Genomic DNA, 144,179 nt, shown 5'->3' with positions numbered 1-144,179 from the left:
GTCTAAGGAAGTGGATAGAAGCCCCTGCTCACATTCCAGTTTAAGACTTGGACCTGGAATATGGCTATTCAACATTCAGCGCCCCAATTCTTCCCCACTCACAGGTGCTCCTGCATTGATGGTGGTCTACTGCAGCTAAGCAGCCAACAAGGGCTGCATCATTCAGAGTGCAGTAAAGAAGCCTCAAGGTTGCAAAAGTGTGCAAAATGACCTGTCAGTTGATATTGAATAAAAATGTTGAAAGTAAATAGACAGGAAGCAGCTTCATTCCAAGCTATTCCATTGCAATCATAATTGTCTATACTTGCTGGCTGAATCTTTCCAAGATTTCAGAAAAGAGGCTTCCCCAGCTCTTCCTGGTGGTGCTTGGGACTAGACCTTATCATGCAAAGCATGTGGATATAATGAAAGGCAGGTTGACTTCCAGACACAGCAATGCATCCCAGAATATTCCAAGGCTGTGGACATAAAGGGCCCAAAGAGGCCAAATGTCATTGCCTACGTTGGTGTACTCAGTGAATAAGTAACAGCAGCTGCTGACCATTATTTTACTACTGCATGAAGTCATGTTTCACTCCCCTTGCAGACGTCCAGTTCACAAAGCCTGCCCAGATACGGAAGCCTTCTATCAGGTTATGCTCGTATATTAAGGAGCCTTCAGCCAGTTAAACTTTCTCAAATCCATATGAATTGACCTTCTGTTTCGTAATCGGCGAAGGTTCCTATATTAAATACAGCTTGGATAAGATCTCACTCGATATTAAGCTCGCGCAATTGTCTCCGAAGAAAAATAAAAGCTCTCAAACAGATTTTCACTGGGAAGGAGAACCATAGCTTCAAATAAAACCGGATACACAATCAATGATAATACACATTAAATGAATAGCCGATGAATGGACCGTTTGCTTTGTAAATGGGAATCTTATTAGCTTGCATAGATTATGGTGACTGATAAGTGGAAAAAATAATTGGTTCCCTTTTTCTCTGAAGAAAACAGGCAACCTATTAGTAATAGCTAGACACAGAGATCAAAGGAATGTTGTTTTCCATGCTTGACGGCTGCTGTGAAGTTTTAACCCTTGCATTACTAACTTTGTTTTTAGCATTCTGAAAGGCTGGGGGGGGGATCTATTTAGTACAAAGAGGCCTTTGTACTAAAGCAGGAATGGGAAATTTCTGCCCTTCCAGTGGTGTTGAAATGCAACCCCATCAGCCTCAGGCAGCATGGCCAATGGTGAGGGGAGTTTATTTTATTTATTTTTTTATCACATGTGCTTCAATAGTGAGAGATCTAAAGTTTTAGCTCAGCCATGAAGTTAATGATTTTGGCTGGGCCAATCATAATATTTCAGTATTCTCTCAGTAAAGTGTGAATATTGGTTGCTACCTCAGAGGATGGTTGGGAAGGTGAACAAAGTATGTGGTATATGTAGCACTTTATGAGCTTGGGAAATGTTGAACTATAGAAATGGGTGAGGTTTACTTGAAGTTGCAGGTTACCACTGTTTTATTTTTCTTAACAAGAAAATGGCACCGAGGCAGAAATGCTTCGCTTGCCAATGCAGCTTCTGCAGCGATGGCAAAGGCACAATGTATCAGTCTATTTACTGTTGCCACTATATACGGAGCAGTCATCCAATTCTCATGTTAATCAAACGCTAGAAAGACTAACACAGTATTATATGTTAATGTCATAACCAATAAGTCAGTCATTCAGTGGAATCTTTGTGGAGGGATTAGACTGACATTGCAGCTTTGCAGGTGTTCTTCAGCAGAACAAATACTCTAATACAGAGCCACAGCCATGAATATATCCAGGGAATTTTGCAATGTGTGTTTTATTCAGAAAGCAGGGGAGTGAGCTGCACATAACAAGGGATTCAAATCCTACCACTTCATCTGTAACATTCAGAGGCAGAACCGAAGAGAAAGAAGCAACAGAGAACTGAGGGGGAATAGTCTTCTGAAATTCTCCAAACATACCATAAAGGGGTCCTTATTCATGGGGGGGTGTGCTCATTTTGAGGGGAAGTAATTTGCCAGATACTCTCAGGGCAGTGCTGCTGCTGCTGCTGCTGGATTTCTCCAACTATTTCAGGGTTCAGGGCTCACCATTAGCATTTTCTTTTCTTTTTCTTTTTTTGCTATTTACACCACCAGCAGCAATAGAAAAAAGCCATTGCACAGCTCCTGTAATGGCAGTCCAGCCAACATTCTCTATCTACCATGTTGCCCTGGATGTATTTTCATTCCAAGTCATTGAGAGGAAAATGGCCTCTGCCCCCCTCCCACCCACACCCAAAATGGCAAAAGATATTCAGCCAAATGGTCCTCTTTTTCAAGAAAGAACATTATATGACAATCTCTGAAGAAATTGTCACAATTTTGTTGGCAGTATATGTTAAATACAGCATGGCATCCAACACCACAAGAGATTTCATATGGCAGAAAGCAGGCAAGAATCTTACTCAACACTTTATATTGGAAGAACATTGGCTATGTTTTTTAAAAAGGTAAAGGACCGCTGGACGGTTAAGTCCAGTCAAAGGCGACTATGGGGTTGCGGAGCTCATCTTGCTTTCAGGCTGAGTGAGCTGGCGTTTGCCCACAGACAGGTTTCTGGGTCATGTGGCCAGCATGACTAAACCACTTCTGGCACAACGGGACACTGTGATGGAAGCCAGAGCGCATGGAAACGCCGTTTACCTTCCCGCTGCAGCAGTATCTGTTTATCTACTTGCACTGGTGTGCTTTCAAACTGCCAGGTTGACAGGAGTTGGGACAGAGCAACAGAGGTTCACCCCATCGTGGGGATTTGAACCGCTGACATTCTGATCAGCAAGCCCAAGAGGCTCAGTGGTTTTGACCACAGCACCACCCGCGTCCCGGCTATATTTTACCTCCACAGTCAGAAGCAATATGCCTCTGAACACCAGCTGCTTGGAATTGCAGGTGAGTAGAGGGCTATTATGCTCAGGTTCTGCTTGTGGGCTTCCCATGGGCATCTTGTTGGTCCCTGTGAAACCAGGATGCTGAGGTACATTGGCATTTGACCTCATCCAGCAGGATTCTTCTTAGGTTCTTAAGCAACCCATTTAAACAGGCACAGTGTGAAAAGCCACCCCCACCCCCGACACCTAGATGCAATATTCTGCTTTCCACTTATGAAAAACAACAGCAATCCTCTTGTTGGCATAAAATAATCTGAAGAATTTTACTGTTTAACTGGACAAGCTTTATGACATACAAACACCTCAGGTAGCATAAATACTAAGTGAGTGTAATAAAACTGGCCGGCAGCCAGGAAAGATAGCCGGATGGTGCTGAAGATATGAGATGCTGTTTAGTGAGGCAGAAGACGAAACCTTTAGCGGCATAAATATTTAAATGGCATAACGGGGTATAATGGCTTTTTACGTAAATTAGTTTTACTACTTAAATCTACACCTTGTAAAATTACAACCAAGCAGCCCAGTTGTAGCTTTGTATTTGAAGGGGGAAAAGGAAACAGCAGAAAACCAAACAAAGCACAGTTTTATTTAAACATCTTCACATGTCTGGTGGATATGACTGCTACTTTCTCTTGCTACGTGTGGGCCAAAATCCCGCGCAGAACTTCAGGAGGGCATGGGACTTCATTCAAGCACATTGAGGAATAAGGGTCTGTGTGTCAGTATCCCACCCCACAATGTTGGGTAAGCAGGAGCTCAAAAAGATGGCACAATCTTGAATGTGAGGAGTCCAGGTTTATACCATTCTTAACCTGGGCTCCAACATTAGTTAGTTGATCAAGGCCATATAGAAGAACAAGTCTTGCTAAAGGATAATCAGCATGGCTTTTGCAAGCGTAGGTCCTGTCTCACTAAACTTTTCAAGTTCTTTGAGTGTTCCAAAAAGCGGAAGATAGAGGTGATTGATTCGACATTATGTTTTGATAAAGTGCTTCACTGAAAACTCCTAAGCTTTGTAGTCATGGGATAGGAGGAGAGGCTTTTTATGGGTCAGTAATTGGTTAAGGAACAGGAAGCAGAGAGAATTGGAATAAATGGGCAGTTCTTTCAATGGAGGGATGTAGAAAGTGGAAACCCCCAAGGATTGGTATTAGGAACTGTGCTTTTTTAACTAATTTATAAATTATCTAGGGTTAGGGGTGATCCCTAAACTAGGCAAGTTTGTGATGATGCCAAATTGCCCAAGGTTGTTTTTGAAAAAAGATTAAGAAGAACTCCATAAGTATCTATCCAACCCGGGTGAATAAGCAGTAGAATAGCATGTGCAATTCAACTTGTGCAAAGTGATTCACACCAAGGCAAATAATAATAATAATTTCACATATACACTATTACAGTGTCATTCTAGGAAATCGTGAAGGAAATGGCATCTGGCATGTTAGGGCATGAGGCTATCCAATGAAGCTAAATGTTGGGAAATTCAGGAAAGACAAGTGCAAGTACTTCAGGCTATAAGAGCACAAGTAAAATGGAAACATTCTTTTCCCCTCCCTCCCCACCCCCTGCTGCCCCCCCCAAATGAAAACTTTGCCATATCCATGCTTATTTTATAAAGTCAGAGTTTACAAATAATTCAAAGTCTTGTTATTCACAGCAGGATCTATTTTTTCAGAATACCTCAGCTCCAATTAATTCATCAAAACAAGTAGATGCCTCTTCAAAGTAGGGCAAGCACACCCAACAGAGGCCAAACTCTTTGAAAACCTGATCATAAGTGTCACAATAGGACACCATTGGGTGATGCACACATTGCAAAAAGCCTGCTCTGGTAGGGAACCTAATCATTAGCTGATGCTGGAAAAGAAGTCTTTTATTTACTACTTCCAATCAGATTCTTCTTCATGCTGAAGAGTATACAAAACAAAAGCTGTGGCTTCCCAGCGTGCATCTGATTACCAAATAGGTACAAACTGGCTTCCTCAAAACTTTCCCATTTCTAGAGTTTTCAGTCTTTATCAGGAGACCTTAGCTATCCTGTTCTGTTCCTGACCTCACATGACTTTACAACAGACCCGCTTGCAAGTTTGCTGTGCTGTGTACCTCATTGAAAAGCGTGGCTTCCTCCCTTGTGCTAAATTAAAGGGATGTTTGGATGTTCATTCCACTGGAAGGAATGGGTATGGGGACAGGGAGACAGCATCCAGGCACCAGGCTCTGCCCACAACCTGTGCACATAATAATTATGTGTGCAGCGTGCTCCACTCAGACACCTCTACCTATGCCCAGATGTCTCCACACCCATCACACACAGAAGGCAGTGGTGGATTATGTTGCCACAACGTCAATTCCACTTTAGGAAAGCTCCTTCTATGCACAGAATATAAATCCACATGCAGGAGCCTGTGGAGCAAACTCCAACTTCTTCAGTAACACTGGGCCCTCTGGGCACACTCCCTGTAGCTGCCTTATTCATGCATAGAATTTGCAACGGAGTGGGGTGGAGGGGATGGGAAATCTTGGGCAACGTGCCCTACACATGCAGTGTGAAGGTGACTGTGTGAAGATGTTGGCTATTTGCAGTTTAGTAGCGCTGCAGAGAGCTTGCTGGGGAGACCATGCAAAACAAGGAACTTAAAAATAACTTTAACAAGGTTTTAATATCAAAAACAAGAACTCCTTTTACACTAAAGATAACAACAAACCAGACCCAACCACCAACCCATCCCCCAGGGTAATGAGAGAGCTAGGTGCTGCTCTTTATATACAATATCCAATTGCTGACACAGCTTGATTAACACAACTCAGCACAGCTGTAAGACTGGGTCTCAGTGGCGTAGCGTGGGGGGTGCAGGGGGCCCCGGCCGCACCGGGCGCAACATCTGGGGGGGCGCGCTCGCACTGGCAGCTCTCTGCCCCTACTAAAATCCACGGGTTAGGGGGCGCAAATTACTTGCCTTGCCCCGGGTGCTGACAACCCACGCTACGCCACTGCTGGGTCTCGTTATTTGCCCTGGCCCTGGCCCTGGCCCTTAAAGACATACACAACTTGTGAAACAATAATGAACCTTCACATTTTAAAGTGACCATTCAACAGAATAGGGCTCCTGTAGTGTCAGTTATCCATTCTCCTTGACGGTGTGGATTGGCTCACTTGCTTGAATGCTGTTTGTGCTACAGATGCTCTGTGCACCTTCATTCTGCTCTGTGTCGTAAGTGAGGGGTTTCGTATAATACGAGGGCATGAATAATGTGAGAGCGACAAGTCCCGACTCCTCAGGCACATGCCCCAGCCAATGTGTGATCATTGTTGGCCTGAAAGGGCAAGTGCCTGAACAGTGCTGAGGATTTCCAACACAAGTACATCAATATTTGAGAGAACACCTTTTCTGGAATTACCATTCTGGAGTTGACATCATCAAATGTTCAGACCCTCATTTTTTCTTTGTCATTACCTACATCCGCTGTTTTTTTGGTGACAATATTCACCGGTATGGAGTATCATCACTACTTTTTATGCTTCCTGTGGCAGCCATTTTGTGCTCACAGGACTGTTATTATTTTTACCAAAAAAGAGAGCTTTCCTAACCTGTATTACCTACACACTGTAAAAACTTGGCAAGAGCTTGCATTTAGCCCCTTTTAATACCAGGCCTCTCTAGCTTCCCAGCATGCCTTTGGGCCACACGGTTTGTCACAGAAGCAAATTGGGGAAAAGGTTAGAATTAGCAGATTAGTTCGGGACAAGAACATCTCGATTAAGGATGGATGAGCTCCTTTTCTTTAACAAAAAATGAGCTGCAAATAAGCCACATCCAGATGCTATTTTTGTCTGAGCACCTTCATCTGCTATTGTCCTCGTCTCTTCACAGCCATAGCCAGAGGGAAATCTCACAGATGTTTCCTAATCAGGTCATCCAGCACACTCCATTTATCCCCAAAAGAAAATTCCTCATTCCCCATTAAATGCCGCTCTCTATTCCCTTTGTGAACATAGCATTCCTGGCTTGAATGAAGCTACTACAGGCATTAAAATATAGATGTAGATACTCTATATTAGCACAACTGTTTCACAGCCTAGGTAGAATAACAAGTTTGTGATACATTTCAGGTGCTTATATTTATTTATTAGTTTGTTTAATTAATTAATTGTAAAGTACCTAAAATCTACCAGGAACCTTACCCAATCTGCTTACTCCTGAAGAGAGCAAGCTATTTCAAATCACATGAGGTGGCTTGATTTTGAAAGCTTCCCAGCTTTCTTCCCTGATGACAGGGCTGCCCTTCCTTGAGGGAAGAGTGCAGCTCATGCCTTGGGCACCAGATACTGGGGGGTGGTTATAAGCTGTTGAGGTTCACAGCTGCATACTCCCTGTGACCTGCTCTTTTCCCCTCAGGCTAGTCTGCTGCTGCCCTCCAGGGTGATGAAAGACCTCCTCCCGTGTTTAGTGCTGTGATGGGAAGGCTCAGACCTGGGGGTGGAAAGCAGCTCACCAGCCTTCCTTATCTGGCCCTTGCAGACCCTCCCCAGACCATGGCCCTCCCCAGGCCCTGCTTGCTTCCCAGGTCTCCTACCTCACTGCATGCTTTTTGAGTGCTTTCACCTGATCATTGATCATACCCTTTGCTTGCCAGGATACAGAGAGGGTTGGGTTGCGTGTGTCAAAACGGTTGACTTTCATAGGTGTGGCATGTAACTGATTGTACAATAATGGCAGCTTTTTCTGTGACTCCATCCACTTTTACTTCTAGCACCTGGCCCTTGAAAGGTTGTCCATGTGGCCCTAGGGCTAAAAATGTGCCACGCCCCAGACTTATGCCACAAAGGATCATGGTGTTGTGTAATACCAACTATGAAAATGCAGCAAGCTTAGTGGAATAAACGCTGTTTTTGAAACTCTGCTTCTTCTGCAAATAAATTCATTACCAAACCTCTTTGTCCACGAGACAGGCAGGCAGCAAAGAGACAGGCAGGGCATTACAGGTCACAAGGACTTAGATTTGTGAAAGAGGAGACGGTTGAAAAGGTGAGAAAAAAAGGGAGCTGGAGCTTTTAATACCTTCTTGAAAAGTTAATCAATTGATTTATGACAGCCAAGTGTTAGCGTAATCTTCGCAGCGACTGGGTAGGCAAAAGTGGACATCACGTTGTCACGTTTTTCAGAGATAAATTCACACCGATTTGCAGGGTAACCTGTTTGGATTGAGATCACAGAGTAATTCATGGACATAAGACAATGAGGTTTTGCACATTTATTGGGGTTCTGTCCTCTTGCTATGTGTGGAAATAACACCAGTGCCATCCCTGAGATGTGTTTTTTCTAGGACCTACCTTGTACCTGTGACTGTGATATATTTGAATTGTTTTTAATACTGGATTTTAAATTGTTGCAAGCCACCCTAGGACCTGCTGGTAAAAGGCCAGGTAATACATTTAATTATCACCTTTTTCATAGTAGGCTGCTAATGACTTTAGGAATGCTCAATAGGCTAGTGGGTCAAGCTACCATTCCTCAAATTGTTAACTAATAAAGTTGTGATCTTTTTTCCTTAAATTTTGTCTCTCAAATCTTTTGTTGGTGTGGGCAGCCAATTGTTTTGCCCTTTCCATCACTATATTAATTGGTTATTCGGTGGCTGGTCCTGATTAGGCCTCACTACACCAGTGGCTTCTGCCTTCCAAGTATCACGTGTGCGTTATTGACCTTATGTAAACAAAAATCTTCCGTTGACACTTGCAGGCTCCAATTTCCTCTATTTCCTTACAAATGGTGGAAAACATGCTTATCGCTTATAAAATATGAAATGCGTTATATCTTATTCATGAATCCTGATAGTTGCTCCGCAGCAGCCTTCAAATGTACCTTCTGCAAATATCCAGATGAACAATTTATGTGACAAGTAATGACACGCTAACATCTTTGAAAGTTAAGTATTTGTGTTAATGTTTTAACAGAGACACTTTTAGTGACAGATTCAGTGGATATTCTTTCTCTCCCCCCAACACAAAATGCCATCTATCTTCTGTGTGCAGAAATTGTAGACACAAGGGAGCATTCAGCGGTATACCTTTGGAGTGTTTGATAATCATAAAAAGGTAAAGGGACCCCTGACCAATAGGTCCAGTCACGGATGACTCTGGGGTTGCGGCGCTCATCTCGCTTTATTGGCCGAGGGAGCCAGCGTACAGCTTCCGGGTCATGTGGCCAGCATGACTAAGCCGCTTTTGGCGAACCAGAGCAGCGCATGGAAACACTGTTTACCTTCCCGCCGGAGCGGTACCTATTTATCTACTTGCACTTTGACGTGCTTTCGAACTGCTAGGTTGGCAACTGATCATAGTGATGCATTATTTGACCATTTGTACCCACCCACCCCATACCTATACAGCAATGTGGAAGCCACTTCTCTGTGGTATAATCCCATACCAAGTGTAGGGTGGTCCATTAGGGCAAATGGGGCACTGCCCCACATCCTCAGACTGCCCTTGTTTCCTTGTCTGTCTTCTCACTTACAACCAGTTCTGGGAGTGACTCTGCCTGCCAGTGGCTCTGGCTCCATATACTGTTTGTCTCCCTGCCTTCCACCCTGCCAGTCCCATTCATCACCAGCCAGCATTCCACATGCAGAAGTCTTTACCAACCTGGTACCATCCAGATGTTCTGGACTATGACACCCATTAGCCCCAGTGAGCATGCATGTTTACAGCATAGTGTATCTGTGTGTGGATGAGTATTGAAATCACCTGGGCAGGCCCATTCATATAAGCCTAGTAGACCGCATATGGCCTGAGGAAATGGCAGTGGGCCAAAATGGCGGCCCCAGTTTGCCACTCCACTTGTCAAATGCCCTCTAACCTGCTTTCCCACAACAGGTAGAGGCTGCTGCTCTTGCTCCTGCATGCAACCACCCCTGCTGAACTTCTATGCCTTTGCTCTTCCTTTCCTATATGATAAGTGGGAAGTCCCCCACACTTCAGGGTAAGGAAGGAGAAAGGTGGAGATCTACTCCAGCATAATCTTAAGCGACAGAAGCAGAAAACAGTAAGAGGAGAGAAAACAAAGGAACAAAAACAGTCACACCCAGCATCCCTCTGGGATTTTAGGAAACATATTTAGAACCCAGAATCTTAAAATATGGAAGTACACAAGGCAAAAGAAAACTCCTGAGTACCTTTGGCTGCACCTAAGAGCACTTCCAAGCTGTGAACCTGATCTTTAGAGAGGAACACATCACTGTCTAGATCCACTGTCTGGAGTGGATCATGCACATAATATTGGGTCATCCTTCCAAAAGCATTTCTGTTTTGCCTGGATTATGCTTCAGATTATTCACCCACCTCTTCTCCATGGCTGCCTTCTAACACATGTTCAGGACCTTCACTGCCTCTCTGCAATCTGATGTGTGTGTGTGAGTGAGAGAGAAAGAAGGAAAGAGAGAGAGGTGGGTCTCACCAGCATACCATATTCCAAATCTCCAAACTGCCTTTCCCAGAAGTTTCATGTAGATCTTAGACTTCATGGGAACAAAATGAAATCCTGCAGCACCCCCATGCTGTTTGACACAACTGAACCACCTTGAAACTTACATTTTTGATCCTCAGTATTTTTATTCTGCTGTTTTATTCATTTCCCTAGCAAACCAATTTCTCTCTTTGTTGGGCCTTTGCATTCAGCAACATGTTTGGGACCTGAGGATGAATTTTTACTCAGTGACCCATTTACTTCTCTACACTGAGCCGTGCATAGCAGCACAGTTTAAACCCATGCCAGTTGTGCTCTTGGTTTCCAGCTTTCAGGCACTTGGCCACTAGGAGCTGCCTGGGATGACCAATTATTTTGCACATAAGCTGCTTAACTGCCATCAATAAGTCGTTGCTTATTACAGCCACAATGAACAGAGCTTGGATTTGAACCAGCCACCAAGCAGTGTCTCCATATGCCACCATCTAATCCCAAGCATCATCCACTGCCCTGTGAGATATAAATGTTAATTCTATCTTAGGAAAGCCATCATTTCAGCTACTTGACTTTTAATCCCTTGATCCAATGAATTGATGGGATAGTCTTGGTTAGCATCTTGTGCTAGGGAATTGTTATACCAAGCCTTGAATAATTCCACCTGGTAATGTCTCACCTCAAGCACTATGCTTCTCCTGAAGTCCTCAGAGACTGCTGATTTTCAGACTGAACTTGGCAAGGAGAAGTGAATCTTAGTGTAACCCCTATCTAGGTCTGAGTAGCTATGGGTTCCATGGTGTGTGAGCAGCTGCTGCAGTGCGGGTCTAAAAATATAGCTCCAGTGTAAAGTTGTTTAAGGGATCAATGTTCTCCCTCTTGCCCTAAGCAAGCCGAAGTAGTTTAAATAAAATCTTGAATGGCCAACTGTTCTGTCACAGACTCCCTGCTTTAAACTTCACACTGCCAAGGAAAGCGAAAGATGAAGAAAATGTCTCTTGTTAGTGCACTAGTGCTAATTTTATCCATATCTGAACCACTTTGGAAGAATGAAACGCACCACTATGGATCAATTTAGTGGAGTGATGATTTAAGTCTTGCTTGTCTACCACCAGGGCCAGCTCGCCCATGAGGCGGGGTGAAGCAGCCACCTCAGGTGGCAGAAATGCAAGCGACGGGGGCTCCATGGCCTCCTGCTGCTTCTACTGGGGAAGTGGTGCCAGCAGTAATCTCACCAGAAACCAGTGCTGTTGGCGGCGCTGCTTCTCCTTCAGCAGCAGAGGTGGTGGGGCTCGTACTTTAACTATTGTTTTGTTTATTCATATTTAGTCAATTTGTTGATGCAGAAATAAGCCCCACTGTGTTCAGTGGAGTTAGGTAAAGGTAAACGGACACCTGACCATTAGGTCCAGTCACAAATGACTCTGGGGTTGCGGTGCTCATCTCGCTTTATTGACTGAGGGAGCCGGCATACAGCTTCTGGGTCATGTGGCCAGCATGACTAAGCTGCTTCTGGCGAACCAGAGCAGTGCACGGAAATGCCGTTTACCTTCCCACCGGAGCGGTACCTCTTTATCTACTTGTACCTTGACATGCTTTCAAACTGCTAGGTTGGCAGGAGCAGGGACCGGGCAACGGGAGCTCACCCCGTTGTGGGGATTCGAACCGCTGACCTTCTGATCGGCAAGTCCTAGGCTCTGTGGTTTAACCCACAGCGCCATCCACGTCCCACCAATGGAGTTACTCCTAGGCAATTATGCACAGGATATCTACCCTCTTCCACTTAATGCACATGCAAAAGGCCCAGTCTTGGAATAGCACGCATACAGAGCCAGTGCCTTTTTGTTAATTGATATTTATTGCCAGCTCCTATCATAGGAGCCAACCCCTAGGGGCTGTGGGGGCTTCAGCCCCTACAGTAAAATATTTGAGGGGGCTGGGCTCCCACAAAGTTGATGGGCATTTCCATTCAAATGGTGTGTCTGTGCACTGCAGCTTACCTGGGCCCAATATTTTATTCAAGTTGCCACCCCGGCTCCTATTACTTTACCTCAAGGAACATGTTGATATTTAACATCTGTACCATAGAACTATACTCCTACCATTCCTGCCCTGATCTTTCCATATGACCCAGAACAATTCTGATAAAACCGCCCACCTGCTAAGTCTTCATGGAAAGGGACAGAAAGATTGTGAAGCACTGTAGGAGGCTGGAGCTTCACGATCAAAATTCATGATAAAAAATATTAACTGGGTCAAAACAGGTGGACTCAGTGGTAATAGAAAACAGACCAGTGATGAGTCAGAGAGGAAGCTGATCCATTTAAAGAGCAGCACTGAAGGGCAGGCATCTCAATGTCAGAGCAACATTAGAAAAACTATCAGAGAAAAATTGTGATGGAGAAAGAGTTAGTACTGAGAATCTATATACAGTATATATGAAATACGTTGTCATAATTATTATTGTCATCGTCATTATTTGTTTAAGGTGCAGCATTTTAACAACACTGGGAGGGGGTGGAAAGGGAATGTGTTCAGAGAAGGAACGAGTAAATCTGTCAATTTTGGATGCTCTCAGTTTCTCATTTGTTCTGCACCTAAGTTCATTTCTCCATCACGAAGTCGTCTCTAAAAGATGAGATCATGGTACCATCCCAGATTCTAAGGCTCTAGAATGCCATTCCAGACAAAGGGAGGTCAGCAAAAAGAGGTATTTGGACTTCCCAATACCTATACTGGTTGGTAATTGACAGAGTCAGCCCACACATGAGGCAGGGTAAACCACCTGCCTCAGACAGCGGAAGTAACAAAAGGAGATGGCGCTCCTCCTGCCACTTCTGTCACTGCTGGAATGTCCTCCTCTCACTTAGTTTTTGTGAGAGTGGGGTGTTCTGGTGGCGGTGAATTGGGGGGCAGGTGGTGGTGGGAGGGGCACATTCTCATTTCTCCTCAGCAGGTAATATGGTGCAGGCTGCACCTGATAATTGAACACTGGCAGGGATATATCTATCCTTATAGAAAAGTAGAAATGCAGTGGTGTGAGGCTATGGAAACCTCCTTGGAGAAGGACAAAGAGTATCAGCTGTATGATGAACAGGTTGAGGAGCCATTATAGGGAAGCAGAAAAGATTTTATGGGGGAGCTACAAATGGCATTGTAGCCCTGACCATTGACCATGCTGACTCTGGCTGGTGGGACCTGGAGTCCTACAATGCTTGAAGGGCTACAGTTATGTGATCCTTGCTCGAAGAAAGTTCTTTCCACATGGTGTTTGGATCAGGCTTTTAATGTGGTTTTGGTGTTGTGGATAGGATCAGTGGCGTAGCGTGGGGGGTGCAGGGGGGGCCGGCCGCACCGGGCGCAACATCTGTGGTTAGGGCAAATCCATGGGTTAGGGGGCGCAAATCCACGGGTTAGGGGGCGCAAATTACTTGCCTTGCCCCGGGTGCTGACAACCCACGCTACGCCACTGGATAGGATGAATGAATCTGACATTTTGGGTCCCTCTCAGTTTCTCATTTTCCCATTTTCCCATTTGTTCAATGTTTGCATCAGTTTGTGAATTTTCTTTGGAGGAAGGTGGAACAGAGATATTTATATGAAAATTTGTATGCATTTTTCTGGGCATTTGTCCTAAAATGCACATAATTTTGAATTGATTTCCCCTGATATAATGCATTTTTATTTTATTTTTACTATATTTTCGCTATGGCTTTTTTTGAACACACTTTCCCTAATGTAGTGATGTTTTTGTACACCTTGGGTGAAATAATGCAAATTTCACAGTAGGGGGCTGCATTGTGGTTCAAGTATTGGCTCGGGAAATGCAAAATTAGGTAAGGTAAAGGGACCCCTGACATTAGGTCCAGTTGTGGCTGACTCTGGGGTTGTGGCGCTTATCTTGCTTTATTGACCAAGGGAGCCGGCATACAGCTTCCGGGTCATGTGGCCAGCATGACTAAGCTGCTTCTGGCGAACCAGAGCGGCGCACGGAAACACGATTTACCTTCCCGCCGGAGCAGTACCTATTTATCTACTTGCACTTTAACGTGCTTTCGAACTGCTAGGTTGGCAGGAGCAGGGACCGAGCAACGGGAGCTCACCCTGTCGCAGGGATTCGAACCACTGACCTTCTGATCGTCAAGTCCTAGGCTCTGTGGCTTAACTCACAGCGCCACCCACTGTACATGCATGTTAAAATGTGAGCTGAATTAATTTCTCCCCACCTGTATTTGTGACATCATTCCTCTCTCTTGTTCTTTTCTCCTTTCTCTCAAGTGGGCTACAAAATAGAGATGATGACAGAAGATCAATGTACTCAGCAGCTGTCATCCTTGCAGGTGTGCCAAGTTGCTTTCTCTATTGCTGCTAAACCTCTGGAGCAGTTTACCAGCCCAGTGGTAGGGAACATGATACCCTCGGAGGTCCTGTCAGTCACATGAGACATTTAGTGCAAGGGCCTGGCTCCTGGCATTATGCTGAACTCAACACCAAAATGACATCCCACCTCTATGTCTTGCCTTTCAAATCTTTTATTTGCAAATTGTGAGACAGGCAGTGAACTGGTGGCACATAATTAGCTGTGGCGTGGCATGCCAATCTGGTCATGAAATCACTGTTAAAATGCTGCCAAAAAACTATTTAATAACAACTCTGGTATATTGGGAAGAAGCTGCAGCTGAGTGGCAGGGCACATACTTTGCATGTAGACAGTTCCAGGTAGAGCTATGCCCTGGATTTGGCCAAGTCGTGAGCCAAATGGGTCCTATTTGGAGGGATTCAGGCATCGCTTGAGTTAGGGTAAGACTGTCACAGATGACTTTGGGTTAGGGTAGATGACCCAGAGCAAACCAGGGCTGTAATGGGAAGCATGAAGGGGAGGGGCAGCAATGCAAAGACCAAGACTTCACTACCATCTACATCTTCTCGGCAAAAGGTACAAGGCCAAAGCTGCTAGACTCTCCTTCCTGCTCACTACACCACAGAGGGTCTGCTATGTTCCCTGCATGAAAGCAGCTTATGACTCATCACTGCACAGAAACACTCTTTCCATTCAACAGCTATTGAATGGAGGAAGCAATCTTCCAGGGTTTAGGTGCCCACTCATAGGCAGCTTCCCCACAGAGAAGCTGCTTGTGATGGAGCACACTGCAGAATTGAACCCTCTGTAATCAGTAGGGGGAGATGCAATGTCTCTTTCCCCAGCCCCCTCCCAGCTGTATGTTTAATTAGGGTTTTCTACTCTAGCCCTATGCCCTGAAATAATTCAGAACTTGCTTTGAAGAGGGATGAGGGGTGCCTGGATTGGCCCACGGCAGACTTGATTGGGAGAACTGGACTCGGTGCAGCCCTCATTCCAGGCTCAGCCCTTCACATCTCCATGTAGGTCTGGAAGGTTCCTATGTTCCTATGCAGATTTCATATGCACATAAGCACTTGCAAAGGAACAAGACTGTCCAACGTGGAACACAAGGAAGGGGCACAGCTCCATAACTCTGGCACTGAAGAGTAGAGATGGTGATTGAAGAAATGAGGGTCAACGTTCAGATTTGGGATACTAATGGAATACCACTTGCTGAGAATCACAAGTGAGTAGAATACTATTGTGCTTGCATACAAACATACGCATCACCTTCTCTTCACGTTCATGATCTCTCTCCCTGTCTCTTCCAACTCTATGACTTTCTGAGCAAACAAACAAGCTAAGGCTTCCCTCCCAGCCTTTTTCAAAACAAGGAATTTCTGTACTCCTGTAGACATTAGGAAGGTGTCTTTTTTTTCTTAATCTACCCTGAACACAGGTGACCAAAACTATAAACTGTATTCAGAAACCAAGTCTAAATGCTCTGTGCTGAGTGTTTTATTTCCCTTATTCCTATTAGAAATTCCTATTGCACCCTAAACTGCCTTTCCCCCCCCTGCCTTCTTTGTATCTGCATCACACACTGATGACTCAGAATCGTCTTGCAATCGACCGAGGCTCCTGGGTCTCTTTTCTCCTCTCTCAGTAAATGCCCATTGTACTCATATAATTGCCTTTGAAATTATTATGAGACCCCCAAACAACTTCCCTTCTCTACAGCAATAATAACTATAAGCTATTTTTGCACACATGGGTATGAGAAAATATTGTTGAATGTTTTCTTTTTGGGTCTGTGTTGTAAAATTTGACCTTTCGGCAACTTAGTTATTCTATTTCTCTCTCCCGCCCCTTCTCCCTGAGATCTTCCTTATAGTCATATTTATCTTTCTCCCAAATTCCCCCCTATGGCCTACTAGAAAGGCCAAGCAGTGTTGTCCTTAATCACATTTTTATTCTTCTCGAGTGCCCTGGTGACGACTTGTTCTTATCCATGCGATTACCACAAAGCCACATGCACTCTTATTTCCAATCATTCTCTCTTTAGCTCCTGTTTGCCCAAGCACTAATGAGTTTGTATTTGCATAAACGGGAAGCTCAAAACTCTCCTGAAACAATAGCCTAATAAAGTTATGGGGTACGAAATGGAGCTTAGGGTGCAGGCGGGCACTGTGGCAATTCTACTCACTTGGTCACAATTGTAACTGGCTGGAACGCAAGCAACTTCTCACCACTTCACTGCAAACGAGTACTAAATTTCTTGAAAGTTTTCTTCTCTCATCTCTTTCTCAGGGCACCTTAGAAATTCTTAGAATTTGGGTGGGTGGATAGCTTCAGCTTACATTACAGAATGGAGGAAAGACAGATTTGTCCATTCCAGCAATCTCCGTTTCTGATTTTCTCCTGTTCAGTTCTCCAGATTTCCACATCAGCTTGCAATTCATTTATTTGCTTCATGGAAATTCCTCAGCATCTTACTGTAAATTTATTCTAATATACGTATGTTTGTGTGCAATTTTGCCAAATAAACACTGGACCAATGCAGCCAAAAGCTAGTGAGGCTTCATGATTGAGCTTACTCAGCAGCAGTGAAGACAGTGTAGAAGAATACTTTGCGTCTTCATTGCATTCCCATTGTACCACCCCGTAGAGCTTTCCTGAGTGATGTGGCCTTTCACACTGTAGCACAAAGGAGGTGGTGGCACCAATGGTGGCCTACAGCCACTTGTTTGCAAAGCATGTCGAAGATAAAATTGCTTGCATCAGCTGGTACCTTGACTCTGCTATTATAGCAGATGAACCTCAAGAGATACCCTGAGCACTGCCTAGCCCAGCTTTGTTGAATGAGCTTAAACTGAGGATGTGGACAATGCTTGGGTCTGTGTAGGTGCCCACATGTGCTCTTGACCCTTGCTCTTCATGGATGATAAATGCTAATAAAGGGGGGGGCAGGATGGACCAGGGTCCCTACCTGCTTAAAGGAGGCCACTCCTTAAGAAGCCTTCTATGCATCCAGAAAATGTAAACTGATGACCAATTACTCATATTCCCTTTTGGGGGCAAGGCTCTTGAGCAGGTAGTTACTGATCAGATCCAAGTTCTCTTGGATGTGACCAGTTTTCTAGATCCATTTCAATCTCAGTTTAGATCTGGTTTTGGCACGGGAACTGCAGAACTTGAGCTGGGAGTTCAAGTTATTCGTCCAGCAATGAAGGCCAGGATAGACTGAGTATATATAATGACAGAGCCCCAGAATACATTTGGGATGCAACATTTTTTAAAAAGAAGATTTTCCCCCCCTTAAAGCCGTAGGCTAGCTAGCAGAACTAAGCTGGATTGATTAATCACAACACCTATTGTTTGGAGCGTGCCATGCAGAGATTTGTGTTTATACTCCCTTGATATGCTGAGTTCATTTCACATCAAATTATTCTGCAGAGATAGTGTCCAATTCAAAAAACAGCTTGAATGTCATTTAAATGTGCTTGATGCACCTTTTTACATGATAAACACATTGCTTGATCTATTGCTTGTGAATAGGACAGTTAATGCTTGATCTAATGTCAACATTTAAAAAGATGAAACTTTTATGTCTTGCTGGATTTGCATTCAAGCTACCAATGCCGAACCTCAGTGTTTAATAGGAGTTATTTATTTCCATAGCAATTCAGTTTATGAGGAGAAAAGAAAACATGTTTGAAATATGAATTCTTGCCTCAAGGATACTCGTTATGTACCTACTTTTGTCAAATCACTGTGACTATTTAGCATGTAATCCAGTATTGTGCTGTATGGGAGTTAGAACTGACAGGTGCATTCTCTTGTGCATAAATCGAATTAGAAGTTTGATATTGAATGCTACAGGTTGTATGCTCACACAGCAGGATTTCTCCCTTTCTCTTTCCTCTGCAGTCCCCCCTGCACTCTCAAATTCTGCTCCAAAGGGATGGGGGGTCCTTCCAGGGCAGATTTTGGGGACAAATTGGGAGGTTTTTTTGGGGGGGTTATGAGAGGAAGACTTGTTGCCTGAGTGGAAGCTCACTTACACTGTGCTGAATACAACCCAGTATATAAAGCAATTTCTCTAAGACAGATCTGCACAGCTTGTTGTCTATAAACCTGAACACAGCTCAGAAAGGTACACTTCCAATCAACTGCTTGATTTTCCCTTCCATTTTTACTGGCCCTGGCAGGAAGAAAGAACAAGGGATGCCATTGTATCCTTCATTGTGTGACTTGCGCTGGCCTTGCTCAGGTTGGGAACAGGAGTCACAAATTGTGCAGGAATAGAGATGTATGTTAGTCACCATATGTTGTCAGACTCCAGCTCCCAGCCTGCATGGTCGATGGTTAGGAATGATGAGAGCTGAAATCCAGCAACATGTGGAGGTCTCCCAGGTCCCCATCCCTCCCCTAAAAAAGGTAAAGGTAAAGGACCCCTGACAGTTAAGTCCAGTCGCAAACGACTCTGGCGTTGGGACGCTCATCTCGCTTTACTGGCCGAAGGAGTCAACGTTTGTCCGCAGACAGTTTTTCTGGGTCATGTGGCCAGCACGACTAAGCCACTTCTGGCAAAACCAGAGCAGTGCACGGAAATGCTGTTTACCTTCCCGCCGGAGTGGTACCTATTTATCTACTTGCACTTTGACGTGCTTTCAAACTGCTAGGTTGGCAGGAGCTGGGACTGAGCAATGGGCGCTCACCCCATCGCGGGGATTCGAACCGCCGACCTTCTGATCAGCAAGCCCTAGTCTCATTGGTTTAGACCACAGCGCCATCCGCATCCCCATCCCTCCCCTAAGAGTATGCAATTCAGTTCTGCAGTTTATAAACTGATTTAAGTAGGTGATTTGGGTGGAAAACCAAACTGTGGTTTGTCACAAGGCCAAGCAAAGCAGGATCACAAACCATTGTTTGAAACTGCTTGTAGGCTGCTGCTTGGGATAGAATTGTCTCTCTTACAGGGAGGGGGGTTGCCCTCATCCCTTCTTCTTAATGAAAGATGACTTTGGGAATTTGCTTCCAGAGAGAGGGGGTTAGGAGGGGTAATTACGTGCTGGCCTTTGACCAATGGGGAGTGGGGTTCAGTCTGTCCCTTCCCCAACTCTTGCTCCTTGTGTTTCTTCTGTGCCTTCCCACTCTCCCTATATGAAGTCTGCGCTTCTGCTAGTTGTCAGTAGGACGGGTTTTTGGAAGGGGGATTCCTTGATTGGCCTCATGGTCCCTCCCTTTTGATCTACTCTACACTGCTGGAATGAATTAGATTGGCATCTAAGAGTGTTGTGGTTTGGTTGACCATTGAGGCATGGAATCCAGGCAGGTGAGGAAGTGGGAGATAAAAGCCAGTATAACTGCATTACGAGCATATTTTAGGGATTTGCTAGTAGAACTGGCACATTCCACTGGACAGTGGGGCTTTGGTATGTATGTTGGGTTCATACCCAAGACTCACCTAGTAAAGAGGCAATAATTCCCTACTCATCATTATCTCAAAACCGACAGCTTGTGGCTGCATAACATGTCCTGGGGGTCTGGAGGGCTGCTTCCATACCAGAATTAGTAGACATCCTCACCTGCTGGTGCTATATTAATTCAGTTTATTTGGTGAAATTGGTTTTCAGTTCTTCCCAACTTTTTTTTAAAAGAATAATAAATACATCCTTTCCCCCAAATACCTGCTCAGTCTTCTTTGCTGGGTGTCTGGGGCAAATTGCATTTTTCTGTACATCTGCAACAACCATCAATGGTTTACAGTCTAAAGTAGTTAATTTTGCGAAGTTATGTTTCCCTATTTTGTATGATTGATTACAACGTTCTGATCTTTATTCCGGCTCTCTAGTGGAGACAGAACCTGCTTTCCAACTACGAAGGTTATAGCTTTAATCAATTTGTAATGGAAATGTAAAGCCTTCGTTGGCCAGAAATTCTCATTTGCATTACTAATGCCTCATCTCTTCTGTATTACCAATGAACACATGTTCACATAAAATAGGAGAAGAGGTGCTAAAAGGCAATCTGGGATGCCTCGTGTATGAAAAAAATCATTTTGCATATTTACTGTATCTTGTAGTCAGGATAGAGAACGCTTTGGTAATTTCTTTCTTTCTTTCTTTCTTTCTTTCTTTCTTTCTTTCTTTCTTTCTTTCTTTCTTTCTTTCTTTTCCCCACAGTCATTCACTAATCACTTCATCATTGTTGTGACATGGCATCCTTCCCTTGTTCAAGGGGCAATGCCATGCCTTCTCAGCTGGAGCCCTGAAGGAAGCCTCCAGGCATGAGGACATGGACACTTCGCTTGGAGTGTCTGTTGGCTCAATTTTAAATAGTTCTGCCACAGAGCCAGTCTTCAGACTCATATTTCTTTCCATCTGGATGTTCCTTTGGCTCCATAGCTGCGCACATCTCTAGTGCCATGGAAGCAGCAGCAAATGAAAATGTCACTGTCAGAATACAACCTGAAAAGGAGTCTATGTTACTCGCTGCGTGTGCAGATATTGCACAGATGATACCATAAAACACAATGTGGAAAACCTAGACCCTGGGCAGGGTAATCAAATAAATGCACAAGTAATTCTATTTACACAAATATTTCTATTTAGATTGAAGAAATGTATCATTGAAAAGGGATCGGATCCACTAAATCTGTTGGGTTCTGAATAAGGATGGGGAGAGAAATTCAATTCAGTTCATATTTAGAGCTGAAACTAGCCGATTCCATACTTTCCCAAACAATACACAAATCTAAACACAGACATGCTTTGAAACCCACACGTCTCTGAATTTTGCAATGCAGTTCTCAGGCCAAGTAATTTATACGAAAGTGTGTGCACTAGGGCAATGTGTGCATAAAGATGCATTACATACATACAAAAATGGATTAAATTGCTTTGCAAAAATGTGTATATTTAGTGAAATTGCATACATAAAAGTGTATAGTTAGAGAGGGGGAATGTACTTAAACCCTGATGAGTTTTCAAGAACCCAAAATGAGAGCAACCAAAATTGACAGATTCACCCATCACTAGTTCCTGTAGGTCTTTTCTTTTTCTAGACATTCCCAAATTAGTTTCAAGGTCCAGTGAAAGTGCAAGCAGGGAGAACCATGATTAAAGTAGAACTGTTCTGTTTCTTTGCCAGCTGCAGAGTCAAGCTGCCTTTTTTTTAAAGCCAGGGCTGGCATTGAGTCTAAGAGAAAATCCTCACATGATTGAAGTCAATGACAAAAACTCCTTTTGAAGAGCACCCCCCCCAACTCCTTTCCTCTTCCTTCTTCTTCTTCAGAGAAAACTGACTAAGCAAGGGGAAGGAGAGATTGGCTGCAGTTTTATGGAAAGCTTTGTTGGAAATGCTCTAGGGCCTTGTGATATTGATGGCAACTCAAATGGAGTTTGCAGTGGTTATATGAAAAGTTTGCTTTAACTGCAAATGCTCTGAAAACCTGGGGTATTGATTGCTGCATGATTGGTTTGTTGCTGCAGTTTAAGAGAGTGGTTACCGCCAACGTTTCAGGACCCTCTGGTATTCAGCTGCCACTCAAGTGGAATTTGTTGCTAGAACTTTATGAAGTTCTTTATAGCACACACTCCCTTAAATGATATTGCACCCCTCCATTAAGCTCTCTCTCCTACCGCGGGAGCCTGAACGGCAAAGACGGCCATTGAAAGCATCAAATAGCCGACACGCCTTCTGTTGTTAACTGGCAACCCTTTTATTTTATTTGCTTGCTTTCAGACTCGCTGTCTGATGTGGTTGCTGCTTTGTCTTCGACAGAGGCCATGTTTTTCACAATTCAGGGACACATATTCTTAATCTCACACCTTCATTCTCACATACACACAACATATACACATTTGATATTTCTTGTATACTCATTTTCTCTTACATAGAGATGCACACATTCCCTCTCTCTCTCTCTCTCTCTCTCTCTCTCTCTCTGTCTCTCTCTCTCTCACACACACACACACACACACACATTATCCTGGATTTTCAAGGGTGCTTTGGCTCCTTGTAAAGCCATTTTGTAGCCTCATGTATATGTTACAGAAATAGATTTAATTAAACTGAGTAACTTTACTCCATTTTTGCAAGCTTCACATAGGAACACAGGGAACTGGCTTTTAAGAAGTCAGACCATTTTCCCATCTGGCTCTGTATTGTCTACAGAGAATGGCAGCCACTCTCCAGGACTTCAGTGGAGATGCTGGTGCTTGAACTGGGGCCTTCTGCATGTTCTCCTCCTAGATATGAATTCTACACATGACTTGCTGCAAGACCCATCTTAAAAAGCAGAGACATCACCTTGCCGACAAAGGTCCGTATAGCTAAAGCTATGGTTTTCCCAGCAGTGATGTATGGAAGTGAGAGCTGGACCATAAAGAAGGCTGATCGCCGAAGAATGGATGCTTTTGAATTATGGTGCTGGAGGAGACTCTTGAGAGTCCCATGGACTGCAAGAAGATCAAACCTATCCATTCTTAGGGAAACCAGCCCTGAGTGCTCACTGGAAGGACAGATTGTGAAGCTGAGGCTCCAGTACTTTGGCCACCTCATGAGAAGAGAAGACTCCCTGGAAAAGACCCTGATGTTGGGAAAGATGGAGGGCACAAGGAGAAGGGGACGACAGAGGATGAGATGGTTGGATAGTGTTCTTGAAGCTACCAGCATGAGTTTGACCAAACTGCGGGAGGCAGTGAAAGACAGGAGTGCCTGGCATGCTCTGGTCCATGGGGTCACGAAGAGTCGGACATGACTAAACAACTAAACAACAATCTCCAGATAGTAAGGGACTGTTCATTCTTGTGGATTTTGCCAAGGTATGCCCCCCCCCCACGATATCTTTCAAAATAGCAGAATTGCCTTCCTTACACTCAGGAGGGGAAGGACAAATGCCGTGGTTTTTGATGTCAGACTCTTGGGTGCCAAAGATGCATTTTGTGCCAGGATGAGAATGAGAAAGCCTCTGCAACTCTCCTGCTTTGTGCTTTCACAAAGATTGTTCATTGTTCATTTTGCTCATTTCTTTTCTTTGATTAGATTTCTTACCTACCCCTTAGCACGTGGCGGCGGGGGTTTACTTAAAACACAATAAACAATGATAAAACCAGCAAAACTGTTGCAGCTATAAAACAAAGAAAGTGTAAAAATAATAAAAAAATCTAGCCTTTTCTATAAAGGGATTCCATGTATATATGAAATTTAAACATTTAATAACAATTCCGTGTGTGTGTGATTTTTTTTAAAAAAACAGTTCCAATATAGATGCACACTGGCAGAAAATTTGCGCAAAAGCATTACATCATAAATAAACTGTGTAGAAAAACAGCATGTGGACACAAGGTGTTATATGCCAGCCACCTACCTTTTCCTCTTAAAAATGGATATGTTCCTGATGAACCTTGGCTAGAAACAGTGGCCTTGTTCGAATCAATTGGGCAATAAAACTCCAGTCCAATTGTGGGCATCCACAAACAGCAGCATATGCTGCTCTCGAGTTCGTTGCATGTTATTGGCCAAGAGGAGGTCCCCCTTTGTGAAATATTGTCAGCATATCCCGTCTGGTTCTGCTTGAGATTGTAATCTGCGCTTTGCAAAATTTGCCCTTATGCTTCTCATGTGTATCGTATTGCTCAGGAAAAAACACACACATCACAGCTCAAGGATCGTTTGGGCCTTGGCTCTATTTTTTATTTATATTCCTCTTCAGGGCACTGTTCTTCATGCTTGTAGGCTTTAGTGTTATATTTATGCTGACAGCTCCCATCTCCATTTTTTCTCCTGCACCTACTGACCCAGCCCTAACTCTCCCTTTGCTGCGGGACTGTCTTCATGACATCTTGCTTTGGAATCGATGCCTTTGTGCTCTTGCTAGTCAAAATTCAGATGGAAATGCATTGTGGCCCATGGGACTATCTCAACAGTGCCCACAATTGCCTTCATTTGTCTGCAGCTTCTGTGAATACATTAGAACACACCATTTCGTCTCTTTCAAATCACAAGGATTTAGAGCAGGGGTTGGTAAACTTTTTCAGCAGGGGGCCAGTCCACTGTCCCTCAGACCTTGTGGGGGATTGGACTATATTTTGGAAATAAATGCCCCACAAATAACCCAGAGATGCATTTTAAATAAAAGGACACATTCTACTCATGTAAAAACACACTAATTCCCAAATCGTCTGCAGGCTGGATTTAGAAGACAATTGGGCCGGATCTGGCGTCTGGGCATAAGTTTGCCTCCCCATGATTTAGAGGAACGTCCAGCCCAGTTTTGTGTGCCGATCTCTTGCCACCAGTTGAGTAGCACCTGCCTAGTGGTCTAGAATCTGCAGTAAATAAATACCATCTGCAGTAAATCTGAAAAGCAGTCACCTTTTGAAATTTGCATTTCTCTGAATTCTGCAATGCAGCTTTCTAGCCATTTCTGTGAACATGTGAAGTGTGCATATAAATGCATCTATTAGTAAAAATAGCAAAAAGAAAAAGGGCATTGTATAAGAGGGAATTGCTATGCAAAAATGTGTACATTAGGGGGAAAATAGCACTAAAATGCTGTTGAATTTTCAAAAGGATTTCTTTTAAAGGCAGCATGGAGTTTTAACAGAGGAGGGATCACACCCATTCATATCAGCATTCAGAAGACCTCTGAAAATGTACACTGTGCCAGTGGCTATATTTACATGCCACTTATTCCATTTTGACATTATATTCGAGATTTCACATGACGTAAAAACCAGTTCTTGGAATATAGCATAATGGTGTTCATTTCTGTTTTATCTGCTTCCAGGGGAGAAAAAAAATATATATACAAATAACACTGAAATGAGCACCCAACTTGGGCTGTGTTCCACTATATTTACAGAAGTGACGTTTACGTCATACAAAAGTGCAGCTATAATGTGGAAATTAACAGTTAGGGAAACATCAAGGAACTAGAATAAAATGTGGATGCAGCCTGTGTGTGGGCATGCAGAGTCAGTGCATGGATAAAACTGGGTTTGTGCTTTGATCTGCAATACAGCCAAAACAAGACCATACTGATTTCAATGGGAAAGTGAGGCACTTTTAAATCTATCCCATTAACATAGACTTCTGAGCACTGCGTTCTATTCGTATGGTGTTTTACTGCATGGAGCAGCTGAATGCAGGCTTAAAGCAGTATAAAATGAAATACTACATTTAAGGCCCAGACATTCCGATCTGCTTTTAATTGCGTAATAAGCTGGTCTATATTTTGCAAGCTGTAGTTTTAACTGCCATTGCTATTTCTCATTTAAGCCAGTTGCAATGAAATGTTTCTATGCTGTTGCTTTAGTTAGTTGCATTTTATGTGCTACTGATTTGGTGATCTGCCTTCGGGGCACTTTTTACCCTGAAATACTGCAAAAAATAATAATAATGGGGAAATGGCAAAAATGGCAAAATAAAATGGTCAGTGTTAATAACTGAAAGATTTTTGGAAGATGAATGATAAGATTATTATATGAGTTGCTCTATGAATTTTTATCGCTACAGATGAAACTGTCCTCTCCTATTGGAAAACTGAGTTCCTTTTCAGGACAATTGATTCTTGTCTTTTTGTCGGGGCAGGGAATATATTTACAAAAAAAAATCAAAAAAAATCAGTGGTCATCTATCTATCTATCATCTATCATCTATTTATCATCCTCCTCCTCCACCACCACCAAGTAAAAACAGGAACACCTCTAAGAAACTCTCATGGGCACCACAAAATACCCATTTCACAGAGGACACCCCCGTGCACAAAACCATTCCCCAAAGAGGCAAAACACTCCAAAATAAACAGAACAAAGGCAAAAGATCAGGCATCTCCCCCACAAGCAAACACACACACACAACTATTGCAAGGCCAGGCATCAAAGAGAGCGTCATGCCCACAGGCACAACATTGGGTCCTACTCAGGTCTTAAGAAGAAAAATAAAGGACCCATCTGTACATTTATTTATTTATTTATTGAATTTATATATACCTGGGGTTCTCAGGGCAGTTCACAGAATAAAATCAAGATATACAACCATAAAATACATAATAAAAATAAAAACAACCCAATAGCCCCCCCCCCAAAAAAAACACATTTCAAAGGGGCATAGGATGTAAATCAGACCAACCAAAGGCCTGGTTAAAAAGGAATGGTGCAAGACGAGCTTCCCTGGGGAGAGCATTCCACAGATGGGGAGCCACTGCAGAGAAGGCCTGTTCTCATGTTGCCACCCTCCAGACCACACAAAGGAGGGCCTTGGAAGATGATCTCAGGGTCTGGGTAGGTTCATGTGGAAAGAGGCGGTCCTTGAGGTATTGCGGTCCTGAGCCGTTTATACATTTAAACCAGTGTCACACCACTTTAGACAATCATGGATTCTCCATCCTGAGGACTGTAGTTTGTTAGGGGTGCTCCAAGTAGTTAGGCAACCCCTTAATCCTCTTAGAGGGCTACAATTCCTGGAGTCCCCTGAGAGGAGGGATTGGTTGTTAAACCACTCTGGGAATCATAACTCTGTGAGGGGAATAGGAGTCACTCCCAGCACCTTTAAAAAGCCACAGTTTCCAGCACTGAAGCCAGCTTCTGGGGCCATGGGGGCTTTGCCCCCCCAATAAAATACATGAGGGGACCGGGGCTCCCCAGAGTTGATGGGCATTGTCATTCAAATGGTGTGTGTTCACCATGCCATGATCTCAATTATGCAGGGCAGGACTTACCTGCTCCCCAATATTTTATTGAAATTGGCACCCCTACTTTCCAGGCTTCTTTGGGGGGAATCCATGACTGTTTAAAGCAGTATGATGCTGATCTAAATGCATAGTGCAGATGAGGGCAAGGTGGGCTGTGGCAGCATTCACTGCGGTTAGCATGTAAAACGCAAATCAAAACAAAGCACACACACATTGCAATAAGGAAAATAAAAAGAAAGGATTATTTATTAGACGTAGCTTGGTCTGCACACTGTTGGGCAAAGAGCTATACATTACTTTGATTTAGTCCCCCTGGCTTCCAGAAAAGCTCTTTGGCTTAACGGGCTTTGTTAAATCAAGCAGGGTGAGTTATGACTTGTCCTCTTCAAAAAGCACCATGTCTGAACACATCAGCTCCCACCCCCCAACACTGGTAACGCTTTCGTGAGTGGCAAGCACACTAAATCACCACACCAGTTTTTGCAACCCTACAAGGGCTGGGAAGGTGCTGTTTGCCATGCTGATCATGCCTAATCTACCTAGCAGGATTCAGCATGGGTAACACAACAGCTATGCTGTAAAACGGAGCTTCTCTTAAACCCACCATGATAAAAGGAACAATTGCCTTAAGGACTTAACTGCTTCACTTCCTGGTTGGTGTGTTAGTGTTTCTGGGATAGCTGATGCCTGGAAACATCTTTTGTCTTCCTGGGACCTCTGTGGATAGCAGTGTCAGCACCTTTATTTTTAACCCAGCATCAAATTCCTACCTTGACTTTCAGTATTTTTTCCCCTGATCTCTGTTCCCTCTCTTTCAGTGCCTTATTGTTCATGAGATATACAGTTCCTGATCTAACTACTCTTCTATAGAGAGATTCCTCTCGACTGGCTTCCCGCAAAGAAAAAGATTTTTTTCATTGTTGTTAAAAGAAAAATATGCTACTCCCCCCTTTTTTTACTTGCATGTTCTCTATATCTGTGAGATCTTCTCAGCTGTTGAGACCTGGCTATCTTATCTCAAACCCAATTGAAATAGAACTGTCACTCCTTCAGTCTTTATTTATCTTCCCCCTCATCCTTTTCAGATTTTTTCATGATGCCTTCCCTCAAGCAAAGAAGAAGAAAAGTTTTGGAAAGATGCAAAGACACATCACAGGCGTCTCAGAAAGCGTTCGACCAGAGGCCAAGAATTTGTTTGTTTGGGGGGGGGAGCTGTAAGGGATTTGTTTGTTGGGGGGGGAGTTGTAAGGGACAAACTAGAAGAGACGATTGAGGCACATGATCAACTCTCCTATCACTATTTGAAAAAAAAATGAAGATAGAAAGAGAGAAAGAGAGAAAGAATGCAGTGGGGGCCCATGACATTTTGCTGCCTCTGATGAAGGTAAGAATATCAGAGGATTCCAACATTTGCTTTTTTGTCCAAAATCCTGAAAGGAAACCAGTCCAGCGAATTCGTTGAATCAATATTCACTGCTGCTGTTGATTTCAGTCTGCACACACATGCACAGTTTTCACCGTGCTTCCTTTGCACTGAAATGACTGGGGTGAAATAGTATAATGACAGTGCAATTTATGCAATTGTGTCAATAACACAAGTGAAGGAATTTCACTGCACTGGACAGTAAAAGGAATATATATATATATATATATATATATATATATATATATATATATACATACATACATATATTAGCGGAAGATGAGGTGCGGTGGCATGGAAACATTTCCACATGTGACGAATGCAGGGCACAACATCCCTTGACGAAGGATAAGATGGTCTCTCCCATTTCCCAAACAGAACATGATTAGGATAGCCATTGAATCTGATCTTGACACTGGTGATGGGACAGTGTCTTCCAGGGGCAGTGTTCCCTCTTTAAAGGCTGTTTTTCAACATCTTTCCAGCACCCCCTACCTCATAGTGCTTGCTGAAAGACACAAATACCTCGCTCTGCCCCTAACAGCAGGGCTTTTTGTCATCCAGAGCTCATCAGAGCTCAGTTACGGCACCTCTCAGGGTGCCATTATCATTCTAAGAGAGCAAGGAAGAATTCTGTGGTGAGCTCTGGCACCTCTTTTTCTAGAAAAATAGCACTGCCTAACAGTAAGGCCAGACCTGTGTCTGTGGATGTGTGTGTGTGCATGCGAGAGAGAAGAGATTGTTCTTTCTCACCATGCTAGGTTCCCAATTAAAAACAGCTTCAAAGTTAACTGTTACTACTACATCTTTTCTATTGTTGTTATCATTTTATTTATGAATCATTTCCTATGAAGCATCTCAAAGCAGTTTCACAACACAGTAAAAACCATATCTCTAGCCCAATGGTTGACATTAATTTGATTTCGAATTGATCTTAGAATGAATTGATTTTAGAATGCATTTCAATCAATTGATTGTGATTTTATGTAAACTGTGTTACTTTTATTGTTGTTAGCTGCTCTGAGCCCGGCTTCGGCTGGGGAGGGCGGGATATAAATAAAATTATATTATTATTATTATTATTAATTATTATTATTATTGTCTATCTGTCTATCTGTCTGTCTATCTATCATCTATCTATCTGTCTATCATCTATCCATCTAATTAACTAACAATTGCATATATAAAAACAGTTGAAACAACTGTGTATATAAAGCATTTAAACCATTATAAATAATTTTTAAAGAAAAACAGAACAATGGCATATAGAAAAGCAATTGCATATACATACCAGAATAATTTCAAATAATTGAACTCAAAATTTTTCCCTAAAGGGGCAACTAGGAAACATTTGCTAGCCACCTTGGACATAAATGTTTGTGGACAAAATGGACCACAAACTGAATAAATCATAATTATAAACAGAATGTTCACAGGGAAACCAGTTTGAAATATGAGTCCCACCAGACTCAAAGTCTGCATTCCCAGGCCAAATTGTGGGGGGCCCCACCCTCAGTTTTTTAAAATACAAATATTTAAAGAGAAAGGAAACCTTACGTCAAGGCTGGTACAAGCTGGAGCCGGAGAACCTCTGGAAAGCATAGCATTGGCTGATATTAATAGTCTCTCAGCATTCCTTCCAAAGTACAGTTCCCAGGATTCTTTGCGAGAAGCCATGCCAGTTGTACTGGTGCAAACTAGTATTGTAGATATGCTTTGTTTGATATGCTTTGTTTTGCAATGATTTTTATAAAATGTTGATATCATAAACCCTAAGGCAACAGCAGGTTTGCCGTACGTCAGGAAAATTCCTGACATGTCCTGGTTTTCTGGTGTAAAAATGGCATTGGGGGAACTTTTGCGTGCAAAAATGTCAAGGAAAAGATGGATTTATGGCAGAGCGATGGAAAAAGCAGAAGAAACAGCTCCAACAGCTCAACAACTTTGCGGGTGTCAGGAATATTACTTTTTGAAATATGGCAACCCTATAAGAGCTCTCCCTCTTTTGTTTCTTTTTTAAGACATGCATTGTCCTTACACAGCACTAGAATATGGATTTGCAACATTTAAAAAAGATACCATTTTCATTCAGCCATGTTTGCATACTATGCACTCTATTTAGCTTTGTTAATGCCTTGCAGCCATCTTTGGCTTAGATGACCTTCACTCCAGTCTGAGCTAATTTGTACATTATTAAACACTTTCTCTGAGACAAGCCGTAACCTTTGTACCTTTACTCCCCATTATTCTGCACTTACTTATAATTACCTTAATTGTAACAACATCACTCCAAATACCTCACTACTGGGAGGGGGGGTAATATTATGAAGAGGGTGCAAGGTAATTGTTTCTAAGTCTACGGATTTTAATTAACTACATTTTAGAAGTCTCAGAAGCGGAGTCTAAAGACTTGGAAAATCAATTAAATAAAATGTTTACAGATGGGCACATAACTATGCACACACAGCTTGGAAACAAGCTATTTACAATGCCGGGCTCGTATATTTGCAAAGACAACATACACTACAGTATGTTTCTGATAATTAAATTTTGGCTTGGTAAACAGAAATAGCAGGCATGTTTATAACCATTTTAATTATGTTAACTTTCCTTTTTTGTTCATTCAGCATAGCACATGCTTGGAATGTCAAACAGATTTTTCCCTGTCCTTAAAAAAACGAAACTAATGCAATTTTCGAGACTCTTGGGGAACGAAAAATGATCAAATGTTTCACAACAGCCTTCAGAATGTTGCATTATCTTTATTCATTCAAACTTTTAAGCCAAGCTGAGACTGTTGACCAAGGTCCCACGCACAATACCCAATCAGGGATATGTATTCTCATATCTCTTCATCATCATCAGTGATAAATGTCACAAGACTAAGGTTCCATATCTGCAAACTCTGACTCTTAAGTCTAAGTGGACAGCCTTTGTGCAAAATTGGGTCAGGCTGAATGTGAGTGAATTCGTCCAGATATTGGTTGCAAAACTGATCATGCTGAGAATGCGGACTCACACTTTACACTCTGGGGGCCCTTTGCGGGATTGCGTACAGTGCTTTGGAACCCAGGGGTCTTAACAGTTTGTATGAGCTGGCCTGCCTCTCAGTGTTATTCTTTGGAGGCTCACGCCCAGCCTCAGTTAGTCAATTTACACTGCTGGGAGGTGGGTCCTGTCGCATAAATAGGGGGAGGAGCCGGCAGTAGCCAGGCAGTCGACTCAGGAGCTTCACCCACGCACCCAACCCTCCCTTTGTTTAATGTTTCTAGTTTGCAGGTTAACCTTTTTCTTCCTGTTTAGCGGGCGCTGCTACGGTCTTTTGACCGGTTGCTGTTGAAGAGCCGGGAAGAAATTTTCCTGCATTGGCAGGTTTGGTCTTCCCCGTAGCAATTTGTCACAACTTTGGCGGTTTTAGGCCTTGGGTGAATCCTTTAGTCTTTTCTTCCCTACGGGGTGGGGGGCATGAAGTGGTGACCCCCCCCACAGCGGCGATTCCAGGGTCCCCTCTTAAAGGACCATCCACTGAAAGGTTGTCAGTGAACTACCCCACGTGTGAGGATATGGCATAGCTGTCAACTTTCAGATTTGAAAATAAGGGATCAGCAGCCTCACCTGTCCCGGGGACAGTCTAAGAGATATCTAACAATCCGGGATAGCAGCGGGAAGCAGCGGGAAATGGCGCTGGAATAAGGGAATTTCCCGCAAAAAAAAGGGAAGGTTGACAGCTATGGGATATGGGGTGGGCTGCCTGCTTACACATATGTCTTGCAGAGCACCCCCATATCCCATTTACCCTGAGGAGGAGCCCCAGTTCGCCGGCTGGGGGGCTGGGAGGGATACATGTCCAATGCCTAAACCAAGGTCTTCCTACATTTGAAAGTTTAATAAAGTTGTGGCCAAATTTTAATTCCGTAGCACGTTGTCATGAGTCATTATTCCTTTCTGGTGGTCCCTGGGGGCTGGGGTGGTCGCTGCCTGGTCACGCAAAAGGATGCCTCATTTATGGAGAGGAGAATGTCCATCTGTATCAAGCCATTGTTAAGTACAGTAATTTAATTCACTGAAATTGGAAATTCTTGTATGCATTACTATGTGCTTAAATTTGATTGGCTGGTAGCTGAATTCTAGAGAGTTCTCTAGTAGTTCTCATGTTGGCTAATGTTGGCCACATGGGAGGTATCTGATAAAGGAGAGACTCCGTTTTATGTGAAGCAAGATGGCTGTTTTGGAATCCACTGTGAACACTGCTAAGTAGACTAGAGTGTTGGAGTGCTTCTTCTCTGCCTGAAAGAAAGAGAGCAAAGCTGCAGGAGAAAGTAAAAGTGGAAATCTCTCCTAGGAGCTGCAAGGCATAGCCTGAGATACAGAAGGCTGAAGGCTGAGTTCTGGAAAGAGAGGAAAATACAGTTGTTTGGAAGTTAGAAGCGACTGCAAGCCCTTGTTTAAATAAGCATGTGACGGTAAATATTATGTTTTGATTCATCTATAAGTTTCTGCAAGTAAAGTTTTTGAATGTTAAAGTGTGGACTTTGGTTTAATTTCCAAAGAAGGGTGTCAGTCATATATATGATTTGAGCTTCTTAGCTGTGTTTTTGCTACCCTTATATTCAACAGATGGCTGAATATATACCATGGAAGATCACTTCTGTTTTCAAAACAAAAAAATTTTTTTCCTTCCAGTAGCACCTTAAAGACCAACTAAGTTAGTTCTTGGTATGAACTTTCGTGTGCATGCACACTTCTTCAGAACACACTTCTGTTTTGTTTAGGTATACATTGGGGTGCCACATAAGAACATAAGAAGAGGTATGCTGGATCAGGTCAAAGGCACATCTAGTCCAGCATCCCGTTTTCACAGTGGCCAATCAGATGCCTCTGGGAAGCCAACAAACAGGATCTGAGCACAGTAAGGCAAAGGTAAAGGGACCCCTGACCATTAGGTCCAGTCGTGACCGACTCTGGGGTTGCAGCGCTCATCTCACTTTATTGGCCGAGGAAACAGCTTCCGGGTCATGTAGCCAACATAACTAAGCTGCTTCCAAGCAATGCACGGAAACGCCGTTTACCTTCCTGCCAGAGCAGTACCGAGCAGGAACCGAGCAACGATCGGAAGGTTGGCGGTTTGAATCCCCGTGACGGGGTGAGCTCCCGTTGCTCGGTCCCTGCTCCTGCCAACCCAGCAGTTCGAAAGCACATCAAAGTGCAAGTTGATAAATAGGTACCACTCCAGCAGGAAGGTAAACGGCAATTGCTCTGGTTCGCCAGAAGCGGCTTAGTCATGCTGGCCACATGACCCGGAAGCTCCCTTGGCCAATAAAGCGAGATGAGCGCTGCAACCCAAGAGTCGGTCACGACTGGACCTAATGGTCAGGGGTCCCTTTACCTTTACCTTTAGGGCAAAACTGCTTAGACACGTACCTAGAAAGTGTGGAACAAGCAGAAATCCACTTGGACTCATGTTTTCTAGGCATGAGACAAGCACAAGTCCGGATGAACCTTAACTTGAGAACAAGCTCCATTGAAGAAAGCAGAACTTCTTTTCAAGCAATTATGCCTAGTGTCAGCTATAAAAAAAATAGCAGTTTGTCAATTACTTGGTTTATTGTTATATTATTACCACCATGGATTTTCTTCCTTTGCACACTAAACTGTTTTGAGCCATTAGTTTTTTTGTCTCTGCCCTTATCAAAATCGTTATAAACAAAACACAACTCTTGGTTGGTTTTTATTTGCCAGTTACTGCCTGCAAGATGCACAATACGTGTTCAAATCTTCATTTTGCTAACTTGTTTGGAATACTGTTAACATTTGGATATTTCATCATATATCATTATATATTAGAAGCAGATGTTTATATATGGTAGACTGAGCATTGGAGCAGAATATAACACACACACACGCAAACACACACACACAAAATAAAATATTGGGGCCTCAAATTGATCCTGCTCCATTTTGAAGTCAGAAAATGATCTGATGTGCTTTGTGAAGCTTCCATTGCCAGGAGTGAATCACTACTGCCTATTTAGGCAGTATGCAAATTGTAGTTCAGCTTCATGCCAATTTAACAGGGTAATTATGTGCTGCTTGTTTGCAACTCTTAACAAGTGCCATCAGCAACATACCTGTCTTTCAAGTTCCAAGTCAGTTTAATTGCTTATTTTAGACAATTCTGCTTGCGTTTCATAGCGCACAAATCTATCGACACCTGACCAAATGTGAGAAGTCGATGAAAGGTGCATCACTGCTCTCTCTCATTTCTCAGGGGGTAGAGGGAATCTAACTTCAAATACACACACACACACACACAGAGAGAGAGAGAGAGAGAGAGAGAGAGAGAGAGAGAGAGACTCCTTACAGGTTCATTCCTGAATCGTGCTGTGCAGAAGCAGATCATGGAGCTGAAGACTTCCAGCAATTATGACACTAAGGATTTTGGTCAGCCATGCTTCACAGCACCCTACAGATTTTAGCCCTTTTACTCATTTTCTGTCCGTAGGGGGAAATGCCACTTGCTGACAACACTTGCCACTCAGCTGGTCGCTTCTTATCTGCTTCTAATATTGCCAATAAATTCTCTGACAAAAATAGCTCAGCTGTGGTTTGTATAATGTAGCTATTATAGAAGTACTTCCCTTTTCTGAACTTTGTGTGAATAATGTTGACAATGACACAAAAATACCTTATCCAAGGAAGGAAATGTAAGGCAGGTTCTCTTGCCAATGTTGAAATATTAACTCTTTTTAAAACGATGATGATGATGATTTGTTGAAATAAACATTATGGTCACGATCCATAACAAGCTGACACTTTTGTAGGTATGGACAAATGTATTTGCTTTGAGTTTGCTTTGAGTTTTTTCATATTCCAACTCTTAATTTCAATTATCTAATTTCCACCACAGTTTGCATTTAAAAAGAAGTCTGCATTAAAATTTCTATGAGCTTTCACCTACATTACATTTCACCCCTTCTATGCACATTTGATGTGTCGTTTTACCTGATATAATGTACTTTTGAACATTATTTTCAATAATAGAAGCATTTCTTTGTGCATATTTTAACAGCGTGCTCCATTTTGTATGCAGATTTTGCTTGGAGAACTTCACTGCCGAAATGGGAAAAGGGGGAATATCAAAGAACACCTGTGTTTTGTTTCATATATTGTTCTGAGGGGTGCAGATTATGTGCAGGAGCACATAAAAATATGAACTGAATTAATTTCTCTCCCATCCCTCTGTTGATTTCAGTGGGAGAGATTTAGGAGGGTGCGGTGGAGCAAAGGTTTACAGTGCACACCTTCTCCGAAGTTTGTTCCATTGAGTTCAAAGAGACTTACTCGCATGCAAGTATGTTCAGAATTGCACTTGAAATGACATTCCATGTATGAATCATGTATGTTACTTACTGTACTTTTCCATGTATGATGAGGCTTTTTAAATTTTAAATTAATGTTTAAAATCAGGGGCCGTCTTATACACAGATAGTGCAGATGGGGGATTGGTTGCAGCCATCAGAGGTGATTGTGTGTGTGATTGGTGGCCACGGCAAGGGCTGGTTTGGATTGGCTGCCGCTGCGGCAATTGGGCGTACAGTTGCTGGCTGCTGGTGGCAAGTGGGCAGATGCTTTTTGGCTTTGCCGACGCATGCGTTTTGCAGCGTTTGTCAGTCCGGTGAGTGATTGCATTCTCCCAAAAAGAAGCTGAAGCACTTTGGGCAATCCCCCCCAAAAGCTGAAAAACTGTTGCCACTGCCCCCCCAAAAAAGCTCAACAAATCTGGGCAATCCTCCCCAAAAAAGCTCAGCCACTTGGGTCAATCCTCCCCAAGAAAAAGTCAACAGCTCTGGGCCATCTCCCCCCCTCCCATTTTCTTCAATTGGAATCCCCCAAAATAGGAGGCATCTTATACACGGGGGTGTGTTATACATGGAAAAATACGGTACATAGCAGGAGAGGGGAATAAGCAAGTTGGTGGGGAAGGCAGCATGGTGCAAACACACAAGCAGGATCACTGGATTGGCTTAGCTGGTGCATTTGCACTGTGCTGACTTCCCTGCTGCCTCAGCCCTCCAACTTTCCCTCTTGGGAAGCAGCAGCAACTGAATTGTTGGGAGTTCAGGTGCATGCTGCACACTACCCCACTGTTCTCTACTACAGCTGGGGAAGGAAAGCCAGCAGTGAGGTTTCTCAGCAGGAGTGCCTTCAGGTCTTTTGAATGCACATCAAGCACTTACAAAAGGCTCAAGATTTCTCCCTTACTCATTTTAAGAGCCTACACAAGCTCTTTCCACTTGGAATGAAACTGCGGGATGTGCTTACACTTTTAGCTGCAATGTGGGTGTGAAAAGTTCTCCATTTCCTCATACCTGACGACTGGTTCCTGAACATCTGGAAAAGCTACCTTCATAAACAGAGGCAAAGCCTTAGAAATGTTTCCCAGAAAAGAAGATGCAGATTCCGGAAGAACCAGCTGAACACACCATGTTACACCACAACATAAGGTAAGAAATATTGAAGAGAATTGGAAGAAGTTATACATATAAATGTACCAAACCAGTTGAATGAAAGACAACCCATGCTGAGAATATCCTTGCAATGTGAAGCTTAGTGGTAGGTTCTTAAAGGACCCCTGTTGATATCTAATTACAGGAAGACCACAACCGATAATGAAAATCTAATGAATTGCCAACACTTTATTATCTATTAAAACACCTTTTTTCTGACAGCAATCAAGATATGGAGGTAAAATGTCAGGGTGTCTTTGAGTGACATTTGCTAATATCATCAAGGCAGCATCTTCTGAAGAAGAATTGTATAATTGCATACTATGAGTTTAATGGAAATGATTTAGACCTGTGCTATTACTTCCCTTATTTAAATGTTGGATCTAAGAATATGTTGTTTGGGTGGCATTCCATTTGCAGTATCAACGCGCCTTCTGGAAATTGTGTCTCCATGTTGTGAGCCAATCATGTTGGGTGGGGGCACAGTGTCTATTTCGCATGCCTTCCTTTCAATGACCTTTTCAGTATTCTCTCATTTAATTGGCTGGAGTTGCCTTCACATGTGCCATTTTAATAAGGCTATTCTAATCAGAGAAATTGAGAGGGCAGCTCTCAGTCAAGTAATGAATACTGAAAAGGTCAAAGTTGTGACGGATCTTAAAGGTGGGTAGAAACCTCCCTCCAGCTTGACTCAGAATAGGTGTGGTTTTTCTGAGCTTTCTCTTTTCTTAAAAAAGAAATGGAAGGAAAGTCCCAGTCTGGGGGTAAGGGGTGGGGAGACCAGTTCAAGGTAGGAATGAGAGAGGATTCAGTTTGTTGAGGGTCTTTTTTTAATGTCCACATGAAAATCCATCACCATTTTGTGTCCTGTTCTTCTACTATATACATTTCTGCAGGCAATTTTGCTCAATATACAAAAAAATTGCAATGCAATTTCCCTTAATATAGAACACCTTTGCAAGTTATTTTCATGAAAATAGTGTTTTTCTGCACACTTTCCCTCAGTATATGCATTGTGCACATTACGTGGCTGCAGCAGACCCTTGCAAAATTCAGACATGTGCAGATTTTGAAGAATAGCTATGTTTTAGTTCCCATTTTGTTTTTGAAAGTGTGAATTAGGTTGGTTCACCTTTAAATGCAAACTGAACAAAATTTATTCTTCATGCCTACTCAGGATAGGGCGAGCATGCTCAGAATTATTACTTCCTTAATTAGTTATAGAAGGTTTTTTTGGGGGGGAGGTTCTATTGAAAGAATATGCTCTGAACATGAAATTAAGGTTTGGGGGACACTAAGGCAGGTAGCCTGTATCTCTAGGATCTGGTGTTCCTTCAGATGCTGGCTACCTCCACCCCCAACACATGCTACACAAAGGTAAGGGGGGAAGGCTATTTACAAAGGGAAGGGAGTCCCATCTGGGACTTACCATTGTTCCTTTGAAGTATTCTGCAAAACCCAGATGATTTACTGAGCTTTATGCAAATGTGTTCACCCATATTTGAAAAAGAAAAATACCAGCTAAAGAATCTGTCCTTGAAACAATGTGTTTATAAATCAGCTTTCCTCAACCTAATAACATCTAGATGTTTTAGACTACAGCTCTCATAATTACTGACTATTAGGCTGTTGGAAGTTGTAGTCCTAAAGGCTGTGGAGTGCACCAGTTAGGGGAAGGCTGGTATAAATCCTTCCTCTCTGATGAATCTCTGAAATGGGGAAATGCTGCATAGAAATGAAACACACAAGTACTTATCATGACACATTTTAACTATCATATACACCAGAACTTTTATATGCCTGTTGTCTTTGTCCATGGAGTTTTCTTGGCAGGGATACTGGAGTGGCTTGCCAGTTCCTCCTCCAGGTAGATCACGTTTGGTCAAAACTCTCCACTATGACCTGTCCATCTTGGGTGCCCTGCTCGGCATAGTTCATAGCTTCTCTGAGTTATTCAAGCCCCCCTGGAAATGACCCTGATGTTGGGAAAGATGGAGGGCACAAGGAGAAGGGGACGACAGAGGATGAGATGGTTGGACAGTGTTCTCGAAGCTACTAACATGAGTTTGACCAAACTGTGGGAGGCAGTGAAAGACAGGAGTGCCTGGCGTGCTCTGGTCCATAGAGTCGGACACGACTAAATGACTAAACAACACCACCACCAGAACTGAAAGTAGCATAAGAGAACTAACTGCTCTCTCTCCTGCAGGAGGTTGGTGGTATCTATATGTCCCTTTCTAAAGACTGGGGTGTGTACTTCCTATAAACATTCAATCTTGTTGAAAATGTGTTCAGGTTAGGGCGACCATATGTAGAGCACCGCGATGGGGTGAGCTCCCGTTGCTCTGTCCCAGCTCCTGCCAACCTAGCAGTTCAAAAGCATGCCAGTACAAGAATTTAAATGAGTACCACTGCGATGGGAAGGTAAACGGCATTTCTGTGCACTCTGATTTCCGTCACAGTGTTCTGTTGCGCCAGAAGCAATTTAGTCCTGCTGGCCACATGACCCGGAAAGCTGCCTGTGGACAAACGCTGGCTCCCTTAGCCTGAAAGTGAATGAGCACCGCAACCCCATAGTCTCCTTTGACTGGACTTAACCATCCAGGGGTCCTCAACCTTTTATCTTACTTATGCAGAGGAGCAAAGGGCTCCTGTATATTTATCATTAGAGTAAACGCTAGAATTTCCAGGTTTCTATATCAATGAGTGACATTTCTTCAAAGCGAACATAGGAAACGGTGGTTTTACTGAATCAGACTATTCATCTACCTATCAGTTAGTATTGGCTGCACCAGAGACAGGGTACCTGTGGTCCTCCAGAAGTTGTTAAACTCTAGCACCCATCATCCCTAGCCAGCATGGCCAATTGTCAGGGGTGATAGCTCTTGCAGCATCTGGATTTCAGACAGGGGTCTTCCCCAGCCCTCTTGGAGATGCTGGGAATAGATCCCAAGACTTTCTGCATATAAAGTCTGTGGTGTACCAATGATCCACGGCCATCCCCCAAGGCACTCTGTCTTTCCTTAATATCGGACACATTATGAAATGTTTGATTCCTGCACGGGCTTCAGTTGCAAATACCCCATACCTAACAAGAGCATATGCCACTATTTCATTTGCTGTGGTTAATTTCTAACCAGTGCACATCAATATAAAGTAGAATAAAAGACCTATGAAATAAATTCGGAACCATGTGTTGTGGTTTTATTCCACAGGCTTTTAATTTAATTTAATTTTGCTTTATTTTATTTTACTTCACCTTATTTTATTTTTCCTGTGTCCGAGTTAGCAATTAACCACAGCAAATGAAATCTTTTCCTCCACCTCTCTTAAAACCTGCTCTGTTTTATGCTTAAAGATAAAATTAACACCACTTCTGCTGTTAATCAGGACTGGAGATGCCAATTCGGGCTATAAACAATATTTCCTTTTAACAACTAAATACTTCCCCGAGTTCACACATAATAAACACAAGTCAAACTATCCCCTGAAGGGAGCACATTTGTCCAACAGAGGAGAAAGAAGTGAAATGATTCTCTTTTCAGTGACCTAGCGTGTTGCTAATCTCAGCTCCTCCAATTTACATCACAGTGTGCCACAGCCATTGTAATTAAGCTTCCCGACATTATATGACTGCTTCTTGTCAGCGAGTGCAAAACTGCCTCCTCCAGAAAGCAAATCATTAAAACAAAACACAGTTTCAGTTTTTGTAAGCAAGGAGGTTTCTGGTCAACAGTCAGCCTTGGTTTCAAATGACCAGTGACAACAGGAAGCTTCTGAGCTGTTTGCATCTGTCAAAGGAAGGCTGATGGAGAAAACAGCGGCTGCTTTTCATTAAGAGAAAGTAAAAGGGCATGAAGAACTAACAGCAGGGATTCCAGCAGCAGCAGAATCTTAAAAAGACTGGTAGTTTTTTCGTTATGTTTTTTTTAAAAAAGGATATTATTTTAAGGTGGCTTAAGAAGACAGTCTCCTCTCGCCCTGTTATTGCTAGAGAGCTCTCTAGCAAGAGCTTCCTGGTTTTCTGTGGTCATTAAGAAGACAGTTCTAAATGAGTGCCCTGAACACTTTCTCTCCGATTTTGAGCTGGAAAATTGAACCAGCGTGTGCTCGCAGGTAGACAACAGCTTTATGGCAACGGCAAATAGTTGCATGATTACTGAAGTAGAGCTGACGATGGAAAATGAAAGCAGCAAGGAGCCTGTTGTACGCTTGCAAGTGCGGAACTAATAAATGTTTCAAATGAGAAGTCTCTGATTTATTACAGATAGTCTATCTGTTCTGCTGTGATCAAATCTCTTTATGCTTAATCTTTTCAATTCCGAGATGCATCTTGTAAATGAATGCCTCCACAAATTATGTTGGCCTTCATAAAATTGTACGTGATTGAACGTAGATAATGCAAGAAGCATCACTGGAAGCCACCACACCAGTGACCCTCTGCCATGTGATAGTTTGACTTATTTAACCCTGTCTTCTTTATATAACCACATACATCCAGCGGCGTAGCGTGGGTTGTCAGCACCCGGGGCAAGGCAAGTAATTTGCGCCCCCTAACCCAGGGCAAGGCAAGTAATTTGCGCCCCCTAACCCCTAACCTGCCGCCGCTGCCAGCTTCTTCTTGCTGCTGCCTGGGCTGGGGTATTTACGGTAAGGTAGCCATGGCGGCGGCGGCGGCGGGTCCGTGTCAGGTGATCTGAGGCGAGTTGCCGCTGGCGCTGCCGCCCAAAGGACGCCGCTTGCCCGGAGGAGGAGGAGGGCAGAGAGGCAAGGAAAATGCAACATGGCCCAGCAGCAGCAGCTGCAGCAGCGGCAGTGGCGGCGGGGCTGTGAGGAGGGGCTGCCTGGCGCGCCCTCCGCGGCCCTGACGCGCAGGGACCGCGGCGAGCGCTGAGAGCCGCTGCCTGCCAGACGCCTTCAGCCCGGACACGCGCACAGCTCGTCGGTTCCGCGAGACATGGAGCTCTGCTACAGCCTGCGCCCGAGGCTCTTTGGCGACTCCGGAGGTGGCAAGCGCTCCCCCCAGATGTTGTGCCCGGTGCGGCCGGCCCCCCTGCACCCCCCACGCTACGCCACTGTATACATCCCCTTAACCCGAGACTGAACCATTCAGTCACTCTTCACAAACTGAAAGCAATGTATGCTGCTCTTCAATTTCAACTGGGCACATGTTTCCTGTGTTTCCCAACTCTCCTCTGCCAAAACCAAAGGAAGATGTTTTCTTCATAGTCTCATTAGGACAGATGTTGGGTTCTTAAATTATGCTAGCATCCCAGTGGGAGCCAAATGATAACTTTTGTAGAATCCCTAGGCCCCACAGGAACCCCAGCTTTCAACATCCTTGTGGCAGTGTAAACCTGATTATCATGAAGTGGGTTTTGTGTCAGGAGTAACATCTAAGAACCTGGATCTGCATTGAAATTGTATGCATCATTTATTTTTATCCACTATTGTCAGGGAACTGTCATCTGAGACGAAGGAGGTGAAAGGGCTCATGGAGGGTGAGAGAGACCACTCAGCGGAGGAGGGGACCAGCAGGGGGAGAAGTGGAGTTCCAAGGGAAAGTGAGTCGGAGGGAGGGCTCAAAGACACTTCAAGCGAGAACAGTGGGGAGGTTTCAGGACCTCCCGTAGGGACACCCACTCCTCGGCGGAAACTGTCACGCCGAGAGTCCAGAAGACGCGTTTCCGTTAAGGAGCTTTTATGCTGGAAGAAGTTCCGTAAACGCCCACTGTCCGATTCTACGAGCGATTGATGGAGCCATGCTTAAGGAGCTCCATCACAGACAGAGGTTTGGGAACTTAGCCAAACTCTGAGGGATCAGGATTTTACGCACAAGCAGCTCACCATCCCATCACAGCAATCGGACAGTCCCTGAAAGCAGCTTGTGCAGAGAGGCATCATGAGCAACCCAGCCGGAGCCGGAGGAGCAGCAGGAGCTGGAGAAAGTCCAAGTCTGGAAGAAAGGTACAGAGTGTTGGAACTCCAGCTAGCAATGCAAACGGCGAGGCTAGAAGAAAGGAGGGCGCAGGATGCAGAAAAGGCAAAGGGCGCTACACTAGCAAGAAAGATGCCAGGAATGGTGCAGAAGTTTGGGGGGGACCCCAGGAACTACCAAGCCTTTAGGACAGAGATGCAGTATGCTCTCGAACTGCAGTTTAACGACTTTCCCGATGAGGCATCGCGAGTGGCGTTTGTGATTGGCCATCTCGAAGGAGGGGCGAGAGACTGGGTCAGGCCCCTGATGGCAGGGAATAGTGACATGCTGAAGGACGCGAGGAAGTTTTTTCGCGCCATGGATTTGATGTTTTCCAGCGAGATTGAACAGGGACTGGTGCGCAGACAATTGATGGCTTGCAAACAGGGGAGCCGATCGGTTCGTGAGTACTGGACTGAGTTTACAATGTTGATACATAAATTGGGGTGGGACCTATCGGCGGAACCCATTCAAATGCTCTTTGAAGAGGGGCTTTCTTCGGCGGTGAAAGACGAACTTTCCCGGGCGCCCAGGGCGGAGTCTATGGACCAGCTGACCAAATCAGCGCTGACCATTGGAGCGCGCCAGGAGGCAAGAGCCTTGGAGAAGCGGGAGGGGAAAGGAGAGCGTTGGAGGGATTTCCGCATTCCAGAGATTCCAGAACCAAGTTTCCCGCCCGGAGAGCCGATGGAGGTTGGAACAGCGCGCGCGCCCGCAGTTTCAAATCCCAGTGAAGGGAGGAAGAAGGAGGGAAAGAGCGCCAAGAAATGTTATCTCTGCCAGCAGCCAGGTCACTTTGCCAGAGTCTGCCCGCAAAGAAAGGAATGGCAAGGGATGGCAGGAGCTGTTGGGGGGAAGGAGGAGGAAGTCCAGGAGCCAGTAAAAGCCAACGCCTGTCTGCCACTGTCAGGGCACTGCAGACAGGCCAAGGAGCAGTAAAAGTGCCCACTCCGGAACCTCCAAGACCAGCCCTAGTAATAGAGGTGTGGCTAGAGCTGGCAAACGGATACCCACTGAAGACCAAGGCGCTGTTGGACTCAGGCAGCTCCTGTAATTTTATGAGCAAGGAGTTTGCAGCTGAACACCAGATACAGACACTCCCTTTAAGCAACCCCCTGCAGGTCACCACGATCGATGGGAGGGAGCTGTTGGGGGGAGAAGTTAGCCTACAGACCGTCCCAATGGTTATGAGGGTGGCAAGGCACACCGAAAGGATAGCGTTCAATGTAGCCACCCTGGGAGGGGCGCCAGTCATTTTGGGAATGAGCTGGCTAGCGTTGCATGACCCGCTAGTGGGCTGGCATCAGAGAGTGGTCTCCTTTGGGTCAGCACATTGCCTGGAACACTGCAAAGAGGGGAAGGTGCCAGAAGGGGCAAAAGCCTCCCTAGCAGGGACGGAAGTGGCGGACAAAGGGAGGGTGCCCAAACAATACGCTGACCTGAGCAAGGTCTTCAGCGAAAGGGAAGCAGATAAACTACCACCGCATAGAGACTTTGACTGCCAAATTAACCTGGTCCCTGGGGCCCAGCTCCCCGTGGGCAAGCTGTACGCCATGTCAGACAGGGAAATGCAGGAGTTGAGGGAGTTTATTGACAAAAACCTGAAGAGAGGTTTCATCAGAGAGTCCAGAGCGGTGGGGGGCAGCCCAGTGTTTTTTGTGGACAAAAAAAACACGGATAAACCGAGATTGGTTGTGGACTACCGGCGGTTGAATGCCGTGTCAGAACCAGTGACTTTCCCCATGCCCAGGATTGATGACATTTTGACCAGGGTGAGGAAGGGAAAGATATTCACAAAACTGGACCTGAGAGGAGCTTACAACCTGATACGAATAAAGAAGGGGGACGAATGGAAGACAACGATGTTCACCCCCCTAGGGGCTTTCGAATATCTCGTTATGCCCTTTGGATTACAAGCAGGCTCCGCCTGTTTTCAATCGCTCATGAACCATGTACTGGGACGTTTGCTCTACAAGAATTGTGTGGCCTTCCTCGATGACGTGCTGATATATTCAGAGAATGAGGAGCAGCATGTAAAGGATGTCAGGAAAGTGCTGAGCCAGCTGCAAGCAAACCAGCTGTGGGTGAAATTGGAGAAGTGTCAGTTCCACACCAAGGAGGTGGAATTCCTGGGGTACCGCTTATCAGACAAGGGATTAGCCATGGATCCAGGCAAGGTCCAGGCGGTGCTGGAATGGAAGACACCGAAAACGAAAAAAGATGTGCAAAGGTTCTTAGGGTTTGGGAACTTTTACCGTAAATTCATCAAGAACTTTGCCCACTTAACGGCTCCCATCACGGACTGTCTAAGCAGCAAGAAGAAATTCGTTTGGACGGCGGAGGCGGAGCACGCTTTTGAGGAATTGAAAAAGGCATTCGCTTCGGAAGAACAGCTCCTGCATGTGGATTTACAAAAACCCATGAGAGTGGAAACTGATGCCTCAGACCGGGCGGTGGGGGCGGTGCTGCTTCAGCCAGGGAGCAATAAGTCGGAATGGAGACCATGTGCCTTCTTTTCGCGTAAGCTGAACAAATCCGAGAGGAACTACACGGTATATGACCGAGAACTACTCGCCATTCACGAAGCGTTCCGGAGATGGAGACACTTACTAATTGGTGCACAGCATAAGGTGCAAGTGTGTACGGACCACAAGAATTTGGAGTATTGGAGAACGGCACAAGTGCTCAACCAACGACAAGTGAGATGGGCCCAGGAGTTTTCCAAATTCCATTTTGAAATCTGCTATGTGCCAGGTCCAGAAAACATCAGAGCGGACGCTCTCTCTCGCAAACCTGAATATTTGGAGGGGGAGGGAGTGCCAGAAGAGAGACATATTATCCCAGAGGACCACTGGGTGTGTGGTGCGGCCTGGGTGGGGCAAAGAGAACTGGTAGAGGGAACGGTAAATGATGAGTACGCCCAGGATAAGCTCAGAGGTTTAAGGAGAGAGGGAGAAGACCCCGGAGGTTTTGAAGAAAGAAACGGGGCATTGTATTACAAAGGGGCGCTATATATACCCGAAGGGGAATTGAGGGGGAGAGTACTCAAACAGCTGCACGACAATCCCACAGTGGGGCATTTTGGGCAACACAAGACCATGTGGTGGTGACCAGGGAGTTTTGGTGGCCCAAGGTGAGGGAGGATGTACGGGAGTATGTGAGAAGGTGTGACCAATGCCAGAGAGCCAAAGGAGAAAGGCGGGCACCAGCGGGGTTATTAGAACCGTTACCCACACCAGAACGACCGTGGGAGGCGGTGTCGATAGATTTTATGACTGATCTGCCCAAATCCCAGGGGAAAACCGCCATACTAGTCGTAGTAGACCTGTTAACTAAGATGGGTCACTTTGTAGCTTGCTCACATGCAGTCACGGCGGAAGAGACAGCGAAATTGTTTGTAGAACATATTTTTAGGCTGCATGGCGCCCCCTTGAGGGTGGTTTCCGACAGAGGCAAACAGTTCACGTCCAGATTCTGGAGGAAGCTTATGAGCTTGTTGCACGTAGAGGTCAACTTTTCGACTGCCAGGCACCCTGAGACCAATGGGCAGGCGGAGAGGGCAAACGGTATCCTTCAACAATACCTGAGGTGTTATGTCAATGACAGAGAAAACGATTGGGTTGAAAAGTTGGCACTAGCGGAATTTGCTTACAATAATGCAGAGAATGTGTCCACCGGGATGAGCCCCTTTTTGGCTAATTATGGGTGCCACCCCAGGGCGTTTCCAGGGGAAGGAGGAGAGAGATGGAGTGTTCCGGCCGCGGAACTTTTTGTAGAAGAAATGGAAGCGATCCATCGTCAACTCCAACACAACTTAGAAAGGGCCAAAGAAGAATATAAGAGGCAGGCAGACAAGAGCAGAAGGGAAGGCGAAACAATTAGGGTGGGGAGTCGGGTCTGGCTATCAACCCAAGGATTGCCGTTCAAGGGGGGTTGCAAGAAATTAAGACCCAAAAGATTGGGACCATTTGAGGTCATCCAACAGGTCAACCCAGTGGCTTTCAGACTCCGGTTACCGAACCACATGAAACTGCACCCGGTATTCCACAGGTCATTACTGTCACCATACAGGGGGGAAGGTGAAGGGGTATCCACACGGGGGCCAGCCATAGAAGAAAGGGAAAGCCGCAACTATGTGGCGGAAATCATCGACTCCAGGTGGAAGGGTAATCAGGTGGAGTATTTGGTCGCGTGGGAAGGGGAACCGGAGTCGGAAAACACCTGGGTGAAGGCAGAGGAGGTCCATGACGAGATCTTGATCGAAACGTTCCACCAAAGGTTCCCCAGGAAACCTCAGCCAGTAGCGAGGTTCCGGAGGGAGTACTTTGGCACCACCGACGATGAGGAGGAACTGGAGGGATTCAGGGAATCGGAGTTGGAAGGAGGTACAGACTCCGAGGAGGAGGAGTACTTGGAAACCGGAAACAGCAAAAGGTGGAGGGAAGTGTTCGAAACTTCGGAAGATGAGGGAGGTTCCTTCAGGGGTTTTGCTCCCTCGCCTCCCGCAGAGGAGGGGAGGGAAGGGGGTGAAGGGGGCCCTGGAGGGGAGGTGGATGTCAGGGAACTGTCATCTGAGACGAAGGAGGTGAAAGGGCTCATGGAGGGTGAGAGAGACCACTCAGCGGAGGAGGGGACCAGCAGGGGGAGAAGTGGAGTTCCAAGGGAAAGTGAGTCGGAGGGAGGGCTCAAAGACACTTCAAGCGAGAACAGTGGGGAGGTTTCAGGACCTCCCGTAGGGACACCCACTCCTCGGCGGAAACTGTCACGCCGAGAGTCCAGAAGACGCGTTTCCGTTAAGGAGCTTTTATGCTGGAAGAAGTTCCGTAAACGCCCACTGTCCGATTCTACGAGCGATTGATGGAGCCATGCTTAAGGAGCTCCATCACAGACAGAGGTTTGGGAACTTAGCCAAACTCTGAGGGATCAGGATTTTACGCACAAGCAGCTCACCATCCCATCACAACTATGGTAGCCTTACACCACCTGGTGCTCTCCATACACATTGGACTACAACACCCATCAGCTGCAACTAGCATGGTTAATTTTGGGGATTTTAACAGAGTTGCAGTCCAAAATCGCTGGGAAGCACCGGGTTGGTGACTGCTGCATTCTTCAAATAACTATCAAAATTGTTTTATCAGCATGATTATATTAGGAGACTCAATTGGTTCTTCCCAATCAAGGGAAGTATGGGTACCACTCTATTCTGCCTTGGACAGACCACACCTGGAGTACTGTGTCCAGTTCTGGGCATCACAATCTAAGAAGGGTAATGACAAGCTTGACCGTGTGCTGAGGAGGGCAACCAAGATGATTAAGGGTCTGTAAACCAAGTTGTATGAGGAACGGTTGAAGTTGGGTGTGTTTAGCCTGGAAAAGAGGAGATTGAGAGGATATCTTCAGAGGGGTGTCACATGGAGGATGGAGCAAGATTGTTTTCTCCTGGTCTGGAGGGTAGGACCCCAACCAATAGATTCAAGTTGCAAGAAAGGAGATTCCAACTCAACATCAGGAAGAACTTTCTGATGGTAAGAGCTGTTTGAATGGAGACACTCAGGAGGTTGTGGAATCTTCTTCATTTGGGATTTTTAAGCAGAGGTTGGATGGTCATCTGTCATAGATACTTTAGTTGAGATTCCTGCACTGCAGAGGATTGGACTAGGTGACCCCTGAGGTCCCTTCCAACTCTACCAACATATGATTCTATGGTTCCTCTATGTTAGTTAATGCTAGGAGGTTTCTTAAATTATAATTAAAAAAGGAAACCATAAGAAAGGTGATAATTTTGACTGAATCTGCATGCACACAATACTTTTATAGCACATTTGAAGCACATTCTTGCCCTCAAAGAATTATGGGCACTATAATTTACCCCTCACAGGACTGGAATTCCCAGCAACCCTTAACAAACTAAGGTGCCCAGAATTCTCTGAGGGGGGAAATGTGCTTTGAATGTGCTTTACAGATATTGTATATACGCAGCCATAATCCAGACAGATTATTATTTATGAGCATTTCTTTTCCTCTCATTGTTTTTCGGCTGACGATGTCTGTGTTCTATCTAAAATTAAATTGTCTGTAGAACTAGGACTTATGTCCTTTTCTCTTTGTATAGCTATGTCCGTCCTTACTGCTATTTTTGTCTTTGGACTTTTCGGCCTCCTTCTTGTAAGCAATAGTGTTTACCTGCATACTTCATACATCTTTGCTTTTGTTTATCAGGAAAATGGCTTGTATATATTTGGTTCCTTTCTGGTGGGTTATGCAATGAGCATGTAAGAGACCAGGACAGATAAAGTCTGATATCTGCAGCTGGGAGAACAACTGACTTAAATGGTTTATTATCATTAACCATCAAAAATAGAGATTCCAACGCTTTTCTGAGCAATTCATTATAATGCCCAAACCCTATAGCCTTTAGGAACTTTTCATTGGAATCACAGAATCTTAGAGTTGGAAGGTACCCAAGGGTCATCTAGTCCACCCCCTGCAGCAGCAATAATAATAATAATAATAATAATAATAATAATAATAATAATTTATTTATATCCCACCCTCCCCAGCCAAAGCTCCCTCAGAGCAGCTAACAACAGTAAAAATAGCACAATTTACATAAAATCACAATCAATTAATTAGAATACATTCTAAAATCAATTCAGAATCAAATTAATGCCAACCATTGGGCTAGCGCTCTATGAGTATTACAGAAGGAAAGAGGGGGTCAGACTGTTCCTTAGCCAAAGGCCTGATGGAACAGCTCTGTCTTGCAGGCCCTGTGGAAAGATGTCAAGTCCCGCAGGGCCCTAGTCTCTTGTGACAGAGCGTTCCACCAGATCGGGGCCACGGCTGAAAAAGCCCTGACTCTGGTTGAGGCCAGCCTAACCTGCCTGTGGCCTGGGATCTCCAAGATGTCTTTATTTGAAGACCGTAAGGTCCTCCATGGGACATACCAGGAGAGGCGGTCCCGTAGGTATGAGGGTCCTAGGCCGTATAGGGCTTTAAAGGTTAAAACCAGCACCTTAAACCTGATCCTGTACTCCACCGGGAGCCAGTGCAGCTAGTACAGCACCGGGTGAATGTGATCCCATGGCAAGGACCCCGTAAGGAGTCTCGCCACGGCATTCTGCACCTGCTGGAATTTCTGGGTCAGACTCAAGGGCAGTCCCACTTAGAGTGAGTTACAATAATCAAGCCTGGAGGTGAACGACATGTGGATCACAGTGGCTAGGTCAGGGTGATCTCAGCTAAAGCATCCATTACAGATGACCATCCAACCTCTACTTTAAAACTTCCAGGAGAGTTCACTACCTCTTGTGGGAGTCTGTTACACTGCCGAACAGCTCTTACTGTCAAAAATCACAGCATCATATAATTTACTTATTTATCCTCTTTATTCTCTGAAACATGTAAGTACCTCATTTGAGTACCCCATCTTATAGGTTACCAATTGCAGGCATAGATGACTTCACTAACACCAACAGCCCCCTCCCTTTTAAACCATTATCCAGTGTGGAAGTAGGAATCTTACTAATGGTTTGGGGGATATTTTATCCACCCACATGAGATTTCCATTGTGTGGTAGGTTATTTTCAGCCATAATCAACAGAACTTTCTGAAGTCAAGGGTTAGGGTTTTAAAGTACTTTTAGCGTAAAAATGATTTGAAAAGTATTGTATCTTTTTCTTTTTTAAAAAAAGCACCTTTCTATCAACTAAGATTAACAGTTTTGTGGAGGTGTTTTATTTTTATTATTTTTTTACTGTATTAAGAAAATGGTCCTTGGTTAAAGAAATATGGTTTTTGACAAACACTTGGTATCCCACACACTTCTTGACCTTTCTCGGACCATTTGTCTATGAACAAACAATGGGGTGTTTACCATCTCTGCCATTATTAAAGGTAGTAAAACACACCTCAATGGCAAAATGCATTCTGGGATCACTTTATGCCTCAGATAGTTTGATGCTTCTAGAAGGCAAATAATAAGTTGTAACTGGATGAAATTTGGGGACATTGTACAGATGATGATTTGGGACAATGTCCTGGAAGGACTACCCTGTAGTTTTACTTTTGCATGAACTGCACAAGGAATAGTATGCCAGGGAGGGCTTGGCCCACCACAAATGGGATAGAGGTAAAGCAGCTAGCCTTCCATTTCAGGGAATTCTCTCAGAAAGCTCCAAACTGGACTCAGCAAAAACTCTGGTGCTGACGTATCCTGAGAGTGACCACATGGTCTATGTCACTTTGTGGTTGGAGTTGCATCTGAGGGGAATGTTGGCCTACAACATCCTCTTTAAAAAACAAAACCCAGACTATTTGTCTACTGCTATATAACCCCCCCTGTAATATTTCTGCTGTCTCCCACAGTTTTGAAAATATTGACATTTTTTGTTATACACACTAAAAATAAAAGCAAAAGAACAGAAAAAAGTAACCAGTGAGTTGGGGATGGATTTTGCAGTGGCAGAATCCATTGGTAAATTTTCCTGCATGAGGATTATTGAAACAAATGAGAGCTGGAGGAGAATGCAGTTGCACACCTCTCATTAACTCCAAAGAAACTTGCACAGGAAAACTTGCCAGTGGGTCCCTATCCAGGTGATTTGGCACCCAGAGCCTCATTTTCTGCCTATAGTTCTGCTTCATATTTTCGTTGGTTTTGGCAAGCTGAGTATCTCACAGTGCCATTCACCTGACTATGGGAGCTCCTGCCAGGAGGACAATGAAGATGGGAAGGACCATGTTTAAGTGGTAGATCATCTGTTTTGCACATAGAATGTCACAGGTCTAATCCCCAGCATCTCTGGGTACGTCCTTTGCCTGAAACCATGGAGAACCACTTTCACTCTGGGCTCATCCACACCTCTGCTGCTTCCCCACTAGGAAAACCCATGGTTTAGTGTGGAATTGTGAGGTTGGATCCAATAAACCAGCTTGTGAAGGTGACCGGGAGGGAGAGGGGCAGGCAACGTCCTGCATGTGAAGTTGGGAGAAGCCAGGGACAAATCTGAATGTGGTGGACACGTGGCTCAATGGTCAGTGGCTGATCCTCCGCCATTGTCTTGGTGCCACCACTAAAGAGGTTGGTTTGACACGCCTTCCTCTCCGTGGCAGCAGGAGGAGAAGGAGCCCAACAATGGAGGTACACTGTACTGTGCTCTGCTCTTCAGCTCTGTGCTTTTGGGGCATGGGGTCCCTGGACCCTACCCCCCCAAAAAGGGGGGGAAAGAGCTCGGCTCTTCAGAGGTTGAAGGCTAGCAGAGTGAGTTAGGAAGAAATAATGGGGGCACATTTGGGATCTAGTCTCCACTGCAACTTTGAACTACCACCTGCATGAAGCTATCTAACCCCTTGGATGGCTTTAAAAGAGGATTGGTTAAATTCATGGGGGATAAAGCTCTCAGTGGGTACTAGCCATGAAGACTATGCTCTGCCTCCATGGCTGGAGGCAGTAATGCTTCTGAAGACCAGTTGCTGGAAATCACAGGAAGCGAGTGTGCTCAGCGCCCGCTTGCAGGTTCCCCACAGGCCACTTGCTGACCCTCTGTGAGAACAGGGAGCTGGACTAGATAGACCGTGGGCCTGTTGAAGCAGGTGCTTCTCATGTCATTTTTAAAAGAGGGATATTATTACTTAGAGGCAGAATAAAGTGTATGTGCACCACATATGGCCAGACCTCTTGTAGTAAAGGGGGGAGGTTTTTTTTAAAAATAAATAAATAAATAAATCATGCAGAAAATCCCCAGCGGAACAACAGAAGTGCCTTCAGTGCAAAGCCTGTTACAAATAAATAAATGTGAAATCAAAAAGCAATAAGACCTAACAAGAAGCATTTTATAAACCCGTAAAACATCCCTTGTGCAGTTAACCTCATAACACACTCGAAGCATGAATAAATGATCCCATAAAGTAAGACTTGCTTGGCTTATTTGTGTAATTAATTAATAAAACATTTTTTTTTTAAAGGGGGATTTTAATGGGTGTGGTGCTATGTGGTTTTCCCTATGGTTAAAAAAAAAACGTTGCATAAATTCTTAGCGGTCGACAGCAGGTTTCACTTAGCTGTTCCTTTCCATTTGTCATAGGTTGCCAGTCATCTGGGAAAGTTGCCTGAGGGAAAAGCCATAACTCAGTAATAAGAGTGCTGACACTGTGTACAGATAATTCCAGATTCCATCTTTGACACCTGTTAAAAGAATGTTAGGTATCAAGCTTTAGTACAGGAATAACCAATATTTTTACTGAACTACAATTCCCACCACCACCAGCCAGCATAGCCAAGGGTCAAGGGTTATGGGGGTTGTAGTTCATCAACATCTGGAGAGCCCCACATTGGCTATCCTGCCTTAGACTGCAGGCCCCAAAGAGCCACCAGGAACTAGAGGTGAGAGGACTGGACTTGATGGATCAATGGTATATCTCAGTACAAGGCAACATAATATAGTGGTACCTCGATGCTGAAATGACTTTCCCCTTGAGGTATGCCTGGCACCAACATGTAATAATAAATTAGAAATGCACCAAAGTGGCAAATAGGAATTAATGTTGGGATCTGTTGGGGGTGATGTGTCTCTTAATAGCATTATAGGAATTAAACAACTGAAGAGCTAAACAAACAAACAAAATGCCAGCCCAGTGATTTGAGGGTGCATGCATAAGAGTTGCCCTGAGTCGTGTTTTCTGGGAGAGCGATCCCACAGCAAGATCCTCCAAGATGGGTTGGGATCTCCAGCTCATCTGAAAGGTTCCTGCTACTCCAGTGTAACTTGCTGTTCATGGCCGTGCTGGAGATATGCTGGAACATTTCGCCTGTCCTGGCTCAGCTGGGAAACAGTCTTCTAAGCTGAGTCTGAGATGTGTCAAGCCCTGAAAAGGGGTTTTTCTGTTGGTGTGGCAGTGGAGGCCAGAAAAGGGGGACTTAGGCTGGATCCTAAGCCCATTCAGCTCAGCCACATGACCCGGCAACCTGGCATAAGTGTTGGGTTGAAATAAACGACAGACGAGTAGCAAGTGTCATATGGGAGGCATCTCCCGAGCATGTCTCGGGGAGTCCCTTTTATTGAATATTACAGCATTGCCACATATGTGCTTATTGCTGATTGGTTAACACAAGTACAAAGCAAAGGTTGCATATAGGCATCAATCATCAATAGATTAAAGGGTGGGAAAGGGAACACAGAACTAGACAGACATGAAAACCTCCTTATTAAACTATAACTAGTGATTGATATAGCAAGACTTAAACAATTACTAGTGATTGATATAGTGAGACTTAAAAGAACATAACAATCACGTTCCGTAGATGTGGTCAACTATGCATTAAGAACAGGTCAGGGTACAATGTTGTCATGAACTCAATGTGAACTGAACATTCTAGGAATGTTTTAGCTTAGAACGGTTTGTGCAGAATCATGTGCAGAAGCAAAATTTCCCATCATGCCAGAGTCTTGTATAGAAGCAAAACTTCCCATCATACCAGAGTCTTGTGTAGAAGCAAAGCTTCCCTTCACATAAGCAGTAAGGTAAAGGAAAAGGGACCCCTGACCATTATGTTCAGTCATGGCCGACTCTGGGGTTGCGGCGCTCATCTCGCTTTATTGGCCGAGGGAGCTGGCGTACAGCTTCCGGGTCATGTGGCCAGCATGACTTCTGGAGAACCAGAGCAGCACACAGAAATGCCGTTTACCTTCCCGCTGGAGCGGTACCTATTTATCTACTTGCACTTTGACGTGCTTTCGAACTGCTAGGTTGGCAGGAGCAGGGACCGAGCAATGGGAGCTCACCCCGTTGCGGGGATTCGAACCGCCGACCTTCTGATCGGCAAGTCCTAGGCTCTGTGGTTTAACCCACAGCGCCGCCCGCGTCCCCGGCATAAGCAGTAGTCCTGCTCTAAAACAGAGACAGTCTGATGTACTTTGCCCCAACTTAACTTCAGCTTCTTACATTGCATCTGTATCTGAGTTCAAGCAAAGTTTTTGGTTCATAAGAAAGAGCAAAACTCCAGCATCCACAGCTGGGCAATGTCTTTATTAAAAGCCAAGCCAAATCGTCACAAAATGGGGGAAAGTGTCATAGGACAAATGGAAACGAAAAGAACTTCTGCAACTAAGCTGCTAGACTCATGCCTCCTGGAAATTCATCTCAAGCGTGTTTCCTCGCTTGTTACCTCAGTTTACCTGAAATCACAGTGTTTTGCTTTTGCTCATCTAACAACTCCCTGTGCTTTGGTTAAGTGATTTCAATAGTGCTGAGGTTACTCGCAGATGCCTCGAAGGAAACTGCAAAATATGCTGACTTGGTAGAATCCAGAGAACAAAATGAATGTCAGCTCCTCCAGGTCAAAGTAATATGTGAAGCTCAGACACCTTTAAAAGTTCTTGATATTTAAGTACACTCTTGAATGAGTCTTTCTTTCAAGGATGCTTTGTACTTGGTGGGTCTGTAGAAAGTAGATGTGCCGTTGCTATGGAATCCCATAATTCAGGAGGCTTTTCTAATGCACAAATAGTTGAGTGGCTTTATGGGATGTCAGTGATTGGTGAATTGGCTAATTTTAGTTTCTTGTTATTTTTAATCTTCAGTTCATCAGTGCATGATAAAAGCACACACCCCGGAAAACAAAATTAATACACATTTTGTGCACATTTCTCTGAAACTGTGATTTTTGAATACATATTTTTGCAAGCTACATTCAATAATGTAATGACTTTTTGTACACTGTTTTCGTGTTGAAAGCTCAGATATAATTTGGAAACGAACAGTTAGGGAAATGTCATGAAAATGGAATAATTTGCCATGTGAATGCAACCCAAGTGGAGTCAAAACCCAATACAATTTAAAGTTAAAAATGCCAACCTGGCTGCCCAAGTGTAGAATCATAGAATTGTAGAATTGGGATGAACCCCAAGGACCATCTAGTCCAACCTTCTGCAATGCAATAATCTCAACTAAAGCATCCATGACAGATGGCCATCCAACCTCTGCTTAAAAACCTCCAAGGAAGGAGAGTCCACAATCTCCTGAGGGAGTCTTTTCCACTGTCGAACAGCTCCTACTGTCAGAAAGTTCTTCCTGGTGTTTAGTAAGAATCTCATTTCTTGTAACTTTAAGTCACTGGTTTGGGTTCTAACTTCAAGAGCAGGAGAAAACAAGCTTGCTCCATCTTCCCTGTGGCCGCATTTTACATATTTGAAGGTGGCTATCTTATAGTCTCCTCTTAGTCTCCTCTTAGTCTCCTTAGTAACCTCTTTTCCAGGCTAAACATGCCCAGCTCCTTCAACCGCTCCTCATAAGTCTTGATTTCCAGACCTTTTGATCATCTTGGTTGGCCTTCTTTGCACACATTCCAGTTTGTCAATACCCTTCTAAAATTGTGGTTCGCAGAACGGGACACAGTATTCCAGGTCTGGCCAAGGCAGGTAATCAGGTTGACTCCTGAATGTCTCATGTAATGTTTAAATTCATTACTGAAGGCAAGCTCTACCATTTTTCACAGGCTCTGATCCACCTGATGTCACAAGTCATGTGGTGATGGACAGAGGGTCAGGGTCACCCACCCTTTAAATGTGGCCCATGGAGCAGGTAGCCAGTTTTTGATTTGGCCCATCCCTGACCTAACTAAGCAGTGCAGTAAAAGATCTAAGTGAATGCAATCTGTACTTCAGCCTAGCATAAAACACAAAATGCTTAAGCCAAACACTGACAGCTCCATGAAACATGTCTAGTATACTAATTTTTGCAAATGCAACTGGACCGTGTACACCCAATGTCATCCAGAACGCAACATGGAACACATACTTTCAGAATAGGCTTGGGGACTTTAAATGGCCCCCCCCAATAGACAAATAAAATAAAGAAGTTATATTTTTGTATGCAGAAGGGGTGCAGACTCCATCTCTTATTTTAAATTCTCTTCTCCACAGGAGTTTCAGGGAATCATGAAGCATTAAGATGAAAGGATTTGCAAACAGAAAGATCATCTGTTATTTAAAATGAGCCCATTTTACAATGTTCCCATTCACCAGATATCGTTTCCTGTTGACAACTAATCACATACATCATTTTCATTAATTTATACAGCAGATTAGTTATAATCTATAGATTTGCAGGGAAGCACATTTATGGAGCCTGACTCTGATTGAACATTCCTTTGATTGATGATTTAATACCACTTTCCCTTCAGAAATTAAGCAAATAAATTGGCTATAAATTTTATATGAAAGTGAAATGAAGCTGTAATGGAAGCGATAATGCACAAACATACGTGTCAGATCCTAGTTGTTTCGCATAACATTCAGCCCTGAGGAAGAGTTCAGGAGAACTTGAAATCTTTGCACACTACACACTATTTTAGGTGAGCTTCATGAGGCTTTTGGAGTATCAGGTGGCTCGATAGCTGGTCAGCAGACCCACACATATGCCTTATGTGATGTTAGATGTGAAGAAGGATTGATTGTTAAACCACTCTGAAAATTGCAGGTGTGGGAAAAGAATAAAGTAAAGGACCCCTGACCATTAGGTCCAGTCGTGACCGACTTTGGGGTTGCCGCGCTCATCTCACTTTATTGGCTGAGGGAGCCGGCATACAGCTTCCGGGTCATGTTGCCAGCATGTCTAAGCTGCTTCTGGCGAACCAGAGCAGTGCACAGAAACGACGTTTACCTTTCGGCTGGAGTAGTACCTATTTATCTACTTGCACTTTGATGTGCTTTCGAATTGCTAGGTTGGCAGGAACAGGGACCGAGCTCACCCTGTTGTGGGGATTTGAACTGCCGACTTTCTGATCGGCAAGTCCTGGGCTCTGTGGTTTAACCCACAGCGCCACTCACGTCCCTACGGGAAAAGAATAGGGGTCTCCTAATAGCTCTCAGCTCCCTTAACAAACTACACCTCCTGGAATTCTTGGAGGGATGTTTAACATGGTATCAGAGGACTTTAAATGTATAGTGTGGATGTGGCCCAGGGGTGGAGCACACATACTCACAACCCACAGGCCAGGGGTCAACCTTGAAAGGCTATTTGATGCACTATAGCCCAATGAGGTAGTGTACCTTTGGGGGAACAACAATCTCCTGGGAAACCATCATTGAGGGTGAAAAAGCTGAGAAAAGAATTTGGTTTTGGGAACCATCTGCCAGCTCCTGTGAGTGGGATTTAGAAAAAAAGCGCTGCTGGTATAATTGCACTGCAAACCTTTAGCAGGGATTGACAACCTGCTGCTGTCAGTAATAGGAGTTGCTGTCCTTAGTATGAAAAGTTGCCACTGTCGGGCACTGAGTATATTCAGTGTTGCTAAGAGAAGCAAAGTTCTGGCTTCTAGAGGCTAAAAACGGCTGTTTGGAGAAGCAGCAAAGCATGGATGTTCCAACTTCCTCAGTTATTAGAGAATATGTGGCATTGCATTCTAGATTAAGGATGCTTTCACATAAAAAAGTGCATTTTGGGATATTGTGAATTTGTGCCGCAACCATTTTTAAATAATCAAATGGATAGTTTAGTCAATTGATCTTTTGCATTCAAACACAGATCGGATCTCACGGACTGGCGTGGTGCAGAGGAATGATGTGAGGAACCAGCTGGGAAACCCACAAAGGAAGAAGGCTCAGAGTCAGGGGATTGTTGGTGGGACAATGATGAGTGATCAGAGGGAGAAGACTGGGAGGAAGAGGTGGTGGAAGCTGAAAAGGCAGAGATGAGTGTGGCTGGTGAAAAGGTACGGGTTGTCATGAAGTAGTGATCCAGTGAGCAAGTATCGCTTGGTGGGGACCCTCAGGCAGGTTGTCACAATTAGTCCCCGAAGTGGGAGCATGTGATGGGGCTGGCTGGTTGCCAGCATTCCCCAGACCTTATAAATCTTTGAGTTAACCTGCCTGGGGAGGGAGAGAACATGCCATGTTTAGACTTGATGTTTGATGTTCTGTAGCTGGTGCCAGAGAAGAAGTCTAGTAACCCATCTGGCGCCTGCATGTGATTGATCAGTAGCTATGATGGAGGACTCGGGAAAGTGACCCCCTCCTTACACGGGTGTCTCTCCTTCGTGCTGTGACAAGCTTTCCTCCCCCTTAGTCTCCTAGAACCAGGAGAGGCATGAGGAAGTTAGCTTCACACAGGCACAGTCTCAGATTGCTTGGGGGAAACCCTGGAAGGGACTTAGGGAGCTGTGGGAAGGTGGGAACCTTCAGCCTCAGCAACTGCTTCATGGGGGCAAGACCTGCCAGAGATGAGTTGCTGTGCTAATAAAGAGTTAACTTGTGCAGTGTGATTTACTGCTGGCTTGCTTCTTTCATAGGAACATAGTAAACAAATTTATATGAAGTTAGACCACTGGCCCTCCATGTCTTGTTGGAGGCCAAAGAATGGGAAGGGCCATAACTCAATGGTAGAGCATCTCCTTTACGTGCAGAAGGTCCCAGGTTCAATAACTGGTGTCTACAGGTAGAGCTGGGAGGCTATTTGAAACACTGGAGAGCTGTTGCCAGTCAGTGTAGATGATACTGAGGAAAATGGACCTGGTCTGGCTTGGTGCAAATCATCTTCCTGTGATCATTTTTTAAGTAAATGACAGATGCCAAAAAGAGTTGTAGTTTATGTGTGTGTTTTCTCCCCTACCAGTAAATATAATTTCCCCTTGCAGTTTAACAAACAACTTTCTCCATACTGCTCTCAACACATCCACACAGGAAGTGTTTGCATGGGCAATTGTACAAAATAATTATTTGCGCTCTCTCGCTCTCTCTCTCTCTCTCTCTCTCTCTCTCTCTCTCTCAGAAAAAAACCCGGCCTCTGCAATGTAAGCAAATAGAAATAGCAATCCTAAAACAGCAAATATTGTTTCTTTTCTCTCTTTTTTTTTGCATTGCCTCATCAGCTTAAGCATTTTATGAGACTCTTCCTTTTATCAAAGACACATTTAAATCAAGGAAATGATTTTTTAATACTAGGGCAGAAATTAATTTCATGCTTCCCCTAGCAAATGCCTACTATCAAGAACTGAGTAAACAAACATTTGCACATCTGCTACTGTTAAATGAAAGCAGAATAAAATAAATTGTAATGGGAGCTTGATCTTAATTTCTGTACTGCTATTCTAATGTGCGACTGCGTATGCCTTGCCCAGAGTTTGTGGAAACTATAATGAAACTTTGGCGACCTTTTGGCAGTGGAATCACATTCAGTGTGACTCTGACCTTTCAGGAGTTGGTTAGTTCTTGGTTCAGGAAGAGAGCTGCACATCTTCCAGAGGCAATCCTCCTTGCTGCATCAAGAACCGCATGCAAAATGAGCTACTGCATATACAAAGTCGCAATTAGCTCACAGCAAAGCTGTCTGTGCCAATCATCAGTAGTGCTGGCTATTTGTAGGAACAAATAGCCAGCCCACTGCAGCAGACCCACCAGGGGCCATCTTATTTATTGTTTATTTCTTATTTAAATTCATGAACCTCAGGCGCTTGGAATGGCTGAAAGCAATATACAATGAAATGCATGGGGCAAATTTGAGATCTGCACCCATTCATTTGCACAACTGCATAGAATTAGAGAACCATGAAGTTGGAGGGTATTTTGTAGGGCAGATAAAAGAAAGTGTTTATTCACACAGTGCATTGTTTAACTATGGAACTCACTCCCACAGGAGGCAGGGATGGCCACTGTGGCGTTTGCCCATTCTTTTGAAAATGTCTGTACAGGGGGAGAGAAAGAGTTAATAGGCAGACCAATAGAAAAGCCAGAGGCGGAGCCTACCTGTCTATAAAAGGGCTTAGCCCGAGGTTTAGTTAGTTTGTTGGTTGGTTGGCAAGAGGCAGCAGTGGCGTAGCGTGGGTTGTCAGCACCCGGGGCAAGGCAAGGATTTTGCGCCCCCTAACCCGTGGATTTGCGCCCCCTAACCCGTGGATTTGCCCTAACCCCAGATGTTGCGCCTGGTGCGGCCGGCCCCCCCTGCACCCCCCACGCTATGCCACTGAGAGGCAGTTGGGAAAGCAGTTGGCAGACAGATGGAAATAGAGAGACAGTTAGTGCAGTTGGTTCTTGTGTGAGGGGAGGTAGACAGAATAAAATAAGACTAAGAGGGTAAAGGGTAATAGTGTTTTGAATGTATTTAATGTTTATTTGTGCTAGCAAGAAACTACAATCTTCATTGTTAACTTATGAACCTGACTGAGACTAAGTGATTTACTGGGGAGGACCTGGTTGGTGGCAGTGGATTAGTGGTGTACGGGTCAATAGTCCACAAGACGACCGGGGGCTGTCCAACTTGAATGGCTTTAAAAGAGGATTGGATAAATTCATGGAATGGTTCCTAGCCCAGATGGCTATGCTCTGTCAGCACCATTAGAAGCAGCAATACTTCTGAATAACTCTTGCTGGAAACCACAGGAGGGGAGAAGGCTCTTGTGTTTGGGTTCTGCCGGATGATTTACCACAAGCATCTGGTTGGCGACTGTGAGAACAGGATGCATGTCTCTTCTTGTGCTTTATGTTCTTATGTCATCCTCTCCAACTCTCCTCAATCCAGGAATTTAATCCAGGGGTGAATGCCATAGTTTAACTAGGTGCTATATCAAGAAATACTTTCTTTTGTATGCCCTGAATCTCCCAGCATCTGGCTTCATTGAGTTCCCTGGGTTCTAGTGTCATGAGACTGGAGAGCAGAGGCAGAAGCTCTATTTCAGGTTTCTTCAACCTCGGCCCTCCAGATGTTTTGAGACTACAGTTCCCATCATCCCTGACCAGTGGTCCTGCTAGCTAGGGATCATAGGAGTTGTAGGCCAAAAACATCTGGAGGGCCGAGGTTGAGGAAGCCTGCTCTATTTTCTAATGTGATGGGCCTGAGTAGGTAGTGCTAATGTACTAACATTTTATTGTTTCCTTAGTCCATGTCAAGAAGGCCATCTCAAGAAGATTCACTTCAGGCAATACCATGAGGGGAAATAGATGAAGGCAGAAACTAAGGTCGGAATGCTGTAGCAAGCTTTTTTGTGGTTTTTTAAAGTGTTGTTTTTCTTTGTTCCCAGAACTGTACATCCAAAGCAGAACAATTTGCAAAATATTGCACATTTACTACTTTTTACCTCTGTCATTTTAGTGTCCCATATTATATGGGACACTAAAATGACAAACGTAAAAAGTAGTAAATGTGGAATATTTTGTGGGGAAACCTCATTTTTATTTTGCAGCTAAAATTAATTCAGCAAAAAAACCCTTTTTTTTAATCCAATGTAATTAGATCAGTGCTGATTTTTAAAAACTCCTTGCAATAGCAATTAATTTGTCAGTATTAAGATGCCTTTCAAATTTCTGGTTGCTTCAGTTTCAGTCACTATTGCAGTTAAACTGCTCCGCTGTTCTGAAATTAGAACCATTTAAATGATAAAGTTTTATAAGGACAACATCTTCATTTGTCATTTTTTATTGTCTCTAAATAGTGATCTGGTCCCGTCATTTTATGCTATAGGCAGGTGGCCGCATATACAATACAATCCAATAAAATATTTTAATGCTGTTTAGTTATTTAATTAAGGATAATTTCCATTGTGTTTATTTATACCAAAGCTATTAATATGAATTCTTAATTGCATGTATCTGTGTGTGGTAGTTTCTCCAGTATCTGCATTTTTAGGCACACTATACCTGAATATGTTCATTTTTGCACACATTACGTGCCTGAAAAACGGTACTGCAAAATTCAGAGAACTGTGAATTTTGAAAAAATGGCTGTGTTGTTGTTTGCATAGTGTTTCAGAAAGTACAAATTAGGTTTATTTGCCTTTCAGTGTGAACTGAATCAAATATATTCCCCATCCTTACCAAAGCTGGCATTTAACCTGGTGTATGGAACTTTAAAGAGAATCAGCAAAAGGAAGGAACATGGGCTGCACAAATATTTCAAATTAAACAAGTTTTAAATGTAATAGGGGGGAAAGTGTTGGACACAAATCTCCTGAATTGAAATGACTAACTTCCTGGATGGGTGAAACAGAGCATGGCATAAATCTTAAATAAAATATGAAGACTCAAGAGGAATTTGTCTCTAGAGGATTAGTTGCATGCTCTATTTCCTCTCAATAAACATGCTTCAGGGTGATGGGCAATCACCTTTTTTTGAGTCAGTGAAGGTGTGCTATCTCTGTGATGCAGATATAGTCAATCATCATAAACCTGTTGAACTAGGTACTTCAAATGTAGTGTCTATTGTTTTGCAGGTAATTCAATCAGGATGTTGAAAGAGTGATTTCCATTCATTGCACCAACGGTCTGAAAGACGGATGGTTTAATTAATCCAACTACATTCCTATAAATAAACAATGCAGGGCAGTTAACAGGCTACTTTGCTCATAGTATTATAGATTTTTTTGTTAGTATTCTTGAAGAGTACCATTTCGTACTAGATCAATTCAACCAAAGGCTGACAATATATGATTCCACCATGCCACTTTCAAGAAATGACAAGAACAACCATTACAACAAGAAAAGAAAAACATGCAAATGTACATACTATCTACTGTTTCCTACCTAATTTTAAATTAAACATTCAACTTCTTTTTCCCCCACAATGACCATTGGTGATATGAGTTTTCCTTCTTCTTGGAGTTTTTTACTAGTTGAGAAAAACTCTATGCCCTGGGGGTAGCCTATCATGTTTCGCTGCCTGAAGCAAAATGGGGAGATGTTGCCCCCCACTTCCCTGTTGAAGCCTTGCTGATTGCCATTTGGTACAATAGTGGCAAATGGGAAGATGTTCTGAGGCAGATTCCATGGGGACAAAATAGTGGTATAATTGCCCACCCTGTGCAGGAGTCACGTGTAATTCCCCAAGCACTGCAAGATGAATATGGCATAGGAACAGACCTCAAATTTAACTGAATGCACTTCTCCGTTCCTTTGCAATTCCTCAGAGCAGTAAATTGTGTACTGAAGCTTGTTGTTTGGATCCACTCTATGAACATGGTTCCAAAAAGCAGCTGCTAAGGTTTAGTTGCCTTCTGCACCAATGGTTTTGTCATTTGAGGATTGAAATGGGTTCTCCCCCCCCCTTTTCTTGGCATTCAAATCTACAGCGCTCCATGCTTAACTCAAGGCCTTTGAGCATATATAGCAAAACGAGCAGAACTGAATCCAGAATTAAAGCAGGGCAAAACAAAATCAATATTGATTTTTGTTTAAACGAAACAAAACTTTAATTTTCTAAGAAACGTTCACCCGGAGCGTTGCCAGAGCCCGAGTGAGTTAATCCATATTTCCAGATTGCAAAGGATGACATAGCAGACATCTCTGCCTGCCCACCCCCTTTCCAAAGAGTAATTACTTTTGCAATCACCAGGTGGGTGATGGGAACCAAACAGACATGTTGGAAAGGCCCCGTGTGCTATCGATTTTAGGGCCATTGTAGTACTGTTGAAGTGCATTGATGATCAGTTATCAGAAGATCATCTACTGAGGTTCTCTTCTATAACAGGAATGAAAGAGAGAGAGAGAGAGAGAGCCTTCTCCATAGCCAACTGGACTGGTGAGGCAGAAGTCAGGGAGACCAACAGTAGGTAGAGGCAGATACCCCTCCTGATTGATTGTAAGGAAGAACTTGCAATGTAGAGTATTCCTGTTCAGGAGACTCCATACTATTCCCCTTCGATGGCCACTGAGCATGTTCAGTCCTCATTGGAATGATTTGGAAATCCCCCTCTTAGGGTATTTTATAAAGGTCTGGGTTTTTTGTACTTAGAAGACTTGGTTCCCTCAAGCCTTTTATTACCTCTCTCTTGTGTATGTGGGTGGTATGTATATTATATATGCATACTGACAGGCAGAGAACTGGGATCATTCTTTCTATATGCTACTGATGTCATCAACAGCTGTGAAATATATTTGTATAGTAATATTGTCCCTGAAATGATTATTTAGAAAGCTAACGGATGTATAAGTTTCTGCAAATGAAGTAAATCAGAACCATTTACATACTCAAAGCCATTTAGGCTGCAATCTTGTGCACTTTTATTGAATCTAGTGGGCCTTCCTTCTGAGCAAACATGCTTAGGATACCACTGCACATCTCAAAACCTGTTCAAGGATCTAAGCACCCACCCCACTGTTCTCTCCTGCCCCTTAAAAAAAGTTCTCCTCTCATCAACCTGGTTAATAAGGCTGTCCCAGCATGCAGCAGTCTTTAAGATGTTTTGCTTGCGCTGTAACAATATGATCAAGGGAACAGAAGGCAAGCCAAGCTGCATTAATCACTAGGTTAATAGAAGCAATCCCCTGGAGAGACATGAAAGGTAGGCTATAGATGAGAAGAGGTGAGGCCATATCTGAAACCATTATCAGTTGAGGCAGCTTGATTAGAAATCTCCCTTTGATTAGACTGAAATAAGCCTTAAATTAAGATAATGATGTGATCTCATAATTGATTATATGAAATCCCTCTTTTCTCATCAAACCTAGCTTCAGCCAACACCGTTGGTGGTGACAAGGCAAAAATACCTATAATTGAGAATAGCAACAAAATCCTCTAATTCAGGGATGGGGAACCTATGGCCTTCCATATGTTGCTGGGCTCTTCATCCTATCAGACAGAGCCAGCATGGTGAATGATCAGGATGGTGGGAGTTGGACTCCAGTAACATCCGGAGTACTGCCAGTTCCCAATCCCTGCTTTAGTTACTCAGATCATGGAGCAAGATTAGCTTGGAAGCTTTCATAGGGGTCCCAATCTAGACAGTTTAAAAGGGGAATAAGACAAATTCACGAAGGACTGAGCTATCAATGGCTACTAGTCATGCTATCAATTGACTGCCACCAGGATAAGAGGAATCATTCCTTTGAATACCAGTTGCTGGAGGACAACAGTTGAAGAGGGCTATTGCCCTCATGACCTTCTTGTGAGTGCCATGATCATGCTTAACACAAACCATGGGACACCTCCTCTCAGGAAAAGGTATGAGACCCCTGGAGAACCCCATAGGTCCTGGGGGATCGTGCAATAGTCCCAAGACAGCTCGTCTTTTTACCTGGGTCCTCTGATCCCGCCTGAAATTGTCTTATTATGAACTATTTGTTAGAAGACCTTGCAAACTGGGTGAATTAAATTGAAACTTACAGTTTCTGGAGTTCAGAGGCTTTATTCATGCAGAAACTATTTAAAGGATGAGAAAATAGCTTTTATGAGAGAAATATCAGACATGTCTGGAGAGAAAGCAAACAACATAGCTTACAAACAACTGCAGGCTAGATTGCTAGACAAACAGTGCTTTCGTGTTGTTTAAATGAACACATACATTAACTCGGGAGAAAGAGTATTTGCTTTTCTCCAGCACTATTTTAATTTAGGAGTATCATATTGTAACCAATAGGTGGTGAAAATAAGACCTCTCCTTAGTGTCAACTCCCTTACTCAGCAATAAATGTTGCTGCTCCAGATCAGCTGTGACTCCAACTTCCACAGTAGCTTCAAGTCATGGACATTGTGCTTTCCACAGACATGTGTTTGGCCACTCTGAGAAACAGTATGCTGCACTAGGTAGGGCCTTTACGTGATTTAGCAGGGCTCTTATGCTCCTTAGAGACAGGTAGAACTATATGATATTCTCTGTCCTGCTGCTGAGACTTCCATTCTTTCTGGTCTGCCTGACTTCCCGAAATGACCTCATACACTCTCAGTTCATTTTATATATATATGATGCTTTAAGAGTTATTTTCTCTGTTTTGCAATCTGTTGCTGTCCCCCCCCCACACACACACTTACATTGATACTTTATGTGCAGTTTGCTGGCACAAGTTACACCAATACTAATGTGGGTGGGTGGAACAAAGTAAGAGAGTTCAGAAAGCAGGAAGAAAGAAGAACCCTGTGACTCCAGGAAAGACTGAAAGCAATCGAACAATACCCCAAAGGGACTTAACTCAAGTAAAGAAGACAAAGAACAGGAGGAATAAGAAGCAGAAAAGATGAGTGAAAATGAATTTAAAAGGGGGTCTTTTCTGTTAGCCTTTGAGTGACTTTTGATGGTTGGCAAACACTTGAAATAGATAGGGAGCTTTGATAGCATTTTAATAATAAAGCAAACTTAACATTTAGATGGGTCTTTGGACTGTTCAAATACTTTCCCGTTCATTATCTAGTCCTAATTCTTTCCATATGCTTCTGTAGGCCAAAGCCTACTCTTCAGTCTCAGGAACCATCACACCAAACTGAGCGGCTGTATCTCCAGAGGTGTCTGAATCAGGGCAGCTTGGAACATTTCAATCATATTTATTCAAAAATGGCATCTGGCATCCAAACATAGACAAAACACAACTTCCTCCACCTTGAAACCCTCATGTGAAGTTGACTAGCAGTCTCTCAAGAGGTATCCTAACCCACAGAAGACAGACAGACAAACCACTTTACAAAATATGTAATAGATGTCTAGTGTGATAAAAAACCTGTTTCCTTTCAGTTTCAGGAAATGCTATACTCATCAGAAGGATAGAAGTTCTCCGTGTCAACCTACATAATTCCTTCTGCTGCATAGAAAGTGTCTTTACCTATTACTTCAGAACATTTACATGCATGTTCTTAACCAAATAATTTATTATTGATAGCACTGCTTACTCAACTACAGTGGTACCCCAGATTACAGACGCTTTAAGGTTACAGACTCCACTAACCCAGAAATAGCACCTCGGGTTAAGAACTTTGCTGCAGGATGAGAACAGAAATCATGCTCCAGTGGTGCAGAGGCAGCAGGAGGCCCCTTTAGCTAAAGTGGTAAGGTTAAGAACAGTTTCAGGTTAAGAACGGACCTCCAGAATGAATTAAGTTCTTAACCCGAGGTACCACTGTATGTAGTTTGTCCCCTACCAAAACATTTTGGCTTTTGATATAATGCTAGGCAATCAGTTGGAAAGGTCTATTAAATACACCATGGAGTTCATTTTCATCTGGCAATAGTTCAGGAGGCACATTTAAATCTGGCTGTGCTGGAGGAAGAAGCTAAATGATACCTTATTGCAAGTCAAAGAATCTCAAAAGGAGGCATGTGGCCAGATTTCATGCTCTTGTAGAAATGGGCAAAATTCTCGTTCACGATTTGAGCCAGAATGAAGAAACATTTTGTTTGTGAAAAAAATATGTGCTCATGAGAACATAATTAACTTTTGGATCACTCTCAAGGTACATCTACACCAATATTCTGTTTCCAGTTTAACATGGACCAGCCAAATGCTTCTTGAAAATTGCAAGCTGAATATGAACACTGTGGTTCACCCCTGTTTCTTGTCACCACTTTCAGATATTTACAGGTATGCTCTCCCTGTACATAGATGTTCCATTTCTCTGTTATAGACTGAACATCATTGACAGGCTTATCTTTCAAATGTCAGTCAAATCCAGGGATGGCGAGCGTATGACCTTTCAGGTGTTGCTGGGCTATAGTTCCTTGTGCTGTTCTGGCTAGGGCTGGAGCCGCACAGGTTGCCTACCCCGGTCTAATCATTTCTTTAAAGCCATTCCATGGCTTTGATCCTAAGCTAAGGTAAGGAAGCTTAAAAGAAGGAAAACTTTTCATTCTCCTCTATAGTGACCTGCAAGCCCCACCACACAGACTCCACAGAGAGTCTGTGACAGGACTCAAGAGGAAGTCCTGTTGCTGGAGGAAGGAGGGGATGAGAAAACTTCTATCTGTGTACTTCCTTTGCTTAGGATCCACACCTGAATTGCACAGCTCCACAGCAGCACCCATGGCACTTTAAAAGCCTACACAAGCTCTTTCCACTGGGATGAAACTGTGGGACATGCTTACACTTTTAGCTGCAATGTGGGTGTGAAAAGTTCTCCGTTTCCTCATACTTGATGGCTGGTTCCTGAACAACTGGAAAAGCTACTGTCCCAGCTCCTGCCAACTTAGCAGTTCAAAAGCATACCAGTGCAAGTAGATAAATACTGCTGCGGCGGGAAGGTAAACAGCATTTCCATGTGTTCTGGCTTCCTTCATGGTGTTCTGTTGAGCCAGAAGCAGTTTAATGCTGGCCACATGATCCGGAAAGTTGTCTGTGGACAAACATCAGCTCCCTCGGCCTGAAGCAAGATGAGCGCTGCACCCCATAGTCGCCTTTGACTGGACTTAACCATCCAGGGGTTCCTTGACGTTTACCTTTACCTACATGGTCACTCGCAAACTGCTGATGCTGTCAAATTGGCCTCTGATCAAGAAAGCTAAAGAGACTCAAAACATGCTTTAAAGTCCATCTATTTTCCAGACCTCACTGCCTAGGGAAGCCCTTGATGCTGATGTACTGCTCTGGTCTTGCTCCTTGATTCCCCTGTTTCACTTGGATGTGTGCAAGAGGCCTCTACACCATGGATTGGCAAACTAAGGCCCATGGGCCGGATCCAGCCCAATTGCCTTTTGGATCTGGCCCATGGACGGTCCTGGATCAGTGTGGAGATTCTGATCGGTCAGGCTGCACCATCCCCTCCCCACACCACAGCAGCGCCTCCTCCCTCCCTCCTCCTGGCTTCTCCCAGCCCTGCCTAGAGGAGGAAGGGGGTTGGGCTTTGTTGAGCAGTGGTTGGCTGAGTGCCGTTTTAAGCAGCTCCTCTCCTGAGGCAGCCCTTTTGCGCCATTCATCGTCCCTCCGCCGCCAGCCCCTGCCACTCGCAAAGCACAGGTAAGCAGCCACCAGGGTTCATCTGGTGCTGTGGAGAAGGGAGGGGAGAGTCGTGGGGGGGGATTCCCCCCCCCAAAAAAATATAGTCCAGCCCCCCACAAGGTCTGAGGGACAGTGGACCGGCCCCTGCAGAAAAAGTCTGCTGACCCCTGCTCTACACCATTTATACAGTTGCATGTGTGTATGGCCTTTTCTGTGACAGGAATCTGTGCAATAGGAATGGAAACTTTACCTTTCATTTAACAGAACATGTTCCTGTGCCACCGAGTTAGGACTTAAGATGCATCCATCTACTTATTGGAGAGATTTATCCCAAACTTTCATATGCAGATGTTCCCTGAGGCAAGATTCCCAGCCAAGCTCACCACTGCTCCACTGTGTCCTTATTGTCTTTTCCAGCAGCAATGATTTACAGCAGATGAATGTCTTATTCCAGCATTGCAGAGTTCTACAGGGCCATTTTCCTAGAGGTAAACAGTGCTTGGATTTTGTTTGTGCACTTCTGTATCGTGCAGATATGTATACATTATTTACTGGGACATACATAGGTTCTGTGTGGGAGGCTAAGTAATGAAACAAATCAGGGTGATTTTGAGGATCTTCCCCCATCTCCTTAGTTGAAGCGCAATATCAGTAAACTCCCCTGAGTCAAATCAGTGCCTTCCAAATGGCTTGTGTTATTTCTGTATTTTTCTGTGCATATAAATACATATTTTCTTTTGGCTTCAAGTTTCTTTAGGTGTATGGTTTGTCTGAAAAGTTGCTGAAGAACTATGTATTTTGTTGTTGTTGTTGCTAAAGCACTGAAGCATGATCTTAAGAAAGGAGAAGCTAAATGCTTCATTTAAATTTCTTTAAAATCCTACATTGCTGTGCTTTAACAAAACACAAACGAACTCAGAACTCTCCAGAACTCTATAGACCTAATTGGAGACAGCTTTACATTACAAGACCTATTGGAGGACACAGGCAATGAAAAGGTATGCATGGTATAAAGCTGGAAGTTGGTTTTTTTATTAAAAAAAATACTTAAGAAAAAATACCCATCAATCACCCACTTCTTAATTAAATTAAATTAAGATAAGGAAGAGCAAGAGACAAGTGACTGCCCACCCCATAAGTCATTATAGAGGAAAATGATTCCCTTTTGTTTATCCCATAAAAAGACTCTGGACCAATTTGTCTGCAGACTTCATCCACATTGGAAGTGCTCCTGTGCCTGTAAATTTTATCTGCTTTGGCCAACACAGTTGCTTTTAGATTCCCCATTATAGTGAATGAGGAAATGGAGAATATCATTTTTTTCCAGAGCAACCCAGAACCCAGCATACAAACTGAAGTGAAGAGAGGGCGCACAGCAACTCAGAAACAGATGTGGATTTTCATTTTGTGAAAATAAAATCTGACCCAGGATTATGGACTTACTGATATAGCCAGTGAGAGATGGATGATTGCTATTTGATAATGCAACTATTTTCCCCTGGATCCTTCCAGAATGTTGCCGTTTTTGTATTTAAGTGCATTGTTCCTTGTGCATCACAGGGATATCCCACTGTGTTCTGTTTTTTGTTAGACCACAATATATTATATTTGACCCTGTAGGGATTGAAATCAGAAATCCTTGTTTTAATAAGCTTTCCTGGATGTGCCCCAATTTACTCTGTGGAAATCTATTAACTGGCCAATTACCATTTTATTATTGTGGAATTATGGTGTGTTGAACTGATTGTACTACGTGAATTGTTTTGTATGCCACTTTGAACATTTGGGAAGGTGGAACAGAACCTTATTTTTAAACAAAACAAAACAAAACAAAATCTCCCTGAAGATACTGTATATAACATCCAAACTGCATCAACAGATTTTGTAAATAAGTAAGTGTTGCTCTAACGGCAAAACAAAGGGAGGCTAAGTCAGAATGCCAGCAAACTGGTTCCCCTGCCCATCCGACCGTGATAATGGACGGAGTGCTGTTAATTGTTTTTCCACTTAAAACGCTGTCAGTGGTATTTAAAAATTAGTTTTAGTGTTTAATTCCCCCAACCCCCATGTTGGCTGTTTGGCAATCTTTTGTTTGCTGGCAATCGCAAACTCCATTTGCCCATCTGTTGGCAGTGACATCACTAATTATGATTTCCATTATTTAGAAAGTCAGCGCTGAATTGTGGCTTTTAGCATAATGCACGCCAAGCCAGTTTCTGCTTGGCATTTCCCTGCGGAGAAGAACACCGCAAAGAGATTCCGTTAGGCTACATTCAGGCTGCCACTTACTCTGCATTTCATTATTTATCAAAATAATGGACTGGGCCTTAGTTCTTTTCCTCTGGGAAGCAACATTTCTGAGTGCTCCACACGTGGTCCCTGGAATGGGGCTACCATTGCCATTGCTGCTGCCATGTGCACTCCGTTTTTAGGGATGTTGACACGATGCAAGTGCTCAGATATTTCCCATTGAATTCAGATGTAATCTAAATGCAGATTTGAAGTTCTCTTTATGGCTGAATTGGGAATGGAATAGCATATTACAGAAGACTTAAAGGTAAAGGGAAAGGACCCCTGACAGTTAAGTGCGAACGACTGTGGGGTTGCGACGCTCATCTCACTTTACTGGCCGAGGGAGCCGACATTTGTCCGCAGACAGTTTTTCTGGGTCATGTGGCCAGCAGGACTAAGCCGCTTCTGGCGTAACCAGAGCAGCACATGGAAATGCCATCTACCTTCCCGCTGGAGCGGTACCTATTTATCTACTTGCACTTTGATGTGCTTTTGAACTGCTAGGTTGGCAGGAGCAGGGACCGAACTGTTGGGAAATTCAAGCCCTTCTCATGAGAAGCTGGCAGCAGTCGCAGGCACCTGGCTTGAATCCCGGTTGACCTCCCTGGCTGCATTCCCCAGCGAGCGCAGGCAAGGTCTCTATCGGCGGTTCTTCTCAAACGTGAGAAGAACACACCCCTCTTTCCTGCCCCCCCCAGGCAGGGGAAAGAGATAGACAGAAACGTATTTACATGCTTTTATTTCTGTCTCTGCAGCGTTTCAAAAAAAAAACATGACTGCTCTCTTCAAACTCCAGCAGTGTTGTGACAAACACTTCCTGTACTTCCTGTACAGCTCATATTACACTCTGAGGTAATTCTGGTGCTTCGCACTGTGAAAAGACTGCCCCTTCGTTCCCACGAACAGTCCCAACATTCCCATCATGTTTACATTCCAAGCTAGGACTTTGCAGCAGCATTGCTTCATTATCATAACACGAACAACGGGAGCTCACCACGTTGTGGGGATTCGAACCGCCGACCTTCTGATCGGCAAGCCCTAGGCTCAGTGGTTTAGACCACAGCGCCACCCGCGTCCCTTACAGAAGACTTAGGTTGGCCATAAAAAAGGGAAGCCATTTCCAGCCTCTTTCTTATCTTGAGATAGTTATCCTTCCCTAGAAAGTACGTAACTCCCTATTTCTCGTTCTTCTGGTTGTGTGCTTATGGAGTGTTTTAACAATGTCTACAGTCACGAATTAACCAATGAAAGAACTTAACATCCACCAAAGAAGAAAGGCGATTCATTAACAAATGCCATAGTACTAATTTCTGCAGGCAGTTTCCTCAGATTTACAATCTGTTCTGCAAAGTTTCAAGACAAAAGATAACAGATGACTGAGGTTTGAATCAAATTCATTCAGCACCTAGCCAAACACACTCCATAACCAATTGCACTAGGAAGCTATGGCACCAGCACCCTACCGAGAATATATTTGCAATCCAGAGCACACTCTGGTTTCTCTTCAGATCATATAAGTAATTGCAATCCAGAGCTATTTGGTCAAGCGGGGGTTGCATATCAAGTTAGGTACAATGTCAGTAGGATCAAATTGATTCATCTGGCCCATACTGAGTTAAGAGAGGGAGAACCTGGCTCATTGAGACATGCAGAGAGAACATCTTAAAAATACTAGTTCTTTCTTTCTTTCTTTCCTTTTTTGAGCTGTCTGATCCTATGCATGTGATTTGCTGTTATGAACCACTTAGCTGGGAATCACAAATTGTGTTCAGGTCCTACTTTGGGTGCTTATCATGGGTCTCTGGTTGGCCACTATGAGAACAAGATGGCAAATTAGGTGGGCCTTTGGTCTGCTGCAGCATAATTTTTTTAATGTTAAACAGCGAGTTGCCCTCTGTGGTCCAGAAGGCCTCTCCAGCTCCATAGTACTATGGAGAATTCATGAGACTTCTGGATCCATGCCCTTGGGGTTAAACATTTTATATGTATATAAAGGCTCACTAGCAACACATTGATGAAGCTTTTATTTCAACTTGAAGCATCAGTGCTTTTAATTTTATCAAGAAATACATAAAAAGCAAGTCACGCGGGGGGGGGGACCACATCAAATTCCAATAAATCATTTAAAACAAATTAGAGTGATGACTGTGCTGACAGATACAGTTTTCCATTAAAAAAGAAAAGAAAAGATTTTCATCACAAAGCAGGCATTACTGAAAGATTTAAATCCTAGGGCACAATTTCACTTGTTTGCTCACACTTGAGTGCCCTAAATCAACTCTGGACCCAGTCCCATAAGCAAAATGCTAACAACGTTACACCGTAGAAGAGTATTATCTTGGGTGTATGTGTGTGTTGGAATATGGGTTTATTACATTATTCAAATCTACTCTTGTATCTCAGAAACATAGTTTTTTGTGTTGAGTACTAGAGCATATATATGTATAAACAAACAAAGTCATCTGTAAAATCTAAGGCATCTTTCAAGTTCATTTAATGAGATACTGAATTTGCCTGGTCGAGACAAGAACATTGGCAGAAATAGGTGCCATGCTTTCCCCACTGTTTATATCACACTGTTTATTAAAAGATGCCAAATGAAATAGGAAAGGACCTTATCAGTTGGAAGCACTGTGTTATTATTCAGTGGAAGAAGGGGAGGACAAAACAGACCACAAATTCCATATCGAAACATCTCTGCTGGCTAAAGATGATGTCCATTTCCTGTGAGATGCAAGACAGACACATCATCTTTTTTATCACCGCTTATGTTATTTATAAACACTTAAGGCTGCAATCAGGGCTGGTCCAAGACAATTTTGCTGCCTGAGGCAATGGATAAGATGAACTCGCCTCTCCTTGCGTAGAAGCTGACTGGACTGGCTGCGGAAACTTAGTTCAGGACTGGAAACTAAATAGTGCCTACTGGGTAGGGCAGGACCTGGGTAGTGGATTGGTTGCCTGCTCAGAGTTCACATGCTGATGGTCCAGTGCTCATGCTCTTGTATTCTTTGAGTCTCTCATCAAACTTTTAACTTGCTCAAAATAAGAATTTATTATCGTTTCCAACCAAATTTCACCATGAACCATTCTTCAATGAACTTTTCTTAAACTGCCAAATTTCAAGTCACTGGTTTCTAACTATAAGACCACACTCCGTTTCTCAACATAATGGTGGGATGTGATTCAGCCAACTCACTCTCAACTCACGGTCATAACTATGCCCCTGTAATTTTCTGTGGATTGACATAGTTCATTTTTTGTTTTTTGTTTTTTTTGCTTCAGATTTAGCTTTAATATTTCATATGTGTGTTCTGTACTTTAAAACTGCTTTAATATTCATTTTGTGAGCTTTCCCGAGAAGGCTTTTCTTGCCATTTTTCTATTCTAAATAAATACTTGGTGGTCTCTTTACTGTGGTTGTCGACAGAATAATCATTAATGTAAACAGTATGATTCAAAATGAAGGAGGGAAGCAGCCAGACAAACAGAAGAATGAATACAGGAAGAGAGGAAAGAAGCCCAAGCCGTGAGGATCATCGACAAGAAATAGAAACTGAAAGGATGAGAGATGGTAAGAAACAACCATTATTTTTTAAAAAAGAAAAAGAAATGCCACCCCGCTAAAAAAAGAAATGTTAAAAAGACAAGAATAAAATAAGCGAAATCCTCGTCTTAGATGAAGAACAAAGAATAAGAGAATGGATAAACACATCAAATGTTGCAGAAAGACCAAGAATAGAAATCTCTGGAACTTAGCCACCAGTACATTATTAAGTATTTTAGCAAGAACAGATGCAGTGGAATTAATGCTTCAACCAAAACCTAACTGAAGGGCATCCAGAAAGAATTGAAAGAAAGAAATTCAAGACAAACTGGGGGGGGGGGGAGCTGTGCCCCAAAACTTTTAAACAGTCAAAAAATAAAAGGCAAAAGATGCTCACACTGGCCAGGAGGAGAATGCTGGGAGCAGACAGATTGCTCTGCCAGCCACTGCATCCCATGCTATTTGGAGAACAGCAGTGAATATGGCTTGCCAGCTCATCCTGGCCCCCTTCTTCTTCCCCTTCTTCTACACTCCATTTCAGGGTATCCTGTCTCCGGTGCTCCTTCCCGCTTGAACATTTGGCAGGAGGAAGGGGGCAATGCTGTACCACCAGAGTGATATTTGTGTTACTCCATCAGTGGCAGGCAGCGGGAGGCCAACTTACTCGGGAGACAGCGGGAGAGCCCTGCTATATCCAAGCTCCCTGTTTTGGTGTGAGAGGGTTTCGATGCTCTGCCTGAGAGCTGGGGGTGGGGGCAAAAGTGGCAGCATTAATCTATGCCCCCTCTATTTTTTTTCAGGGTAAGCAGAAGAGTATAGACAAGTCTTGTTATAAACACTCTGTCGTCACTAATGAAAATGAATGAATGAACTACCCTTTAAAAAAAAAGATGGTTGTAACAGTAGTTTCTGTTTTGGTTGTCCGTCCTCATCGTGTTCCTCCCCCCCCCCCACCTTAAAATGGTTTTATTTCTAATAGAATAAGCAAGAGGGTGAATCGAGGAATTCCCGTGGCATATCAAACAGATGCCTCAGCACTTGTGAGTGATACGATGTCGATTCTCTAACAACAATGACAATTACTCTTTTTGACTTTGCCATGGCTCTCAGTGTGATGTCTTTCTGATTAATTAGGCAGCGTTTTTCAATCAAGAAGTAATTTAAAATACTCTTTAAAGTTCTAAGAAGTAACGTACAGTAGGTGCCACTTTAATTACAGTTCATCTTGTTCGTGTTTGGGATGATCTGTCAATTCCCATCTCCTCTGCACAGCATCCAGGCCTCCTTGCCAGCAGAGCGCCTGCTGGTATTAGTACACTGGAGCAATTAATAAGGGTACCATATAAACTCATTGTCTTACTTCTGACAAGGTGGGGTGAGAGTTGCATGTGTAATCCACAAGGGAAAAGAAGAAGGGATGGATTGTATATCCAGTACTCTTAGCAAGAACAAACTAGCCAGTCAGCTAAACCTATGGGATGCCTCCAACAGTGGTGGAGCTTCATGCTCCGGCACCGGGGGTGGAGAACAGGTGGGGGCATGGTGCATGTCCCAGGGGCGTGGCGTGCCACCTGCAGGGGTGTGGTGCATGTCCTGGCGGCGTGGTGCATGTCCTGGCGGCGTGGTGTGACACCTGTGGGGGCATGACGCCCACAGTGGGGGGGGCATCTGTGATGGCACCCCACCAGAATCGTGGTGCCGGGGCGGTGAGCTCCCCCTGCCCCCCTCTTTCTCCGCCAATGGCGCCTAATACTGAATGGATTGAGTTATGCTCATGCAATGCAGCTTACCGCTCTCCTCTCCCCATGTCTCCCCCAAATCTGCTCTGTGTGGGTCCCCCAGATTTTGAAGGGGCATGGAGGCCTGCTGAGGAGAGGATTGTTACACAAGCAAAAGTCTGCTGTGTGAGCAGAGCAGCAGCATTGGATACAACCCTGTGACTTTCTTTTCTTTCAGGATGGTCAAGAGAATAGTGAAAGTGTGTTGGGTTGATTATTCACATGTTGAGCTACTGTAGGAAATCAAAGGCCTTCTCAAACCCAAGTAACATCCCCAACTCTTTGCCTTCATCCCACTCTTCCCCATCATGACCACATCAATATAAATTTATCTTTCCACTTAACAGGTTTGGGCTGTGCAATGTAGCCCCAATTACAAAGAGCTCCTGATTAACAAGGGGCTCTTTTCTTCTATCAACATTTGGTCCTTTCATGATTCCACTCCCTCCCCTCTTTCAATAAAGTGAGCAACACTGATGGAAAAATAAATTAAGGAAGACACCCTTGGACTTGTCAAAAACCAATGTTCCTTGCACATTCAAAGTTGTGGAGTTTCCAGTATGTTTTATTATGTCTCCGCTTACAATCAGGTGAAATAAGGGGAAGTAGTATAGGTATTATATGGATGTATGGAAAGATGGGGAGCTGGATCATTCATGCTTGGTCTCAAATATATTCATTATAAAGTCTGGTATTGCCCTGGCAAATGTTGTGCATTCTTCTTCAAGGCTCTTAATCACATGGAAATCAAACATTTGGAAACACAGGGTCTCTGTCGTAACAATCTTTAAGTAACATCCCTCAAAAGGCTTCTTTAATGTCATTCATCAAGAGATGCAAAATTCTGTTTCTTTAATATGTACATAGTTTTTATGTATTCTCTTGCTGCAATCTGGCTTTTTATGGACAAAAAGTGTTGGGAAATTCTTGTATACAGAACATAAATCTTTATTGGAGATAGTGTATCTGAAAAATGTGCCATAAAATGACTGTTAAGCATTTCTAGTAATTGGCGACACATTCCAAAGGTCAGCCATTAGCTGTCTAGGAGGTTGAGAAGCACACTGTATAGCCGCCAATTTATTCTGGGTTTTCTGCCTGAATGCAAATGGCTATCAAGCATGACAGTTTAGCAGCTCTTTACCAGGAGTTAATGTTCTGGAATTTGTAAAGACATTATGACTATCCTGACCTCATCTTTAATGCAGTCACACAGTTTCATTTTCTAAATTCAAAAGAGTGATGTGTTAAACAGATGGATCATTTCTAATGTTTCATATTAATGATTCTGTTAATGCCCTCTTCTCATTCTGTTGTTATTGATGCATCCTGATCCCATTCCCATTAACCAGCAAGTCTTGCAATTGAGCTGGCAGTCTGGAGCCTATTGTATCAGAAATTTCTCCACCAATTGCTGCTGAATTGTGGATTCTGCTTTGCTTTAACATAATCATTGTGCACAAGGTATCAGAGGTAAGAAAAACCACTCTGTTTGGAAACTGCTATGGCTATTTTTGAGAAGAATGTTTGAATGTTGTTTACTGTGTGTTAGGAAGGAAACAAATTGGGAAAGGGTTTTGAGGGGCTCCCATTCAATGCAACATGACATATTACTATGCAAAGTGAGACTGAAACTCCAGTCGGTATTGTCTTTAGAGGGGTTGAGTATTCTAATGGAGAATTCAAAAGCTCACTGAGCATGCCTAAACCATTTCCATGCTTCAGACGTATGGAATATTTGAGCCTCCATATCTTACTGAACTATATATCCCATCAACCCAGCAAACATGGTGAATGGCTGATGATGGATGATGGGAGCTGAAGTTCAGCAACATTTGGAGGGCCAAAAGTTCCCCATCCCTACCATACTTGAAGTAGCTCCTGTCAGTTCAGCCTACACTTGAGTAGGACCCTGGCAGAGACACATGCCCAACTGGCATGTTCCCTCTCTCCTGGTCAATCGTTCGGAAACTTCATAATCTTTCTTCTGCCCGAACATCACAGTGACCAATGCCTACCGACACCGGCACACTTAGGGATCCACAGAGTTTGTGCATCATGCGCATGACAGACCTCAGCAACTCAGCATTTTGGTTAATCTACTTTATTTGCATATAAACACACACAGAGCACTGCAACATGGCTCCCTCTCTCTCTAGCATCAGACAGCAAAGAGAAAAAGGACAAAGGACAATAGTCCCACTTCACGGAACACAGTAACACAAACATCTTGTCTCTGTCACATCCCACTCTGTGGAGTCAAAACATACACCGTCATGTGATAGACAAAAATCCCATGACTGCAATCACGGAGCAGGAATTCTAACAGCTCCTTGGGGGCTGACCATTATTTTTAAATTCAATATACTGTATGGTAAATATAACTTGATATGTGGTGTATCTTGGACTTGCATGGGAATGTTACATATCTGCCTTCCTGCAGAGGCAGAGAAGCACCTCTACCCCATCATAACTCCAGCCATCTGGATTACACTGTAAGATTGCAATAATGGATTAAAAAATTGAAGTTTGAATACGGTAATTAGCTCAGTCCACCTGAACTGAAACTTTCTGCTCACAAAGTTTGAAGTATTTTTATGGTGAACAATCATGACGCTTTTTCTTTTTCTTTTTTTGCTTTTTTTGGCCAGTGTTTAATTAATGAAGCACACACGGCTCCATTACTCCAATTTATCACTCTCTCATTTGTAAGTAGCATTGATTATAAATTAATGGTTTATTACTCATTGTTTAAAAAAGTATTTTAATCATATTAAAAAAATAAAACTTTTCAAAGCGGGATCAAAGACAAAAACTGGAAATTAAAAAAAATGAATTTTGCAGCATACAAAGAATAAACACTTACCACACTACACAGTGGTGCTTTTGTTTAAATTAGTGGAAAACTTCAAAGCAGTTTTAGCACCATTTAAATAAGGTACAAAATAAAGCAACATGCATGACAAGTGAAAGAACATTTGAGAAAGAGCCTTAATTAATAATAACTGGTAGATAAAAGGGGCTATAATGAGATTCTGTATAATAGAACAGTAAATACCAGCAGTCTTAATTTATTATTTAAGAAAGTTGCAAAGGTGGGGAAATCCTGTCGGCTCTCTGGGGAATCAGGACCCCTTTTCACACACAGGCACCTTGTTGTAGGTGTCTGCGCTCAACTCACTGTTGTGTCATGGGGACATGGCACTGGGAACAGTGCCAGGATCTGTTGTGTTAATCCAGAAAACAGGAAATGACTTTTGTCTTCCAGAAATATTTGCAAACACACAGAATTAGCTCTTTGGGTGGGGCAAAGTTACTATGCCAACTTCCTGGCAGGTGGGTCATGGTTGCTCACACAGAGGGAGAAGGTAAGGCAAGAAATTCAGTGGGGAATTTTGTGCTGGGCTTTGCTTCAAGAGTGGCATTGCTTCAAAGTGCCTCCAAGGTCCAGCACAAAACCAGGAATTAACTTCTTCTCTACTCACATGTTCAAAGCTCAGAAGACATGCAGGAGCCCAGGCTTCCAGTTCCACTGTATCTTTGATATATTCAGAAGCAAAACTTCTTACTGCTTCTGAGTGTTATCAAAGTCCATAGATGAGTTCCCAGCTCTTTGTGCAAGAACAGGTATCCACCATATTTTAAAAAAATGTGGTTGCTAGTCGTGCCTTGGCAAGCACATTTGTGGGCTTCTGGTCATAATAATAATATAATAATAATTTATTATTTGTACCCCGCCCATCTGGCTGGGCCTCCCCAGCCACTCTGGGCGGCCTCCACAGAAAACCAAAAATACACTAAAATATCACAGATTAAAAACTTCCCTGAACAGGGCTGCCTTAAGATGTCTTCTGAATGTCAGGTAGTTATTTATCGCTTTGACATCCGATGGGAGGGCGTTCCACAGGGCAGGCGCCACTACCGAGAAGGCCCTCTGCCTGGTTCCCTGTAGCTTTGCTTCTCGCAATGAGGAAACCGCCAGAAGGCCCTCGGCGCTGGACCTCAGCATCCGGGCAGAACGATGGGGGTGGAGACGCTCCTTCAGGTATACTGGGCCGAGGCCGTTTAGGGCTTTAAAGGTCAACACCAGCACTTTGAATTGTGCTCGGAAACGTACTGGGAGCCAATGTAGGTCTTTCAAGACCGGTGTTATATGGTCTCGGCGGCCACTCCCAGTCACCAGTCTAGCTGCCGCATTCTGGATTAGTTGTAGTTTCCGAGTCACCTTCAAAGGTAGCCCCACGTAGAGCGCATTGCAGTAGTCCAAGCGGGAGATAACCAGAGCATGCACCACTCTGGCGAGACAGTCCGCGGGCAGGTAGGGTCTCAGCCTGCGTACCAGGTGGAGTTGGTAGACAGCTGCCCTGGACGCAGAATTGACCTGCGCCTCCATGGACAGCTGTGAGTCCAAAATGACTCCCAGGCTGCGCACCTGGTCCTTCAGGGGCACAGTTACCCTATTCAGGACCAGGGAGTCCTCCACACCAGCCCGCCCCCTGTCCCCCAAAAACAGTACTTCTGTCTTGTCAGGATTCAACCTCAATCCATTAGCCGCCATCCATCCTCCAACTGCCTCCAGGCACTCACACAGGACTTTCACCGCCTTCACTGGTTCAGATTTGAAAGAGAGGTAGAGCTGGGTATCATCTGCATATTGATGGACACCGAGTCCAAACCCCCTGATGATCTCTCCCAGTGGCTTCATATAGATGTTAAAAAGCATGGGGGAGAGGACGGAACCCTGAGGCACCCCACAAGTGAGGGCCCAGGGGTCTGAGCACTCATCCCCCACCACCACTTTCTGAACACGGCCCAGGAGGAAGGAGCGAAACCACTGCATAACAGTGCCCCCAGCTCCCAGCCCCTCTAGACGGTCCAGAAGGATGTTATGATGAAATGTGCTCTTTCAACCTCTTGCCAAGGTTTAGTAGCTACCTCTTGTCAAATTTCTTCTTAAATCTCCTTATTTTAATTGAATCTCATTCATTCTCTTAGTGGATGAGAAAATAATATTTGGGTCTACTCCAGGCAGACATTTCTAATTCCTGGCCCTTCTATTGGCACCAGGTTTGGAGCAGAAATGATTTGGAGAGCAGCAGGCATATCAGGTTATTTGATTAACCGTGATTATTTTTCTTGTACATGCGGTTAGAGGGCTCAGGTGCAACAGACATTCTGCTGATGACTCCTTTCGACAGCTCAGATGTTACAAATTCAGGCAAGTGTGTGTACAATAGAACATGACAATATTACTTATTCATTTGCTATTCCATTAAGGACTTGGATTCAAATATGCTGGAGCCTATTCATTCTGCTTGTTTTTAATAACACTGACATACCTTATAACATTTTTCCAGTGAAAATAGGGATGTCCTCTTCAGTAATAATAATAATAATAATAATAATAATAATAATAACCCACATATCTGACTGGGTTGCCCCAGCCACATTGGGTGGCTTCCAACATATATAAAAACATAATAAAACATTAAATATTTTTTTTTTAAAAAAACTTCCCTATACAGGGCTGCCTTCAGATGTCTTCTAAAGGTTGTATAGTTACTTATCTCCTTGGCTCGGTGGTTGCATAACTCCATACCCTCCAACATTTCTCCAATGAAAATACAGACATCCTAAGGAAAAGCAGGACATCCTGGGATGAAATCAGAAACTGAGATGGTTTCTGTAAATCCAGGACTGTCCCTGGAAAATAGGTACACTTGGAGGGTCTTCACTGAGGGCCAACTATAAGTAATGATGATCATGAGGTTTGTCTTTGGGTACATGATTTTCCTTTCTGAAATAGTCAGGGCCTGGGGAGTGAGACCATAGCATTGGGGTAGATTTAGCTTTTGCCCGCCATTGCGGTCTTAAATCCAGAGCATTCACCCCATGCCAGCAATTAGCATGGGGATGGGGAATCAAATATTCATTTCAATGGGAATTATTATTGAATGGAAAATATAACTATAGGACTTTCACTCAGGATTGGGACTTCCCTGGGGAAGGGAGGGAATGCTAAAGCTTAGAACTACTTTGAGGCTGATTTTGTGCATTTTTATTTTATTGGAAGCAAGTGCCAGTGAGGACAATGATGTTTAAAGTATGCACAGGATCTTAGTCTTAATGTGGTATAGTGGTTAGAGTGTTGGACTAAGACCTGGAAAACTGTGGCCTAAATCTCTACTCAGCCATGAAGCTCACTACATAAGGGTGATCCAATCACATTCCCTCAGTCTGACATATTTCTCAGGGTTGATGTGACGATAAAATTGAGAGTGGCAGAGTCATGTATGCCACTTTGAGCTTCTTGGGGGAAAGATGGATATACTACTACTATTACTAATACTACTACTAATAATAATTGCACATTTGCTTGATCATTGATTAATGTTTACTCTCTGTAGCTATGACAGCTGTGCTAGCCTTCTTGCAATTTGGATGTGGTCAGTTACCTAGAATGGATTCAGACAACCTGGTGTTGCAGGTATGCTGTGAATTTGGCACTCTGCCAGCTTCTTCCATGAGATTCTCACTCCCTGAAACTCCTCCCTCCAAGCTCCACTAACTCCCATCTGTCTTGCAGCCCTGTGTTTTATCTTATAAACTTGAGTCTGTTTTTCTCCCCAGCTGGCAACACGGAGGCAGCTGGAGAAGGGCAGCAAAATACATTTCTCCACTCTATGGGTAGATGCATTCACCTGTGCCAGGTTCTCCTTTTCCCCATCTTAAATTCAGTTTGTCACCACTCTGCATCAAGTTTTCATCACTCGTCACCAAAACATTGTCACAGTTTTAGTGCAAATTCTGCTCTTTGCTATTTTGCCTGATAGAGACAACTTGTAAGCAGTTTTCTCTGAACAGAATGCCTTTTTTGTATGATATTTTTATTCATTTATGCATTTACACGTTCCCCCACATATTTGTAGACACTTTTCGGGGGTGGAGAACTGCATCAGAAGATTCAGAAAACTGCAAATTTCAAAGGGCAGCTGAGTTTTAGTTGGAACATTGTTTAGGGAAGTATGAATTAAGTAGGTTGCCATTAAAATGTGAATTGAATGCAATGTCTCTGCTGTTCATAATCTGCTCCTTCTTAGCTGCATCCCAAGGGCGATTTGCAACAGAGCCAGGGTTGATGGACTACCAATCCATTTGGCTGCAGCAGCAGTACAGATAGCTGTTCCCTCAGTTAACTGGTCAATGCAAGGACAAAAATGATCCCAGAAAATAGGCCTTGAGTCATGACCACTGACAAATCATCCTTTTGGCTTTTCTCATGTATCTGAAGAGACCTATGGTAAATCAACTCTTAATCAATAGTTCATCATAAAGCTTCTTCCAGAGTGAACTCAATTTGAAACTTAAGACAAATGGAAATAACATAAAAGCTAATTCTTTCCATTATAGATAGGAAGGATCATCCATAGCACGAACGAAATATATTGTTCTTTATCGTAAAATCCAAAGGTCTGCCCAATGAGAAATTAAAACGGACATTTTTGCCTGTCAATACAACAGCATACCTCAGGTTGAAGTAGCTTCAAGATGAATATTTTCAGGTTGTGCTCCGTGGTGACCCAGAAGTAACAGAGCACATTACTTCCGGGTTTTGCTGCTCACGCATGCGCAGACACTCAAAATGACATCATGCGCATGCGCGGAAGCGGCGAAACGCGACCCGCGCACATACAGATGCACAGTCACGTGTCACGTTCACTTCAGGATGCGAACGGGGCTCCAGAACGGATCCCGTTCGCATCCAGAGGTACCGCTGTACACACAAATATATCACCATTCATGCCAGCTGAAGTGTTTGACAAAATGTGACCCCTTCCTCAAATGAAAATTGTTAAAAACTTCCTCTCGTGCTTAGAATTTCAACACACACATTTTTGAAGGGAACAGAGAGAAACTGGTCATTGGACCAAACTTCACATAATGTTGTTCATGCCTTAACACACACACACATACACACACCTTGTTTAAGCTGGCCACTTTCAGTTGGAAGAATGTGCGCCCAGTCCCAAGCCAGCTTTCAGCAAATACTCTCTTATCCTGGTTGCCACTAAAGGTGCTCTTAATTTCAGATAACATCTTGAAGGAGTAGGGAAGAATATGTGCGAGTGTGATTTTTGGTGATCATTCTCTCAAGTCACTGCCTGATGCCACAAGTGTGAGTAGTGAATATATACTGTATATGTAAAATGTGATGGCCACTTACACATCACAACAAGAGAGGAAATGCACTGCCAAAGGAGCAAATAAAAGAGGACACTGTGAGATGATCCAGCAGGCTTTTTGTACGTTCTTATGTTAAATAATGACTATAATTTTAAAAGAATTCTAATTTAAATAGAAATATAATGCATCTTGTGTTAGTGGGGAAGACTCTGACCAAGTGACCTGTGTCACTAGAGAGGGTCAACTCTGATTGCTCTTCATATTTAATTTAATTCTTATTTAATTTTAAGGCAGTCTTGGACTGGGCATCCCTGTACATAGAGGACTCCTGCATAGGAACATAGGAACTGTCAGGTCATTGGTCTATCTAGCTAATTTTTATCTACATTAATTGGCACTTGCCTTTCCAGAGGTTTAAGCAGGAGGATCTCACAGCCCAACTGGAGATACCGGGGATTGAACCTAGAACCTTCTGTATGGAAAATAGATGCTTTACCACTGAACCACATCCCCTTTGGAACAACCTTCAAATTGAGGACTGCCTTCTGATGTTCCATGGCCACCCTAGTGTAAAGCAGTGCACAGGCAGGTTGAAGATTTGCAATGCGTGCTAAACAAAGGTACTAAGTTGAACAGAAAAGGAAGTTGTAGTTTCAAGTCCAAAAGTTATGTGTTCTTTTATTACTGGCTCACTTGCTATATTTATGCAGAGAATGTATTGCACACAATCCATTTCAAATTTCTTCTGCTCTGTTTCTCCTAAATAAACTCTTTCAGGAGAACCTTTAATCAGCCTCATGTAATATGTCTTAAGCTGTTCAATCTCCTTTTATTCAAGATAATTATAACTCAGTCTCTAATTGTGTAAAATGCACAAAGCAAAAGGAACTTGGAGCATTCCTTCAAAGACATTATCTGGTTTGGGTTGTAAGCCAAAAGAATGCAAATGACTTCTGTTTTGCGATATTAGAATAGATACCATTCTATTGTATCTAAGAGTCCTGCTTACTAGGGAAGGAAGGAAGTGAGAAGGCACCAGGAGTGGAAATGGGGTGAGAAGGGGGACGTTAAAGTCTGGCTGTGTTTCGTTTATCTGTGGGATCCTTAGATTGCAGGAAGGCAACCCTATTAATGGAGGCAAACTTGTTGATTAGGAAGATAGACTGCTATCAGGCCACTGGTCCATCATGCATTGTCTACATTGATTGGCAGCAGTTCTCCAGAATTTCAGACGAAGTTCTTCCCCTAATTATTCCTTCTACAAGGCACATAGACGGCACAGTTAATCAAATTTATCTTGATCAGATTAATTACATTCGTTATGTAAATGAGGTCCCTCTACTTTAGACAAGAGGAGGGGAAATGAAAAATTTCCTGCTAAACATCGAAAGACAAACTTCTCTTTCTAAGTTGTTTTCTACCAAGGGGCTCAAAATGCAGGTTAAAACCAAATAAACTATTTCTGGGCATGGGCAACATATTATTTCTCATTTGAAGTGATGTAAATGGGGGATAAGCTACCTTCCTCAAAGGCTGTTTCTGCTTCCAGCTGAAAGATGCTTGAAACAAAAAACACGTCTGATGACACTAATCCTTCAGAAACAGCACAATATATTAAATAACAATAGATGCAACAAACAAAGGCCTGCCATTTATTTTAATCCTGCAGAGATATATTGTGGGGGGCATAGTTAAGACACAAATCTCATTTGATACATTTCACAGATTCTTTAGAAAGTAATGGGGAGAAGGGTCATTCTTCCTCCAGTAAATTTTCCTGTTGACTCGTCTGACATCATTTTCACTGAAGTAGATAAAACTGACTGAGGAATTCTGGGGCTTTTCACAGGATTACAGATGGAGATTTAGCTGTTTTGTTCACAGCCCATCTTTCCCCCAAAGAACTCAAGGTGGAGCACATGGTTTCCCCCCTTCCAATCTTCTCCTCACATCAACTCTGTGAGGTAAGTTTGGCTAAGAGACGATGAGTTACCCAAGGTCATCCAGAGAGTGTTTCATGACTGAGTGAGGATTTGAACTGTGGTCTCTGAAAGTCTAGTACAACACTCTAACCACTACACCATGCTGTGTCAGGGATACTATTTAGGTTTGTAGAGTATGTACTCTCCTTTCAGTCCTAAATATGAATATTCTTGATTAGCATCTGTGTCTCTAGCCAGCTCATTCTTTCTAGGTGACCTAATCCACTACAGAACACTACCTAAAGGACATTTTTCACTTTTGAAAAGTTAATATATATACATTTTGTACTGCCATGCCTGGCTATAAATACAAATCAGGCAAGCCAAAAATGTAAGGTGCGTAAAGAAAGGAAAATAAAAGAGGCGAAGCAGCACCAATCTTCCAGTTAAAATAAACGAGATCATTTGTTTTGTTTTATGGATTGGATCCATTCATGTGGCATGTCAGTAAGAAGCTTGTCTGTAAGTCCGTAAGGACTCTCCTCCCTATGGCAGCCTCCTGAAAATGCTCCACTGAGAAACCAACACCACTTCACTGAGCAAGGTACCTGATCCTCAATCTTCAGCAGAGCTCTTTTAAGGGCTAGAGGGCTGCCAAAGGCCGGAAGGAGAAGGAAAGACAGCTACCACCAACCCTACTAACCATACTTAACTCTGGATCCAGCACCTTGGATTTATTTATGCATAAACTACACAGTTGCATCTGGTACCCACTAGACCTAAAAGGAGGGGGGGAGGTAATGGACCCCTAGACAGTTAAGTCCAGTCAAAGGCTACTATGGGGTTGCGGCGCTCATCTCACTTTCAGGCTGAGGGAGCCAGTGTTTGTCCACAGACAGCTTTCCGGGTCATGTGGCCAGCATGACTAAACCATTTCTGGTGCAACAGAACACCATGATGAGTGCCAGAGCGCACAGAAACAATGTTTACCTTCCCACCACAGCGGTACCTGTTTATCTACTTGCATTGGCATGCTTTCAAACTGCTAGGTTTCAAACTGAGAGCCAGTGTGGTGTAGTGGTTAAGAGTGGTAGTCTCGTAATCCAGGGAACCGGGTTCGCGTCTCCGCTCCTCCACATGCAGCTGCTTGGGCCAGTCACACTTCTTTGAAGTCTCTCAGCCCCACTCACCTTACAGAGTGTTTGTTGTGAGGGAGGAAGGGAAAGGAGAATGTTAGCCACTTTGAGACTCCTGAAGGGGAGTGAAAGGCGGGATATCAAATCCAAACTCCTCCTCTTCTTCTTCTTCTTCTTCTTCTTCTTCTTCTTCTTCTTCTTCTTCTTCTTCGTTGGCAGGAGCTGGGACAGAGCAACGGCAGCTCAATCTATTGCGGGGATTTGAACTGCCAACCTTCTGATAGGCAAACCCAAGAGGCTCAGTGGTTTAGACCACAGTGCCACCCGCGTCCCCCCACTAGACCTATGGGGCTGCTAAGAAGTCATGGAGCCATGTCCAGTGACAGGCAATGGGGTGTGTGACCTCATTTTGGTTTTGCTTGCCATCTTCCACACTTGCAAAGAGTCTGCCGACACTTAAGCATTGCTATTTTACAAATAGTTAACACCTCACTAAACTGAAGAAAATATCTTACTTTGGTTCTGGGGGGGGGGTCCCTGCTGTGACAGTTGCTTCTCTGCAGGGAGAAAGCTTGTGTTCTTCCCCAGCTGTTCTGGATCTCTGCCAACCTTCCCCATTGCAAAGAAACAGTGGACACTTAAACTTTTCAGGTTTATTAGCACCTAAGTGTCTGTCTTGGTTCAGAAGGGCTCACTGGCTGTCACAATTTCTTGTGTGGATTCATGCCCCAATAACTGTACACTAAAGGTAAAGGGTAAAAGGACCACTGACCATTAGGTCCAGTCATGGCCGACTCTGGGGTTGCGGCGCTCATCTTGCTTTATTGGCCGAGGGAGCCGGCGTACAGCTTCCAGGTCATGTGGCCAGCATGACTAAGCCACTTCTGGCGAACCAGAGCAACGCATGGAAACGCCGTTTACCTTACCGCCGGAGCGGTACCTATTTATCTACTTGCACCTTGACGTGCTTTCAAACTGCTAGGTTGGCAGGAGCAGGGACCGAGCAACGGGAGCTCACCCCATTGCGGGGATTCAAACTGCCAACCTTCTGATTGGCAAGTCCTAGGCTCTGTGGTTTAGCCCACAGCGCCACCCGCGTCCCTTTGTACACTACTCAGAGTCAAATCTGTTTTCGGTTTCCCCCCAACTTTGTCGAATGTATTTGGGGAGGGTTTTCACAGGGATAGCAAGAGAAGGGCAGAGAGTCCCACTGTCAAAGCAGAAATCCTTGCACTGACAGAACATGGGAATTGGCTACTGCCCCCAGCCAACAACCCCCCCTACACCTGTGTAGGTAGGCCACAGACTCCTATTTCCCAAGCTATTGTCACTGCCACTTGTATTACATGTTCTGGTATTCCTACACCATTCTTTCTGACTCTAGCAAGCCAATGCATCCAAGAGGCGCTTCATTCCCTTTTGCTTAGTTTAGTGAGCTTAGAACCCAGATTTGTAATTCATTTCTTGTACAGTGCACTCTAAATCCATAATTAATGGCTTTATTCCCATCCTTCTTATTCTGCTGGGCTTTCATTTTTCACCGCAGTATAAACTTCTCGCATTAAATTTTGAAATTACCTCAATCAGTACCATAGGCAAGTTCAACAAGAGGCAGTCTGAGTGTAAATAATTCAGTACTGCGGCTCCCAAATATGTAAATAAACTGGCAATTAAAGTGTCCTGTGAGCATTAGGTAATAAGGAAAGCATTTGGTTATGTTTCACTAATTTGATAATTGTGGTAATTAAATAACCCAATTTGATTAGAACACATCAAATGTAAAAGATGAGGGTGTTTGTTTGTTTTTTTAAAAAGGGAAGGATCCTACCTATATCTGTATTTCAATATATTGTTCACACCAGTTAAAATCAAGAGTTTAACTGTGGACAACAGTTTTTACAAAATTGATCTGAAATGATTCATAATCCAATATGTTGATATTTACATTGTGTCCACCATGCAATGAAGCAGGACTAGTTAAAAGAAAAGAAATCTGAACCTGTAATTCAGTCGCAAAAATCATCCTCTCCCTCGGATGGCTCCACTGTCCGAGATCAGACTACTTGCAAAGACAGAGGTGCGTGGAGAGGAGGTTCTTGTGTACTGCCCTGTTTTAGAATCCCCCCCCCCATCCCACAAGATGAGCTTGCAGTTTGAAGAAGTACACTGCGATTTGGTTAACTTGCAAGACAGAGAGGTGCGTGGACGGGAGTTTTCTCATGTACTGCCCTGTTTTCAGATCTCACCCCCCCAGATGAGCTTGCAATTTGAAGAAGTACACTGCAATTTGGTTACTCTGTCACCTCATCTGATGTTTGTATACACCAGACCTCAGATAGGACATGCATCCATTGTCATCTGCTTCACTCAGATATTCCTTCCTTCATCTCCATGGGAAATGTACAATCACTAGTGCATATTATTGCTGTGGCGAACCCCAATTTGCTGATTCCCATCTCCATTGCGTTCTATCTTGCAGAAAGGAAAGCGCAGCCCATTAAACACTTTCATGCTGCTTCTATCTTTAGCCCTATCACCATGGCAATGGTCTCATGACAAAGGGAATCTGCAAATGCAGCACAAAGCTTGCATCCAGAGCCTCCAAAGTTATCAGTGGACTAGCAAGTATCTGGCAAACATGTCCAGAGGCAAATGACCCAAGAAAGTTCATTAGTCCTATTCAGTGCACCAAATTGGAGGGGAGAGGGGAGAGGGGGGAGGGGGAGGGGAGAGGGGAGAGGGGGGAGGGGGAGGGGAGAGAGGGGAGAGGAAATGGAATGGTTTTGCATTGATTCGGGCAAACAAAACATTAATGGGGTTTGCCTTGTTGAAGAAAAAGTGGGTTGGTTTATGTCTATCTGAAAGGAAGTGAGATGGCATCCCACCCAATTCTGCCCCACTTTGATCACTGATATTATTAGAACTTTAAAAAGAGAGAGAAATGTTCATTTGTTTCCCTAAACAAGGAGCATCAAAGTCACCTTGAATTTTCACTTACAGTGCAACCCTATCAATGTCTATTCATAAGCATTCCATCGAGTCCAATGGGACTTACTCCAATGTAGCAGGTATAAGAATGCAGCCTCGGGCAAAAATATAAATAAATTAATTGCAAGCAACAATAAATTATTAGTGATGCATGCCCTTCCAGCTTGCCCCAGAAACTAAAGGAGCCTTTCTATGCTGTGCATACCACTTGGCACTGGAATAATTTTTCTTTATGAAAGTGAACTGTTTTCCTCTTTGCACTCCAATTCCCAGCAGGCCCAGCCACCCTGACTGATAGTCAGGGATGGCAGGAGCTGTAGCCCAAAGACATCTGGATGGTCACATGCATATTGCCCGTACAATGGGCACAATCTACATAACTGCTATGCTTCATAACTTAACTATGTACAAAAAGTTTCTGACTTCCCTTTGTAGTTTATCCCTAGGGAAGTGTTCAAACTAGGGAAAATTTATTGCTAGGGGAATAGTCAAATCTCCTGTTGATGTGGCAAATGTGCACACAGATTTCTGAGGTCTTCACACGAACAAGCACAAACTGAGACTTACATACATTCACCAGCAAAATATCGGTAATATCCCACGTAATATAAAGATCACAATTTAAAGAGATGACTTAGATAAGCCCAGAGGCTTGTGCAAACCTAACAGGCTTGTGTACTTTAAAAAAACAAAAACGACTCCAGTACTACATTCCTAATTTCTTTGGAAGCTCTCCCTCCATTTCAAGTGTGGATTGATGTGCAAGAGGGAAGCTGTAAGTCTCAGGCCATGTTTGGTTCATATAGCTAGTGGCACATTTCTCGAGATAGTGCCTAATATCTCCTCTCTTTAATGATAGTTATGACATTTTGGGTGGCAGAAACCACACTGCAATTATATTCCAATCCAATTACTTCTTTTCATATTAGCTTTCCCTGCCATAAATTCTTGTTTAAAAATAATGAAATACAAAAGCAATATCGGAATGACACTACAGAGAGTAAAACTGCATTATATAAAAAAACAATAAATATACATTAAAATTCCACAGAACCTTCATTTTTGTTGACAGCTAATGTTAGCTAAATTAGCATATGTAGCAACTGATCCAATAATCTTAGGTGACTTACAGGCTAGCAGAAAGGTCAGCTTTGCTGCTCTGGATAATTGGTAAACGGAAGCATTTTTTTTAAAAAAAGGAAAAGGGTTTTATTTCACCCTCCCTGCAATGTAAAATGAGACACAGATAAATAATGAGAGAAATCTCATTTTGGAGGCACAGAGGGAAACACCCTCCAAAGACACAATATTAGATCCAGCCCAGAATATAATATAATATTTTTTTCTGCTCTATATTGAAGATGAGGGGAAGGAAGAAGACTACTTAGTAATGCCTTTAAGTTTACAATGTTGCCCATTGCAGCAGATCGAGAGCATGTGGAATGCAGTCTTACTGTCTAGTTGCTAAAAAATGGTTGCAGCAAAGATTAGTATTTAGAAGTACGGTAGTACCTTGGTTCTCGAACGGCTTAGTTGTCGAACAAACCGGCTCCTGAACGCCGCAAACCCGGAAGTAGGTGTTCTTGTCTGCGAACGTTTTTTGGAAGTCGGACGTCAAATGTGGCTTCCTCTTGAGTACAGGAAGCTCCTGCAGCCAATCAGAAGCTGCACCTTGGCTTTCGAACAGTTTCGGGAGACGGAACGGATTAAGTTCGAAAACCAAGGTACCACTGTATGGGAAACAAGTGCTCCCAATAAGCAGTGGCGTACCGTGGGTTGTCAGCACCCGGGGCAAGGCAAGTAATTTGCACCCCCTAACCCATGGATTTGCGCCCCCTAACCCATGGATTTGCACCCCCTAACCCTAACCCCCAGATGTTGCGCCTGGTGCGGCTGGCCCCCCTGCACCCCCCACGCTACGCCACTGCCAATAAGCCTTTTAAGCACAGATCTTTCTCAGTCTGCATCTTCGTTGGATTCATTTTTAAGATGTTTTAAATATGTAAAAGAGTGTTCCACATTGCGTTGCCAGGTCACATGACTAACTTGGCTAAATCTCCCTTGACAGAGTTGTTCAGTGGATTCCCTGATCTGGATCTTGTGTAGAAATGTATTCTCTCCATCACAAGGACGAGTTTTCAATGCTTTACAGCAAATCATTCTGAAATACCAGTTGAAATAAGATAAACATCACAAAGCAACACACTGCAAACAAGCAATGTGGTTCAGTACTTTATGCAGTTCAGTAAACCTTCCTCTCTCTGGTCCCAGGAAGATCCTAAGTTTGTTGATCATTGCAGAGCTTCTCTGAAACAGCAGCTGATACCAGCCATCTTCAACAAGTACACACTGGATTCTCAAGTTTCAGCTTCCTGCTATGAGAGCTCTACAGTTCCTGTTTCCAGTGATGAGTCATCAATTATTTTAGCTCACTGAAATGGAAAAACACCAGCCTTCTCTGACACTTTTGCCAGAGTGAAACTTCTTGCCTAAGGTAAACTTCCATTTACAGCATTTTAAATACAATGCATTCAAATACAGAATGGTATCTACATTAAACTTACACCATTCATGCCCCTCTGGTCCTATCCCCACCAAACCCCTGGAACACTTATATTTGGTATGTTCAATTGCTTCACTTCAGCCAGCTGAGTACCAGTTCAGGATGGACGAGCAAATTATGCTAGCATATCTTTGTCTGAGCCAGAGATTTAATGCTAGCTGAGCTGGAGTTCCACTGTGCCCTAAGCTGCTCATCCTTATGGATTTTGCTCCATAGGATTGACCACATAATGTTTTTTAACTGAAATGATAAATATTTAACTGTAACTGTTTTTAGACAGCTTAACTGTTTCAGAAAAAAAAGTAGATGTATTTGCAGCCCTGGGCTCCTTCAGGGGAAAGGACAGGACATAAATTCAATGTATTCTATAGATAGATAAATAGTTAGAATATTGATTTCAATTGTCTTATGCAATATAGTGCAAGCATTTTTTGTGGTGTGTGGCAAAGATGAACAATTTACAAATCAGGGTAAAGGCATTGAATTTCATAAGTGGAGGGAACTGTATAGATTCTTCCCTGGTTGAAAAAGTAAAGATTGCATAACTTGTGTCTGGAAAATGAGATTTTTTTTGGTTCTGCAGAGCCCTGGATATGTCTTGTTTCCCCCGATGGATTTCCCACTAAGTTTCCACTATTTTTATGACTACGAATCATACATGGACATCACTGGTGCCTCAAGAATCACTGTTGTTATTCCCATCTCCCTGTGGGAAACAAATGCAAGGTAAGAATCGTAAGGCTTCAAAAATCTGTTGGTGGGTCAGAGCTTCAAGAAAAGGGAAAAGAAGACCTGGTGGCACTCAAAAATGTTTTGAGCATTTCTTGTTTCCTTTCTTATAAATTACAGTGGTACCTCGGGTTAAGTACTTAATTCGTTCCAGAGGTCCGTTCTTAACCTGAAACTGTTCTTAACCTGAAGCACCACTTTAGCTAATGGGGCCTCCTGCTGCTGCCGCACCACCAGAGCATGATTTCTGTTCTCATCCTGAAGCAAAGTTCTTAACCTGAGGTAATATTTCTGGGTTAGCAGAGTCTGTAACCTGAAGCGTATGTAACCTGAAGCATATGTAACCTGAAGCGTATGTAACCCGAGATACCACTGTATATAGATTAGATTTGTAGTATACACCAGGTGGCAACCAGGCCTTAAGAAAATACTTTGATTATAGTTTGCTGCATTTTGTGGCATTCTTCTGAATTTCATATTATGTGTGGATTTGCAGGATGCTTCTTCATAACCAGACATTTAAATTTTATCAGAAACTGAACCATGAAAATACTGCAACCTACAATTCCCTTGGGGCCTGTCACTACCTCCTCTTCCCCACTGGAAGCACAATGGGGCCTGAATATTCTGCAAATGATTTTTCCACTTTTAGAAGGAAACAACTTTCTTGGTGCACTGCATTCAGATAAACCATTTTGTTATTGTATTTTGTTGTGAGCTGCTCTGAGCACTGTGGAGAGATTGTCGCGAATTCTCCGTGGCGCTTTAGCAGAAATGCTCAGAGTTCCAGGTTCTTCAGTGCAGTGCAGTATATTTATTGTGAGCTATATATATATATATATATATATATATGTATATATATATATATATATATATATATATATATATATACACACAAATTATATATATCTACAGGCTATAATACACGAGCAGTTCATACAGTCAAACAGAGTACCTGGCTGCACCTTAAGGCAAATAGGAAGACCTTTCTATCTCTCTCTCTCTGACCACACTCTTCTACACCACCCACTTACTCCTGGACAGGTTTCCCTTTTAAACTGGTGACAGCCAATCAACTGACAGCACATTACTGCTGAGTCTTTCTGACCCAGTGCTTCCATAGAAAGTATTGCAGGCTGATTGCATCAGCTAGCAAACTCAAGCCTGCAGACTTACTATCTCACACAGCATTCTGTGAATCCCGACAGAGATAAGCATAAAATGTTTTAAAATGGGTTGGAGAACCTCAGACATGGGGGCAAATGTTGTCCCCCAGACCTCTCTGTTTGGCCTTCAGCACTCTGCAGGCCACATCCCCTCTTTGAGTGCTTCTGTCCGACTAGAATTTGTCCTGGAACTCTTCTTTGCCTGGAAGAATAATAGAGAAATGTGTATGGGGGTGCATGCGTGGAAAGCTTCAGCTTTTGCTGTGCTGCATTGTAACTTACTGTAGAAAGGTAATGATGACATCCATTGTTCTGCCCAATTTTGCACCCAGCCTTGCCCATCACTGGTATATGCAGGACTGGCCTGCCTATGAGGTGGACTGAAACAGCTGCCTCAGGTGGTGGAATCCCACAGGGCAGTGCCCCCCGTGGCCATCCCACTCACCCCTTCCACCACTGGGGTCATGTGGTAGGTGCCTTACAGTGAGATCTTGTGAGAGTTCCATGAGATCTCACCAGACATTACCGCTGCATGACTCCAGTAAGTGAGACTGTGGTGGGGTGGTGGCAGGGGCAGGGCTGTCATTCCCCCCTTTTTGCCTCAGGCGGCAAAACTAGATGGGCCACCCCTGGGTATAAGGCCCACAGAAAGTTGTTACATGTGCCCAGAAGCAAAAGGAGACAGCTTCCCCCTACCTTTAACAACAACAACAACAACAACAACAACAACACACACACACACACACACACACACACACACACACACAAACTTGAAGCATGAAAAAAAAAAGGAATTAAAATATTTTCAATCACTTGTAAATTCTCTCTGTGTGTTTTTCTCCTCCAAAGCAAGCACATTAGCTTATCTACCTTGTTGCCAAGAGCTTTTTGGTGTTAAGTATTTAACAGCACCAGTAACAGCTTGTTCTTTTAAAACAAACATTTCAGAGCTACATACATATAACAGCAGTGAAAGCAACCTTAAGTACCAACATTTGGATTTATAGCAACTGCAGCATCCTTTGCAGCTTTTCTTATGCTGCTAATTTTGGGTCTGTAGCAATTTGCTTAACCAAGCAGGAAGTCTTAAAATCAATACGACTTGGAGATCTGATAACAGGCTGAGTGGATGGTGTGAAACATCCTAGGGTTAGACGGAGAAAGGTGTTTCTATTTCCAAAGCTATCGTTATATTTGGGAACAAAAAGAGGTGTATTTATTCAGGTCACATAGCATAGGTGACAGTTTTGTAAACAATTATGTGCAAGATATGATCAAGGTGGACACACATTCATAGTCAATAGGGGCAAGAGGTGGGATGTCACTCAGAGTAGAAAGTTCAGAGCCTACAATGCAGTGATCCAAATGAGTGACATTGACAAGTCCTGCTCTCGCACCCTGTCAGAGCCCTCCTGCTTCTGTCCCAAAGCCACGCAGAGCCACTGGGCTCTGAGAAGGAGGCAGAATGTTGGACGGTATGCTGTTTCCACTATTCAGGAAGGCTGGACATTGAAGCCCCTCAGGCCACATCCACACCATATATTTAAAGCACTATGGTGCCACTTTAAACTGTCATGGCTTCCTCCCCTAACAATTCTGTGAGCTGTAATTTGTATAGACTGCTGGGACTTGTTAAGAGACCCCTCTTTGTTGGGGTGTGAATTGATGCCAGGAGAGGATATGTTTATTATATATTTTCCTCAGTGCTGGATTTACGTATAAGCTAAACAAGCTATAGCTTAGGGCCCCACTCTCTTGCCCCCCCCCAAAAAAAATTAAAGGGAAAAAAATGGATGTACATTTCCAAAATATAAGATAAGTTCAACAATTACTTTGATAAATTACATATTTTGTTATGTGCAAATGGCTTTAGATACCCATTAGGTCCACAAATTACCATATAGCAAATATTCAAAAAAAACAACAACCCAAAAACAACAACCAGTGACAATTTGTTGTTGACAAAGGACAGCTGGACATATAAAGGGCCCCATTACCTTCAGTAGCTTAGGGCCTCATCAAACCTAAATCCGGCTCTGATATCCTTTATTATACATTATACTTCCTCACATTTGTGACTTCAGCAGAGTGCCATCCCTTTGTGGCTTAAAAAGGAAGCTTAGATAGGCTAGTTTTAACCTTTTAGTTTAAGTAATCCAGGATGCTTTAAGGCAGACTAGAGTTTCCTGGTATTTCTCCCTTTTCTCCCTCTTAAAACAATAACAAAAAAACACACAAACAAAAACCAATCTTAAAAGTAACATTTACTCACTCAGAATACTTTTTGAACAGATACAGCAGCTTTGCTCAGGCAGACAAAGACACGTTCTCACAACTTCTGTGATGGAGATGAGGAAGAGATGAAAAAGAGGATGTGCCCAGGAAGGTAATATATATGGCTATGCCCTCCCCCTGTTTGGGCACAGTGGGAGTGTCTCTCACATAGTTCTCTCTAGCAAACTTGCAGGAAAACTCTGTGAGCTTCAGCTCCTATCCTGTGCCTATCTAGCAAAATGTAAATTGTTGGTTTGACTGCATTTTAAATGTCCCACACTCTTCCCCTCCCAGAGCTATGTTTTCCAGAGTGCTTTCATAATCACTCTTCCCAGGAAGCTCTAATCAATCTGCCTCAACTGATAGGGTTTCAGACATGGCCTCACATCTTCTTATCATTGCCCCCATTGGTGTCCAGCAACATCTGGAGGCCTGGAAGTTCTCCTTCCCTGACTTGAATAGTTCCATGAGAACAAGGGAGCTTTACTCATAAGAGGTTTTAAAAGAAATCTGTGATATGGCAGAGTGTGAAAGTCAACAATCCTGGTGATCTTCCACCCATGAGCCTAACCAGTATTCTGGTCACAAGTCAAAGTATCAGAACAGAAATGCAATAATTTGCAATATTTCACTTGAGAACATGGGCCAAATACATATCTGTCTACAATTGAGGATAAGCATATGAAGGCAGAAGGAGCTTAGAATGATGCTGTTATAGAACAGAGCAAGTTTTGTATTAGAAATTACACAAGGTAACTAATGTTTCAGTGGAATAATCTAAATTCCAGTCTATTGCATTGGCCCTGAAAAGATAGCTATATTTATTTTTGTGTATCATTTCGTCCCAAAAATAATAATCATATTGCACCAATGAAATAAGAATCTTTCTTCCAAGGGAAATTGCTGGCGCCTCTCTCTCTCTCTGTCTGTCTCCCTCTTTCTACATAATGATATTTCTGTAGCAAGCATTAGAAATTAAAGTTCACTTAGCAGTTGCTCTTCCTCGCCAGTAACATGTTTCGATATTGCAAAGTGACATCTCACTTTTCAAGCTCGATTATTAACAATAAACTTGTTAACATTACAGGAAAGCATTATCCCTTGCAGCTGTTAATAAAGGAAGCTGTAAATGGCACATTTTAATGAACTGCATCGAATGCCATCGTATGCAGACAATCCCACTGCGAGATCCACCGGAATGAGCAGAGCAGTGCAGGATACAGAGGAGCTCTGGCTCGGCTGGGCTTAGTGATAAGTCCCCAATCCTAGCTCAGCTTAAGGTTGTGCTGGCATGACTTCTTCATCCTGGCTTCAGCTGGCTCAGCCAAACCAATGTAAGCCTCCTTCCCCAAAAAGGGGTATAGTAGGGGCAAGACCAGAAAAAGGAGGTGCTGTGGTTATTGTTTATGACTACTTTTGTTATGTTATACAGTTTTTATATGCTGCAAAACACCTAGAGCATGGTTTCAACTTTGGAAAGGCAGCCTACAAATAAATTGATTGCTTGACTTTGGCTAGATCCTTAACCTGATCAGCTCAGTCACATGACCAGCAATGTGGCATTGAACACTATTTTAAAGGCTTGTTTTCCCTCTGCCAGACTTGCTGCCAAACAGGGTTAGGAGATGCTGTAACTTCACACCAGCTAAAGTTATACCAGCCTCTTTTTCATAGGATTTCTCTCTAACAGTGGTGCTTTAGGCAAAGGAAGATGGTGTAAGACAGAATCAGTGTCATACAGCAGGGCTTCCGGATGTTGACCTATAACTTCCATCATCCCTGACTGTTTGCCATGCTGATTGAGGCTGATGGGGGTTGCAGTCAAACATCTAGAGCACTCCATGCTGGAACTCTCTATTTATGGTTATGCCAACTAGGCCTGTTCATTAAATCCCATAGAGGAGGGAAATAGACATGACAAATCAATTGCAGGAAATGGTTTTAAGAAATTTAGAAAGAGTGGTACCTCGAGTTACTAACGCCTCAGGTTACAAACGCCTCAGGTTACAAAGTCTGCTAACCTGGAAGAGTTACCTCGAGTTAAAAACTTTGCCCCAGGATGAGAATGGAAATCATGTGCCTGCAGCACAGCAGCAGCAAGAGGCCCCATTAGCGAAAGCACACCTCTAGTTAAGAACAGTTTCAGGATAAGAATGGACTTCCTGAACGAATTAAGTTCGTAACTAGAGGTACCACTGTACCGCTGTAACCCTGAAGCGTCGGGCTACAGATGCTTCAGGTTACAGATGCTTCAGGTTACAGACTCCACTAACCCAGAAATAATACCTCGGGTTAAGAATTTTGCTTCAGGATGAGAACAGAAATCGCGTGGTGCAGCAGCAGCAGGAAGCCCCAGTAGCTAAAGTGGTGTCTCAGGTTAAGAACAGTTTCAGGTTAAGAACGGACCTCCAGAACGAATTAAGTTCTTAACCTGAGGTACCACTGTAATTTTGAAGAGATGAAACTGCAGAACCGTTGGTAATTTGAGATACAGGGGAGGAGAGAGAGAAAATGAAGGAGATGGATTTGAATAGGAACCGAAGATTAAAAGTAAGAACTCTTCTTGAGGCATATTGCTGGGGGTGAATTTTTGTCTGTTGTGTCCTTAAAATAAGGGAACAGTTGGACGTATATATTCAATGTATGTAAAGACAGTAATAGAAGACCCCTTGGCTACTGAAGCCTCAAAGTGCTTTCCTGAACAAGGGCATTTGAGAGCACTTGTATCTCAGGTTTTGTATTATGACTTTGGTTTGGGAATCTTTTTTAACATCTGAAGGACTATATTTCTCAAGTTAAGAGAGTAGTCACCACAGGTGCTTGCCTGTGTGCCCTCAGCTTTCAGATTTGGCAAATGAAGGACATCAGTGGATAGACAGAAGGATGAACCTAAACCTAAGTATTATTAGTGCCTGCATCAACATCATCTTCTCACAGGGACCAAACAGAAGCCCATGAGAAGCCCACAATAGGCAGGGCATGAGAACAACAACACTTTCCCCTCCTGCTGTTTCCAGCAACCTCTATTCAGAGGCACCTGCCATTTGCTCTTGGTGATTTCTATACTAAATTATTGGATCTGAATTTTTTGCATTAATGTGCTGAATGGAACTTGGCCATCCATCAGAACTGTCACAGGGGGAGTGATGAGGCAACAGTGAGGTCAGCACAGTGCAAACACACTGGCAGGAGTGCCAACTGGCTCCGTGGATCTGTTTTCACTGCACCAGCATCACCACTACCACATCCATCGTGGTCCTTTCCAACTCTATGATTCTATGCTTCTCTCTACCCTGAGCAGCAACTCAGCCAAAGGGAGGCCGGGTGATCAGCAGAACCCAATCATGCCGTCCACTGCTGGCTTGTCAGCAGCACTGCCAGTGGGGAAATCTTGGCATGTATTCTGGAGGCTGGGCCGGGCCCCAAAAGGAGGAAAACAAGTGCTTTCTCCAACTTCCAGGAGATTTTAACAGGTTCTACCATTGTAGGATTCAGGTGGGCAAACACCCTTATATGTTGTCCCATGACATACCGGTATATCTAATATCTCTGATCATAACAAAGCAATCATAGAATCTTCCTTGCAGCAGGACAGTGGCAGGGAAACTTTTATTAGTGCAAGATCCACATACGCTTCTGGGAAACTTTCTGGGGGCAAAACTGACCAAAGGAACTATACCTCTTTTAAAGGTAAAGGTACCCCTGCCCATACGGGCCAGTCGTGACCGACTCTAGGGTTGTGCGCTCATCTCACTCAAGAGGCTGGGAGCCGGAGCCGTCTGAAGACACTTCCGGGTCACGTGGCTAGCGTGACGAAGCTGCACTGGTGAGCCAGCACCAGTGCCACACACAGAAACGCCGTTTACCTTCCCGCTATAAAGCGGTACCTATTTATCTAATTGCACTTAGGGGTGCTTTCGTTTTACCTTTGTACAATAAGCTAGCTCTACATGCACACACCCTCTGTCCTCCTCGGACAAGTAAAAGATGAGGGCACATTGAAGCTAAGGAAAAACACCCAAGGAAGTGCAAAGCAGGGCTTATAAGGGAGAAGAAGGGTGGCTGGGGAGGAGGCATGGCCTGCATAGTGTCTCAAGGGCGGGCACCCCCAAACTCAGCCCTCCAGATGTTTTGGGACTACAGTTCCCATCATCCCTGACCACTGGTCCTGTTAGCTAGGGATGATGGGAGTTGTAGTCCCAAAACATCTGGAGGGCCGAGTTTGGGGATGCCTGCTGAAGGGCAATATAGAAAAACCCTGTGCCTGTTTAGTATAGGAAAGTGCCTGTTAAAGCATTTAGTCAGTCAGTCCTCAACCTGCAGGTCTGGAACAGTTCATGCCGGTAAAAGAAAAGTTATAGACTGCCAGTTGCATGTTTTATCTCTAGGTCTTGCTTCCAGTCACCAAAACCGGCTCTGGATTTTGCTCCTTATGGCTGTCAACCTGCTTTGTGTACAAACATGCTCACAGGTGTGATGCAATCCTCAAGGTGGCAGCAGCACACAGCTGCAGAAATCTTCAGAAATCTTTCCGGAGAAGGGGGTGCATGCCCTGGTATCCAGGTTGGATTGTTTCAAAGTGCTGGATGTGTGGCTGCCTCACAAAAGTGTGTGGAAGATACAATCCTAGTTTCCAGGTTTCTCTGGCAGCGAAAGACAATCTGAGAAAGTGCCCTAGAGATGTGCCTCTGCTATTGATACAAGCCAGCAGATCTTCCTCATCCCAGCCTCCCTTCACAAGTTATGTTTTGAAGACGTGGGGAGATGGACTGGGAGACTTGGCAGTGGAGCTCATTACCCCAAACAACCAACCCTGCAAATTCTTGAAAACTCTCACAGAGAAAGAACAAAAAAACCCAAAAAACCCTGTCCTGAAAATCCTTGCAGTATGTTGAGGAGGGACGACGACTACTACTTATGGTATGAGCTGTGATGAGCAGCCTCAGTCCAAGACATTTTGTTGCCTGAGGCAAAGGATGATATAGTGCACACATACCCCTTCCATATGCAGAGGCTGACTGAACTAGAGTTGAATCTCGCTTCAGCACTGGCAATGGGACAGGTTCCTCCGTTGCCTGTCAGGTTAGCAAGTTAATTTTTTGGTGGCAGGTAATGTGGCACACACAATTCTGATCTCCAACAGAGGGGAATGACTGAAGAGCTCAAAAAGAATAGTGGGTGGTGGAGCTTCCGCCTTTTCTTTCAGAATACAGTGGTACCTCAGGTTAAGTACTTAATTCGTTCCGGAGCTTCGTTCTTAACCTGAAACTGTTCTTAACCTGAAGCACTACTTTAGCTAATGGGGCCTCCTGTTGCCGCCATGCTGCCAGAGCACGATTTCTGCTCTCATCCTGAAGCAAAGTTCTTAACCTGAAGCACTATTTCTGGGTCTGTAACCTGAAGTGTATGTAACCTGAAGCGTATGTAATCCGAGGTACCACTGTACAAAGCCTGAAGTTAATGCTTCACTGCGCCCAATGGCAGGGCCGGATCAGGCATTGTGGCGGCCTGGAAAACTTTTCCATCTTTGGTAGGCCCTGGCAGTGTCTGGTGGGTCATGGCTGACCTTCTCCTTTAATAAGAAGAAGAGAGTCCTGGATTTTCTGACACCTGTCCTTGCTATCTGACCGAACACGGTGCGTATAATAGTAGAGGGGGAGAAAGAAGTTTTTTCTCCTTCAGTTCAGAACAGATAAGATACTTCTTCACACATCACAAACTGAAAATTTGTGGTATTCACTGCCACGAATGTGATGCTTGAGCACCTTAGACAGCTTTAAAAGGGGATTAGGCAGATTCATGGAGGACAGTTGTCTAATAGCTATTTAGTAACAGAGGGAGGATGCATCTGAATATAAGTTGCTGGGAACACAAGTAGGGAGAGTTAATTTCTTTTATGTTCCACAAGCATTGGGGGAACAAATGCTAGCCTAGAAGGGTCTTTGGTATGCAGCAGGCTCTTGCGTTCTTATTTACTGGCCAGAGTAGTAAAATACCGTCTGACTGGCAACCCAGCTTATGGGTTGGGAAGGGGATATTTGTTGAGAGCAGGTATTTGTTATTTGTATTTGTCCTTGAGATTCCAGACAGTAAAGTACCTAAGCAAGATGAAGGGAGATTGAACTATCAGCTCTTGACCCTCCCAGCCATACCGACTTGGCTCCTGTCAAATGGGAAATGTTAAGCAATCTTACCTGCAGAGGTTATTGCCATTTCTCCCCCAGTACTAATGAACCATTTCTGGAAAGTGTCTGGCATTCGCAAGTCCCTTAACAGAGGCAGCCCCATGTGTAGAAAAGCGATGGAAATGAGACATTAATGTGTAATTTCATTGATAAAAGGGGAAAATGAACAGTTATTCATTTGAATTGTGAAACGTACATCATGTTCCACAGATGATTAAAAATACATAATGAATACTTACCTGGAGGGGCTTCTAGCTGAGGTCTGAGCAGGAACACATCAAGAGCCTTTATACTGAATGACTTTATAATGGCTACGAGAGAAATTATTGATTAGCTCATCAAATATAATGATGGCATTCATTAAAACCATTATTATGACACATAATTACTACCTCCAACAATGCTGCAGTGAAGCATGACTTCGGAGCTACCAAAATAAAATATTCAAGTAAATGTTTTTTCTTTCCCCCACAAAGAGGCTCAGAAGAAATGGATACTTGCTTTAAAGGAATATTAGGGCTAAAGCACAATGTCTCAGAAAATAATTTTTTGAAGAAAAAAAATCTCATCAGAATTTCTTTTTTGGCAGTCCTTTCTAAACTGCTGCAGAATCCAAGCCCCCCCCCCCAAAAAAACCACTGTTCAGCAGGAAGACCTGCCCAACTTCTCCACCAATGTATTATAAACCCTTATATAGTATTTATGGGAATATTTTGTGATTGGAAGCAAGACCTCACTATTTCAAGGCATCTTTTGGGATCTGCTGGAATCCACAATCAGACATCCAATTAGTCTTTGTCGCCTTCTTCTTCTTCTTCTTCTTCTTCTTCTTCTTCTTCTTCTTCTTCTTCTCCTTCTTCTTCTCCTCCTCCTCCTCCTCCTCCTCCTCCTCCTCCTCCTCCTCCTCCTCCTCCTCCCCCTCCTCCTTCTTCTTCCTTCACTACAATTTATTATTGAAACCATATTGGCAATTGTACACAAATTGAAAGACAGAGGTATACCCACAAGCTTATAGACAATGCTCAAAAGTTCAGGAATGTTTAGAGACAGTATCAAATCCTGAGAAGGCATCTGGCTAGTCACTGTTCAAAATAGGGTACAGGACTTGAGAGACCTTTGCACTAATTCTGCAGGGTGCATCTTATTTTCTTAGGGAGCCAGTCTAGCTTGGTGACTGACAAGATCGAGGCCACATTGCCTAACCATTCTCTACAGTGGGGACAGTGAACCTTTGGTCCACCAGATGTTCCCATCATCCCTAGCCATTGGTCATGCTTGCTGAGGCTGTTGGGTTTTGTGGTTTTTTAAATTAGTTTTTCAAATATATAAGAATGTATACACAGACAAAAATGAACAACATTCTCTCTCTCTCTCTCTCTCTCTCTCTCTCTCTCTCTCTTTCACACACACACACCTCAATATCTTCCTCACACAGGATGGGTATAAGGTTGTGGTGAAATCACAATATAGACACTTTGGGGGAAAGAAGAAAAGCAAAGTAAAAAGGACAAAGTCCATTTATGACAGAGGAGCGATAACTTTATGTGATCCAAACCCTGTTGTCCATGACTGAGATGTATTTCTGCATATTTGATGTATTGACATATGAAATAAAGTTCCATAATATGGAACTGAATGTGATTTTTCTTTCCCTTGTGATAGCTGTATATTATGGGTAATTTTATCCAGTATTTCAATAGTCCATATATTGCTATTCCCAGCTTTTAGAGACAAATGGTCCAGGTGTTTTCACTGTTCAACTATTATTTGATGGGAGACCTCCAACATCGGGGAGGGGGCGAGGCAAAGGCTCCCCACATGTGCTCTTTAGTAGAAAGAGAAAGAATCGATTAGAGGATAATGGTGATGATTTCTTAACCCTTTTTAAAAACAAGGCACCGTACAATAAATAAAACAGGATAAGATGCAACAGAGACCTTCCGGCAGGATTAAAATCTAAATAGATACACCAAAACTTCAGCAGGCTTACCATCTAAATAGATGCTCCAAAAGCCTATTTTGTTTAATTTCTTTAAACAGTTATCTTCTGTAACAGTTTGTTACATGTTACCCCTGGTGCTAGGAATATGTTATCTTGTAGCTCGGCATGCAAGGTCATAAATTATTTGCATTTATAAGATCATTTGCAACATATTAGAAAGAATGGTTTAATAGTAGGTGGAAGTTACAACGAATCATTCTGCAAGTGCAATAGCTGCATTAGCTAGGAAAAGGCAGCTCCTTGCTTTGTGAGGGTCAGGCAATGTTCATATGGCAATTGGTGGCAATGGTGAAGTAGTTGGTTAGTAAGAACCTCTTGGCTATCTCTTTCAAGTGATCATGGGAGAAGGGAAAGGAATTCCTGTCTTTACCAGTAGCAGTTAGTGGGGGCAGAGGCAAAGTGCTGTGACTGAGTGGGGATCCACCACTGGTGAGGTGCAGGCTGCTGACATTAGTAGATTGATAAGCTAGTGTCCATTTCTATATCATCTATCATCTATCTATCATCTATATCTATCTATCTATCTATCTATCTATCTATCATCTATCTATCTATCATCTATCTATCTATCTTTCTATCTATCTATCTATCATCTATCTATCTATCTATCTATCTATCTATCTATCTATCTATCTATCATCTATCTATCTATCATCTATCTATCTATCATCTATCTATCTATCTATCTATCTATCTATCTATCTATCTATATCTATCTATCATCATCTATCTATTTATCACTTGATTGCATGAGAGCCCCAGCCCCCAGGGATCATAAGAAAGGAATAAGGACTCTGACAAAGTTATGGATTTAAAATCAGGCCACAACCTTATTAAACTTCCGAACCTTGGCTTAGGCCTTGGGTGTGTATGCCTCCCAGCACATCACTGGGGCACATGAGGGTAAATGGGATATGGGGGTGCTCGGCTAGACGTAAGTGTAGGCAGGCAGCCAAGCCCATATCACCACACGCAGCGTAGTTCACTGACAACCTATCGGTGTATAGCCATATATATAACACCCCTTTAAGAGGAGCACCCTGGAATCACCGCAGCAGGGGGGTGAATCACCACTTCACACAGACACACACACACACACAATTATAGGGAAGAGAAGACTAAAGGATTCCATCCAAGGCCATAACCACCAAAGTTGTGATGGATTGCTACAGGGAAGACAAAACCTGCCAATGCAAGAAAATTTCTTCCCGGTTCTTCAACAAAGATCAGTCAAAGACCACAGCGGCGCCTGCTAAGCAGGAAGAAAAAGTTAACCTGCAATCAAGAAAACATTAAACAGAGGGAGGGTAGGGAGGGTGAATCTCCAGAGTCGACTGCCTGGCTGTTGTCGACTCCACCCCTATTTATAAATGGGGCTGGCCCCACCTCCCAGCAAGAAACTTGATTACTGGGCATGAACCCCTACTTTTACTACTAAGTTCCCTGAGAACTGGAGTCCCATGCCCGATCCCGCAAAAGGCACCCACATTATGAAGTGTGAGTGCTCATTGTCAAACAAATCTGGAAGCAGGTTACAAAAATGTAAGATAGAACACTAAAATCATGGATAAGAAACATTTAGAACTCGTATTTAGAAATGTTCAGAAGATGGTTTAAACAAACTATCACCCCAAAGAAATAACACACGTAATATATTTCCAGTATGGCAAATAGGTAACATATTTTCCATATTTCAAAAAGTGAAAATCCAGACACAAAAGCTGCCAACTTTTTTGGTGAAATTGTTGTTGTTGTTTAGTTTTTCCCAAAATTGTTTGTGCAAAAAAAAAAAAATGAAGTTTTGGAGCTATTTTTAAGGAAATTCGCCAAAATTTACACTTCCCACATGGGTTGGCATATGTCTGGATTTCCCCGGACATCACAGTGATTCCCATCCAGACACTGTTTCCAACGACCGAATCCTGGCTATGTCTGGGAATTTCTGGATGTATGACAACCCTACGTAACATAGCCATGTCAGGATAAGCTTGTCTAAACAGGTATGTTTTACTCAGGCACCGGAAAGACTACAGCAGAGGCACTTACTGGATGTCAATAGGCAGAGAGTTCCAAAGTGTAGTAGATTCTGCCACATACTTTCATGTTTTCGTTCCAGCTAATCACTGTTTGCATGGTTTCCTCTTGCAAATGAGAAGGATGAAACTGGTGGAGGTGGGGGGTGGGTCAGGTTCCAGGAATTGCTTCTTGTACATTTTGTTTATATAATTATACCTGAAAAATGATAAGCACATTGCTATCAAAAGAAAGCAGTTCTGAGGAAATTGTACAGTCCCTTGAGAACGATTGAGGAGGGAAAAGGTGTCAGTCTCTTTCACAGAAGAAGAGAAGTTTGATAAACTGGAGATGTCAGCGCGTCACTAGTTGTGTGCACCTGTAGAGTGAATTTTGCATCATCTGTAAAACTGGAATAATAGCTACATTTTTAGAGGCCTGATGAAGAAATAGCAAGATAAAGATTTGCCTATTTACAAAAGAGTTGGAGGGGAAGGTTATACATGAGTTTAATAATAAAGTCACTTGAGAAAATGCAAGCCATTATGAGTATGTAAGTCCTAGCTAATGAGCTCTTGTACGAAAACATTTTGAACTCATTTCAAAGAAAATCTCAGAATGGCTTACATAGCTCTCATGTAAATTGGACTTAATACTAGTCAATTTAAGTTTAGGAAGATGATGATGCAAATTAAAACTGAAGGATGACCTATATCACATGGTTGCAGACTGCAGTGTGAAAATTTGTTATTAGTGTGCAGTCCTGTTTGTAACATTCTTGCTGTGAATATTAATATATCTGCCCAAGGCTATGTGTCCAGCATTGTAACTTAGTCATTTGCATTAATGTTCTACGGTCTGCAATATTACATTAACCCAGGTTTCAAATTACTCCAAAACTGAGTGTGGAATTGTCTTTTGCTCAATAGCTAAGGACAAAGTTATCTACTCAGCGTCTTTCTCCGTACTTTGCTGTTCTGTAACGCTTATCCAAATAGTCACAGCAAAGGGCAAATTGAGTGAAGGGGACTTTTGGGGAAGGCCTGCAGCTCTATGGTAGAAAATCTCCTTTGTCTGCAAAAGGCTCCACCCCCAGCATCTCCAGAGAGGGCTGAAGAGTGGCTGCCAGTCAGTGCAGACTGTACTGAGGGAGATGGATCAGTAGTCTGACTACGTACAAAGCAGCTTCCTATGTTCTTGTGAGTGATGTGCCTAGTCTAGGACTGAGCCAGGTAGGAGGACTGCCCCTAGATTCATACGTTCCTCACGCAACGGGTGGTTTGTAACCAAAACTAAGGAACAATTCATATGGCAAGCATTCTGTATAGTCTTTAGTTACTTATAGGAAAAAATTCAGAACTGCTGAATCAAAACATTCTTCAGCGGTGTATATCCACAGCGTACATCCACAGCGGTGTACATCCACAGCGGTGTAATGCCCTTGGGCATCACAGGAGTTTGTACTGGATCAGGCATGGCCAAACTCGGCCCACCAGGTGTTTTGGGACTACAATTCCCATCATCCCTGATCATTGGTCCTGTTAGCTAAGGATGATGGGAGTTGTAGTCACAGAAACATCTGGAGGGCCAAGTTTGGCCGTGCCTGTACTAGATGATGCTTGTGGTCTTGACCAGCGCTATAATTCTATGATTCTATGATCAATTATATGCAGACTCAAGGGCTTTTATGCTATTGACACATACACAGATGTTGTTGTTTAGTCGTTTAGTCATGTCCGACTCTTCATGATCCCATAGACCAGAGCATTCCAGGCACTCCTGTCTTCCACTGCCTCCCGCAGTTTGGTCAAACTCATGCTGGTAGCTTCGAGAACACTGTCCAACCATCTCATCCTCTGTCATCCCCTTCTCCTTGTGCCCTCAATCTTTCCCAACATTAGGGTCTTTTCCAGGGAGTCTTCTCTTCTCATGCGGTGGCCAAAGTATTGGAGTCTCAGCTTCAGGATATGTCCTTCCAGTGAGCACTCAGGGCTGATTTCCTTCAGAATGGATAGGTTTGATCTTCTTGCAGTCCATGGGACTCTCAAGAGTCTCCTCCAGCACCATAATTCAAAAGCATCAATTCTTCGGCGATCAGCCTTCTTTATGGTCCAGCTCTCACTTCTATACATCACTACTGGGAAAACCATAGCTTTAACTATACAGGCCTCTGTTGGCAAGGTGATGTCTCTGCTTTTTAAGATGCTGTCTAGCAAAATTTGAAGATCAGTATACAGTGTGTGATACAATGGTATCAATGGTAAATGGCTCAGGAAGGCAATACCTCAAGGATCGCCTCTTTCCATATGAACCTACTAGGACCTTGGGATCATCTTCTGAAGCCTTCCTCACATGCCAACTCCATGAAAGGTCCAGAGGGTGGCAACAGGCGAACGTGTTTTTTCTGCAGCGGTTCCCCATTTGTAGACCTCAGGGAGTTTTGTCTGGCGCCTTCATTATACACCTTTAAGGCACCAGTCAAAAACATTCATCCTTAGCCAAGCCTTTGGCTGATTCACATCCAATACCCTTTTAAAATGTGTTAGGAACGGTGCTGCTATTGGGTTGTTTTTGTTTTTATTATGTATTTTGTGTTTTTATATTGTGATTTTATGTTGTAGCTGTCCTGAGACATGTGGGTGTAGGGTAGTATACTAACAACAACAACAACAACAACAACAACAACAACAACAACAACAACAACAACAGGTAAAGGTAAAGGTAAGTCCAGTCAAAGGCGACTATGGGGTTGCAGTGCTCATCTCATTTTTCAGGCCGAGGGAGCCAGCATTTCCACAGGCAGCTTTCTGGGTCATGTGGCCAGCATGACTAAACTGCTTCTGGTGCAACAGAACACTGTGATGAAAGCCACAGCACACGGAAATGCTGTTTACCTTCCTGTCGCAACAATGCCTATTTATCTACTTGCACTGGTGTGTTTTTGAACTGCTAGGTTGGCAGGAGCTGGGACACAGCAACGGGAGCTCACTCCATTGTGGGGATTCGAGCTGCCAACCTTCTGATTGGCAAGCCCAAAGGGCTCAGTGGTTTAGACCACAGCGCCACTAATAATAATAATAATAAATTCCTTCTTCCATTTATTTTCAGCATGCCTTTGGCAATAACCCTGGATGAAACAGAAGAATCATTAGAGTGGGATACACCTGGAAACAGTATATAGACAATATTGGATGTTCACTGGAAGCTTTTAAGCAGAGGTTGGATGGTCATCAGTTATGGATGCTTTAGCCAAGATTCCTGCATTGCAAGGGGTTGGACTTGATGACCCTTAGGGTTCTATTATTCTAAAGTTGTTTGTTGTTGTTTAGTCGTTTAGTCGTGTCCGACTCTTCGTGACCCCATGGACCAGAGCACGCCAGGCACTTCTGTCTTTCACTGCCTCCCGCAGTTTGGTCAGACTCATGTTTGTGGCTTCGAGAACACTGTCCAACCATCTCGTCCTCTGTCGTCCCCTTCTCCTTGTGCCTTCAATCTTTCCCAACATCAGGGTCTTTTCCAGGGAGTCTTCTCTTCTCATGAGGTGGCCAAAGTACTGGAGCCTCAGCTTCACGATCTGTCCTTCCAGTGAGCACTCAGGGCTAATTTCCTTAAGAATGGATGCGTTTGATCTACTTGCAGTCCATGGGGCTCTCAAGAGTCTCCTCCAGCACCATAATTCAAAAGCATCAATTCTTCGACGATCAGCCGAAGTTGTTTAGATCATGTTTAGATCTAAAAGTTGTTTAGATCATGTTTGTTTCTCCCCTTTTTGGAATATTGCTGTACTAGTTCAACTCAAATTTTGTTTATGCTATTTTAAACAACAACAACAATCCTGCCATGCTCTGCACTATTATTTGGAAGCAAATACCACTGGAATTAGTCTTAAGGCAAGGATCAGGCTGTAAAATTGTTCCATTCCTTACAGAAGGTAGTTTTTGCCTCCTTCATGGAATCTGCAATGGCTCTGCATAATTCAGGAAGGAGAGCCTTTAGAATCGCTTTTGCCTCATTCATTTCACTTACCTACTACAAGAATTCAACGTCTGCTGCCTGATAATGAAAGGCTTTTCATGATTTAGGAACCACAAAATGAACTAGGCAGAGCCATTGCAGATTTCATTAATACAGCAATATCTTGCTTATTCATTGAATGTTTGAAATCTCACAATTTATTTTTTAAAATGTGAAGCCAACCGTAAGGAGCAAGAAATCATCCTTCAAAAAGAATTTGTGTTGTTGCACTCTAAGTCTTTAAAAAACGAAACTATATCCACCACCTTTTTATTAGCAACCGAGATTAGCCACCAAACGGCCCTTTTTATCTTTGACAGTCTCTGCACATACACCCTCTCAAAGTCACGCTGGCATCACGGACAGTGGAAGGTCCATTTCAGAGAAGATGATTGGATAAAAGCTCTTAAAGAATTGACAACTATTTTCATTAAAATTTTATATACTTAAGTCTCTGCATTTGAGGGGGGTGGGAAGTGACTTTGGCATCCTAATTCTCAAAATTATCATTGCCATAAGACAGATATTTCTAAAAATAAAACCCTCAGCATTACAGAGCCAGGAAGACTTTCTTAATCAGAGCCGAAACTGTTTGGGGACATTGCAAAGGCATTTTGGACTGCTAGCTTTTACCACTTAATTTTTTTCCACATTCCTGTGCCTTGGGATATCTTCATTTTTTGTTGATTGGACGTAGGTGGGGGAGAAAACCATTCCCTGTCATCTTTCAATTAGTTTGGATGTTTATTGTAGTGCACACTAAATGGGGAGAGAAGACAATGGGATGCCCTTCAGATGTTGTTGAGAAGCAATTCTTGTTGGGTCCAGCCATCATGGTCTAGACATTATTACCAGTTAGTGCAAATAATAGTTTGTATGAGGGTTGCAATATTGTGGAATGTGAGTGGTTTATGTACTAGTGGTTGATAGAGGCAATGTTTTAGGTAATCAATGACTGTAGTGCTTGTGTGAAATGGAAGATCAGTGAGATTGGGTGAGTGATTGCATGTATGTATGTTGGTTGAAATCTTATATTATACTATCTTGTAGTGCTTTCTTATTTATGTTTGTCATTATATAAATGCATATTCCTCATGTATTTTGTTATGTGAATCATTTGACATGGTTTTATTGTACATATTGTGTACACACACACACACACACACACATCTATGTTTATCTGTTGTAATCTTTGAGGTTTTTTCAGGCAGTAATCAGTCTACAAATAATAAATAAATAAATATAAATAAATATACTTTTATTTATTTTATTTAGACTTTTTCTTTCCAACTTATTATATAAAAGATTGCTAAGATGTGTACAGCAGATTTAAAAAAGCAAATATTATGAAAAATATGCAATACATCATTAATACAAATACAAACTTGGACAGTACCAATGAATACATATTGATTTCAGCACCGTAACTGAGTACAGATGTTAACCTGTTCTCCTAACTCATCTCCCTACTCAGTACCTCTCAGTGAGATCAGCCCAAAATCTCTCACAACATTGAAGGTCCCTTGAGCATGCTGTCTTCTTCTTCTTCTTAGTCTCTCACTCTAGGGCAATGGTAGCTGACATGGTGCTCTCCAGATGTTGCTGAACTGCAACATCCATCAGTCCCAGCCAACATAGTCAATGGTCAGGGATGATGGGCCCTGTAGTCCAGCAATGTCTGAAGGTGTCCAGTTGGCTATCCATAGGGTTTGTGGGTTGGCAACAAGGTCTGATGGAGTTGCCTCAGGCTGCCCACAGCTGTGTCCCATTCAGAAATCAATCAGCTGTGCTCCACACACCCAGTGCTAGGCTACAATGGGCTTAGTGAGTTTCCTAGGGTCACCAAATGGGGCTCCCCGCACTCAGAATACTTTCTCTGACCTCTGTGTGCCTCTTCTTTTCCAGCTGAATACAGGAAGTGCAAGAGAGTTCACCGTTCTTCTTCAATAGTTAAAATTGCTCAGAAACTCACAGTCTAATGAGGCCCCTCAGAGATTTGATTTATGTTATGTTTATGCCTATGATTTTTGAAATGTCCTCCATATAAATATAAAATGCGACTGTATCAAAGAAATGTTTGGAAAGGCATGTATCGCATATGCATGCCCGTCAGATAACTCTGATTGCCTGTGATTCCCTTTTGAATGTAAATGCAGTGCAGACCCTAGGCTTGTTGCTGTACAATGTGTGAGAAAGCCTAAAGAGTGACTTGAAAATGAAATGCATGTTGGAAAAAAGCTCAAATCATTATTCATTATTTTCATGACAGTATAAGGCTGCTGTTTGAAAACCGCAACACACACACACACACACACACACACACACACACTGTGGGTGTACACCGATCACAGCAAAATGACTTGTATAAGAACATAAAACAAAACAAACCTGGTGGACCAGACCAATTGTCTATCTAGTTCATTTTTTAAAATAATGGTTTTTTTTTTAAAAAATTCTTTTGCAACAATACATACAAATAAACAAAACCCAAAATAAGAACATATCAACTCCCTGCCCCGCCCTTCAATTTTATCTCTACTTCTGCATACCCACAGAATTCCTTAATTATTTATGTTCTCCAAAATTTCCTTAAATATTCTTTAATGCTTATTTTAAGTTAACCCTGCTAATGTTTTAAGTTGTTTACAATAAATGCTTCCCAATCTTTATTCTTTGTTTTTTTATCTTCCTGATTTCTTATTCTTTCTGTAAGCTTGGCCATGTCTGCACAGTCCATCAATTTTTATCTGCCGGTCCTCCTTTCTTGGATCTGTTCCTTCTTTCCATTTCTGTGCATATATCATCCTGGCAGCCATCGTTGCATACATAAATAGTCTTTTTCTGATCTTTTGGTTCCTCTTGACCTATAATCCCTAGAAGAAAAGCTTCTGGTCTCTTTATAAAAAATATCATCAGCATGTATTTTTTTCACTTAATGGTCTATCTAGTTCAGCGTCCTGTTCTCACAGCGGCCACAACATACCTGTAGGAAGCCTGAAAAGACATGAACACAACAGCATCTTCCCACCTGTGACCCTCTAGCAACTGGAACACAAACCGCAAGGCCTCCAACAGTGGAGGCAGAACACATCCATCATGGCCAGCAGATGTCAGTAGCCTCGTGAATCCATCCAATCCCAGCTATGCAAGCTGATAGCAACTCCTGCTTCCTGTGTGAGTGAGTTCCATAGCTCATCAATAGGCTGTTTGACTAAGTACATTCATCCATCCTGAATCTTCCAGCATTCTGCTTCATCAGATGTCCATTAGTTATGAGAGAAGGGGGAAGATGACTTTACTCACTTTCTCCATGCCATGCCTAATTTTATAAACGTCTATCATGGCACCTCTTACTCGTCTACTAGTCAAAGGGAAAGAATGCCAGTCTGGTCTCAACGTAATGTAAAAGCTGAGAAAGGAACGAAAGAGGAATGGCAGACAAAATTAATGGACTATGCAGAATTGGACAAAATGACAGGAAGGATTCGAAACCTGCTGGACCAGAGATTCACAGAAGATTGGAAGAAGTACATGAACTATTTGAAGAGCAATTGTAATCAACAAATTACGCTAGTAGGACTAATAGAAGTTTTGTAAGGAGAAATATATGAAACGTTACAAAGTAGAAAAAGAATAGAGATATTAGTTATGAATTTAAATGTAATAGGGAAAGTAAGAAATGTATACTAAGAAATTAAATTGGAAATTTTTCAGATGAGTTTGATGGAAGTCAAAAAAAATTGTATAATACATAAAATGATTACTGTTGAAAATGATATGTTAAAAAAACTAATAACAATTATATAAAAAAGAGAAAGGAAGGAGAAAGGTGAACATACAATGAGAGACATGTGGGGCTGGGATGTGGGTGTGTGTGTAAAAAACCTAAAAGATAAAACCTTATCCACGTAGAGACCCTTGATAAGCAAATTCTGTCTGAAAGGGGGAGGCTAAGTCATAATACCTCTGGAACACCTGTGTGTGCTTAGCTGGAGGAAAACTGAGCTCTGGAACTCCTAGCTAAAAGGAAAAAGCTATGGCAAAGAATTTGGCAATTTTCAAAGATGGATTAGGTATCAGTAGAAAATGATGCTAGTAGTTGCCAGATAAATTGTGCCAAATACTCTATCTGCTGCTGCAGCATATTTTGTGATTGCGGAGTGATGTTCTTCTTTCTCAGCGTTCTACCCCTGGGGGTAGAAAGTTTGAGAAGACCTGGTTTAGCACAAGTCCCCAGCACCGTCTTTTGAGACTGGAAGAACCGCACAATACCCATTTTCCCCTTCCTTTTCTCATAGGAGCTCAAACCTCCACCCTCCTCTGAACCCTTTCCATTTGCCTACATCATTCTTAGAGTGCAACACCCAGAACTGACTATAGTATTCCAGAGGAGGCCTGACAACTCTAGAATAAAATGAAGTCATTATTCATTTGCCTTGTAAACTATGGTGGTTTACATCTTATGAGCTTTTTCTAGCCAGTCAGTCATGCCACACTGCTGACTCATTGTTAGCCTGTGTTCAGCTACAGCTCTGAGGACCATTTCTGCATGTCTTGCTGCCAAGCCAGGTATTCCCCAGCCTATACCTGTGCAGATGATGAGGATTCTTAAATAAACGGCTGAAATTCATTCTGCTAGTTTCAGCCAAGTATTCCATTCTGTCAAGGCAGTTGATAGTTCACTTTTGCTCTAGTTATATCAATCAAAGTATTATATCCTTCTTAAATAGGACTTTTCCCCATCAATTTACCTAGGACTGAGGTTAGGCTGACAGGTTTTAATTACCTGGATACTCTCTACATCCCACTCTCTTAAAAGAAGTTACATCATCTATCTTCCAAATCCTCCAGTTCTTTACTACATGATCACAGCAATGCAGAATCTTCCAAATCCCTTGAAGTGTGGATTAAGCATTAAGGAAGTTCAAATTCTAAAAATAGCTGCAAGCTTCCTATTTAGGACATTATCCCCATATACATCCCCAGTCTTTATAATTAATTTATGATGAGTATACTATAATTACTTTAATAGCATATTTTTAAATTTTTATTTGGGTTTTTCTTTGAGCATTGAAATGAACACCCCACCCCGCTGCAATTTCTCTGATTTGCTGTTGATTTCACACCTGGCCTTCTGTTTGCTGGAACCAAACTGTTTTGTCCAGTTGGCAAAAACTTTGCTCAGGCAGAAGCCCAGCTACAGTCACAATCCCCAAAGAAAAGGACTCACTCCTTCTCAATAAATCGCTGGTGCACACAGACTAGCAGTATGCAAAGCTGGGAGTATCCAGGTGATGGGTAATAGTGAGTCCCTGACTTGTTTTTCTCTTTGACACCATTGTCGTTATTTCTAGACTCCATGATTTCCCCAATGTCTATATTGCAAAGCTGGTGAGAAAAAGAGCACTTAACAACTGTAATACATATGCTGTGTGTGTGGACCTTTGGCAATAATGAGAAAGCCTGCTATAAATATCAATGTATTTTACCATGCAATATTTTTACTCAGAAGCAAGTGCCATTCAGTTCAATGGGACTTATTCTAAGGTAAATGTCTATAGGATTGCAGTTTTGCAATGATTAAGTAGCCTATCAAATACTGTATGCTTTATAATCTAATTTTAATTTATGACATCACTGAATGACCTTTATTTAGAAACTCCTGTCGGAGCCTAACTCTGTTCAGTAAAGACACATGACCTGGTACCCTGGATTAATTAAAGCTGGTAAAATGAGTGGAGCAAGTCAAACACTATTGTAAAGTTTTTTTCCCCCTCTGTCTGGCTTAGGCCAACTCAATCAGCAGTAGCCCTGCTCCTGAATGGAGTTTGGATCTGACATACTTAACTTTAGCCAGCATAATTTACACTGGCTTCCCACACTGAGGATTGCTCCCTAACTTAGTCTGGATGCAATCAATTTTGCTCTACTGCTTTATGGCTATGGGTATTGTTTATATTCCCAATGATGGGATTGGCTGGCTTCAGACATCTGGCCTGTTTGTAGACCAACTCTGTGTTACAAAGATGTCTGCAGATGTGATCAGGGCTGGCAACATTGTGTTGTGGAATTTCCCACAAGAATATTCCCACCACACATTTGGTAAATTGAAGGGGGAGGTTGGTGCCAACGGAAGGCCAGCTTCTCCAGGAGAGCTGGGGGCAGAAATCACTGCACTTAATCCGTCCTCTACTACCACCTGGTGTAAGGAGTGGTTAGGTTGTTCTGTAAAATATCAGTTAATAGTCACATTCATTTCACTCCAGAAAGGGAATAGGAAACTCCCTTATTCCAATTCAAACAGCCCTATACAGTGGTACCTCGGGTTACAGACACTTCAGGTTACAGACTCCACTAACCCAGAAATAGTACCTCGGGTTAAGAACTTTGCTTCAGGATGAGAACAGAAATCGTGCGGTGGTGGCACGGCGGCAGCGAGAGGCCCCATTAGCTAAAGTGGTACCTCAGGTTAAGAACAGTTTTAGGTTAAGAACGGAGCTCCGGAACGAATTAAGTTCCTAACCAGAGGCACCACTGTATAGAGGTGACAAGAACTGAACATGAAACTTTCTGTATGCACAAAATGTGCCCTGTCAATGAGCTACTGTCTACAATGATACAAAGATCAATAAGGAAATAAAGGAAATATCATCATGTGAGGTGTGCAGTGGTGAAGATCATGTTTGCGGCATCAAACACCCTTCTGCCACCAAGATTCAAAAGTGAGGCACAATATTTAGATAGAGGTCAAGCCATCTCCCAAAGCTCCTTTTATTCCAGTATAATTTTTTTTGATTAGACGGTAGAAAATGTGTAACGCCTGGTTTTGTATATGAAGTATAGGAAATCATTATTTAGAGAATGGCAATTGCATCACTGTTTATCGTTAAAATTTTGTATGGGCAGAATGTGCAATTGAATTGCAAAGGAGTTGGCAGCACAAAGAGAAGGTATTCCTTCAGTGGCTAATTAAAACCACCACAAATCCCTCAATGGTATCCAAACACGAAGCGAATCCATTGATTTTTCTCCCACATTTTTACTCACCTTCTTAAGGTTGCTTTCATTTTAGACTCTTCCTTTCCCCATATTAATTACTGATCAGTCTTCCTCAGCCTTGCATTTGATTAAGAAAGTATTTTGAAAGTTATGGCTTCAGGCATTAATGTGATGCAGCCTCCATCTTTTCCTCCTAAACCTTTTACCTTAACTCATCTGATATCTTTTTTTTGCCCACAATCCCACTGTGCATTTCCAGTGACTTTGGCAACCCCGTCCTTTTAAATTTGTGGACTTTCCCAAAGTTCTTGTTCAAAGACACAGCCTGAGATACAGAAACATCTGAAAGCAGGATTATGTGTGGACCTTAGCTGATCAGTCACCTAAGGATTGACCCAACGCTGGATGAAAGAGAGTCTAGCATGGAATTCATTTTTCCCTTGAATGCTGAAAATGTACAAAACTTTTGCAGCAGAAGAACATTTTAACTAGACACATTTGAACTCTGGTGGCATGAAAAGAGTCACAAGAAGCTTCTCAGCTTTCGCTACACGGAAGCTTGGAAGAAGGAAAGGTTTGATGGGCACCTTGCAAAGCTGTAAAAACACATTATCTGATAAAATGACTCTCTGTGGTACATTGTGCTTAAAAAAACCCTACAGCAATCTGTCTCCATTAGAGAATAAAGAAAGGCCAAACTAAAGCATGAATCCTGTATATTTTTTAAAAGCTTCTTTTAAAAACTATTCTCCATCAATTAATGACCAAAAAAATAAAATCACATTTGAAAATTATCAAAGGAGAGAGGATGTTTTGGTAGAATTCTCTTGCTTTTTGCTGGATTTATCTTCTTGTGAGATGGCCGAGGAATGATTTTGAGTGTACTTTCTTTCATTCTACAACTAATCTCTCTGGTGGTCTACACTTTGCAGCTTTTTCAGATGCTCGTAATGCCTGAAACCCACATGGTGTCCATGATTGTGCTCTCCTGTTATTGCAGGAAGCCAAGAAGACAGTCTACCATACTCCTGACAGCTATTTATGAAACAGTATTTTTGCTTTAAAAGAATAAGTGCAGGAAAGGTGAAACAGGACTAGTCAACGTGGTACCCTTCAGAAGTTGTAGAACACAACTGCTATCACCCCTGTCTGTTAGCCTGGGAGCTGGGCTGATGGGAGTTGGAGTACAAAAGCAGTGGAGGGTGCTACCAAATACCGTCTGGATGGAAAACGTATCATTTTCCCAAATTATAAGAAAGAAGATAGGAAAGATCCCCAAAACTATTGGCCAATTAGCTTGATACACTTCTCCTTAAAGCTATATGCACAGTATCTCCTTCAAAAGTTATAAGATTGCTTGCAAAATAACAACATTGTTCATGAAGAACAAGCAGGATTCAGAGGAGGACAAAGTACCATTGATCAATGTTTTACTCTGAACCATCTAAAGATATACAGTAAGAGCACTGAGAATAATCTTTATATAGCCTTTCTGTTGCATTTGGGTCTATTAATTGAAACAGGCTGTAGGAGAAATCTCAAATTGCTAACATCAACTGCAGACTTCTGCTATTGATCCAAGAATTATGCAGCAATACAGAAATGAGGGTCGGAGTAGCTTTAAATGGTAGCAAGACTGATGCATTTAAAATGTCACAAGGAATGAAGCACAGTTGCATTCTGGCTCCCACTATTTTTAACTTTTATATTCATGTCTTGGTTTCATATTTAGCCAATGCAAATGCCCTGTCTCCAGTAATTAGCAACAGGAAGATCTCAGTCTTGATGTATGTAGAAATCTCTTAAAGGTGTTCATCACATACTATAAACAGGAAAGTCTATCTATAAAGTAGTGTGAGACTAATATTATGTTTTCCCCCCAAACACAATCCTAGGTATAAATGGTGCTTAGATCAGCAACCTATAGAACATACTCTCTCATTTAGATAGATTCTTGAGTGAAATCCTCTCTTGGCAGTGTCATATGGAAGCAGTGAAAGTCAAAGCACAGAAAACCATAGGGGCACTGGTGAACGTCTGTTACACTATGGGAGGGCAGCTGGTTGAAACTGTCCTAAATATAATTGGTAGGAAAGTGTTTTTTCAACTGCTCTGTGATGTTGAAATCTGTGGATCTGATCTGAACTCCATTAAAGTCTTGGTGACTGCAGATCCCACCACCACCGAAGCTATATTCTCTACCATCAGGAATACCAACAGTTCTTCGTCATACGTAATCCAGGTGGCCAGCAATTAAGGCAAGAGTGGACTGTGCTCAGTTAAAGGATATTAAAAAAATTGTGACTATGCCTATTGAGCATTTTCCTGCACTGTGGTATATGGAATTGGGTGATAACCAATTCTAGAAAGCAGTGTCTCAAGGTGTTTCAGTCTATTATTAGAACTAAGCTCTGTTTTGACCTTGAATAAGTATCAACCATGGGATTTACTCTTCTGGATAGAATCCAGAAGGGACCTACAACTAATTAGAAACACCCAATTTTCTGCTTGGTACCCACTCTTGAGAACTAAATGTTAGATTTAGTTTCTCACCAGCTTCCTTAAGAAATGTCTTTATTGAGCTGTGTTTCCAAGTGATGCCCACTGCAGTCTTGGATGGCAAGGTCCCATATGCACCAAGTCCCATATACAACAAGGTCCCATATTCAAATTTTATGGTCAATCTCATGTGGAAGACATCATTCATTATCTGTTAGACCCCTTATATAGAGGTCCAAGAGATCACTTTCTGAAACCTTTATTCGCACAAGCAAGCAGGCACACCCCAGCAGAATTGGTTTGGATTCTTTTTAGTGACAACAATACCTTCATAACACCTGGAGTGGCCTTCTATGTACTGCCGGGGGGGGGGGTGTCAAGAAAAAGGAGTTAGATAAAATCACAATAAAATGTGGTGATTTGGAGGTTTAATCTGAAATCAAGCTGGATTTCAGTTTGTTGGTGTCTATGGTAACTTCTCTATCTTACATCACGGACATTGGCAAATTGGACTTTAAAAAGGCAAAATAATATTGGGGTCAGAATTCACCTCTACACCCAGCGGCAAAGCTGCATGCTCTGGCACCGGGGGCAGAGAGCAGGTGGGGGCATGGCTGGGGCGCGTCCCGGGGGTGTGGCACGTCTCCCATGGGGGCATGGCATGCTGCCTGTGGGGACATGGTGCCTGACGTGGTGGGGGGGTGTAGAGCATGCCTGGGGGAGCTGTGATGGTACCCCCTTCCCCGATGGTGCCAGGGGCAGTACCCTCCCCCGCCCCCGTTCCTCCGCCAGTGTCTACACCACCTTATTTGTTATCCAGGTGAGAAACAACCACCTTTTGAGGAAGCCAGAGAACCAAGGCAATTATTTCCAAGTCCAGCATGCAGATTTAGGGACCCAGCATGCAATAGGACAGAGCTCACTCAACTCAACGTGCCAGTTGAGAAGATCTGCCCCAAGGCACTTCAGAACAAAAGTTTATTAGTAGTTCAAACACAGCAAACAAAGAGTCATAAGACATCTTCACATACATCAGGAGTGGTTATAGGTCATGAGAAGTAACGCACACATGGCTCCATACTTCTCCCCTCCATCACCTTAGAGTGGCCCCAATGTCCCCAGGCCATTTGGCCATTTTGGGTCTCGGATGTCCAGCGTTACCCTGGCAACCTACCCTTCAGTGAGGGAAGAGCATCATAAAACCCTCTTCCTGGGTCTCAGATAGCTTCAAGGATAGCAGATTTACACTCAGGTGCTAAAACATCCTGCCATTTGTACCACTTTCAGGGGTAGATAACGAAAGATGGAATGCAACGTAGGAGGGGGGAAAACTCACAAATGCAGAACACAGAAAAATCAAGCCTAATACATTCTAAAAGGTTAAATACAATTAATGTGAAACATTATTAAAATAATAAAAAATATACGCCTGGGGTCTCTAATTCTTATATCAATATTAGAATAGGAGCTGTCAGAGGTGCACAAGGGAAAGTGTGTTTTAATGCTCAGGAACCTGGCAAAGTCTTTCATATTATGGATTTTCATATTATGGATGTATATTCTGTATTATTTTATTAATACTATTGCCTAATACAAGTCTGACATAGCCTTTGGCTAGAACAATAAACTTATGAACCTGAACTGCAATTTCACCCCACAGTGATAAAATTGACATAGCTTTGGGTGGAATGTGAACAGCAGCATCAGAAAGCCAACAGTGCTGAATGAGAAGAATACACAGAATGGAAAGCAATGTCACATTCCCATCATGCCCCCCTCAACCAGTTAGGCTCCCTTTCCACCATTTATTATGATTGCCAGTGTGGCATAGTGGTTAGAATGTCATAACAGGTCTGAGAGAACCAGGTTCAAATCCTCATTAAGCCATGAAGCTCACTGGGTAACCCTGGAGTCTTGGATTATTCTCTATCATCCTGACCTACCTCACAGGGTTGATGTGAGCATAGAAGGGGAGCCATGTCTGCATCTTTGAGCTCCTTGAAGGAAAGACAGTATATAATAAACAAATATTTCTGTGTGCAGGCACCCAGCTGCTTTTTTGCTTTGGCGAGTATGGCTGCTTCTGATATAGGAGCGCTAAGTTTCTCCACTGGGCTCTTGAGATAGAGATAGAGATAAATTTATTGTCATTGTCCGTATATACACAGTATACACAACAACGAAAATCAAACACCCCCCCAAAGACCGGGTTCACATACACATTTACACGTATCTCCAACACTCTCATCCTATTCAGACATAATCTATAAAACATAACATAATCCAGAATATAACATAACCTATTTAAAGGCATAACATAACCTAAAACCTATCTCATTCCTTCCTACTCCCTGCTTGCTATTTCTTGCAACTGGCCCTGAGATCATTATCTTGGCTCTTATGTTCATTCGATTGTATTTATAACCAGTTTATTTTTCCCCCTGGCACATAGAATTGGGTCCTACAGGGCATCACATACCAAATGGAACTTACATCTAGGGTAATGAGAAATTGTCTTCAAGGAGGACATCAACAATGGGAAAACGTGCATGAGGTGGAAACAGCACCAAATAAACTGCCAGAAATTCACTGTCCGTTTAGAAGTAATTCAATTTGCCAAGCAAGGTATGGCAGTTGCTGGCCATACTGAGTCCAGCCTGGAATTTCTGCTAAATTGATCAATCTCATGGAGAATCTAGAACTCCATCGATTTCCCCCCCACAACTCTGGTACATTTCACCAAGCTGTTTAAAAAGGCAAGCCTTTACAATACCCGCAATCTCTCCCACTGCATGTGGAATAATAGGCAAGAAAGCAGTATTTCATGTTATTCGTTCGCAGCGGAACTCCTGTATAATGGTTCCCGCTTCAAGAATCAAGACCAGGTGTTTTATTTTGGCTTTTTGTCCCGCCCCCTGCCCAAAAAAACTGCTAATGCTGGCTGCTTTTTCTTCTTTTCTTTCAGATCTAATGATGCCCTGCTTATATGCAACACATGCCCTTCCTCGTAATGTGCAATGTTGTTTGGGGATATCACACCATCTATGATTCATAAAATTAGCCTGGAGATACAAGAAAGACCTTGTGTACAGATCAGGAGAGATTTTCTGTGTCCTGATCAGCCACCATGAACAGCAATTGCTACGTGTGGGGGGTGGGGTGGGCAAACATGACAATCCTGTGTCTACAATGACCAGAATACAAAGTTGTCTTATACCAGGTCAGCCCATTGGCCTAAGTCAGTATTGCCTGCTTCGACTGATAGTGGCTCTTTGAGATTTCAGAGACAGGCCCTTCCTAGATCTATCTGAAGATACCAGGGTTTGAATCTGGGACCTTCTGCATAAACTTCTGCTCGCAAGGAGGAAAAAGCTGCCAATGAGTTTTATCCATGATGGCTATGTTTTACTTCTACCAGTGGTGCATTTTCTTATATTCTTATGAGTTATGGCCCTTCCATTAGCTTCCGTTTTGTATAAGATGTGAGCAGCCCAAGCACTCAAAAAAGTTGACCAGAGGTTTTATCGCCTTACTTTAGTGGCATGAACAAAATCAAGGTTGTTTAAATGTCGTTATTGTGTATTTACTGTTTTTTATATTGCGATTTGGCGCTGTGAACCACCCTGAGATCTACGGGTATATGGCGGTATACAACTTTCAACAACAGTGACAAATGGGGAGGAAAACTAATGCCCCTCCAGTCAGTGATTTTTATTTTTATTTATTTTTATTTTACAACAGACCAAACACAGAGAGACATTTCTTGGATACAGGTCTGTCCTAAAAAAGGCAGTCAATGCACACGGATCCCACAGATTTAGAGCATTGGTCTTCAAGTGGGCTGCATCTTCAGCTGATCCCCACCTGCAGAAGGACCCAAAGCATTTGTTGTCCTTTACACATTTTCAAGAGAAGGGGAGCCTTGGAAACAGAGAGGTGGCCAGCAAAAGGAGAAAGATGAGGAAATAGATGAGGAAATATTGAAGTGGGTCTCATATTGCTTGGTTGGATTTACTTCCAAGCTGGAAAAAGAATAGCAGTGGCCTAGATAATTTGTGATTCGGTTAACAGAGCAGACAGCAACTATGTATGTTGGCCCAATAGGCACATCTGTGGCTTTTAGAGAACTCTAAAAAAAGGTTCTCCCTTCCACAGGCTCTTAGAACAGAGGGGAGGGGTGCCAAGCAAATGAAAGGCCACATTTCATGGCATTTGGCTTGGTCCACCACAACATGAGCAAGTAAGGACTAGTTTCTTGATAAAGCCACTCCCGACATAAGGAGGGGGGGTTGCGGGCTCATGCCCCATCTACATCCTCACAGGCTGGCTGCAGCCCTGCGGGACTTGGGGAATCCCGGGGTTCATTAGTATTGATTATTCACCGCGCCAGCCAATTGGCTGGCGGCGGGGGCGGGCTTAGTAGGGGGCATTTAAGGTTGGGGCAGCCCGTGCTCGCCCCTTTCTTTTCTTACAGCCAGCTGCAGTTTCCCACCCACCCTCTAGGTTGTCATTTGGACTTTGCTATGGACCTCGGTTGGTTGCCGCAAGGGGCCTGGTAGGAGTTTTTCCACTTGGCTAATTGGCATTATTTTGGAAGCCACTTGGTTTTTTCGCCTACCTCGTAGCAAAACGTCACAACACCTCTGGTTTTGGCGGTTAGGCATTGGCAGGGGTATTATTATGCAAATGAGTTGGGGGGAGGAACGCCATCACCTCCCCCAAATGTTGAAGGGTAGTTCATTAAAAGACTCCGGGGGGCGTCGCCTCGTCCGAAACCTATGGAGGCTAGGGCCTAAAGCGCACTCCCGAGTGGTGACCACTCGGGGAGCGCCTAGGGATGTGCATCTCGGGGGCTCCCCCTGTTGGTGCTTAACCCTTCCCGGTTCTATGCCGGTTAGTCTGATAGGGCCAATGCCTAAAGCCAATACCGCTCTTACCTGTAATCAATAAAGTTGTGGCCATTTTTTGCCCATTAACCTAAATTCTGGTGTCCAGTGTCTTTATTTATTCCATCTGTGGGAACACAATGAATATTGTGAGGTATTTACAGTTGAATTTCTTCCCCTGTCCCTTTCTGTCACCTTTGCCTAAATTCTTGGAACGGACTCCTTCCTTAAGAGTTTGATGGATGTCAATGCTTTGTGTGCTGCAACCCCACTCACCCTGAATGCACTGACAACTTGATGGACATTGACTAATCAGAGTGATGACACTGGTTTCCTCCATTTTGAATCCTCCTGAGCAGGGATGCCTCTTCCTCCTGGTGACCTGAATCCTTCCAAAGGTATATGATTGCCTGGGAGATTCTGTTTTTTTTAGAAAAGGCTTCAAGCTTCTATTAAAGCTCCCAGAATATTGCAGTTCTGCTTCAGAGCTTCATAAGAGAATATATTATGTTGAGGGACTGTCAATAAAGAATCAGACCGTGCTCTTGTGACACTTTCTGGGGGAATAGGAGCAGTGCTGCCGCTCCCGGCCAGATAAAAAAATAAGAAATGTGAACACACGGTACGTTTTAATGAAATTTTTAGAGTGGAAGGCATTAATGCACATGTAACATTGCTGTAAATGCTTCTTATTATTTGACAGTCCTGTCAGTCTTAATAAATAATAAAAGAAGTCATTGGTCTCATAGAATCATAGAATTGGAATAGACCCCTAGAATAATCTGGTCCAACCCTCTGCAATGCGGGACTATGCAGTTTATGGAGATCAGCCTTGACATTATCAGCACCATGCTCTAACCAGCTGAGCTGCTCCAAGCTAAAAATGATTGCAGGGTCCAGGTAAATTCTTAAGGAGAGAGGTGGCTCTTGAGGTATTGTAGTCCTGTACCACTTAAGGCTTTATAGGTCTAAACCAGTGCTTTGAACTGGGCCCAGAAAGTCATTGGCAGCCAGTGCAATTGGGCCAAGATTGCTGTTATACGCTCAAACCATGTAAGAATCTGACTGCTCAATTCTGCACCACCTGAAGTTTCCAAACCAGGCTTCCTCAACCTCGTCCCTCCAGATGTTTTGAGACTACAATTCCTATCATCCCTGACCACTGGTCCTGCTAGTTAGGGATCATGGGAGTTGTAGGCCAAAAACATCTGGAGGGCTGAGGTTGAGGAAGCCTGTTCCAAACCAAATTCAGAGGCATCCCCACATAAAATGAATTGCTGTAATTAACCTAGAGGTTCCCAGTGGATAAACAAAAAGTTAGTCTATCCCTGTCCTGATAGGGGCACAGCTAGGCCACCAGCTGAAACAGATAGAAGGCACTCCATGCATGCTGCCAAGGCCACCTGAGCCTCAAACATCAGCAGCTGATCCAGAAGAACTCCTAAGTTACATACTTGCTCCTTCAAAGGAAGTGTAACCCCATCAAAAGCAGGCCACCTCCCATCTCTCCAGTCTAGGGAACCACCCACTAACAGTGCCTCAAACTTATCTGGATTGAGCTTCAGTTTATTGGCTCTCATCCAGTCCATTACCAAGGCAAGACAACACAACACAACCACTGCCACAGCTACAGATATAAAGAAAAGTTGTCAGCATATTTCTCCAAAACTCCAGATGACCCACTCAGAGGTTTCATGTAGATGTTGAACAGCATTGGGGATAAAATTGAACCTTGAGGAACCCCGCGCTGAATGCCCCTTGGGGCTGAAGAGCAGTCCGCACCAGCCAATAACTATTAGTTCTAATAGCAGGCAGGGCAATGAGTCATCAATCTAGCAGAACCTCCAGCCCAGGACTGGGGGTTTTGAGCTGAAGATGTTGGAACCACACCCCAATTTCAGCTGTTTCCCATCAACTTCATTTTCACCATAGGTCTCCCTGAGAGAAGGGTGTCAATCTCTCTCTTTTTTTTAAATAATTTTTATTAACTGGCCAATCACATCAAATTAAATCACATCACATAGATTCCAAATTACAAAGCCAATTTTTTAAATTTTGTTGGGGGAACCCATACTTCAAGATCCAAAGGGGGATTCAGATCATCTTCTTATTACTGCGTTAATGTCCAAATCAGTCCCAATCAGTCCAAACAAAATTCATAATTCTATTCAGTCTTATCTTGGTGTTTCCACATCATATCTTGTTCATATAATTTCTATTTTTCCTTTACGATCTCTTCTGTTAGTCTCCTTAAGCTGATAAGCAAAATAATAATCCTGTGTGGATTTCCCGTTCCTCCACTAAGTCCAGATGGTTTCCATATATCTTCTTCGTAGATAACATCGCTCTTTCCATCATAAATTTGGCATTTTTTGCTCTTGAGTCCCACCGAGACGTATGTAAACAACTCTATTTCTCTCTTTCTCCTCCCAGACCCAAGAGCTCCAACAATGCCTCCCAAAATGGCGACGGCATTTTTAACTGTGTCATTCCAAAACTCTTAGCTTTCCAGCTTCGTCTTGAAACATTGCTTTGGTTCGAAAGTTTATCTCCACACAGCCTTAAATCCACAGCTTAAGTCCTTAGTTCCTGACTCATTTGGGGAGGGGATTCTTGTTAAATCACATAATGAAAGGCAGGTTTTTTTCCCCCTCCCCCCTCAAGTCATACCGTATCTTGACGTATCTTCTCATATTTTATTCTTGTCTTGTTATCAGAGATCTCTTCTGTCAGCAGTCTTTACTCCCCTTTTTCCTTGAAGCATGTGCAATTTATCTCGTCCAAATTGTTTCTTTTGAAGATGCTTGCAACTAGCAGCGCAAATCAGGGACGGCGTCCAGGAGTGCCGAAATCCCACAGGAGGGCTTTGTGCCTAGTGCCTCCACCCCCACAAATTCGGGGGTGGTATAGGGCACAGCAGGCAAGGGCCGTCCCCCCCACCATCCTGGGGGGGGGGGTTAAGGAGGCTAATTACCCCCATCATAGCCTCCAAATTACCTCGTGTGGGTCGGAGAGATGTTATTGTCAGCCATCTTCCGATGCGCCACCTAGTGGCCCCGAGAAGGGTGTCAATCTCAAGGAGATTTTCAGTCATGAGGAGTAATTGTCTTCAGTCAGGTGCCTCTTTGGATTGGCCATTGGGTTATTAAAGCCCCATGTTTCCCTCAAGCTTCAGGCGCATTCACCCTTGATGTCAGAGGCTGAACTCCTCCTGGATGTGGACAGCTGTTCCTTGGCCTTTTTGCAGTACTCTGGCTCCTTGTCCAGAGACAGAGTCAGACCCAAAGTTTGGTATAAGGCTGGAGCTTTCTGGGTCTCCTCTGATGAGGATCTTACACACCTCTGGGTGAGACATGACATGGGTCTACACAACATGATTGGCATAAAAATGCCAGCCTGATCCCACCATTTAATCCGGAATCTCCCCAGTACCATAAAGCTAATTCTCCACAAGGTAGCTCAGTACTTCTAGGTCTGTTGTTGTTGTTTACTGAATTTATACACCGTCCTATACCTGCAGGTCTCAGGGCAGTTCACAGAATAAAATCAGAACATAAAACTACAAAATACATAATCAAAACAACAACAACAACCCAATAACCCCTGGAGCCCAATAACCAATCACCTGGAACCTGTTGTAGGCTGACTAAGCAGAAAGGAAAATACACAGACTTGTGTGCATGTTTTGTGCATGTATGTGTGTACATTATATTCCCCCAATGGTTCTGCACTTTTAGAAATTGTTCTTAACTGACCTCCTTATTTCAGGAAAGGAATTTCAGCTTTTCATGGCTTCTGTTGGGGGCAGGGGAAACCCAAAACTAACACTATGTTCAAAGCTTCAAATAGAAGCAGAAAATGTAGTTTTCCAAGAGAAACTGGAGGATGACTTTGTGAGAGCTGTAATAAGAAACAGACTTCCAGCTTCATAAATTCACAGTGAGTATTGATGTAGAGCCTACCTCAAGACATGCCATCTCCTGAAGTGCTAAGCAACTCTCCAAGACTATCCTCTGGGATTGACCATATAGATTGTACATGGGTCTTTAATAACTGGCAGACTAGAGTGCACTGTGGCTTCAAGACCTACTGTTCTGGGATCACTCCAGTTATGGAACTGAGAGCCACATTATGCTATCAGGAAAATCAAGTGGAAATATTTCCCTGGCCATTACTGTTTCAGACCGAAGGCAGAGAGTTGCATGTGTGAATAATTTACCACACACAAAAGAAAATCTCCCATGCGCATGTTAAAAAAAAAAAGCACCTAGATGATCATGAAGAAAGTTTTTGTGTGGGCTTCCACAATATTTATCTGAAGAGATTTTATTGAGAAAACTTTCTGAGAATTTTTCTTGGGTTAGGGAGAGTGGGGAAAAGTACAGAGGGCTATTTGCCAAATATTATCCACCTTTTGGGCGGGGTGCAAACATGTATTTTCTCCCACTGTACCCTGTAATGCTATGTAAAGTAGGTAAAAGGCAAAAGACCCCTGGACAGTTAAGTCCAGTCAAAGGTGACTCTGGGGTTAGAATCATAAAATCATAGAATCATAGAGTTGGAAGAGACCACAAGGGCCATCGAGTCCAACCCCCTGCCAAGCAGGAAACACCATCAGAGCACTCCTGACATATGGTTGTCAAGCCTCTGCTTAAAGACCTCCAAAGAAGGAGACTCCACCACACTCCTTGGCAGCAAATTCCACTGTCAAACAGCTCTTACTGTCAGGAAGTTCTTCCTAATGTTTAGGTGGAATCTTCTTTCTTGTAGTTTGGATCCATTGCTCCGTGTCCGCTTCTCTAGAGCAGCAGAAAACAACCTTTCTCCCTCCTCTATGTGACATCCTTTTATATATTTGAACATGGCTATCATATCACCCCTTAACCTCCTCTTCTCCAGGCTAAACATGCCCAGCTCCCTTAGCCGTTCCTCATAAGGCATCGTTTCCAGCCTTTGACCATTTTGGTTGCCCTCCTCTGGACACGTTCCAGTTTGTCAGTGTCCTTCTTGAACTGTGGTGCCCAGAACTGGACACAGTACTCCAGGTGAGGTCTGACCAGAGCAGAATACAGTGGCCCTATTACTTCCCTTCATCTAGATGCTATACTCCTATTGATGCAGCCCAGAATTGCATTGGCTTTTTTAGCTGCCGCGTCACACTGTTGACTCACGTCAAGTTTGTGGTCAACCAAGACTCCTAGATCCTTTTCACATGTACTGCTCTCAAGCCAGGTGTCACCCATCTTGTATTTGTGCCTCTCATTTTTTTTTTGCCTAAGTGCAATACTTTACATTTCTCCCTGTTAAAATTCATCTTTTTGTTTTGGCCCAGTTCTCTAATCTGTCAAGGTCATTTTGAAGTGTGATCCTGTCCTCTGGGGTGTTAGCCACCCCTCCCAGTTTGGTGTCATCTGCAAATTTGATCAGGTTGCGGTGCTCATTTCACTTTCAGGCTGAGGGAGCTGGTGTTTGTCCACAGTTAGTTTTCCGGGTCATGTGGCCAGCATGACTAAACTGCTTCTGGCACAATGGAACATTGTGACGGAAACCAGTATACACAGAAATGCCATTTACCTTCTCACCGCAGTGGTACCTATTTATCTACTTGCACTGGCGTGCTTTCGAACTGCTAGGTTGCCAGGAGCTGGGACAGAGCAACAGGAGCTCACCCCATCATGGAGATTTGAACTGCCAATCTTCTAATCAGCAAAGCCCAAGAGGAGCAGCGGTTTAGACCATAGCGCCACCCGCATCCTTTAAAGACTGCCAGCATACAGTCCCTGTAAAGACTGGCATTGTAAAGACTGCCAGCATAATGACTGCTTCTGCTGCCTCGAAGGAAGGAAGGAAATAATACAATAAAGTAAGAAGCTGTGTCAAATGTAAGCCCTGTCCTATAAGAAACTGCTAGACCAATTTCCCCTCCCTGGATAATATATGGGAAAGGGCTTCCAGATTTGTCTGGCAGCCCTGACTTGCTCCGTGGTTGCAATTTTTGGCTTGTTCCATGGTTTCTGGTTCCTGGCTAACCCCAGACTACTGCTCGCAGCCCAGCCCTGACACAATCACACAGTATGCACCTACAAACCTTGAAGTGGAGAAGCTGGAGAGCCGTCTAGGTGGAATTAATGCTGACATGGACTGTTTAAAATGTGTGGCTATGTACTGCATTATCATATGCATAAAGGTGATTATTGGTGCATTGATCATTGGCTTCTTAGTCATCAAAATAGATGGTGAGGTTAGTTACCTTTGTATCTCTTGAAAAGTACACAGAACTCAAGGAGGAAGTTGGAAGAATGATGCTCTTTCAGTTCCCCAAATGCAAAGTGTATTTACTAGTATTGTGTATAAACTTAGCTCAGTGTTATGCCCTCACGGCCCAGAACCTACTATAAATGCATGAAAAGCATTGCACTAAATTTTTTAAAACTCTAAACTCATAATCTCCTGGCAGATATACATATTTCTCACTAATGAGTCATCCCAGCAATGCTTTCTGCCTGCTGTTTTTCAGTCTACCTATTCTACATATTATCCAGAGCCCCATTTTCTCTTGGATGCTCTGAATATAGATATTTCTTCTGTCCTTGCAGTTTCTCACATGCATTTCAACAATTCCTCCCAAGTTCTATGTCTGTGTCCAATCAGGACATTTAATCAATTGAAACTCCATTTGTTTTTGGAGCTTCATTTCACATGCATTGCGTAACTAAATATATGTGCCTAATTTTTATGTCCTAATTTTATGCAATGCCTTGAAATTAATCTCCTTTAATATTGGAGAATTTACTAAGCTATAACTCATAATATTAGCTGGCACTCCAGCAGAGAGCAAGCCAAGCTACAGACACAATGGCAAGTTCTCAGCTTTGGTTTCCTTAATTTTCATTTTATGAAATGATTAGATGTTGCTTACATTAAACGGATTTCCAGTCCAAGGGAACGATCCTAAGTATATTTACCCAATTCATACTTCCTGAAAAACTACAAACCAAAGCACAGCCACCCTTTGATTTAGTATATGGGTAAAAATTGTAGGGGACAGAAACAACTGTGACCTTATTGTGGGTGTTAGGTATAGAACTCCAAACCATACTGAAGTGAAGGGTTATGCCTTTCTAGTTCAGATTACCAAACATTCAAAAATGAGAGATATAGTGGGGATGTTAAGGATAGTAGGAGAGGATATGTTGATTAAATATTATCCTTCCTTCCCTCATCTCATGCTAGTTAGTCATGTAGCAGAACAGATTCCCTTCAATACAGCAGCAAGCTAGTTTGCAGATTCGTTTGAATCTTTTTAGTTAGCCAATCCAGTCTGGTTTGATCAGACTGGATTCTTCCTGGTGACCCCTTTTATCCCCCTTTAAAAGAATAAAGACACAAGAGTCTTTCCTTAAAAGTAACAAGAGGTTTGCTCACATTCAGTTCACAGTATGATCCCTGAAGGCAAGCTTTAGCTAGTAGTTACAGAACATAGTGTGAGTTAATCTCATATGGCAATTGAGCCTGTGTGCTGCTGGCTGAGAGCCAGCAGACAGCAAAATCCATTAAGAGAACGGCATCAAGAGAACAAAATGGCCTCTGGTACTGGGAGGAGCATAAAGGAGACTTCCCCTCCTTCTTAAGAACACCAGAAGATTTTTCTTGGCTGCTGGGTGAGGCCAAAGGGGTTACGTGACTCTGCTATTTTATGGAGTCAGCCAGGGTCATGCCCATCTCCCTGGTCACATGCAGAGGGAGGATGCTCCAGGCCAGTGGAACAGGAAGTTATACTGACTGGAGTAATATCCCCCTGCCTGTGTCCACTCTAGGAAAACAAAGAATGTTGTATTTGACTGTTCCAATGCATTACATCCCACAGCAGTCATGGAGAATTCAACTACCCCTACATTTGTTGGAACTCAAAGTGATTTTAGAAAGCTCCAGTGCTGTGAGCATTTCAGCAACTGGTGAAACAGAAGATAGGGAAGGTGAAGTAATAATTGGAATGTAAAGCATCATCAATGAATGAAATTAAGTCACAGGTTCATCACTATGCTGAGGTACTGAGGTAGGGAGAGCAATGTGAACCTTTCTTTCACAATAATGTTACACAATTAATGTTATCAGTTTAAGTTCATCATATCTCATCTTTGCTGGAGAAAAAGGAGCTTTACGTTTGTTTCAACAGCAGCTAAAATATCAACAGTACTTAACAGCACGATTAAGGCTAACAATACCATGTCAAAACTACCACCACCACCACACGTGATTTAAAGATTCATTGATGGCTTTGGGTTGCAGGGTCTTTTTAAAAGGACAGAAGCATTGCTGAAACATTGTTTATATTCGCTGATTAGAATTCCTAATTATGGCTGTGGTGTTGCATTTGCATGAATGGTCAGTTTTGAAGCCAAGTTGAAAGATAAAGGGTGGATTTCAGGGTCACACTCTCCCAATTGTTCTATCCTTGCAAGCATTCCTGTTTGCCAAATGGAATGATTCCCCCTCTCCTCCCCCTGTGTGCTGTTCTGGGGGTTGTCCAGCCCCGCCCCACAATGAAATTTGGTGAGCATGGAACACATAGTGGGAGGAAAGGGGGGAAATTGTGCAAGTGAAGTGAATCCAGCTGAAAGAGTTGAAGCTAAAAAAATACCATTTGCACCTTGGTCAAATCAATTTATGCCTTGAACCATGTTGCCAAACTGATAAGCTCTGCCGTTTAAAACCACTTCTTTGGTTCCAACACAGATCTCTTGTAGTCTGTTGACATCTATGATGTTTCTCCAAGGACAAGTGGCAATGGCTTCTGATGAAAATGAAATCAGTTTAAGGTGGGAGCAGCACCATTATCTATATTAAGGGTTGACCAAAGTCAAGACTTCAGCTGGGAAGATAGAGAAGAGAAGAAGAAATTATTCACATACTAAGTGCAGCTTTACATGGAATTAGATCAAGTGATATCTGGTCCAGCTGGAAGCATTCTCCAAAGTCCCTGGCACTGGTCTAAGTCCCTCACAACTTGCTTTATGCCAGCTTCATGTGCACAGGATTTGCCCCCAAATTCTTCCATGACTTTGACTAACACAGAAATGGATTACTGATGCGGAGCTCAAAATGTAAAACAAAAAAATGTACAAAACAGGTGGATGATTTTGATATTTGAACCCTGATATATCCTAGAAAGCTGCTTAAATAAATTTGGGCACTGTATGTGGGAGTGATGGTGGGACAATTATTTGAAAGATAAGCACTGCAGCATGACTCATTGTCCATTTATCTTGCAAACAGGTTTTTCCAGCTCCTTTTTTATTTTTTAGCTAGGATGGGGGATTACAGCCTCAATTTTCAACTTTGTTACACACAGTTATTATGTTGTAGGAAATGGGGGGGCAGTGTTCTTTCTTTTGATTAAAGCAACTGCATCATGCATTTCACAACAATAGTTAAGAATTTGACTGATTTGCTAAGTCCCAGCAAGTCCCTGGTTGAGGTCTGCCAACTTTTATATGAAAGGATCATTTCAGCATTTGCAACTCATCTTGGTAACCAAGGGTAGCTTTAAAGTCATTTCAGGGAACGAGTTTAATCAGTATGAAGCAATTTAAATAGTTTGCACATCCGGCCTATCGTGTAAAATATAATGCAGCAGCTACTAAGAACTTGAATTATTTTATATGTTCACACAAACACATCAGTTTTTGAGGCAGTAGAGATTAAATTCTCAGGGCATAACTGGGAACATGATAGGGACAAAATAATTTCCCCCATGAGTCACCAAACCCCTTTCGCCAGTATTCACCTGTACCAGGTAACCAGCAGACCTTGCAATGAGAAGAGCTGGAATTGGGGCCTCCTAGTCAGCAACTATGGCAGCATTGTATCAAGAATGCTGCCATAGTTGCTGACTCCTTAAAGAATTATCCTAGGAAAATTATATTTCCCATTGATGCTGATGCCCAGGACACTACTGAGATTGTTCACAGCAACAGACTGAGTGTCAGAACTAGTTCTACAGAGAAACCTGACTGTTCTGTTTTGTTTTGCTTGTGAAAAACTTTGATCCCTGCAAAAGAGGAAAGTGTATTTTTCTGCCTCTTTCACAGTTGTGAGGGGTGGGGATTCAGTGGGGATTCAGTGGCAGAGCTGCATGCTCTGGCACTGGGGGGTGGCTTGGGCATGGCTGGCACACGTCTCGGGGGCATGATGCTCTGCCTGCAGGGGTGTGGCACCCAGCAGAGGCAGGGGGGCCGCCGCGATGGCACCCCACCAGTATTGCACTGCTGGGGGTGGTGCACTCCTCCCGCCCCGCTCTTCCTCCGCCAGTGGGGGGATTTCCAATGACTTTTTGAGGAATGGGACAGTAGAGCTGTTCTTAAGTGGTTGAGGGCTCTTTTCATTTAGCACAAACATTTTGAAAAGCACCCCGCACTCTCTCAGAGCAGTTCCGACTCTTTGGAGACAAGATTCCAAACTGGCAGAACTTTCTGGATTGAGATAGCATAGAAATATTCCACAGTGTGTTCCACATACCAATTTACATTTCTTTCTAACTAATTATGCTCCTCAAGTGTTAGCTAAATAAGGAAATGTGGACATACTCAGCTAAGTTTCTAAATTCTACCCTTCAGAAGCCGATGGATACTCCTTGATTAAAGAACCATCATGTAGCTTCAGATCTGCTAAAGGGAGAGTTCATTCTTTCTTTTGATAAAACAAGTCAGGAAACATTTTTAGTTCAAATATAGGTTACAAAGATAACATTTTAATAAATGTTAATGGCTTTGAACATCATTTTCTTTTTTGCAAGGGAATTTAATATAGTTCATGCTGTTTGTTTTGTTTATAGCACACTATAAAATTCAAGGTTTAGTTCAATGGGATTTCCCTTCCTGGCATGTCTCAATCTTTTCTCAAATCTGTTCCAGAGGGTTGGGAGAACCCTCAGAACAGATATATGGGGGCCCTGAGAGGAGAAGGGGAGAATATTATGTTGCACAAGGAAAAATTCCTGCTCTGACAGAATCACCTTAATGAACGAAACCCACTCCATCGTCAAGATCCAGCCATTCCATCCAGGATATAATATTGTAAAATAGGAAACAGTGCAGAAAAAATAGTGAAGAAAATCATCAGGAACTGGGGCACTTTCCCTACAAGGAAAGATGAATGTGTTAAGGGGCCATCCATCACAGAAGGGGGGGGGGGAGAGATGACTGAAGAGAAATATGATAGAGCTTTATAAAATTATGCAGGCATCAGAAGTGTATAAAAATACATTCTCCCCACCCTCCCATCATCCAAATACTACTATTCACAATCATCCAGTGAAATGAATTCGGGACAGACAAAATAAAGTGCTTCTCATAAAACATAATTAATTTTATGGGATTTGCTGCCACAAGCTGTGCTGATGGCCAGTGGCTTAGATGGTTTTAAAAATGGATTATACATATTCATGGTGAATAAGTCTATCAGTGGTCTTTTAATCAGCATTGCTGCATTGAATTTCCAGGTCCGGAGGCAGTCTGCCTCTGGATACACAGTCGCTGGGACTTAAAGAGTCAGAGCAGGCTATAGCCTTCATCTCTTGCCCATGGGCATCCTGGAGGCATTTGGCTGGCCACTATGGATAGCAGGATGTGAACTTTATTGACCTTCAGTCTGATCCAGTGGTGCTTTCCTTATGTTCTTCACATCTGAACAGCGCTTGTGTGTGCTTTTTTGTTTCAATTAAGCAAATAAAGATATTGAATTTTTGGACTGAGATAATCTCTTTGCGGTTCATTATTCCCCCCGCCCAACTTGACTCATACAAAGGCTTCTTACCAGTCTCCCAAAAGCTGACTGCATCTTTCGCAGGCGCACCATTTCCCAAGCAAATCATGTGAGATAAGGATGAAGGAAGGGTGACATGTTTCATCTAGACAAAAGGTGACAGGTTGGGAGTTTTAAAAGCTTATTGGATTGTCAGGGAGGAAAGAGGGACAATATTCAGTGGCTTGTAACAAGATGCAATGATTGTTTACTTTAGTTAGGTACATTATAGAAGAAGAGTTTGGATTTGATATCCCGCTTTATCACTACCCGAAGGAGTCTCAAAGCGGCTAACATTCTCCTTTCCCTTCCTCCCCCACAACAAACACTCTGTGAGGTGAGTGGGACTGAGAGACTTCAAAGAAGTGTGACTGGCCCAAGGTCACCCAGCAGCTGCATGTGGAGGAGTGGAGACATGAACCCGGTTCCCCAGATTACAAGTCTACCGCTCTTAACCACTGCACCACACTGGCTCTCGGTGTGTAGCTAAGTATCAGAAATAACTTTGATGTTTTAAATATATGGATATAGATATAGATGATATAGATATAGATACACACATATACATATATATATTATTGTAAACTTCCTCCAAGAACTTTATTTTCATTGAACTTGGGAACTAGGAAGAGGTCATATCTTAGTGCTAGAGCATCTGCTTTGCATGCAGAAAGTCCCTGGCATCTCCAGGTTGGACTGGGGAAAAACCCCTCCTTGAAAACCTTGAGGGTCACTTCCAGTCAGTGTAGACAACACTGAGCTAGATGGACGCAGCATTCCGAGAGGTTAATAATAATAATTATACCTTAATTGTCATTGTACAACCTGTGTACAATGAAATTAAATGAGCCTCCCCCCAAAAAACTCTCAATCTCTTATCAAACAACACACCACCTCACAAGTCAATTTTGCTATGTTATTTTCCGTTCAGCAGCCTAACAGCCCACAGTCCATTTTTTAGCCTGTTGGTACAGCTGATTATACTTCTATATCTCCTGCCCGGGGGTAGAAGATTAAAGAGGTGATGGCCGGGGTGTGAGTCATCCCTGATTCCTAAACTGCCGGTCTGGGTACCATGACCTAGTGTGTTGAACACTAGGTGATGAGCAACTGAATGGTTCAGCAACATCTGCTTAGGCGACTTATCTTTTGGAGGCCAGTGACTCATCCCACCCTGCTGCCCGCTGCTCATTGGCTCTGTTACGAAAAAGGAGCAATGCTGCTGAGTGCTCCAGATGGCTGGAAAGCCAAACAGGATGTTGATGTTATGGGACTGTACCGTGGCAACAAAGGACAGTCTATTATGTGCACTGAGCACCGGATGTTAGCTCAGAGTGTCACATGACCCTGTACTGGAAGTACATGGGTGGAGTTTTTCTCTCTCTGGCTGCTGATATCAGAGGGTACAGACATGTTTTCTCTGTACTGCTGGAACGACAGAAATAAAGACATGTAGATATATTTCTGTCTGTCTCTTTCCCCTCCCTGGGAGAGGAGGGGGAGGAATGGTGTGTTCTTCTTTCACGTTGGGAAGAATCGCCGATTGGAGACCTCCCTTGATCCTGCCGGGAGTCGCAGACAGGAGGTCACAAGGATTCAAGCCGGGCACCTGGAGGGTGGCCAAATTCCTCTGATATATGGCTTGATATCAACATATGGTAGCAGAGGATGGTTATCTGATCCATGGGAATCAGCATGAGAGGTGAGAGGTTGATGGATCGTGTGCCATCCTCTGCACCAAGGAAAGAAGATAACGTCTGCATTGCAGCCAGAAGCTGAACAGACGGAAGGACACCAAGAGGGGGTGTTTTCAAAGCAACGGAGCCCCAAAAAGGTATGCTGAATATCGGGCTAAAAGTGTGAATGCAGATTGATTTATTCTCTGGTTCACGAGAGAGCTGCATTTGGAAAAACAGCTCTGAGAGCCTAGCCTTGCATACCAGGCATTTTTGTGGTGAGATAACGAAGAAGTATGCACAGTTGCTAAGCAACGAAGGTCAGTCGGCTTAGAAAGTTACTGACACCTGGGGCTGGCTCAGTCAGAGCCGGGAAAGCGAAAGTTGTTTTGACTTTGAGACAGCTTGGAGATTGCCTGCCTGAGAGAGAGGCAGAAAGACAGCTCAAAAGGAGCTTTTGGGATTTTACTAGCTCGAGAGTGAAGAGCTGAGACTTGGATTCATAATGGATGCCAAGGACAGGGGGAGGGAAGAACGGAGTTCTAATTCCCCCACTGATGTTGCTACTGGAGAGGATGCTGTAGCTTTGAACGTTGTCCGATGCTACAATTGTGGACAGGCTGGGCATCGTCAGCGGAGCTGCAAGAAGCCACGCCAGCCAACAGGAGCGAAGGGCCGCTCAGCAAAGCCTGAGGCAGCAGGCAAAGGTCGTACCAAGTCTTCGGTGAAACCTGCAAAGGCCCTGATGGCGAAAGGAACCACGCCAGATGTTGGACACTCTTTTGTAATCGATACGGGCTGTAATTTTCATATGTCCCCGCACAGAGGACTCTTTTCGACGTTTAAGAAGCAAAGCTTCGCTGTGGAACAAGCCAACGGTCAGAAGCTGGAAGCGACCGGGGTTGGAACTGTGTATCTTAAGAGTCTGAACCTGACTATACACAATGTATACTTGGTTCCTGAATTGAAGTTCAATCTGCTGAGTGTTTCGCAGATTGCAAAGAAAGGACTGAAACTGTCCTATGATGATAAGAGCTGCAAGATCTTCAAAGATGGAGAGTTATATCTTTCTGCCAGACAGAAAGGTGGACTGTATTTGTTGGACTTTGACCAAAGTGATTACATGGAATGTAATTCTGAGTCTAACTTGATTTCTCTTACAGGTGTGACCAAAACGAGCGCCAAGAAGGTGGCCAGGGTCGACAGAGCGTTTCAGCGGGTGTATGCTGATGTGATTGGTCCTCTAGAACCATCTAGAGGCAATGCAAGATTTTATCTTGTGTGTGTGGATCATTTCTCTAACTTTGTCTGGGTTTATGTGTTAAAGAAACCACAGGAAGCCTTGGAAAGGTTTCAGGAGTTTTGTGACAAGGTTAAAGATATGCATGATGCTAACATTGATTGTCTTTTGACAGATGAGAAGCAGATTTTTCTTTTACAGGATTTCCAGAGGTTCCTGCACAAGAAAAAGATAAGACACAAGGTTGCTGTTTCAGCGGAAGCGTGGAACAGGGGTGTCTGTGGACGGGTGAACAGAGAATTGCAAAAGGGGATGAATGCGCAATTGCTTAGTTCACATCTGCCACATGAGTTCTGGGCGGAGTCACTCATGTCGTTTTGTCATGCGTGGGTGAGAAAGGTTTCAAAAGAGTTGGGAAGTTCTCCTTTTGAGAAACTGTTCCAGAGAAAACCTTCTGTTGCCCATTTCAAGGTTTTTGGGTCTCATGTGAGGACAGAAGCTCCAGGTGGAGTAAAGAATGCCAGAGGCATTTTTGTGGGATATGAAAAGGGTCTCTACAGAGTAATTTTGTCTGAATCTGGTCAGGTGATTCTCACAAAATTTCTAGAGAGTGCTCCTGAAAAGGAGAGAGTGATAGCACACACATTTCCCACAGAGGACGATTCAGATGATGATGATGATTTCACAGAGTACAGTGGTACTGAGAGTGACAGTGATAGCTCGGAGAGCTCAGTTGTCACAGTCATTGAGAGGAAGTCTCACACAATGGATAGGCCTTCACAACTGAAGGATGAACCACTGTTTACCATTGGAACTGGTTCTCCCAAGAGTCCTGAGACAGAACCAGTGAGCAGAGAGGATCAGCACCTCATACGCAGGTCTGAGAGAGTCACAAAGGGTGAACCACCCAAAAGGTACTCAGAAGAGTATGCTAATTTAGCTGTTGCATGTGTTGCTGTTGTACACAACCGAGGACAGGTTGGAGCTGTGTCTAAGTCAGAGACAAAGACACAACAGAGAGTTGCTAGCCAAGGTAATGCAGATGCACTCATTCCTTGGAAGCCAGACAACCAGAGAGGTACACTGGGGAAACCAGTGGCGGGTAGTTCCAAGGGTGGAACTGAAACAACAGGGGAGTGTTATGTGTATAACAACTGTTTGTTTTCTTCTCTGGATCACGCTTTGCTTGCCGCAACATGCATTGATTCTTTTGGGGGAGGTTGTTACGAAAAAGGAGCAATGCTGCTGAGTGCTCCAGATGGCTGGAAAGCCAAACAGGATGTTGATGTTATGGGACTGTACCGTGGCAACAAAGGACAGTCTATTATGTGCACTGAGCACCGGATGTTAGCTCAGAGTGTCACATGACCCTGTACTGGAAGTACATGGGTGGAGTTTTTCTCTCTCTGGCTGCTGATATCAGAGGGTACAGACATGTTTTCTCTGTACTGCTGGAACGACAGAAATAAAGACATGTAGATATATTTCTGTCTGTCTCTTTCCCCTCCCTGGGAGAGGAGGGGGAGGAATGGTGTGTTCTTCTTTCACGTTGGGAAGAATCGCCGATTGGAGACCTCCCTTGATCCTGCCGGGAGTCGCAGACAGGAGGTCACAAGGATTCAAGCCGGGCACCTGGAGGGTGGCCAAATTCCTCTGATATATGGCTTGATATCAACAGGCTCCACCTGGATCCACCTCATTGGATCCACCTATTTCAGTGATGGGGCTACTCTTGCCTGACACTCATAGCTGGGAAGGCTTGACTTGCTGTCTATGCCAAAACCAAAGCCATATCCCAACAGGGGTGGGGTGCCTGGAAATTTAATAGGGAGCAAGATCCATTGGGATGTTAATGCTGTGAGCCCTTCTATCTTATGCTCAGGTTGTATATATGTGGAAATAAAACTGTATATCAAAAATATACAGGAAACCAAACCTGAGGTAAGTGCTAGCACCCCTGAATAGTGCCGAATTTACGTATAAGCTGAACAAGCTATAGCTTAGGGTCCAGCTCTCTTGGGGGCCCAAGAAAAAAATTAAAGGAAAAAAAAAACTTATGTACATTTCCAAAATATAAGATAAAAAAACAAATAAAATAAAACCTACATACAGCAACAGTGTTTTGTGTTGTGTAGGCTCCTATGGCAACATGTGCAAATGGCTTTAGATACCTATTAGGTCCATAAATTACCATTTGGCATATATTCAACACAAAAAACAGCGACAATTTGTTGTTCACAAAGGACAGCTGGACATATAAAGGGCCCCATTACCTTCAGTAGCTTAGGGCCTCATCAAACATA

At 43.2% G+C, this 144,179-nt stretch overlaps 1 long non-coding RNA gene across 3 annotated transcripts; it reads left to right on the top strand.

The window, feature by feature from the left end:
* Nucleotides 1-61,321: 61,321 nt before the first annotated feature.
* LOC310762474 lies at nucleotides 61,322-63,923 on the top strand. Of its 3 annotated transcripts, none has more exons than XR_014547995.1 (3): nucleotides 61,322-61,369; nucleotides 62,232-62,310; nucleotides 63,561-63,923. It is a non-coding gene; the product is annotated as an uncharacterized lncRNA (long non-coding RNA). The 3 variants fall into 3 exon arrangements; XR_014547996.1 differs by having other exon boundaries at nucleotides 61,322-61,428; XR_014547997.1 differs by having other exon boundaries at nucleotides 61,354-61,435.
* Nucleotides 63,924-144,179: the final 80,256 nt, after the last annotated feature.

The sequence above is a fragment of the Podarcis filfolensis genome (genome assembly GCF_964270895.1).
Source record: "Podarcis filfolensis genome assembly, chromosome: 5".
Taxonomy (NCBI): Eukaryota; Metazoa; Chordata; class Lepidosauria; order Squamata; family Lacertidae; genus Podarcis; species Podarcis filfolensis.
Note: the sequence above shows the minus strand (reverse complement) of the source record. Positions and strands in the feature narration are given on the sequence as shown.